The 121,257-nt window shown below is 37.5% G+C and overlaps 1 protein-coding gene and 1 long non-coding RNA gene across 7 annotated transcripts; one reads left to right on the top strand and one right to left on the bottom strand.

Annotated features, from left to right (window-relative positions):
* Positions 1-911: 911 nt before the first annotated feature.
* BRDT (bromodomain testis associated) lies at positions 912-82,245 on the bottom strand. 6 transcript variants are annotated; one of them, XM_045478264.1, is made up of 20 exons: positions 81,934-82,244; positions 80,298-80,401; positions 69,780-69,920; positions 69,378-69,617; positions 68,459-68,596; positions 63,955-64,069; positions 58,431-58,603; positions 57,461-57,814; positions 52,248-52,376; positions 45,524-45,712; positions 44,756-44,925; positions 44,384-44,673; positions 44,184-44,297; positions 43,940-44,107; positions 36,212-36,270; positions 33,678-33,849; positions 26,311-26,411; positions 6,777-6,982; positions 5,959-6,133; positions 912-1,125 (listed from the first exon to the last, which is right to left on the bottom strand). In XM_045478264.1, the coding sequence occupies exons 4-20, from the start codon at positions 69,564-69,566 to the stop codon at positions 1,057-1,059; spliced, it is 2,811 nt and encodes a 936-aa protein (XP_045334220.1). In that variant the 5' UTR covers positions 69,567-69,617; positions 69,780-69,920; positions 80,298-80,401; positions 81,934-82,244; the 3' UTR covers positions 912-1,056. The 6 variants fall into 6 exon arrangements, with proteins under 6 accessions (XP_045334220.1, XP_045334225.1, XP_045334222.1 ...); XM_045478269.1 differs by having other exon boundaries at positions 5,959-6,084; XM_045478266.1 differs by lacking the exon at positions 81,934-82,244 and adding an exon at positions 80,496-80,588.
* A 20-nt stretch (positions 82,246-82,265) lies between these two features.
* Positions 82,266-116,935, top strand: LOC123598224. The gene is made up of 2 exons (XR_006712451.1): positions 82,266-82,410; positions 116,704-116,935. It is a non-coding gene; the product is annotated as an uncharacterized LOC123598224 (long non-coding RNA).
* Positions 116,936-121,257: the final 4,322 nt, after the last annotated feature.

The raw sequence follows: 121,257 nt of genomic DNA, 5'->3' as shown, positions 1-121,257 counted from the left end.
ATATATATATATATATATATATATATATATATATATACACACACACACACACACACACTAATTTCTTGGTTAAAAAATAGCTATAGTTGAGTGGATATGATTACCACTTTAATTCTAGCTGTTTCCTGAAGGTGTCACCACCATTTTAGCTACTAGTTGATCGTAATTTTAAAAATGGCTGTAGCTTAAAATATTTCAAAAAATTATATTGATTATAAAACAAGTGAAGTCAAGAAAATTTTTCCTCTTTCTCTCAATAATACAAACTTTGAATTTTTACTTTAGATGGTATCTTAGTACTGAGTGCAAAATGTTAAAATATATGAAGCAGATACACATGATTGGTACATAATTGCAACTTGAGGATGATGAAACAAAAATAATTTACAGATTTAAAATAAATACTATATAGTTAAGTAAAAATGTACACATTCATTGCTATCACATATTCACATTAAGAAATGTATAAGTTCCTATAGAAACTTATATCATATTTACTATTATTTTGCTCAAATTTAACATCAACCAAACCATAGGTAACATTTTCTTTAAGCTAGATTTCATTATCAACTTTGCATACAGAATCAGCAGAGAATTTTACGTAACCTGATGCTCAAAGAAACCAAGTATTATTTGTTAGAGGTTCTAAATGTTTTTGAAGGCAGATAGATACTTGTTATAAAAGTTAAAAACTCAACAGGAACTGGTTTTTATATACCTTTATATATTTTTTTCATTTTTAAACAAGGGGCTCTTTCGGATTTTCATTGCTTATACAGGCCTATAATACATAGCAGACTATTTATAAAATAAATAAAATCTGGGAATTTATTCAATTTTTAGGGATCCAAAATTATAAAATTTCCTGTAAATTACATCATTTAGAAAATGAACATATAGCTATTAAAAAATATAGTGAAAATTGTTTAATCATTTTAGAGCAGTCAAAAATACAACATAAGATTGGTATCCTGGTGTTTGAAAATAATCATTTTACCATATGCATTTTAATCTTTTAAATCATTCATTTTAAGCTGATGGTTAATTTAAAAAGTTTTAATCAAAGTTGTTTTCAAACATTGTCATAATATCACTTTGAAGAGTCATATCAATGGTACCAGCCATCTGTAGAAAGAAGGAAAAAATTCAATGTTACTTTTAAAAAATGTATGCCTTCATTATAACTATATAAAAATGATTACACAACATTTGAAACAAATTATACAAAATGAACACTATTTAACATAATGAGTTTATGCAGTTTTCTATTTCTGTTCAAATACTATCTGATTTTTGTTAAAATATTGCTCATATCTGGGACACCTGGGTGGCTCAGTCGGTTGAGCATCTGACTTCAGCTCAGGTCATGTTCTTGTGATCTCTGTAAGTTCAAGCCCTGCATCGGGCTCTGTGCTGACAGCTCAGAGCCTGGAGCCTGCTTCAGATTCTGTGTCTCCCTCTCTCTTTGCCCCTGTCCTGCTTGCCCTGTCTCTCTCTCAAAAATAAATAAACATTAAAAAAAAATATATTGCTCATGTGATAAGTAAAGGTTTTAAAACTTACAAGAACACTGAGAACAAGTTTAACTTCTCTCTTCAACTAAGAGAGTAAAGTCTCAATGTTGGCAAAATATTAAGAATGTGAACTGAGATTATATTGTTTCATCTACCTCTGTAATCAACATAGTGTGCTAAGACATGTAAAATTATTTTCTGAATAAACCAATATCTTAACTATTCGAGAAAACTATTAACATTAAAGTTACAGGCTTTCCTTGATTCTGCCACTTACTATGTAACCTAGGACAAATTTTGTAACCAAGTTTATTTTATATATTGTCAAATGTAGGTATTTATGAAGATCGAATCAGATTGCATATGTAACATTTAGCACACTGTTTTTCATTAAATGCTAAAAAGCCATTAAAAATAACAAAGTAAACAAAAAGCAAATTAAGACAAAGGAAATAAATGTTTCCTATATTTGAAGCCTTCTATAAATGCCCATGTGGTACTAGTCTTTGGCATCTGAAATGATATCAACTATGAAATTAAAAAAAAAAAAAATTTTATCAGTAAATAGTAACAGCCCAGAGTGATGGATAAATGTGCCAATTTGCAATCAATTGGTTAACTTCCTTGATGAGAATCAGTATTCTTATTGGCTATGTGGGAGAAGATTTAGAATTATGATTTAGCTACCAAAAGGATAATATATGTGACTCTTATAAACTATAAATATTTCTTTAAATATGCCATAGAAACAAAAGAATTTTTTTTTTGAGAGAGAGAGTGCATGTGAGCAGGAGAGGGGTGGAGGGAAAGAGAATTGTGGGGCTCTACCTCACAACTATGAGATCATGACCTGAGCCAAAATCAAGAGTTGGATGCTTAACCAACAGAGCCACCCAGACGCCCCAAAAATAAATTCTTAAAATCTTTACCCAGACCACTTTTTTTTTTAAAAAAAGGTTTTATTTTTTAAGCAATCTCTACACGTAACTTAGTGTTGAGCTCACAACCTCAAGATCAAGAGCTGCATGCTCAGCTGGTTAAGTATCTGACAGCTCAGAGCCTGAAGCCTGCTTCAGTTTCTAGTCTCCATCTCTCTCTGGCCCTCCCCCACTCACGCTCTGTCTCTCTCTCTCTCTCTCTCAAAAATAAATAATGGGAAAAGAACACTAACCATCTAGAAATCTATATCCAGCAAAAAACATATTTAAAAAAATAAAGGCCAGTTTAAAACACATCCACACAAAAACCTGCACACAAATATTTATAGTGGTTTACTGTAAATGCTGTAAGCTGGAAACAACCAATATGTCTGTCAATAGATGAATGGATAAACTGTGGTACATCCATATAATGGAAGTATTTAGTCAGCCAAAGGAAAAAAAAGCTATTAAGCTACAAACAGACATAGAGGAACCTTAAATTCATATTACTAAAATGAAAGAAACCAATCTGAAGCAGCTACATATTATATGATTCCAACTATATGACATTCTGGAAAAGGCAAAACTATGGAGATAAACAGATCAGTGGTTGGAAGGCATGAGTAGAACGCACACAAGCAATTTTTTTTTAAAGAAAAACAGACTTAAAAAATGTTTTATTTATTTTTGAGAGAGCACAAGTAGGGTAGGGGCAGAGAGAGAAGGGGACAGAGGATCCAATGTAGGCTCCATGCTGACAGCAGCAAGCCCTATGTGGGGTTTGAACTCACGAACTGTGAGATCATGATCTGTGCCGAAGTCAGACACTCAACCGACTGAGCTACCCAAGCACCCCCAGGTGACTTTTAAGAAAGGGAAATTACTCTTATTTTTTAGTAGGCTACACCCCCAGCGTGGAGCCCAATGCAGGGCTCGAACTCACAACCCTGAGATCAAGACCTGAGCTGAGATCAAAAGTCAGATGCTTAACTGACTAAGCCACCCAGGCACCCCAGAAAGGGAAATTAATCTGATGGTACTGTAATTGTTGATCTATGTCATCATACATTTGTCAAACCCATAAAAAGTACAACACCAAGAGTGAATGTTGAAGTAAACTATGGATTTTGCTTGATAAACCAAGGTTAACAGTGATGTGTCAATGTTGGTTCATGGACTGTGGGGTGCTGATGGTGTGGAAAGTTTTGTGTTGATGGGAGGAGGGGAGGAGTATGTGGAAACTCATTGTATTTTAAGCTCAACTTTGCTGTGAATCTAAAATGCTTTAAAATATAAAGTCTATTACTGATATAAAAAGGCCAAATAAAGATATTTTCAGATACACAGAAGTTGAAAGAATTCATTACCAACTGACCTATGCTACCAGAAATGTTAAAAGTCCTTTAGGAAGAAGGAAAATTGTATCATTTGGAAATCTGGAGCTAAATGAATGAAGAGCACTGGAAATGGTAACTACACAGGTAAACATAAAATTTTAACTTATTTAAAACTTTTAAAAAATTATTTTATGGCTTAAATATTAGCATAAAAGGGAAGGCAGAAATGGAAGTACACTGTTGTAAAGCTATTCTATCAAATGTGAAGTGGTATAGCATAACTCACAGGAACACTGTGCTAAGCTAACATATGTACTAAAATCCTAAAGCAACCATTAAATAACAAAGTGTTAGTGATAATAAGTCAATGAAGAAAATAAAATGGGATCATAAAAATGCTTGATTAAAAGAATTCAGGAAAAAAAGGAGATAAAAAGAATGGACAAACAAAAGAACAAGATGTTGCACTCAAACTTAACCATATCAATAATCATATTGAACGCAGTTGATCTACACACGCCTATAAAAGGCAGAGATTGGATTAAAAAAAAAAGATCTCAATACATGTTGCCTACATGAAACTCACTTTAAATATAAAAACACAGGTAGGTTAAAAATAAAAGGATGAAAACATTTTTTAAATCATGCCAACACTAGTCATACAAAAGTTGAAGTGGTTAGATTTCAGAGTAAATAATATCAGGAATCAAGTAAATCATTTTGTAATGAAAAGGGGGTCAATTAATCAAGAGGCCATAAAAACCCTAAATGTTAGGTGCCTAACAATGCAGCTTCAAAATACGTGAAATAAAATAGAATTACAAAGATAAAAAAAGACAAATCTGCAAATCATATAATCATAGATGCCAATGCCCCCTCTGGACATTTGGTAAAATGAGCAGGCAGAAAATCAGCAAGAATATAGGAGTCTTGAACAACATGCTCAACCAACTTGGCTACCCAACAGCACCAGAACATACATTCTGCTCATGTGCACACAGAATATTTACCAAGGTAGACCATAATGTGGACCATTAAAAAAGTCTCAATGGGGGCGCCTGAGTGGTGCAGTCAGTTAAGCATCGGTTATGAGACTGAGCCCTAAGTTGGACTCTGCACTGAGCTGAGAGTGGAGCCTGCTTGGGATTTTTACTATCTCCCTCTGCCCCTCCCCCACTCATGCTCCCTCTCTCAAAATAAAAATTAAAAAAAAAAAAGTCTCAATGAATCCAATACATTATATATTCTCTGATTACACTGGAATTTAATTAGAAATCAATAACAGATTACTAGCCAGATAATTCCCAAATATTTGGAAACTAATATACTTCTAAATAAATAATCCATGGCTGAGGGGCACCTGGGTGGCTCTGTGGGTTAAGCATCCGACTCTTGATTTCAACACAGGTCATGATCTCATGGTTTGCAGACTGAGCCCCACATCAGGCTCTGTGCTGAGCTAGCAGTATGGTGCCTGCTTGGGATTCTTTCTCTCCCCCCGACTCTCTGCCCCCTCTCAAAATAAAAAACAAAACAAAATAAAAATGAAAAAACAATCCATGGATGAAAGAAGAAATCCTAGTTTTTAAAACATCATTTTCTGTATATTAAGACTCCTAAGCAAGTCAGGTTTTTTTTCTTTCCAATCTTATTAAGATATAGTTGACATATAATAGAAGTCAACTTCTTCCTCTAGTGTTGAACTAAAGAAACACTGACCTAGGGCAGTTATGCAGATGGCATAACTCTGGGCCACAATTTATAGATAGTTTATTGGTTTTTTCAAGAGTAATAACTGTAAGTAATGAACCACTTTATGTGCCAGGCACTTTCCTATGTGTTTACTACATGTAAATTCATTCCATCTTTAGAATAGGTATTATTTATTACCGACAAGTAGACTGAGGTACAGAGAGGTTAAATAAATTGCCAAGCCCAAAAGTCTAGAAAATGGGAGAACTAGTATTTGAACCACATAGTCTAGTAGCTCTAAGACAATACTCTATCATTATATTCTAGATCTTTGAGTATAAAATTTTTATTTTAGGCTCTGATTTTAAAACTTGATCCTCACTAAAGATGTAACTCCACTGTCACGGAAAATCACCCTGAATATATCTTTGAACATGTAAAAGACAGTACTCTGTTAAATCTTTCCTTAGATTTAATGAACTAAAATTTACTTACTGCTTCTCTCCTCCTCCGCTCTTGCTCTTTCTCCCTTGCTAAATTACGGTCTTTGAGAAGCAAGAGTTTGTATTTATCTTGAGTTTCCAAAGACTGCTGATGTTCTTTCTGCTCTTTTCCAAGGCACTGGTTTTGCATTTTATTTGAAAAAGATTGTTGAATGCAGCCAAGGTCCCTTAAAGAAACAGTATAGCTCAAAGTGGGTTTCAAAAGTTCCTTAAAAGTTTTTATTACATTACAAAGATATGTCATTAAAGTATAAATATAAAGCAATGTTTTAGATTCCCCTTGTCATGTTGTGATGTTGATTTTTGTTATGATGCCATTTTTAAGCTTAACTTTTGATGTCAAATTTTACAAAGACAATCTATATTAACAAAGAGAAGTTTACATAGAAACTGTGACCAAGGTTATATACAACTGTATTATGTTCTTACACATAGAATGGAAACATTAAGACATTTCTGGAAAACAACGTCTTTCTAATTTAGTTACATTAGTATCTTTGATAGTTTAATCACTTGATAAGTTCTGTCCTCTTCAAAGTAGATACTACTTGTTAATTAAAAAAATCAATAAAAATTTGCTTTTTGCAGTTATAATTTGCTCTGTATTCTACTAAATAGCTTAATCATGGTCACTTGACAAAAAAGAAATTTAATATATTTAAAATTATATGTCCATCATAGGGAATGGAGATTGCTACACAGTCAATGCATGCAGATATGAATGAATACTTGAATAAATAAAAAGGAACTGATAAATGGAAAAAAAAAAAAGTCCATATCTCCTAAGATATAATCCAGTAAATTACAGACCTCTGATTTTCTTGCAATACTTTTGGTTCCTTTGTATTTTGTTCCACATGTTTCCGAATTAGTTCCTGTGTTCGAGCTTTTACTTCTTTTTCTATTGCTGCTTTTCTAAATTGGTTGAAGAGCTCATCTGAGGACTTTAGTACACCTGATGTTTTGACTGGTTTGCCTAAACTTTTCCAAGAGTCTGCATTCTTGATCTTTATATCCTAAAACAAATAGTTGATTCAGTCTGTGTCTACAGATGTCAACATTTTGGAAGGAAAACAATAATTTTTGATATAGTAATAGATCACAGTAAGATTCTAAAGAACTTCCTGTAATTTTATTAAACTTAAGTTAAAGGTAACTGATGTCAGAAAAAATATGAAAATATGATTAACAGATAAACTCAATCATCTAAGACCAAATTAAAATAGCATACTTACCAATTATTTCAATTTAATGTAAAACATATACAGTTGACCCTTGAACAACATGGGGATTAGGGGTGCCGATGCCTCCATAGTCAAAAGTCCATGTATAACTTCTGACTCCCCCAAAAAACTACTAATTGCCTACTGTTGACTAGAGGCCTTAACCAGTGACATAAGCGGTCAGTTAACACATATTTTCTATGTTATATGTATTACATACTATATTCTGACCATAAAGTAAGCTAGAAGAGAAAATGTTATTGAGAAAATCACAATGAAGATAAAAATATATTTACAATACTATACTGTATCAAAAAACTGTACAAACTGTATCAAAACTGTATCAAAACTGTATCAAACTGTACCAAAAACTATAAGGGGACCCACACAGTTCAAAACCTCTGTTGTTCAAGGGTCAACTGTATATTTAAAAAAATATATTTTTTAACATTTATTCATTTTTTTTAATTTTATTTTTTTCAACGTTTATTTATTTTTGGGACAGAGAGAGACAGAGCATGAACGGGGCAGGGGCAGAGAGAGAGGGAGACACAGAATCGGAAACAGGCTCCAGGCTCTGAGCCATCAGCCCAGAGCCCGACACGGGGCTCGAACTCACGGACCGCGAGATCGTGACCTGGCTGAAGTCGGATGCTTAACCGACTGCGCCACCCAGGCGCCCCAACATTTATTCATTTTTGAGAGACAGAGACGGAGTGTGAGTGGGGGAGGGGCAGAGAGAGAGAGAGACAGACAGAATCAGAAGCAGACTCCAGGCTCTGAGCTCTTAGCACAGAGCCTGACACAGAGCTCGAACTCACGAACTGCGAGATCATGACCTGAGCTGATGTTGGATGCTTAACCGACTGAGCCACCCAGGTGCCCCAAGGGTCAACTGTATATTAAGAGTACGAGAATCTGCAAGGAATATAAAAATAAGTAAACTAGTCACTGTAAATAAAGATATTTTTGGTCCTATAGGGAAAATAAACCAAATATACAAATTATTAATAAGAGGCAAAGAAAGATAATACCATATTTGTTGGGAACCCTCTGACATGCCTTTGTCTTTCCTTTCTTAATAATTAACTGATTGTGACTGCTGTTCTTAAGGGAGATGTGTCATGATCTAGATCAGTGCAATCCAACAGAAATATATATACTTTAAATTTTTCCACTACAGGGATTGTATCTGGAAGAAGGTGGAGGAGGAGGATCTTAAGCTTACCTTGTTCCATGGATACAACTAGGTAACAAGCATATAAATGTAAATAACCCAGAAAATCACCAAAGACTGGCAAAGCAGCCTCTACACAGCTAAATACAGAGAAGAGGCCATGTCAAAGAGGGTAGGAAGGGCTAGAGGTGGTGGGGAGCTAAACAGACCCAACAGACTCTCTGTGGGACTGTCTGTGGGAGGGAGGATGCTGAGCACAGGGAGAAGAGAGAAACGGACACCCTAGGCACCAGGAAGATGAAGCTCCACAATATTTGGCTTTGAAAGCCATAGAGGCAAAATTTCACAAGTTCTTACAATCAGCAGGACTTTAACACTTGAAACATTAAAAATAAGAGGGCTCTGAACTCAGAAACCAGGAAAGCAGAGTTCAAGTCCTTAAATATTCCCTGGGCACTGAGACCATCCAAAGTGATGCCACAAGCCTGGCAGTGTGCAAGCAGCCCTGAAAGGGGCCAGCACCACTCCAAAGTGACCCCTACCATGGGAAGAGAAAAAGATAACCACACACACCAGTTCAAATGCAGCCCCAGCAATAGGGTGGGGGCAGACATCTAGTCTGGCTGCAGTACCCAGCCACTAATGAAAGCTTGTCATGGTGGGGATCCTTGGTGGCTCAGTCGGTTAAGCGACTGACTCACTGTTCATGAGATTGAGCCCCGCATTGGGCTTGTGCTAAAAGTACAGAGCCTGCTTGAGATTCTGTCTTCCTTTCTCTCTCTCTCTGACTCTCCCCCACCCTCTCCCTCTCTCAAAATAAACAAACATTAAAAAAAAAAGAAAGAAAGCCTGTCAGGGCAAAACACCTATGCTACTGTGTCTCTGGCAAATGCTGGGTCTGAGTCAACTCAAACCCAAGGCAACCAAAGACTGGCTCATTAAGAGCATTGGGACTAAATCCTACCTACAACAGGCAAAGAGAGCCATTGCAGATGACTGGGCTGAAGGCAACAGTAAGGCACACACAACACACATAAGAGACACCTCTGAAACTCCAGGTTCTGGTGAACAGGGAGCAACTGTGTTGCAGGACTCTATAGAACCTCTTTTTCAAAAGGCCATTACTTTCAAGTGTAAGAGGTGTAGCTGACTTTCATAACACACAGACACAGACATACAGAGTTAGACAAAACGAGGAGACAGAAGAATGTGTCCCAAATGAAAGAACAGAAAAAATACACAGCAAGATACCTAAGTGAAACAGATAGGTAATATGCCTGATAGAGAAGTTAAAGTATTGGTCATAATTATACTCACTGGACTTCAGACAAGAGTGGAAGAGACTTCGGTGAGACCATTAAGAAAGAGATAGAAAACATAAAAAAGAACCAATCAGAGATGAGAAACTCAGAAACTGAAATTAAAAATAAAATAGGTGGAAGAAATAGTAGACTAGAGGAAGCACAAGAAGAGATTAGTGACCTGGAGGAAAGAGTAATGGAAAACAATCAAGCTGAAAAGGAGACAAAAATATAAATAAATAAATAATGAAACGACACTTAGGAAAGTCAGCAACACCATCAAAGGTAATAACGTTCACATTATAGGGATCCCAGAAAAAGAAGGGACAAAAGGGGGGAAGAAAATTTGAAGACATAATAACTGAAAACTTCCAAAATCTGAGGAAGAAACCAGAAATCCAGATCCAGGAGGCACAGAAAGCTCCCAACAAAAATCAATCCAAGGAGGTCTACTCCAAGACATGTAGAAATTAAAATGGCAAACTATAGTTTTAAAAGCAGCAGGAGGAAAAAAAAGTTACACACAAGGGAAAACCCCACAAGGCTATCAGCTGATTCTTCAGCAGAAACTTTGTAAGCAAGAAGGGAGAAGACATGATATATTCAAAGTGCTGAAAGAAAAAAACAATCTGCAATCAAGAATACTCTATCTAGGGGTGTCAGGGTCTCATTGAGCATCAGATTCTTGATTTTGGTTGAGGTGATGATCTCATGGTTCATGAGGTCAGGGCCTGTGTCGGGCTCTGCGCTGACAGTGCGGAGCCTGCTTGTGATTCTGTCTCCCTCTCTCTGCCCCTCCCCACATGCTGTCTTTCTTTCACTCTCTCTCCCCCAAAATAAATAAATACTTAAAACAGAGAATACTCTATCTTGCAAGGCTATCATTTAGAATATAAGGAGATAGAGTTTCCCAAACAAAAGTTAAAGGAATTCAGCACCACAAAACCAGCCCTACAAGAAATATTAAAAGAGGATTCTTTGAGTGGAAAGAAACATCCTAAGTAGGAATAAGAAAAGTAGGAAACACAGAAGTAGTAAAATTAAGTATAGCTATAAAAATCAGTTAAGGGATTTACAAAATAAAAGGATGTAAGGTATAACACCACATACCTGAAACATAGGTGGGGAGGACAAGAGTGAAGAATGGGTCCAAACTTAAGGGACCATCATTTTAATATAGACAGCTATATATAGAAGATGTTATATATAAACCTAATAGTAACCAAAAATCAAAAACCAGTAATAGATAAGCAAAAAAATAAATAGAAGAGAATCCAAAGTCTGTCACTAAAGAAAGCTGGCAAACCTTGAGAGAAGGGAGCAAGAGAAGACAGGAACAGGGAAAAACTACAAAGCAAACATAAAACAAGCAATAAAATAGCAATAAATCCATTCCTATCAATAATTACTTTGAATATAAAAGGACCAAATGCTTCAATCAAAAGACATAGGGTTTTGGAGTGGATGCAAAAAAGCAAGACCCATCTATATGCTGTCTCCAAGAGACTCATTTCATACTAAAGATACATGCAGGGGTGCCTGGGTGGCTAAATCAGTTGAGTGTCTGACTCTTGATTTCAGCTCAGGAGGGTTCCCCAGGGTTGTGGGATTGAACCTTGCATTAGGTGTAGTAACAGAAAAGCAGTTCTCATGCAAATGGAAGTAAAAGGAGAGCCAGGGGAGCAATACTTATATTAGACAAAATAGACTTTAAAACAAAGACTGTAACAAGAGACAGAGAAGGACACTATATAATCATAAAGGGAAAAATCCAACAAGATAGAACAACTGTAAATATTTATGCAGCCAATGTGGGAGTATCCAAATACATAAAACAGCTAATAACAAACATAAAGGAAATAATCAATAGTATTACAATATAGTAGGGGACTTGAACACCTCACTTACACCAATGGATAGATCACCCAAACAAAAAATCAACAAGAAAACAGTGGCTTTGAATGACACATAGCACCAGATGGATCTAATAGGTATATTCAGAACATTCCATCATTGAACAGTAGAATACACATTCTTTTCAAGTGGAAACACAACACTCTCCAGTACAGATTTCATGTTAGGCCACAAAACAAGTTTCAAGAAATTCAAAAAGAAGTCATACCATACATCTTTTTCTGACTACAACACTATGAAACTAGCCATCAACCACAAGAAAAAAAATCTGAAACAACACAAATACATGGAAGTTAAATATCATGCTACTAAACAACAAATGCGTCAACCAAGAAATCAAAGAGGAAATCAAAAAATACATGGAGACAAAAGAAAATGAAAACATACTGGTCCAACATGTTTGGGATGCAGGAGAAGCTGTTCTTTTTTTTTATTCTACAAATTATTTTTTTTTACATGTAAATTTTTTTTTAATATACATACTAGTTAGCATATAGTGCTATAATGATTTCAGGAGTAGATTCCAGTGATTCTCCCGAGTATAACACCCAGTGCTCATCCCAACAAGTGTCTTCGTTAGTGCCCCTTACCCTATCCCCCCCACCTGCAAAAGCTGTTCTAAGAGGCAAGTTTTTAGCAATACAGGCCTACCTCAAGATTCAAGAAACATCTGAAATAAGCAACCTAAACTGACACCTACAGGAGCTAGAAAAAGCTTTAAAGCCTAAAAGTCATCAGAAGGAAGGAAATGATGAAGATTAGAGTAGATATAAATGAAATAGAAACTTTTCCCCTAAGATCAGGAATAAGGTAAGGATGTCTGCTCTCACCACTTTTATTCAACATAGTGTGGGAAGTCCTAGTTATAGCAATCACACAAAAGAAAGAAATACAAGGCATCCCAATTGGTAAGGAAGAAGTAAAACTTTAGCTGTTTGTAGATTACATGATACTATATATAGAAAACCCAAACATTCCACCAAAAAAACTACTAGAACTGATAAATGAATTCAGTGAGGTCACAGGGTTCCAAAAAAAAAAAAAAATCACATAAATCCATTGCATTTCTATATGCTAAAAATGTAGTAGCAGAAATTAAGAAAACAATCCCATTTACAATTGCACCAAAAACAGTAAGACACATAAGAATAAACTTAACTAAGGAGGTGAAAGACCTGTACTCTAAGAAGTATAAACTATTGATGAAAGAAACTGAAGAAGACACAAACAAATGTAAAGGTATTTCATACTCATGGGTTGGAAGAACAAATATTGTTAAAATGTTCACACTACCCAAAACAATCTACTGATTTAATGCAATCCCTATCAAAATCTCTATAGCATTTTTCACAGAGCTAGAAGAAATAATCTTAAAATTTGTACAGAACCACAAAAGACCCCAAATTCCCAAGGCAATATTGGACAAGAATGAAACTGGAGGTATCACAATCCCAGATTTCAAGATATACTACAAAGCTACAGTAACCAAAACAGAATGGTACTGGCACAAAAATAGACACATTGATCAATGGAACAGAATACAGAGCCCAGAAATAAACCCATGATTAATCTTTGACAAAAACAAATCTTTGACAAAGGAGGCAAGAATATGCACTGGGAGAAAAGACATTCTCTTCAACAAACGGTGTTAGGAAAAGTGAACTACTTTCTTAGACTATACACAAAAATAAACTCAAAATGGATTAAAGATTTAGACATGAGTCTTGAAACCATAAAAATCCTTGAAGAGAGGAGAGGCAGTGATTTCTCTAACATCAGCCATAGCAACATTTTTCTAGATATGTCTCCTGAGGCAAGGGAAACAAAAGCAAAAATAAACTATTGGGACTACATCAAAATAAAAAGCTTCTGCACAGCAAAAGAAACAATAAAAAGAACTAAAACACAACCTACTGAATGGAAGAAGATATTTGCAAATGTCATATTGGATAAACAGTATCCAGAATATATAAAGAACTTAACACCAAAAACCACAAATAATCCAATTTAAAAATGGGCAGAAGACATGAAAAGGCCATTTCTCCAAAGACAGACAGATGGCCAAAAGATGCATGAACAGATGCTCAACATTACTCATTAGGGAAATGAAAATCAAAACCACAATGAGATCACCTCACACCTGTCAGAATGGCTATAATCAAACACACAAGAAACAAGTGTTGGCAAGGATGTGGAAAAAAAACAGACCCTTGTGCACTGTTGTTGGTGGACATGCAAACTGGTGCAGCCACTGTGGAAAACAGTATGAGGAGTCCTCAAAAAATAAAAAATAGAACTACCCTATTCCATTACTGGGTATTTATCCAAAGAATATGAAACACTGATTCCAAAAGATATATACACCCCTATTTTTATTGTAGCATTATTTACAATAGCCAAGTTATGGAAGCAACCCAAATGTCCATTGATAGATGAGTGGATAAAGAGTAGTATATATATACAACGGAATATTACTCAGCCACAAAAAGGAACGAAATCTTACCAGTTGCAACAACATGGATGGATCACTTAGCATCTAGCTAAGTGAAATTAGCTATTCAGAGAAAGACAAATAGCATATTATTTCACTCATGTGGAATTTAGGAAACAAAACAAAAAAGACAAACCAAAAAACAGACTCTTAATTGTAGAATACAAATTGATGGTTACTAGAGGGGAGGTGGGTGGGAGGATAGGTGAAAGAAGTGAGAGGGATTAAGAGTACACTTATCATTATGAGCAATGAGTAATGTATGGAATTGTTGAAATCACTTTTTGCACACCTGAAAGTAATATAACACTATGTTAACTACACTGGAATTAAAATTTTTAAAAATATTCTAATACATTAACAAGTTTAAAAAGTGTAAAATTTTAGTATTTATCCAAATATACTCAAAGCATTATTTCAACATATACTCAGTGTAAAAGTTTGAAGATAATTTTATATTTTTTGTAAGTCCAAATTGGTGTTTATTATATATTTATAGCATATCTCAATTCAAATGCTAAACTGATTGGAAACAATTGATTTGCAACTGCATTTCATGAAACATACAGCTGAAAAAGTATATATGCACAATCAAGCTGTTCCAAACATACTTAAATGTTCCAAAAAGTGAACAGAGTACCAATTTTGAAATTTAATTAAATAAGGATTAAAACTTAGTTCTTCAGTTGCAGTAGCCACACTTCAAGGTTTCAATAACCATATGTGGATAGTGGCTACCATATCAGACATTGGACAATTCAAGTCTAGATGGCCCTTCTAAGAGTTAACATGCCACATCATCTAGTATAGATCATGTGCTATGCCACAAAACAAGTCTGCATAAATTTAAAAAGATTGAAATTTATCGAGCATCATTCTTGACCACAACATTATGAAACCAGGAATCAATTACAAGAATAAAACTGGAAAATTCACAAATATGGAGATTAAACAACATTCTACTACTGAACAACCAATGGCTCAAACAAGAAATCAAAAAGTAAAAAATATCTTGAGACAAATGAAAATGGAAATATACCAAAATGTATAGGATGCAGAAAAAGCAGTTCAGGAGGAAAGTTCACAGTGATAAATGCACACACAAAAAACAAGAAAGATCTCACAAAACCTAACTGTATATACCTCAAGGAACCAGAAAAAGAACAAAGCCCAAGGCTTACAGAAGGAAGAAACAAAGACCAGAGTAGAAATAGATTTTTAGGGGCACTTGGGTGGCTGGGTGGATTAAGCATCCAACTCTTGATTTCAGCTCAGGTCATGATATCATGGTTCGTGGGTTCAAGCCCTATGTTGGGCTCTGTGCTGAGTGTGGAGTCCGCTTGGGTTTCTCTCTCTCCATATTTCTCTGCCCCTTTCCCACTCACACTCACTCTTAAAATAAACAAACTTAAAAAAAAGAAAGAGTCCTAAAAGACATTAGAAAAGATCAGTGAAACTAAAAGCTGATTTTTTTTTGTAAAGATAAAGGAAATAGACAAACCTTTGACTAGACTCACAAGAGAAAGAAGACTCAAATAAGCAGAATCATAAATGAAAGAGATATACAACTTATACCACAGCAATACAAAGGAAGATAAGAGTCTACTATAAGCAATTATATGTCAATGACATGGACAACCTGGAAGAAATGTATAAATTTCTAAAAACATAATCCTCCAAGACTAAATGATGAAACAGAAAATCTGAACAGAATAATTACTAGTGAGGACACTAAGTAATCAAAACCCTTCAAACAAACAAACAAAATCTAAGACCAGATGGCTTCACATTTAAAGAATTAATACTAATCCTTTTCAAGCTCCCCCCCCCCCAAAATTAAAGGGGAAGTCTTTTTTTTTTTTTTTAAAGTGCATTTATTGTGTATGTGTGTGGGGGGGGGGGGGAGGGACAGAGAGAGGGAGACAGAGGACCCAAAGCAGGCTCAGTACCGACAGAGAGACCAATATGGGGCTCGAATTCACTAACTGTGAAATCATGTCCTGAGCTGAAGTCAGATGTTTAACTGACTGAGTCACACAGGTGCCCTGAAGGGAAAGTCTTTCAAACTCATTTTATGAGGCCAGCATTACCCTGATACCAAAACCAGATAAGGACACAAGAAAATTATAGGCCAATATCCCTAATGAACATACATACATACAAAAGTCCTCAACAAAATATTAGCACACCCAATTCAACAATACATTAAAGGCATCATATATCACAATCAAGTAGGATTTATTCCAGGGATGCAAGGATGGTTCAACATCCACAAATCAATATGATATACTAGATTAAATGAAGAATAAAAATCATATGATTACCTCAATGCAGAAAAGGCATGTAACAAAATTCAACACCTGTTTATGGTAAAAACTCTCAATAAAGTGGGCATCAAAGTAAGATGCCTCAACATAATAAAAGCTGTATCTGACAAGCCCCACAGCTAATATAACAGTGAAAAGATGAACGTTTTTCCTCTAAAATCAAGAACAAAATAAAGATGCCCACTCTTGGCAATTCTATTCAACATTGTATTACAAGTCCTAGCAAGAGCAGTTTGGCAGGGTAAAGACAAGGCAGTCAAATCAGAAAGGACGAAGTAAAACTGTCAGTACTTGCAGATTACATGATAGTATATATAGAAAACCCTATAGACTCAACAACAACAAAAACCTGTTAGAACTATTAAACAAATTCAGTAGAGTTGCTGGACACAAAATTATATGAAAATTTATGCTGTTTCTATACACTAATAACAAACTGTCAGAGACACTAAGAATACAATGCCATTTACAATTATATCAAAAAAGAAAAACAAAAAATACCGAGGAATAAACTAAGGAAGTCAAAGGCCTATACACTGAAAACTGTAACCATGGTGAAATAAACTGATGAAAGAAATTGAAGAAGACATAAATAAATGAGAAGATATTCCAAGCTCCTGGATTGAAAGGATTAATATTGTTAAAATGTCCATACTACTCAAGGCAGTCTACAGATTCAGTGAAATCCGTATCAAAATTTCAATGGCATTTTTCACAGAAATCAATCTTTAAATTTTTATGGAACCACAAAAGACTTCAAGTAGCCAAAGAAATCTTGAAAAAGAATAAAATTAGTATCATGTTTCTGAATTTCAAACTACATTATAAAGCTATAGTAATCACAACACTATGGTATTGACGTAAAAACAGACACATAGGTCAACCGAGCCCAGAAGTGAAATTATACAAATTTGGTCCATTAGTGTACAAGAAAGGAGTAAAGAGTATAGAATGAGCAAAGAAAAATCTCTTCAATAAATGCTATTTAAAAAAAAATTTTATTTAGGGGCACCTGGGTGGCTCAGTTGGTTAATAAGCATCTGACTTTGACTCAGGTCATGATCTCACAGTTTGTGGGTTCAAGCCACACATCAGGCTCTCTGCAGCCAGCGCAGAGCCTGCTTCAGATCCTTTGTCCCTCTCTGCCCCTCCACTGTTCATGCTCTCAAAAATAAACACTTAAAATAAACAAAAATGTTTATTTATTTGAGAGAGAGAAAGAGAGCATGTGCATCCATGAGCACAGGAGGGGCAGAGAGAAAGAGAGAAAATCCCAAGCAGGCTCCATGCTGTCATCACAGAGCCTGACACGGGACTTGATTCTGTAAGCCATGAGATCATGACCTGAGCCAAAATCAAGAGTCAGATGCTCAATCAACTGAGCCACCCAGGTACCCCTTCAGTAAATAGCATTGGGAAAACTGGATAGCCACATGCTTCTATACAACAAAGGAAACCATCTACAAAATGAAAAGGCCACATATTGACTAGAAAAACTGTGCCTGTGTTCATTACAATACCCAAGACATGAAAACAATCTAGGTGTCCACTAATGGATGACTAGATTAAGAAAATGTGGTACACATACAATAATGGAACATTACAAGTAATGGACTATTATTCAGGCAACAAAAAGAAGAAAATCTTGCCATTTGTAATGACATAGGTTGACTTTGAGAGTGTTGTGCTAAGTGAAATAAGGCAGATAGAGAAAGATAAATGCTGTATAATTTCACTTGTATGTGGAATTAAAACAAACAAAACCAAACTCTTGATAAAATGAATTGGTGGCTGTCAGAGGAGGGTAGTGACAAGTGGGGAAATTGGGTGAAGAGGGTTAAAAGGTAGAAACTTCTGGTTATAAGTCCTGCAGATGTAGTGTATAGCATGGTCACCATACTTAATAATACTGTATTATATTTGAAAGTTCTAAGAGAATAGATCTTAGAAGTTTGCATCACAAGAAAAACGATTTGTAACTATGTGTGGCACTAGACTTAACTGTGGCGATCATTTCACAATAAATACAAATATTTAATCATTATATACAAATACTGAATCATTATGTTGTACATCGGAAAACCAACATGTTGTATGTCAATTATTTCTCAATAAAAACAAAAGATTTAACCTGCCTAGCTATGGTAGGAAAGTATACAATACCTAAACATCCTCTGTTGAAATTTATTTTTTGATAATTTTCTCCTTAATAAGTATGCTTACTTACTCTTTTCACAGATTTCCATGAAATACTAGGAGAACTTGTCAAGAGTCCCAAATAAAGCATAAGAAAATTTATGACTATATATACTCACAGGCCCTTAATTTCTATCCTGAAGTACTAAAGAGAGTCAAACATCACCAGGAGTCACCTAGATATCCTTCACAAGTGCTTCCAAAATTGCCCATGAACCCTATTTTTGTTCTTACCCATGGAATGAGCTAGAAATGAGTTGCAGAATTCCTTTGGATACTTAAGTGATTTAAAGCATGTCATCTTCAGGGGGAGGGGCCCAAGATGGCGGAGCAGCATGGAAGTTTTTTGCATCTCTGGCCCCTGAAATGCAGCTACATCAACACCAACACATCTTTCACACCTAGAAAATTGATCTGAGGATTAACACAGCAATTTGCGTAACCTGAACCACAGAACTCAGCAGATGCAGCACAGAGAGGTGAACTTGGGGAGAGAAGTTGCAGAGGGTAGGGAGCTGTTTTTGCTTGCAGAGAGAGGACAGAGATAGGAGGGCAGAGTATAGGAAAAGCACCCCCCCCCCAAAAGCAGCTGAAGAGAAAGAGTGCAAACACCCATAAGTGACTTAACAAGAAAGGGAGAAAGAAAAAAGGAGAAAGGAGAGGGTTTGGATACCCCTAAGACTCTATGAACAGGGGAGTGCAGAGTCTGAAACTCTGCAGCTCAATACCTGGTGGAGCGCTGGTGGGAAGGGTGAATCCTGAGGAGCAGACAGCAAGGTCTGAGGGGTCCTCAGGCCACATGGGGAGAGGTGGTTCCGAGGCTGTGCAGCCTCCACAGAGGCAAAGGTGCCCACAGACTCCAGAAAACAGCCACATTTGCTAGTGTTGGAATAAGGATGTTACGGGGTGGTGAAGTTTGGCGCCAGATGTGTGTTGCAATTTACCATAATCCCTGAAACACTGCTGCTACACGATTGCGATTGCACAAACTTTTTTGGGCGTGGGCTGGCATCCAGCCACAGGCTCTGGGCATTTGTAGCAGCGTGGCTGAGTGACTGTTTCTGGGGGCAGGCCAGAACCTGGCCATTGCTCAGACAGACAGTCCCACAGAGTGTCTGAGTGGGTCAAAGCCGCAGGGCTCTCAGAAGTGACGGGTTTGGAAACACAGCCCTATCTGAGATAAAACTTGGGAGGGAGGTACTGCCTGGCAGGCTGATGGCTTGGTAGCAGATGGTGTAGAAGCAGGGAGTGGATAGAAGCTGGAGAAAAAGGAGAGGTGCTTGACTGCCAGTCGGGGAGAACACAGAATTCCAATACCAGAGACAAGGTAGCTGGGTGATGCCATTTTCACCTCTCCCAAGCATGCATATACAAAAATACATGCACCAAAACAATCCACCCCAGTAAACTAAGCAGCACCATTTAGTGGAGAATGGACCAGCTACACAAGCCCTGTCCAACTGTGCCAACCACAGTCTAGAGGAATACCACAAATCTCTCTGCCTGCTTAGTATACAGACTATAGAGTGCTTCATAGTTTGACTTCTAGGGAAAACTGAATGTAATTCCAATCGTATTTCATTCTGTTCACTGGTCCATCTATTCAATTTTTTTTTCTTTTCTTTTTCATTAATACAAAGAGAAAAAATTATTTTTATTTTCTGTTCTTATAAAAATGAATTTTTTTCTATATTTTTTACTTTTTTGTAAATTTTTATTCTATTTTACTTTCATCATTTCATTGTATGCTATTTATTAATTTTTTTTAAATTTTCAAACATTTTCTTTTTTTGTTTCCCTTTTTTCTCAATTCTATCAAATGTCTTTCAACAACCAGACCAAAACACACCTAGGATCTAGCATCCTTTATTTGATTTTTTTGTGTTGTTTTTAATTTTTTAATTTTAATTTTTTATTTTATTCTATTTCTTCCTCCAAAATGACAAGACAAAGGAATTCATCTCAAAAGAAAGAATGGGAAGAAATGACAGCCAGAGCCTTAACACAGATACAAGAAAGATGTCTGAGCCAGAATTTAGAATCATGATAATAATACTAGCTGAGTTGAAAACACAGAATCCCTTTCTGTGGAGATAAAAAGTAACATCTAGTCAGGATGAAATTTAAAATGCTATAACTGAGATTCAATCTTGAATAGATGCCAGGTGGCAAGGATGGATGAAGCAGAGCAGAGAATCAGTGACATAGAGGACAAACGTATGGAGAATACTGAAGTAGAAAAAAAAGAGGGAAACTAAGGCAAAAGAACACAATATAAGAATTAGAGAACTCAGTGACTCATTAAATAGGAGTAACATCTGAATCATAGGTGTCCCAGAAGATGAAGAGAAACAAAAGGGGGTAGAAGGTTTATGTGAGCAAATCATAGCAGAAAACTTTACTAACCTGGGGAAAGTCACAGACATGAAAATCCAGGAAGCACAGAGAACTCTCATTAGATTCAACAAAAACTGACCATCAACAAGGCATATCATAGTCAAATTCACAAAATACTCAGGAAAGGAGAGAATCATGAAAGCAGCAAGGGAAAAACAGTCCTTAACCAAAAGGGAAGACAGATAAGGTTTGCAGCAGACCTATCCACAGAAACTTGGCAGGCCAGAAAGGAGTGGCAGGATATATTCGATGTGCTGAATTGGAGAAATATGCAGCCAAGAATTCTTTATCCAGCAAGGATGTCAATCAAAATAGGAAAGATAAAAACGTTTCCCAGACAAACAACAAGTAAAGGAGTTCATGACCACTAAACTGGCCCTGCAAGAAATTTTAAAGGGTACTCTCTGAGGGGAGAAAAGATGAAACAGAACAAAAATGACCAAAAGCAGCAAAGACTATAAAGGATCAGAGAATACCACCAGAAATCCAACTCTACAGGCAACATACTGGCAATAAATTCATATCTTTCAATACTCACTTTAAATGTCAATGGACTAAATGTTCCAATCAAAACACAAAGGGTAACAGAATGGTTAAGAAAACAAGACCCATCTATATGCTGTTTACAAGAGACCCATTTTAGACCTAAAGACACCTTCAGATTGGGGCGCCTGGGTGGCGCAGTCGGTTAAGCGTCCGACTTCAGCCAGGTCACGATCTCGCGGTCCGTGAGTTCGAGCCCCGCGTCAGGCTCTGGGCTGATGGCTCAGAGCCTGGAGCCTGTTTCCAATTCTGTGTTTCCCTCTCTCTCTGCCCCTCCCCCGTTCATGCTCTGTCTCTCTCTGTCCCGAAAATAAATAAACGTTGAAAAAAAAAAAAAAAAAAAAAAGACACCTTCAGATTGAAAGGGGATGGAGAACCATCTATCATGCTAATGGTCACCGGAGTACCCATACTTATATCAGACAAACTAGACTTTAAATAAAATAAAGACTGTAACAAGAGATGAAGAAGGGCATTATATCATAATTAAGGGGTCTATCCACCAAGAAGACCTAACAATTATAAACATCTATGCTCCAAATGTGAAAGCACCCCAATATATATATCAATTAATCACAAACATAAAGAAACTCATTTACAATAATACCATAATAGTAGGGGACTTCAACACCCCATTTACAGCAATGGACAGATCATCTACACAGAAAATCAACAAGGAAACAATGTCTTGAATGACACACTGGGCCAGATGGACTTAACAGATATATTCAGAACATTTCATCCTAATGCAGTGGAATATTCATTCCTCTGCAGTGCACATGGAATGTTATCCAGAATAGATAATACTAGCACACAAATCAGCCCTCAACAAATACAAAAATATCAAGATCATACCGTGCATATTTTCAGATCACAACGCTATGAAACTCAAAATCAACCACAAGAAAAAATTTGCAAAGACCACTAATACTTGGAGATGAAAGAAGATCCTACTAAATAATGAATGGAATGAAAAGTACATGGAAGCCAATGAAAATGATAACACCACAGTCCAAAAGCTCTGGGACACAGCAAAGGTGGTCATAAGAGGGAAGTATATAACAATCCAGGCCTTCCTAAAGAAGGAAGAAAGACCTCAGAGACACAACCTAACCTTACACCTTAAAGAGCTGGAAAAAGAACAGCAAATAAAACCCCAAACCAGCAGAAGACAGGAAATAATAAATATTAGAGCAGAAATCAATGGTATTGAAACCAAAAAATCAGTGGAACAGATCAATGAAACCAGGAGCTGTTTCTTTGAAAGAATTAACAGAATTGATAAACCCCTAGACAGTTTGATCAAAAAGAAAAAGGACCCAAATAAATAAAATCAAGAATGAAAGAAGAGAAATCACAACCAACACTGCAGAAATACAAATAATAAGAGAATCATGATCAAGTATATGCCAATAAATTGGGCAATCTGGAAGAAATGGACAAACTCCTAGAAACATATAAACTACCAAAACTGAAACAGGAAGAAATAGAAAATTTGAACAGACCCATAACCAGTAAGGAAATCAAATTAGTAATCAAAAATCTCCCAAAAAACAAGAGTCCAGGGCCAGACGGCTTTCCAGGGGAATTCTACCAAACATTTAAAGAAGAGTTAACACCTGTTCTTTTGAAGCTGTTCCAAAAAATAGAAATGGAGGGAAAACTTCAAAACTCATTCTATAAAGCCAGCATCACCCTGATTCCAAAACCAGACAAATACCCCACTATAAAGGAGAACTACAGACCAATTTCCCTGATGAATATGGATGCAAACATCCTCAACAAGATACTAGCCAACGAGATCCAACAATACATTAAAAGAATTATTCACCATGACCAAGTGGGATTTATACCTGGGATGCAGGGCTGGTTCAATATCTGCAAAACAATCAATGTGATACATCATATCAATAAAGGAAAGGACAAGAACCACATTGATCCTCAATAGATGCAGAGAAAGCATTTGGCAAAATACAGCATCCTATCTTGATAAAAACCCTCAAGAAAGTAGGGATAGAAGGATCATACCTCGAGATCATAAAAGCCATATATGAAAGACCCACTGCTAATATCCTCAATGGGGAAAAACTGAGAGCTTTCCCCCAGGTCAGGAACAAGACAGGCATGTCTACTCTCACCACTGTTATTCAACACAGTATTGGAAGTCCTAGCCTCAGCAATAAAAGTCATCCAAATAGCAAAGAGGAATAAAGCAATAAAGGAATAAAAGGCATCCAAATCAGCAAGGAGGAAGTCAAACTTTACTCTTTGCAGACGACTTGATACTCTATATGGAAAACCCAAATGATTCCACCAAAAAAACTGCTAGAAATGATCCATGAATTCAGGAAAGTTGCAGGATATAAAATCAATGCACAGAAATCAATTGCATTTCCATACAGCAATAATGAAGCAACAAAAAGAGAAGTCAAGGAATCTATCTCATTCACAACTGCACCAAAAACCATAAAATATCTAGGAATAAACCTAACCAAAGAGGTGAGAAGTCTATACACTGAAAACTATAGAAAGCTTATGAAAGAAATTAAGACACACAAAAAAGGAAAAATATTCCATGCTCATGGATTGGAAGGACAAATATTGTTAAAATGATGCTACTACCCAAAGCAATCTATACATTCAATGCAGCCCCTATCAAAATAACACCAGCATTGTTTACAGAGCTGGAACAAACAATCCTAAAATTTGTATGGAACCAGAAAAGGCCCCGAATAGCCAAAGCAATCCTGAAAAAGAAAGCCAAAGCTGGAGGCATCACAATCCTGGACTTCAAGATGTATTGCAAAGCTGTAATCATCAAGACAATATGGTACTGGCACAAATAAGAAAAAAAATAATAGAGATTACAGAGATGGTAGGACACCTCCACTATAATAAATCTGCTGAATGCAAGAGAATTAAGAACAGAGATGAGTTAGTCTTGGTAACGAAACATCTTTTCCTGAGGCAGAAGAGAAAAATGGCAAAGCTAGGGCTTCCAAGTAAAAAGACAAGAGTCTGAGCGTTTGTTGAAATTTTTTTGGTCTTAGTCCCAGCTCTTATTTGGGCAGGATGCTTGAACCATCTGGGTTGCAGTTTATTAACATAGACTAATTCTCAAAGAGCTCTTCTACCACCAAAATTCCATAGCCTCTCTTTTCAATAGGAGGTAATACTACTGACAGTGAGGGAGCAATGGTAGGAAATGTCAAGAATGGAAAGTGTGTCGTGAGAGAACAATCCCCAGAATCCCATTCTTCCTTTAGCTTTCATGTCAACATTTTAGTTCCTGCTACATGCTAGACATTGGAAATAATCAGAGTGGTCTTATGTCACTTTCACCTATGGCACAAACTTCAACTGTATGACATATACTAGATGTTTTGCTGCTTATTTTTGCCCTTTTGGAAATTTTCTTATTGTTTTTAAACTTTATTTTGGCTCAATCAAAATCATAAACAGGGTTGTTAAATTAGAAACATAAAGATTACAGTAAACCAAACATTTAAGAAATTTTGGAGCACTGGGGCACCTGGGTGGCTCAATCAGTTAAATGTCTGCCTTTGGCTTAGGTTATGATCTCATGGTTTGTGGGTTTGGGCCCTACATCGGGCTCAGCGCACTCTCAGCACAGAGCCTGCTTCAGATCCTCTGCGTCCCTTTCTCTGCCCCTCTCCTGCTCTCGCTCTCGAAAATAAAATTTTTAAAGTAAATAAATTCTGCAGCACTATTCTTTCCATCGTAAAGAGGATAGGTGACACTTCTGTTATTAAAACAAAAACCAGGGGGCACCTGGGTGGCTCAGTTCGTTAAGCGTCTGACTTTCGCTCAGGTCATGATCTCATGGCTCATGAGTTCAAGTCCCACATCAGGCTCTGCACTGATAGCTCAGAGCATGGAGCCTGCTTTGGATTCTGTGTCTCCCTCTCTGCCCTTCCCCTGCTTACTCTCTCTCAAAAATAAATAAACGTTAAAAAAATTGAAAAATTAAATAAAACAAAAACCAGTAAAATAAAAAAATTAATGTTGGATTATCAGAAAAGACACTTTTTTTAAATGGTTCTTATCAATAACAAGACACCCAAATTAAACATAATCTTTGATGATAGTAATTATTAGCACATTATCAAAGAGAATTAAAGATACTAAGAAAACACAAGGACCAAATCAGTGTGCTCCTTATGGTAAAATCATATTCCTAAGTGTGCTGAAACATAGGAATAATAAGACTTGTCCTCTGAAGTATTTGCAAGGAAAAATAAAGGAAAGAAAGGGAGTGAGGGAGGAGGGAGGGAAAGAAGGAAAAGACAAGGTACATAAACACCTCCTTTACAGTAAGTTTCTGAGAATGACTCAAATGCCTAGAATAGTAGCTGAGCTATTTAATGTATCCCAAACATCTATAATATTTGTTGAAAGGATGATCAATGTGTGGTTTGAGATTAAGTACACAAAAAGACTCCGTTAGGAAATCCCCCACCACAAATTCTAAAAGAAAGCTTTATGACATGCTTTAAAATCTGGATAGCTGGCAAATGCAGCATTATAAAACTTAAACACAAGCATGGGAACTGATGATAGAGGATGGGGGGCGGTGCTGCTCACAAGTAAATTTTTTTAATTTTATTAGATAGGTAAAAAAATTTTTTATTAAATAGGCTTAGAGATCCAAAAATCTCATTCAAGTTAAGGCTTAAAATACCTCTTGTGCCACTTCTATATTCAATTTTAAATCCCTTCAAATTTGTTAGGAAAAAAAGTAACATCACTCTTACCTTCTGCACAGGTACTGGACCTTCAGATTCTAACACCGTTGTGTCATTATCACCAGACTGATGCATCATAGTTAGGCCATTCAAATGTTGTTCACAATCACCTAGATGCACACATTTTTAGAATAGTATAATCAAGATATTTCATTTTGTTTGTCCATAATTTGACTTCTTCTCCCCCCCAACCCAGGTCAGAAACTACAAAAACAAAAGGATTAATTTGTTTATGCTGTTTAACTTTGGAATATTCTTAGTTGAGGAATTGTTCTACTGAAAAATAAACATTTTTTTGCTTGGAACTTATGTCCTCTTGTTTTGTCTTCATAAAGGATAGCTGACACAGTGGCCACCCACCAAAATCTGTTTTTTCTGTCCCCATGGTATAGCAGTCCCCCAGTGTGCAGAATGACCTCTGCTCCAAAGATGGGTTTTCATTAGGCCAAACCAATCATGGTAATCCTACCCCAACACAAGTGAGTCATTTAGTAAAGAGCAGGCCTACACCAATGCAGGGATCCTAGGGAAAGATACTTCTTGGTGGTCAAATTGAAAACAAAGAAAACACAAAGAATGGAAGAACTAAGACACTAAATACCTAGACTAGCTAGTGAGAAGATAACATGTACGAAATGCAAGAGGTTGGCTTGACTCTCAGGTAAAAATAACAAACTATGCAATTGTATTAGCTGTTAAACTTTCATACAAATGTTTCACTTATCACCAGTAAAGATAACCACAGAAAAATACCTTAAGTTTTGGTCAAACCATGCCTAGACTGACCTACCTTTGGACCAGTGGTTGTATATAACTAACAAAATTACTTACATCATTCATGTCATCTCGAACTGAGTTTTCTGGCATATGCAACCATGAATATCCTAATGCAGAAACTTAGTTGAGTCATTTCTCTTTCACTTCTCCCTAGTTCTTTACTACGGGCCCTAACAAGTAGCAAAAGGTCAGAAGAGACAAATGACAACTAAGTTACTATCTCTGTTAACTGATTCCAAGGTCACAAAATCCTGGCCACTTACATACTATAATGTAGGAACTTACATTTAACCTTCTACCATCCATCAATCCCTTGACTGATTCTCTGGCCAAATCCTACTAGTTGAGGTTGAGGCTTGAAAAAGAGAGGAATGTTAAGAGATGGGAGTGATCATGGAAGGGTGAGAAAAAACTGTTAAACTAGAGGCATGAATGAAAGAACAAAGTTTAAACTTGTATGTCCCTACATGGCCTAACATACCTATGTTTTCTCAGTTCAACAAGGAAGGGAAAAACAGGGAGTATAGCTTTAAGTACATAACCACATCCCTTCTGTGCTTGAGGCCACATATTATTTAAGATGTAGAAAGAGTATGCATGTCAAGAGAATTAAATTCTAAATGACTCAGTTTGCTGAAATAGGTGGTGGTGGCAGTGCTGTTATTAAGAATGAAAGAGGAGCTGGGGCGCCTGGGTGGCGCAGTCGGTTAAGCGTCCGACTTCAGCCAGGTCACGATCTCGCGGTCCGTGAGTTCGAGCCCCGCGTCAGACTCTGGGCTGATGGCTCAGAGCCTGGAGCCTGTTTCCGATTCTGTGTCTCCCTCTCTCTCTGCCCCTCCCCCGTTCATGCTCTGTCTCTCTCTGTCCTAAAAATAAATAAACGTTGAAAAAAAAAATTAAAAAAAAAAAAAAAAAAAAGAATGAAAGAGGAGCTGGGAATGCAAGCTGGTGCAGCCACTCTGGAAAACATTATGGAGGTACCTCAAAAAACTAAAAATACAACTACCCTATGATCCAGCCATTGCACTACTAGGTATTTATCCAAGGGATACAGGTGTGCTCTTTCGAAGGGACACATGCACCCCCATGTTTACAGCAGCACTATCAACAATAGCCAAAGTATGAAAAGAGCCCAAATGTCCATTGATGGATGAATAGATAAAGAAAATGTGGTATATATATACAATGGAGTATTACTTGGCAATCAAAAAGAATGAAATCTTGCCATTTGCAGCTACGTGGATGGAGCTGGAGGGTATTATGCTAAGTGAAATTAGTCAGAGAAAGACAAACATCATATGACTTCACTCATATGAGGACCTTAAGAGACAAAACTGATGGACATAATGGAAGGGAAACAAAGATAATATAAAAACGGGGAGGGGGACAAAGCAAGAGACTCATAAATATGGAGAACAAACTGAGGGTTACTGGAGGGGTTGTGGGAGGGGGGATGGGCTAAATGGGTAAGGAGCACTAAGGAATCTACTCCTGAAATCATTGTTGCACTATATGCTAACTAACTTGGATGTAAATTAAAAAAAAAAAAAGAATGAAAAAGGAGCAGTGCTGCCACTGCCTGGTCACAGGCTCCATGCCTGCTTCACATAGACATGGCAAAATATCCAGCCCTACTGAGACTGAGCAGTGCATTGAGCTTCTGATTGCTGTTTCCCACAAGTATGCTGGAAAGGAGGCTAACAACTGCACCTCTCCAAGAAAGATTTCCCAGCCTTCATGAATACAGAAGTGGAAGCCTTCCTAAAGAACCGGAAGGACACTGGTGTCCTAGACTGTATGATGAAAAAACTAGACCTCAACTGTGATGGACAGCTAGATTTCCAAGAATTTCTGCATTTTTCTGGTGGAATGGCCATATCTTGCCATGACTACTTTATTAGGTCTACCCATTTCTAGAAGCAAATGTGAGGTGCTCTTGGGCCTGGCCTCCAGACCACACTCTCTCCTTCAAAAGAGACTCTCAATCATTATCCCCTCCTCACATCCTACATGTACCCTGAGCCCAGAGCATCCACTGCTCCATGTAGGCCAGCTCTATTGGTAGTTAATAAAGTAATAGTGTTTTTTATTTCTCATAATTTATTTTTATCTTTTTAAGTTTATTTATTTTTGAGGTGGGGGAGGGGTAGAGAGAGAGGGAGACAGAGAATCCCAAGCAGGCTCTGCACTATCAGCATGGAGCCTGATGTGGGGCTTGAACTCACGAACCAGGAGACCATGACCTGAACCGAAACCAAAAGTTGGACACTTAACCCACAGAGCCACCCAGGTGCACCATAGTGTTTTTTAAAGCAAAAAATTAAAAAATTAAAGAGGAAAGATTAAAATCGGGAAATTCAGTTTTGGCATGCTGTGCTTGACATACCTATGAGATGCTAAAGGAAAGATGGTCAGCAGAGGTGTATAAACATGCATGGGGCCTCGATGCTTGATTTGTAAAAATGAGACCAGAAGTAACAGACACCAAGATCACTTAGGCACAATGTATAGATCACTGCCTTTCAACCTTTTACATGTTATAATAAGTAGAAAATGATCAATGTATGGAAAATCTGGGTAAATGGGAAGGCTGCTCCAAGCCTATTGGTATGAAAGTGGAGAGGATCACTAGCTCAGTAAACCTAGGCTTTGGAACATGGCTGGAAAGCCCTGAAGTAAAAAGATATTAAGGCCTTAAGGCAGATACAGAGATATCTGTAAGGAATATTCTGAGAGATGGGACGATCAAGAAAATAGTATCACAGAAGCCTGGGAAGTATGTTAAGGTCCAACTTTCCGAAAAACATTTTTATGGGGATTACCTTCTGGTACCCAAAACACTACAGAACTCATCTTTCCTAAGACTTATGTTCTGCAACCCGGACCAGTATCTAGCCCATATTCTCTGAGTCACTGAAGCTTATATTCCTTTGTTCTTAAAACCTAGCATATATTCATCTTTTGCAGACCTGCTTGTTCGACCCCTATAATTTTTTAACCATTCCCTTTTCCTTCTTTCCATCACTTTGTTTTTTTTTTCTGCTACTGCAAAAACACAATTGCTATTTTCTTTCTGTTCTCTATGGCCCATTCCTCCAACTGGCCTACATAATATTGGCATATTAATTACTTTGAAGCACACCTTTGCTCCAAAAAAAAAAAACCCTTCACTGGCTCCCCACTGACTATACCATTACCATTAAGTCCAAAGTCTCTAGATATCAAGGTTCTTTATGATCTGAACTGGTCTACCTTCCCAAATTCATTTCCCCATATTCCTATTCATCCAACCAAAGGTTTAATCACATCCAATTATTGATTGCCTAAATACCTTCATTCATGTTGTTTTCTCCATCCAAAATGCCTTTCAGTCCTAGATATACATAGATAAGTCTTACTTCTTCCTCCAATATCCAGCTCAAATGATAACTTAATCTGTAAAATACACATCTGCCAAAGAGATCAGGTAATTTTGCCTTCCTCACCTCCTTAAATTTCATTTTGATTCTTTTAGGGAACATTATTTTTATTTCGCATACCCAATTGTTTATTTCTCCTACTTGATGGCTAACTCTTTGATTAACCTTTTCATTTGCCATGTTAATTCACAATGATATGACAGCGTGAGTATTTTTTTTAATTCTTAATACAACTGAGTGAAGATTTTTATAAGCTGGGAAATGGATAAGTAATAAGAATAAGACTAATAATCCTTTATAACTAAGAGCTTCAACTTATTTTAAGGGGGAAAAAAAGAGGCTTCTTCTAGTTCATATGGAGATGATGGCAGTAATTTTGGGAAAAGCTGACAACACTTGATTCAATTTCTTAAAGCTTTTCTGTACTAACATTTTTCAAGCTTTTTTTTTATTAAGAAAACTTAAGTGAAAAAAATCTTTATTGTTTAAAAGACTTAACCAAAAATTTATTTCCATCGAGATTAAACTCCAGAAAAGTAAACTTCTATATATATTTTAGCTTATATACATTTGTAGTTTCCCTTGGGCATAGTGCCACCTACAGTTAGCGAATGCAAACCACTGGGTTCTGAAAAACCTGGATGCAACAGAATAGCATCTGTGGCATCATACAAAATTCCTTTTACACACTATGTTACTCACAATCACATATAAGCCCAAACTGAAGTAAAATACAATAAACTTACCCCAACTGAAGACTTAGATATTGAAGCCTGACTTTTCACAGATAGGGTGTTTTCTCAAAATAGGAACAAAAGACCATCATGAATGCATTCTTTTGGTTTTCCATTGTCTATTTCTTCTTCAGGGCTATCCCTATCAACTGTTCTACAAAAGTGCTATAATGAAAACAGCAACCTTTCCCTACTGTGGCTCTTTCTGATCAACCTTCAATCATGCTCAAATCTGATTCAAAAACTCAAACATAACAAAACAACTTCTCCCAGTCTTAGAAAACAAACAAAAAACAAAACACCAAAACCCCAAAAAACAAAACAAACAAAAACCCCACCTATCTTCCTGTTAAAGTTACAGCTATCCTCTCCAACAAACTTCTTGAAAGACTGGCTACATTCAGATTACTTCTCAATTTACAAAAATCTGGCTTCTACCTCAATCACAATGGCCACTAAAAAACCTTTTGCGAAAGTAAAAAATCTCAACTGCCAACTTTAAGCCTCACTCCTCATCTTACTTTAATGCACTGTAGTATACTCTTGTGGCGCTTTTGTACTCTGGTGATTTGATAACATCATCTTTTAACTAATTTTTTAAAATTTTTACTGAGGAAGTTTTGTTTCCTAGAATTTCGTCCTTAACCTTCCTCTTCTTGCTTTGTACATTTTCCTGGATGTTTTCATCCATTCTCACAGCTTCAAGTAGCTTCTATATGCTGGTGATTCATAAATTATGAATCTTGCTATACCCTATTAGTTCTAGTCGTACATTAGTCGTGTATTTCTAATCAGATACTCTAGTACCTCAAATATGCCCAAAGTGAGCACTGCCTCTTATTTTCAATCTAACTATTGGATGATACCTTGGTGAGACATTCATTCTAACAAAGCCTATGCGCTGTGCCACAAAAATATTCTTCTAATTTATCCACATCTTTTCATGCTTACTGCCTCAGTTATGGTCCTCGTATAATTTCTCTCCTAGACTATATAGCACTCAGCTTCCTTACTTGGTTCCACCTACATCAGAGCATCTTCATCTTAAATCTGTCTGTCCCCTAAACAGTTAAGCAGCAATCAGTTCCGATTATAAAATCTGATTTTGTTAGGCTATTTAAAGCTACTTGTTGTTGAGGGGCGCCTGGGTGGCTCAGTCGATTAGGTGACTGACTTTAGCTCAGGTCATGATCTCGCGGTTCGTGGGTTTGAGCCCTGTGTCAGGCTCTGTGCTGACAGCTAGAGCCTGAAGCCTGCTTAAGTTTCTGTGTCTCCCTCTCTCTGCCCCTCCCCTGCTTGCGCTTTGTCTCTCAAAAATGAATAAACGTTAAAAAAAAACAAAGCCACTTGTTGTGTGCAAAATAAAAGACCCAAATGGAACACTTGCATTCAAGATAATTCATGACCTAGAATTAACACATCTTCAGTTATGCTCCTGCATACTTTGAAAACCTTTTTCCACAAAAGGATGGATATAAATATTTTATACTTTGGATCTTTTTTTTTTTTTTTTTTTTAATTCCTGGGATGCCTTCCAGTGTTGCTTTAGGTATTTTCTCTTTTGATCTCCATTCCCTTCTCCACACTGAAGAGCTATAACTTGAGTTACATACAAAATGAAATACTGAAACACAAAACAGAGAGCTTTCACTGGAAGCACTAAAGGAGGATCGAAACTTCTCTCTTCCTCCTAATCTGTACTGTAGTAAAACAATTTAGAAACTTCTTCTGCTTTGGAGAAACGCCTGCCCTTGGAAGGCCAAATAGAAACTGGTGGGCAGCCTCCTAGAGGGAAGGCGACATGGATGAGGAATATTCACAACTGATTCTAGACTAGACCTGAATACTATCTCAAGGTTCAGGTACTCCCTAGGCTGGGCTCATCAGTATTGGAGAATTATCGTTTGTGGCATACACGGCAGGAGAATCAGGACAAGACAGGCAATAACTCCACTTCTGACAAGACTAACAGACAAGATATTTGTAGTCAAATGAATGTAACAATATAAAAATTTAGCCAGGTTTGGAAGATGATTTTGGTAAATGGGAACCACCACTAGGCAATTATTTTTGTCCTAAGTTTCCTTAGATGTAAACTACTTCTCATGTATAAAATTTAATTTCTCTACCTATAAAACCTCTATCTTTTCCTTATTCCATCCTACCTTTCCAACTCAAATAGGAATCATGGAAATTAGAGCAACATTTCCCAAATCTGCTCAGAACTCAGTAGTATGGGCTCTGGCAGGGAAAGGTTTTAGTATTTGACCCACAAGCAAATGTATACAATCTATATGAAAATAAATTGCATGTGAACTGTACATATAATTTTCTTATTCAAATGTAATGAATACCTTTAAAAATAAAGCAGATAATTTCTAACAATGTGCTTCAGTGATTATTTGTAACCTGAAATTTACTAGTTATTAACTAGTTAATTTCTTACCTGAGGGAGGCAGAATTTGTAAAGATGAAATGTTTTTCACACTGTGTAAATGTTCTAATTCTTGATGATTAAATGCTAACTGATGGTGATCTGGTGGTGTTTCACATGAATATGAAATCTGACCAAAAAGGGTAGTTTTTGCAGAGGCTTGATCTTGTACAGAAGACTGTATCTGTTAAGACAAAGATAAAGACAACTGTCTTTCAGAGTTTTAACCACACAAGAAGTTTAACTAAAAAAGTAGAAACAGAGAGGAAAAGAATATAATTTAAAACTACCTTCAACTATGATATAATTATTTAAGTCATACAAACTTATAGGGTATAATTATCCCATTCTTACAGATGAGAAAAATAAGGTGTGGAAAGATTAAAAGACTTGGCCATCCTATAGTTTTAGGTAGAGTTAGTCAAAGCCTATAATCTTAGTTAATAATACATACAAACTTACATATGTTATTAAATAGTGCTGCTTATTTCCAAATGCTTTCCTGGGAGCTTTTATACCAAATCTAGAGACTAATCTGCTTTCTTTTACCCCCTTTACCTTACTGAATTATAGGCATAATGGGAAGGGTGGGTAAAAATCACATGATAGTTGACCTGTAAGACTATCAACAAAATTCTGATTTAGTAAGTAAAAACTGTATTGTATAGCTAACATTTATTTAATGCTTACAATGTGTGAGGCACCAGGCTAAACCCTTTATATGAAGCTCTTCAATTCAACCAATAATCTCATGAGTTCAATGTAACTATTATCCCTGTTTATAGTTTACAATAGGACTCAGATATAATAAAAGCAACTTTCCTAGAATCTCACAACTATTTAGTCACAAGCTAAGTTATAGTACCAAAGCCCAGGTGTCTTATCTACTAAGCTTTGAGTTGTAGATAGTACAGAGATCAGTAAGACAGTCTTTCTCCATCTAATAAAGGGATCAGAGTGAGTGAGTAAATAAGGCAAGTGTATGAATACCTATGCTAGCTTGAATAAAACTAATGCCATAGAAATGTTCCAACAATAATATAGACCCAAGCCGCAAAGTTAAAGTCAAATGCTGAGGTTTAAACCAACAAAAAATCACTTTCTGAAACACACAAATATATGCATTTACTCATATTTCTAAAAAAAATTCCCTCTTTTATTATCAATGGGCATTTTGTTCCTCAGTGAGTGACACTGAAAAAATTCTGGCCACAAACAGATCATTAAGAGAGCATTCTAGAGGTACCTGGGTGGCTCAGTCATGACCGACTGTCATGACCGAAGTCATGACCAACTTCGGCTCAGGTCATGATCTCAGTCTGTGAGTTCGAGCCCCACATCAGGCTCTGTGCTGACAGCTCAGAGCCTGGAGCCTGCTTCTGATTCTGTGTCTCCCTCTCTCTCTGCTGCCTCCTTTCCTCCCTCCCTCCCTCATAAACATTAAAATAAAAAGACAGCATTTTATATGCTATGTATTGAGGATGCTCTCAGAGTTCATTGATATAGTTTTGATTTCACTAAAATCTATGGCAACAGACAATCTGTACCTTTGAGAACTCATTCTTGTCTACCAAATTAATTACCATTTCATCTAGGTGTTCAAAGCCCTCTTTATTATGTCCCCCAAGCCAGATAATCCCTGACAAACACCCTCTGCTGCCATTTTTCCCTGAACACAACTTCTGTGCTTCTTTGCCTCTTTTCACACTACTACCTCTGTTTAGAAAAAGTAAGTCCCTTATCTGTGTCAATGTACTAACCATTTCTTTCCCTTCCCTGTAGTTTAAAAGCCATTTTAAGCATTTTCTCCTTCAGATAGTATATATATTCCTTCTACATTTTCTCAATTATGAAAATAGATGATCGCACTAATCATGCAACCTCTTAACAGGGTGATTATATATATATCTCTTCTCATAATAGAGAGCTCCCTCAACAGAGGTATTTATGTTGCACATCCCTAACCTAGTTAGATGATGTTAATTTATAATTTAATAAAGGTATATACCTGTAATTCTATATTCAGGAAGGTACAGAGGATTAAAACTTTAATGAGAATTACAACTTGAATTAGTAACAGATAAAATTACTTCTATCCTTTTCAAAGCATGTCAACTACTAATGATAGATGTGCTAAAATTAGTAGCTGGTAATTATAAGCTTTATCTTTAGAAACCCTACCTACCATTTTCCTACCCCCTTTAGAAATCCCACCTTACTGTGTGTACCCTACATCCTACTGTGTGCACATAGGGAAAGCAAGGCCTTTCTTCTGTATTTACTCTCAAGACTAACTCAAAACTTCTATCATTTGTTCTACTAATATGATTTATAGACAGTTATATCTTATTAGAAAAATATAGCCAAATACTTCCTGTATCCAATTTTAAGAAGAAATCTTTGAGTATTTAGTTGACAAACTGAAAATGTGACAGCTCTTCATTATAAACAAAATCAAAACAAATTTTAAAGAAGCTACTACTATACCAGTTGAGTTATAACATACATTTTAAAATTCTAAGGTAAAAAAGGAGGAATTAACTTACCTTTACTTGTTCTTTAGGAGAATCATTCTGTTTTGCTTCAGTAAATTTAGGAAACATTTCTGCAAATGTATATAAATAAATATTTCAATATTTGTTAGCTTAAAACCTTACTATTTAAATTATAAATTGTTTTCATATTAGAAATAAAATGGTCATCTCAAGAAAATGTCTTTAATACCAACCTCTTAAGTCAAGAAATTCTTATAGTTACCAGGTTTTTGCCCTTTGAATCAGTCAAAATTCTAAAGAGATACTTGCATTTTAAAGGGGATATTTTCTTTTCCACATAATTGAATAAATACCCACTCACAAATTTCAATTTGGATTATTTAGGCAAAAAAGAACAGCATAGTAAAGAGCTTGAATAAGCGACAGTTTAAACAGGAACAAGTTACAACACAGATAAGGTTTTAAACAAGTAGAATGAATTATAGCAAAATCATCTTTTACCAAGTAGCCATAAATACAGCCACAAGGAACTTAATTAAAATAATTAAGAACTTACTATAAAAGAAGGATATATCACTGATCTGAGAGGATACAGTCTGTTATGAAAAGTGAAGCTATTTGATTTCATGGTAAAGTCTGCTCTGCTTACTAAGCATTATGGGAAGATCCCAAACAATTATTTATTTACTCTCTAGCTATTTGGCAGCCTCAACTATGTTGTAACAAATGGTTTTTATAGTACCTTCTTTACCTTTAGAAATACCTTTACAGCAGACACTGGTGGTACAGTAGATATAAAAAGAGATCTCTGACATGCTACTCATAAGTTCCTTTCTTTATCTTACAAGATTTTCTGGTGCTGTCCTCCCCAATCATAAGCCTAGGCCAGTGCAATAAAGCACCAAACTGCCAGTTAATGCCTTGACCCATCTCTCCAGGTGGGCATTGATGAGCCACCTTAGCATTATTTGTTTCAGGCTCCAGGGCACCAAAGCTGGTTAATACCAAATCTTATTCAAACTTAAAACGTTCTAATTTTAATAATTACCTTCTGCTTCCTGAAATGCCATCAGTTTCCACTGGATGTGTTACTGTTCTTTCCTCTCCTAAAATGTTTGATGCTGGACATTGTTAAAATTGCTAAATGCCACTCAATGACGTGCTTTAGTTTAAAGAATTCAAGTTTTGAAATGACACGAACCATCTTAATGTCACTCCACTAAGTATTATTTAAGTGTTGGGGGCTAGGTGGAAGGGAAGGGAAGAATATAGACAGCAAAGATTGAGGGTATAGGTCCAGGTAGCTTTCACATTTAGGGGATAAATTATGGTTTCAGCTTTGAACAAAAAAAACAGACTTCATTAATATGATCATATAATATATGCACATCTACACAGCTATCTTAAATATTCAAATATGCACCTAAACTACATTATTCTACAATTTACATAAACTCTTAAGTATAATAAAATATGACATATATTAATGTTCTACTAAAAAATTCAAGGGCATTATCTTAGTTTTCTGATATAATAGCTCAGAATTTTAAAAATTCTCTGAATCTGAAGACACTAGGAAAAGGCATCAAAATTTTTTTAACTAGAATGGTAACTAGACTTACTGTAGTCATTATTTTGCAAAGTACACAAATGCCAAATCACTATGTTGTACACCTGAAACTAATATTGTATGTCAGTTATACTGCAATAAAAAAAGGTCAAAACCATCCAATACAGTATGTTTCATAAAAGTCTTAGACTATGGACAGAAGAATAATTAATGACAGCCTAAAACTCAGCATTTTGATTCTCATTCTACTTTTACATAGTTGACTTTCTAGAAACATAAAACATAAAACTGTTTATGAGTTCCTGGCCCTTGTAGTTAAAAGGCAAACATATACATTTTCACTATCAAGTTTAAGATCCCCTTTCAATTAGTGAAGAAACTCTTCAGGTCTTGCAAATCTTAATGAAACTGAGCACTATAGTGACAACATATATACTGTCAACTAATTTCTCCAGGGAACTGTGATAATATGCATACCCACCTTAAGAGAATCAAATTGGGTAATATATGTGAACTACTAAACAAATGCATATTATGCATGTTATGTAATATGTTCTATTTTCACATCTCCCCCAAAACCTCAACATAAAACTCTGATGGAAAAGTTTTTATTTTAGGGGCGCCTGGGTGGCTCGGTTGAGCATCTGACTTCAACTCAGGTCATAATCCGCAGTTCGTTGAGTTAGAGCCCCTATGTCTGGCTCTGTGCTGACAGCTTAGAGCCTGGAGCCTGCTGTGGATTCTGTGTGTGTCTCTCTCTCTGCCCCCCTCCCCTGCTCTCTCTCTGTCTCTCTCTCTCAAAAATAAACATTAAAAAAAAGTTTTCATTTTAAACTAAGGCAAAAAATTTTAATTATAGAATAAAAGAGAGCTGGAATTGAATATTTGATTAAAGAGTTGGTTTAATATCCATCACCTCTCAAAGCACTGAGATAAATGCTCCAGATATAGCAAATGTTATCAGGAAGACAGTATAGATTAAGAAAAGTTTAATAAGCTGAATATGAATATAATACCATAATGCAAAACCAGAACGTTATGCCATATATATCGGAAAAAAATTACTGAAGATTTTTGAATTAGAAAACTAAATCACACTTCTGTTACACAGAACAGGGTTTAAAAAGGTAGTTGGAATTCACTACCTGCTTCTGTTACCTTATTTTATAGGAAAAAAGCATGTCCAGAGATGTTAAATGATTTGCCCAAACTTATCACCTAAGACATGGCCTGTTGGTTAAAAAACCAAAACCAAACAAACAAACAAACAAAAAAACCAAATAAGCAATTTGTCTTTGAACTAAAAAAAATGTGCTCCCTTTACAGACTGCTTTGGCAATTTTCATTGAAGTATCTGGCACTTATTTTAATATATAAACACAACCCAAGTACAAAAAGTGGAAACTGGGGTGCCTGAGTGGCTCGATTGGTTTAGCATCAAACTTCAGCTCAGGTTTGTGGGTTCAAGTCCCTCATTGGGCTTTGGGCTGACAGCTCAGAGCCTGAGGCCTGCTTCAGATTCTGTGGTCCCCCTTTCCCCAGCACTCCCCCATTTGTGCTATCCCTCCCTCTCAAAAATAAACATTTATAACAAAAAAAAAATTTAAAAAGGTAGAAACAAAAAACCCCCTAGATCAATGGTTCTCAAACATAGCAGCGTATTAAAGTTACTTGGAATACTTAGATACCACATATATCTAGCCCCATTCTATATTTAATTCAGGTTTGGACACTAGTTTAAAAGTTTTGCAGGTGATTCTAACATACTGAGAAAATACTATTCTAGACAGCCTGCTTATTCAGGAAGACCCATTTTTGAACAGATAATTTTTAAATACACAAGACAAAATTTATCACTCTTTTTCAAAGGCTCAAGGCTCAAGTGTGGACCTCAATATATATAGGTTTTTAATCAAAGCTGGGTCTTTGAATTTATCTTTCTAGTGCTTTGAAAATACTTTAGTTGATGAGAAAGTCATCATAGTTTTAAAATTTTAAGTGATAAACTAATCATTTCTCTTAAATGCCAAAGAGTATTCCCTGTCATTGTGTACTTCCTACATGCACTAAACCATTCTCCGCCTAAAAAAGGTATAACAAAATCTGGACTTGAACCAAGTCCATTTTGTCCTTTTTCCCCTTGCATGAAAAAAAAAAAAATCATATCCTCATCACTTCTACAGAAAACCTAGGTTGTAAAACTAAAAAGAGAAATTGTTTTAGTCCTGTTTGTAAGTCACCCATAACTAAGGAAGTGTTTTTAAAAAAGAAACTGTTAAAGGGCTTCATAAATTTCCTCCTCTGAATATTACACTGAAGCCAATAAAAGCAAAAAGTCTAATGAATGAAGTGACAAATTTACTTTGTCTTAATCAGGTGAAGAATTGATGCCATAACCACTGAGTTTGAGTGTAACTATTAAACAACTGAAATTATAAACATTCCTGAAAAAAATTCCTTTTTTTGTTTTTAATGTTTATTTTATTTTTGAGAGAGAGAGAGAGAGATTCAGAGAGAGACAGAGCATAAACAGGGGAGGGGCAGAGAGAGAGACACAGAATCTAAAGCTGGCTCCAGGTTCTGAGCTGTCAGCACAGAGCTTGACACAGGGCTCGAACCCACAAACCCTGAAATCATGACCTGAGCCGAAGTCGGACGCTTAACCGACTGAGCCACTCAGCTGCCCCCCTGAAAAATAATTCTATTCCACACTAATCAAGTATCTGAGCTAACATTTAGACAGTTCCTTAAGTTATTTTCTTTAAGATTTCAATTAAAAGTACTACCACCAATGAGCTGATCCCATTTGATTCTCAGTAATATTATCTATGGAATTGAATCTATTAGTTATATTCCTCCCTATTATATCACTCAAGATAGCCAAAGCTGTTGAGAATTAGAAAACTATTAGTAGGAAAAAAAAAAAAAAAAGAAAAAAAAGAAGAAAACTCTCAATAGGTTTTGTGTACATACTAGCAAAGCCCAGCTAACATAGAATATAAGCATCTGGAATTCATTTTACTGTCAAATCTCATTTACATATTTGATCTGATATTTGATATTTTGAAGGTTATGAAAAATCATTTAGAAAAGGGTTACATTTTTACCAATGTTTAATAAATGTTCTTGACTAAGCTACACATGACAATTTGCATACACTGATGTCAGTCAAGAAAATAATTTAAATGATAAAACCAAAACACAACAAATCTGCAGTCAAGTACTGCTTTTACTCCAAAGATATCTCATTTATATTTTTCAAAGATTTGGGATTTCATTCCAATTCCACCTTAGAACTGATTCAATATCTTATTTGAAATTTTAATTAAAGAATTTTTAAATAAAACTTTCCTTGGAAATCACAGCTTGGCCATTTAATTAATCTTATTTAATAAAGCAGAATTGAGCCTGTATTTTTCAAAAGTGCATAAAATAAGGTTTGAAAATACATGAAATATAATCATTTAAATAATGTGGAATAAACAACTGTAACACAATTTACAACACTTCAATGTTTTTCACAGATGTTACCATTCAAACATTTCACACATCTAAACAGAATGCTACTGCAGTAAAGACAGAGCAGCTCATAATAAGGATAATTAAAGAACTATGAATCAACATTAAGGAACTAATAAAAGTTAATTTAGAGCTCCATCCTTGATAACCAAAATTACAAAAGATTATGATTTTGCTAAGGAAATTGCATATAGCCAAACTGCTATAAAATTCTAGAAGGCAGGTATTAAAAAGATTAAGAAAAATTGCTAAAGATCAATATCTTTCTATCAGAAAAGTTTCCTCTATTAAAGTTTTGAAATGAAAATATATTCATATCTCCTATCTTGAATAATCAAAAGCCTTATTAACCAGAGTTATGGCAATGAAAATATTCTAAGTTTAAGTTCTGAACAAACCACAATAAATTTAAAAGCTACAAAATCTTATATATTTTTTCAGTTAATTTGTACTTATGTAACAGATAAAGTTTTTGCTGACATTCCTAATTTTCACAAATTGTATTTTCTCAGTAAGTAGCTCCATTTCCCTCTACCCTGAGACCTGATTTGGGATTTGTTGTCTGCTCTTTGATAATGTCATATACATAATTAAGAATAGATGCTTTTTACTATTTTGCATTAAGTATTATTATTGCTATGATCTGACTTCATTATTTTTCATAATTTACAATCCTTTCATTTATAGTTTTTGTCAAGAAAGTAAAAAATGTTCTTAGCTTACACACCAGAAGTAAAAAGCCTTATAGTATTTTAATGGGTACAAGTGAAGTTAATATTTAAGACAAAGGTCCTATTGCTTCATTTACTAATTTATTTTGTTAAGCAAATAAAGCAAAAACAAAAAAACAGGAGAGAACTTAATGCTCATTTAAGGTAAGCACTGAGTTTGCAATTTATAACATGCATGTAAGTGTGTTTCCAAGTACACAGTTTGAATGTTTATAAAACAATAAAAATTTCAAAGAAATTCACAAACTCATACTATCGTGTAAGAAAAACTGACCTTAGTGTCACAAACCTATATACTCTCATAATGTAGGTTGAAACATAACAATGTGCTACTTTGATTTTAACAATGTTTTTAAAAACAGTACTTGTTATAGAAAGATAACATTAAACAAGGACATCAGTCATAAAATAAAAATTCAACACAAATGTGTTAAAAAAATTATAATTCTGAGGCCAAGTTATTCCACTGGAAATTTAGGAAACCATATATAAGAACCATTCTAAGAACACATAGTAGATGATAAACATCTTTCCTTCAAGCAGTGTGTTGGAAGAATCTATCAGAAACTGAAATTAAGGTATTTTATTGAAGCACTCTGTATATATCACTTTTCCACTAATGCTTAAGGCATTTATTGATCAGTTGATAACTCAATTGATAAACAGCTTTATCTTACAAACAGCTTGATAATTAGATAACTCAAACAGCTTTATCTTACAAATAAAAGACAAAGTGCTGTAACTTATTAGGCCACAAATGCTTTATTAGATGAAGTTACAAATGCTAATTATTACAATTTAAAATTATAAATGCAACTTTAATTTTTCCAGCATTGTTTTATGCTTTATTGTCAAATATAAGAAAATAATGTATAATTACAGCCCTAAATCAATTTAAAAATTTTCTAGTATGACAAATCCAACAAAAATGTTTACCACTATATACTTTAGAAATGTAAAAACAAAATGCAGCAATCAGCACCACATAAATGCAAACTGGTCTGAACAGAACCAAAAGTGAAACAAAAGGGACTGCAAGCCAGCAAGCCCTTACTACCACAGTGAAATAAGAGGGTGTTCTTACAAAAGGTAGGAATCCCTGATGTGACAATATTCTGTGTAGGATTTTTTTTTTTTAAAGAGAACTGAATCTCATGGCAAACAAGAAGCATCTCATTCAAAATAAAGCAAAATTTGGGATAGAAAAGTGCTCCATATTCTGAACATGCCTTCTGGTGGATAATGATGGAATACCACTTGGGCATCCTTGGGCAGTGATTACTTGTCAACTACATGACCATCAGTGAAACAGCACAAACAAAACATGAATGAGTTAAGCTTGATACAGTTGATGAAAATATACCCAAGGTAATATGGTACTTCAGCATAACTGGAAATCTCAATTTGAAGTACATTTTTCTATGAATGGAAGATAATATTCTACAATGAAGAAAACACAGAAGTGAATAAAATTCTCCTTCAAACATTTTCTGGGATGACTGGTTTAATTCAAAATGATGAAATCATTCAATATATTCAGTCAGAATATATTGTCACAACGGGACATAACTGCAACATTAGAGTAGTCTGATACATCATAGAGAGTAAATGTTCTCAAATAATCCTTTACTTTATAAAAAAATGAAGACTGGAATTTTATTATTTGTTATTTTCTCGCATTAAGATCTGATGTTATATATTAAGAAACTATCCCACCTTTAGTAAACTTATTTTCGATGTTACACACCTCTAAGTCACATATGTGTAATATGAAGTTTCATTTTACACAGCATCTTTTAAAGAAAATAGTAAGATTTTCAACATGCAATTCAATAATAAGTGTGGCATCCAAACCATAGGTTCTGGGTAAGTGACAGACGTTTCTTAAAAATCGAAGTCTCAATAGTACAAGGAAAAAATTTCCGCACAAACACAAGTACACTTAAGGGGACAGCTAACCTGATTCAGAATCACTGCTGTCTGAGGAGCCTGAATCACTGCTACTGCTTTCAGTCTCCGAGGAGCTGCTGCTGCTGCTGCTGCTGCTGCTGCTGCTGCTGCTGCTGCTACTGCTTTCGCTTAATCGGGAACCACTTCCAACAGCCTTGGATGACTGCGTCTTCTCAGCTACAAAATAGGGAAGTACATTACGAGGCTACCAGAATTACATAATCAAAGGAACATTTAAAGGACTGCCACCTACATTTTGGTTGACGTTTTCTAGAGTTTAACTGATTATTGACCTCTAGTAACCGCTTTTCCAACTCCTGTTTTTTCTGTGAATGAAATTCTTCTCTGGACTTCAATATCTTCTTACCTATGGGATTTAAGAGGAAAAAAGAGTATTACCAAAAACAAAAACAAATACCAGACTGACTTCTACTGCTACACAGAAATACATACCATGAGGCTTTAGTGGTCTTTTTCTTAGACATGCAGCAACATACTTTTCTAGTTCTCGCAGTGTTGATGCTTTTAGTGTTTCAAAGTCTATCTCTATCTCATCAGGGTTGGAATTTCTCAGTGAAGGCTCTCTTGATTGTATTATATGAACGACCCGCCCAAGTTTATCTCCAGGGAGTTTGTTTATATCCAAACTTAACTGCCTTTTCTCATCATAGTTCATAGGTTTAGCATTAGCATCATCTTCAGGTTTCAGAGCCAACACCTGCTGTTTCCTCTTCTTTGGCTGACTAAACAAAAATTAAATTTAATCAAAATTATTTGAGATAATATTATGATTTGAATAAGGCATTTATAATAAAAGATACTTACTTGCTTTTAGACTTTTCCTTTAATTTCATTTGCTTAAACTTTTTCCTTGGATTTTCATCTCTGTTATTAACCTTTTCTTTCTTCTTTTCCCTTTTAGACTTATTCTTTTTCTTTAGCTTACGGAAAGGTACTTGGGATAGAACTTGTAGCTGTTGATGAACAGCTTTCAGCTGATAAAGAAAAAATTCTTTAATTCTTTAAACATTCACGGCTCTAAGTAAAGACATCAGAAAAAAAATGAAGGCACTCAAAAGTCAGGACTATCCTGAAATTCATGTCCTTCAGGTTCTTATTTCATTTCACGAATTCATTATTTTGAAGGGCATACACTAAATTAGAAATACTATCATGTGCTCAACCCATAAACTTAGGTATTCATCTATAACTAGACCATGAAAATTAAATTTCCAGTAATCTTAACTTTTTAATTGTTTTTTTCAGGCTTGAGTTCAGAGAAGGTTAACCTTTTATCACAAAAGGTAGCAATGTTAAAATCTCATCCATAAAATATCTTGGATTACATCATATAAATCATTTCAATGAGAATCAATTCATTGGGGTTAAGAATATAAATAACAGAATTTTAAGATATATAGACCTTGGGGTAAGAAAGACTATTAAACATTATAAATGTGCCAATAAGTAAATAAAGCCACAGTTGCTAAGTGATCCAAATGTAACAGCTTTTAATCTACAAGAGCATTTTATAATAGATCTGCATCAAGAGCTCACAAAAATACCAAAACTTTTACCAATACAATCAACTACCTGCTCCTGAAGTTTTGCAAGACGTTGAACTCGTTCATCTTCAGAATCACCAGAAGAGTTATCTTCAGAGGAAGCTTCACTTCTGCTTTCTCTATCATGGACTTCTGTGGTATCTGTTTTGATGTAGCATACAGGCATACTCTCAACAGGTTCATCTGGGATCTTTGCAAAATGCATTTCAAAGACATCCTATAATGGAAAATTAGACTATAAACATTTTCTGTATTTCCAATTTAATGCAGCAATAACACCTTTTAACAAAAGTGTCACATTTTGATAATTCTATTTTTCCTTGTGGTAATCGTTATATAATATATACATCAAGTCATTATGTTGTATACCTTAAACTTACACAATGTTAATTTACCAAAGAAGAAATGTAAGATTCGTGCTTCCTTGCTTGCTAACCTTAGCAACTTTTCTCTTCTCTTCTAGGTCTCTTCTAAGACAGACCTCTCAAATTGTGTAGAGAATGTTCTTTCAAGGATCTCCTGCCCCATGTTTCGATCCATCATTCCACTACCTCCCACTGGGTCAGCCTCAACAGTCCTCGAGCTTTCCCTTCAGGGAGACATGGGCTCCAGTCAATCCTATCTCAGTTATCTACTATCCCCTCTTCGCTAATATTTCTCCAATATCTTCTATGTGCACAGCAGCTTCATAAAAAGATGTGCTAATGTATGCTATACCTCAAAAACAAACAAACAATCTCTACACTTTAATAAATTGTGCTTTATTTTGGGAAGTAGGGTGTTCTTTGTCTTTTAAGTTATGGTTCAAAAATTTCCAAACTGTTCAGGAGAAACTCACTTTCAGGAACATGGAAGATGGCAGTGTAGGAGGATGCTGGGCTCACCTTGTCCTGCTGATCACTTAGATTCCACCCACATCTGCCTAAATAACCCAGAAAACTGCCAGAAGACTAGCAGAACGGACTCTCCGGAGCCAAGCATAGACGAGAGGCCCACGGAAGAGGGTCGGAAGGGTGGAGAGGCGGTGCGCGCTACATGGACTGGCGGGAGGGAGCCGGGGCGGTGAAGCGGCAGCCGGCCCACCCGGCAAGGCAGAGCCCCTGAGTCTGGCTTACAAAGCGGAGAGGCCGGACGGAGTGTGTTCTGACAGCCAGCTTTGCTCCTAGAGCGGGAGGGCTAGAGGACAACGGGAGGGAGAGTTGTTGAGCTCCGGAGAACAGAGCTCAGCTTGGCGGGGAACAAAGGCACTCGCCAGCGCCATCTCCCTCGCCCATCCCCCAGCCAAAATCCCAAAGGGAACCAGATCCCGTCACAGAACTTGCTTGCACCGCAAACACCCAATGCTGTGCTTCTGCAGATCCATCCCTCCGATGGGTCTGCCTCCCTCCCGGTGCTGCAGGGCCTCTCCTGCAGGGGACCACCTATAGCAAAGTAAGCCGAGCCTGCCACTCCTGCCCCTGTGCACCTTGCGGATCCACCCTGGCTAATACGCCAGATCCCATCAAAGCAGCACCACAACTGTGCCTGGCAGTGTGCAAGCAGACCAGACAGGGGCCACACCACTCCACAGTGAGTCCTGCCCCTGGGAGAGGGGAAGATAAGATACACACCAGTCTGACTGTGGCCCCAGCGGTGGGCTGGGGACAGACATCGGGTCTGACTATGGCCCTGCCCACCAACACAAGTTACTCCAGACAGCACAGGGGAAGTGCCCTGCAGTTTGGCGCCACCCCAGGAACTACCCAAAATGATGAAACAGAAGAACTCGCCTCAAAAGAAACTACAGGAAGTAGTGACAGCTAACAAACTGATCAAAAATGATTTAGGCAATGTAATGGAACAAGAATTTAGACTAATAGTGATAACATTAATCACTAGGCTTGAAAAAAGCATAGAGGATAGCAGAGAATCTATTGCTACAGAGATCAAGGGACTAAGAAATAGTCACGAGGAGCTAAAAAATGCTATAAATGAGGTACAAAATAAAATGGAGGTGGCCATGTCATGGACTGAAGAAGCAGAAGAGAGAATATGTGAATTAGACGATAAAATTATGGAAAAAGAGGAAGCTGAGAAAAAGATAAAAAAAATTCAGGAGTATGAGGGGAGAATTACAGAACTAAGTGATGCAGTCAAACGAAACAATATCCGTATCACAGGAATTCCAGAAGAGACAGAGAAAGGGGCTGAAGGTGTACTTGAACAAATCATAGCTGATAACTTCCCTGATCTGGGGAAGGAAACAGGCATCAAAATCCAAGAGGCACGAGAACTCCCTTTAGACGTAACTTGAATCGATCTTCTGCAAGACATATCATAGTGAAACTGGAAAAATACAAGGATAAAGAGGGAATTCTGAAAGCAGCTAGGGATAAACAGGCTCTAACTTATAAAGGGAGACCCATAAGCCTAGTGGCAGACCTATCTACTGAAATTTGGCAGGCCAGAAAGGAATGGCAGGAAATCTTCAATATGATAAACAGAAAAAATATGCAGCCAAGAATCCTTTATCCAGCAAGTCTGTCATTCAGAATAGAAGGAGAGATAAAGGTCTTCCCAAACAAACAAAAACTGAAGGAATTCATCACCACTAAACCAGTCCTACTGGAGATCCTAAGGGGGATTCCGTGAGTGAAATGTTGCAAGGACCACAAAGTACCAGAGACATCACTATAAGCATGAAACCGACAGACATCACAATGACTCTAAACCCATATCTTTCAAAATAACACTGAATGTAAGTGGACTAAATGCTCCAACCAAGACATAGGGTATCAGAATGGATAAAAAAACAAGACCCATCTATTTTCTGTCTACAAGAGACTCATTTTAGACCTGAGGACACCTTCAGATTGAAAGCGAGGGGATGGAGAACTATGTATCATGCTACTGGAAGTCAAAAGAAAGCTGGAGTAGCCATACGTATATCAGGCAAACTAGACTTTAAATTAAAGGCTGTAACAAGAGATGAAGAAGGGCATTATATAATAATCACAGGGTCTATCCATCAGGAAGAGCTAACAAATATAAATGTCTCTGAGCCGATTACGGGAGCCCCCAAATATATAAAACAATCACAAACATAAGCTACCTTATTGATGAGAATGTGGTAACTCCAGGGGACTTTAATACTCCACTTACAACAATGGATAGATCATCTAGACACAGGATCAATAAAAAAACAAGGACCCTGAATGATACGTTGGATCAGATGGACTTGACAGATATATTTAGAACTCTGCATCCCAAAGCAACAGAATATACTTTCTTCTCAAGTGCACATGGAACATTCTCCAAGATAGATCACATACTGGGTCACAAAACAGCCCTTCATAAGTATAAAAGAATTGAGATCATACCATGCACACTTGCAGACCACAATGCTATGAAACTTGAAATCAACCACAGGAAAAAGTCTGGAAAACCTCCAAAAGCATGGAGCTTAAAGAACACCCTACTAAAGAATGAATGGGTCAACCAGGCAATTAGAGAAGAAACTTAACAATATATGGAAACAAATGAAAATGAAAATACAACAATCCAAATGCTATGGGATGCAGCGAAGGAAAATACATTGCAATCCAGGCCAATCTCAAGAAACAAGAAAAATCCCAAATACAAAATCTAACAGCACACCTAAAGGAACTAGAAGCAGAACAGCAAAGACACCCTAAACCCAGCAGAAGAAGAGAAATAATAAAGATCAGAGCAGAAATAAACAATATAGAATCTAAAAAAAACAGTACAGCAGATCAATGAAATCAAGAATTGGTTTTTGAAAAAATAAACAAAATTGATAAACCTCTAGCCAGGCTTCTCAAAAAGAAAAGGGGAAGGACCCAAATAGATAAAATCATCAATGAAAATGGAATTATTACAACCATTCCCTCAGAAATACAAGCAATTATCAAGGAATACTATGAAAAATGATATGCCAACAAACTGGACAACCTGGAAGAAATGGACAAATTCCTAAGCACCAACACACTTCCAAATCTCAAACAGGAAGAAATAGAAAATTTGAACAGACCCATAACCAGCAAAGAAACTGAATCAGTTATCAAAAACCTCCCAACAAATAAGAGTCCAAGACCAGATGGCTTCCCTGGGGAATTCTACCAGACATTTAAAGCAGAGGTAATACTTATCCTTCTCAAGCTGTTCCAAAAAATAGAAAGGGAAGGAAAACTTCCAGACTCATTCTATGAAGCCAGCATTACTTTGATTCCCAAACCAGACAGAGACCCAGCAAAAAAAGAGAACTACAGGCCAATATCCCTGATGAATATGGATGCAAAAATTCTCAACAAGACACTAGCAAATTGAATTCAACAGCATATAAAAAGAATTATTCACCATGATCAAGTGGGATTCATTCCTGGGCTGCAGGGCTGGTTCAACATTCGCAAATCAATGTGATACATCACATTAATAAAAGAAAAGAAAAGAACCATACGATCCTGTCAATCGATGCAGAAAAAGCATTTGACAAAATTCAGCATCCTTTCTTAATAAAAACCCTCGAGGAAGTTGGGATAGAAGGAAAATACTTAAACATCATAAAAGCCATTCATGAAAAGCCCACAGCTAATATCATCCTCAATGGGGAAAAACTGAGAGTTTCCCCCCTGAGATCAGGAACACGACAGGGATGTCCACTCTCACAACTGTTGTTTAACATAGTGTTGGAAGTTCTAGCATCAGCAATCAGACAACAAAAGGAAATCAAAGGCACCAAATTGGCAAAACTGAAGTCAAGCTTTCACATTTTGCAGGTGATGTGATATTATACATGGAAAACCCAACAGACTCCACCAAAAGTCTGCTAGAACATACCTGAACTCAGCAAAGTCACAGGATACAAAATCAATGTACAGAAATCATTCTTATACACTAATAATGTATTCTTATACACTAATAATGTATACATTATTATACACTAATAATGAAGCAAAAAAGACAAAGAAACTGATCCCATTCACAATTGCACCAAGAATCATAAAATACCTAGGAATAAACCTAACCAAAGATGTAAAAGATCTGTATGCTGAACATTTTAGAAAGCTTATGAAGGAAATTGAAGACGATATATAGAAATGGAAAAACATTCTGTGCTCATTGATTGGAAGAATAAATATTGTTAAAATGTCAATACTACACAAAACTATCTACACATTCAATGCAATCCCAATCAAAATTGCACCAGCATTCTTCTTGAAGCTACAACAAGCAATCCTAAAATTTGTATGGAACCACAAAAGACCACGAATAAACAAAGTAATATTGAAGAAGACCAAAGCGGGAGGCACCACAATCCCAGACTTTAGCCTCTACTACAAAGCTGTAATCATCAAGACAGCATGGTATTGGCACAAAAACAGACACATAGACCAATGGAATAGAATAGAGACTCCAGAATTAGACCCACAAAAGTATGGCCAACTAATCTTTGACAAAGCAGGAAAGAATATCCAATGGAAAAAAGACAGTCTCTAACAAATGGTGCAGGGAGAACTAGAAGGCAACATGCAGAAGAATGAAACTAGACCACTTTCTTATACTATTCACAAAAATAAATTCAAAATGGATAAAGGACGTGAATGTGAGACAGGAAACCATCAAAACCCTAGAGGAGAAAGCAGGAAAAAACCTCTCTGACCTCAGCTGCAGCAATTATTTACTTGACACATCCCCAAAGGCAAGGGAATTAAAAACAAAAATGAACTATTGGGACCTCATGAAGATAAAAAGCTTCTGCACTGCAAAGGAAATAATCAACAAACTAAAAGGCAACCAACGGAATGGGAAAAGATATCTGCAAATGTCATATTGGACAAAGGGCTAGTATACAAAATCTATAAAGAATTCCCCAAACTCAACCCCCGAAAAACAAATAATCCAGTCGCTCCTGGATGCTCTGGACAAACAAAAGACGCTCAATGTCGCTCCTCATCAGGGAAATACAAATCAAAACCACACTGAGATACCACCTCACGCCAGTCAGAGTGGCCAAAGTGAACAAATCAGGAGACTATAGATACTGGTGAGGATGTGGAGAAACGGGAACCCTCTTGCACTGTTGGTGGGAATGCAAACTGGTACAGCCACTCTGGCAAAAAGTGTGGAGGTTCCTCAAAAAATTAAAAATGGATCTACGCTATAACCCAGCAATAGCACTGCTAGGAATTTACCCAAGGGATACAGGAGTGCTGATGCATAGGGGCACTTGTACCCCAATGTTTAGAGCATCACTTTCAACAATAGCCAAATTATGGGAAGAGCCTAAATGTCCATCAACTGACTAATGGATAAGGAAATTGTGGTTTATATACACAATGGAATACTACATGGCAATGAGAAAGAATGAAATATGGCCTTTTCTAGCAACGTGGATGGAATTGGAGAGTGTTATGCTAAGTGAAATAAGTCATACAGAGAAAGACAGATACCATATGTTTTCACTCTTATGTGGATCCTGAGAAACTTAACAGAAGACCATGGGGGAGGGGAAGGAATAAATAAAGGTTAGAGAGGGAGGGAGCCAAACCATAAGAGACTTAAAAACTGAGAACAAACTGAGAGTTGATGGGGGTGGGAGGGAGGGGACAGTGGGTGATGGGTACTGAGGAGGGCACCTGTTGGGATGAGCACTGTGTGTTGTATGGAAACCAATTTGACAATAAATTTCATGTTAAAAAAAAATTTAAAAAAAAAAGAAGAAATTCACTTTCAGAGCACACCTATCAACTTACCTGGAGTGTTCTTGCCATTGTCACTACTTCATGCTCTGGAGGATTGTACTTGTAGCAATTCATGAACATTAATCTAACATCTGCCGCAAATTCATATGCATCTTTATATTCTTGGTTGTCCATTTTTCCCTAAATTAAGGAAAAATTACAGGATTCACAAACAGCATAGTTCAAAAATTATTTGAGCACCTACATTACGAAATAGTTCAAATAACAGAAGAATATAGACAATACCAGAAACAGATACCCACCCTCCAAATTTGACATATGTAAAAATTCTGCTATATTTGTTTTGGTATTTTTTGACTTTGAAAATATCCAATGAATTTTGACAAGCAGAGATAAGGAAGGAGGACATTCCAAGTAAAAACAAAAACAAAAACAAAAAGCAGAAACAAAATCACAAAAGCAGGAAAACAGTGCATTTCCAGGTAATCTTGGATAGACAAGTTTGATCCTAGGAAAGTGGTGAAAAGATAAATTCCTTAAATGAACCCTGAACATCTAAATGAAAGGTTTTTATTAAAATTCTCCTAAAAATGAAAAGACATAAAAAATTGAACAGAATTGGCAAAAGGAAGGAAATAATAAAGATCAAAGCTGAAATAAATGAAAGACAAAAACAAAAACAAACAAACAAAAATTACAGGTCAATATCCCTGATGAATATAGATGCAAAAATCCTTAACGAAAGATTAGCAAAATTCATTCACCATGAGCAAATGGGATTTACTCCAGGAATTCAAGGATGATTCAATAATCTTATACAACATGTGAACAAAATGAAGGATAAAAACCATATGGCCATCTCAATAAATGCAGAAAAAAATTGACAAACTTCAACATCTTTTCATGATAAAACTCTCAACAAAGTGGGCTTAAAGAGAACATACCTCAACATAATAAAGACCATATATGAAAAACCCAGTTAACACCATACTCAATGTGAAAAACTTAAAGCTTTCCATTTAAGACCACGAAGACAAGAATGTCCATTCTCACCACTTTTACTCAATATAGTACTGAAAATCCTAACCACAGTAACTAGACAAGAAAAAGTAAAAGGCACTCAAAGTGGTACAGAAAAAGTAAAACTCACTATTTGTATATGACATGATACTATATACAGAAAACCCTAAAAACTCCACCAAAGAACTATAAGAATAAATGAATTCAGTAAAGTTGCAGGATACAAAATTAATATACAGAAACATACTGCCTCTATATGCTAATACTGAAGTAGCAGAAAGAAAAATTAAGAAAACAATCCTATTTATAACTGCATCAAAAAGCAAAAACAAAAACAAATTCCCTAAAAATAAATTTCACCAAGAGAGTGAAAGACCTTTACTTTGAAAATTATAAGACACTGATGAAAGAAATGTCTTTTCACAAATGAAAAGATAAACCATGCTCAGAAATTCGAAGAATTAATATTGTTAAAATATCCATATCACCCAAAGAAATCCACAGATTCAATACAATCCTGATGAAAATGCTAATCATAATTTTCACAGAACTAGAACAAACAATCCTAAACCACAAAGACCTTGAATAGCCAAGGCAATCTTAAGAAAGAGGACCGGGAAGACTGGGTGGCTCAGTTGGTTAAGTGTCAGACTCTTGGTTTCAGCTCAAGTCATGATCTCACGATTTTGTGGGTTCGAGCCCTGCATTGGGCTCTGTGCTGACAGTGCAAAGCCTGCTTGGGATTCTCTCTCTCCCTTTCTCCCTGCCCCTCCCCCCTCACACTGTCACACTATCTCTCTCTCAAAAATAAATGTAAAAAAAAAAAAAAAAAAAAAAGAACAAAGCTAGAGGAATCACAATCCCAGATTTCAAAATATACTACCAAGCTATAATAATCAAAATAGTGCGGTATTGACACAAAAATAGACCCATAAATCAGTGGAGCAGGATACAGAGAGCCCAGAAATAAACCCACACTTACATAGTCAATCTATGACAAAGGAGTCAAGAATATACAGTAGGGAATAGACTCTCTTCAAATGGTACTGAGGTAACTGGACCATTACATGCAGAAGAATGAAAACTGAACCACTTTCGTACACCATACACAAAAATTCAAAAACGGATTAAAGACCTAAATAAAACCATAAAACTCCTAGAAGAAAACATAGGCAGTAATATCTTGGACATGGGCCTTAGCAACATTTTTTTGGATATGTCCTCAGGCAAGGGAAACAAAAGCAAAAATAAAGTACATCAGATGAAAAACCTTTTACACAATGAAGGATATCATCAACAAAACAAAAATGCAACCAACTGAATGGGAGAAGATACTTGCAAATGATTCATCTGATAAGGAGTTAATATCCGAGATATATAAATAATTCAAATAAGGAAACAAAAACACTAAATCAAAAAATATATATGCATCTCTGGTTATTGCACTATTATTTACATAGTCAAGGTATGGATGCAACCTCAGTGTTTATCAACAGATGAATGGATAAAGAATATGTCACACAGACAGTCACACACTCACATACACACACATATATCACACACAGCCATAAAAAAGGATGAGATCTTGCCATCTCTAACAACATAGATGGACCTACAAGGTATTATGCTAAGCAAAATAAGACAGAGAGACAAATACCATATCATTTCACTCGTATGTTGCATCTAAAAAACAAAACACACACACACACACACACACACACACACACACACACACACACTTACTCTTCTCACATGTATAAAGTTGCTCCTTCCCTCCAATAAGACCAAAGTTACCGGGGATTGGATAACATTAGCTAAAATAAAACCAAGAAGTCAGAGGAGGAGTTCAGATATGTCAATTCCATAAAAACCTAGCTTTTGTGTATATTTAAAAACGGTACTGGGTGCCTGGGTGGCTCAGTCGGGCGTCCGACTTTGGCTTAGGTCATGATCTCACAGTTCGTGGGTTTGAGCCCCATGTCGGGCTCTGTGCTGACAGCTCAGAGCCTGGAGCCTGTTTCAGATTCTGTGTTTCCCTCTCTCTCTGCCCCTCCCCTGTTCACGCTCTGTCTCTGTCTCAAGAATAAGTAAACATAAAAAAAAAAATTTAAAGACGGTACTTACAAGGCACATCCAAAACAATTCCTCTGACTTTTAAAGAGACTATTTGGTTCACATGTGAAAACAAAGTCTCAATTAATTCTCAAAGTGCCATTAGTAGGTTTTAAAACTTACCCCTCAGAATAGAAGTAAATGGTGTAAGACTTCTCAACCCGTGTGCCCATATGAGAACAGAAAATGAAAAGATCAAGAAGCAGCTTTTAGGAGAATTGTTCTATCAAGTGCCGGGGTTATAAAATATTTTAGGAATATTTCTGATACTTCTCAAGCAAACTTACAGGGCTTAAATTATAATAACTTCATTCTGTGTTCAAATTCACCTAAACATTTTGTTTATAAAGAAAAATGTGGGAAGACAGTGATGTAGAAAGAACAAATATTGTTAAAAGGTCTATACTACCCAAAGCAATCTACACACTCAGTGCAATCCCTATCAAAATAACCCCAACATTCTTCACAGAGCTAGAGCAAACAATCCTAAAATTTGTATGGAACCACAAAAGATCCCAAATAGCCAAAGTAATGTTGAAAAAGAAAACCAAATCGGGAGGCATCACAATCCCACACTTTAACCTGTATTACAAAGCTAGAATCATCAAGACAGTATGGTATCGGCACAAAAACAGACACACGGAACAATGGAATAGAGAACCCAGAAATGGACCCACAAATATATGGCCAACTAGTCTTCAACAAAGCAGGAAAGAGTATCCAGTGGAAAGAAGACAGTCTCTTTAGCAAATGGTGCTGGGATAATTAGACAGCAACATGAAGAAGAATGAAACTGGACCACTTTCTTACACCATACACAAAAGTAAATTCAAAATGGATGAAAGATCTAAATGTGAGACAGGAAACCATCAAAATCGTATAGGAGAAAACAGGCAGCAACCTCTCTGACCTAGCCCACAGCAACTTCTTGCTTGATATGTCTCCAGAGGCAAGGAAAATAAAAGCAAAAATGAACTATTGGGACCTCATAAAGATAAAAGGCTTGTGCACAGCAAAGGAAAGTCAACAAAACTAAAAGGCTACTGATGGAATGGGAGAAGATATTTGCAAATGACATATCAGATAAAGGGTTAGTATCCAAATTGTACAAAGAACTTGCCAAACTCAACAGCCAAAAAACAAATAATCCAGTGAAGAAATGGGCAGAAGATATGAATAGACACTTTTCCAAAGAAGATAACCAGATGGCTAATAGACACATGAAAAGATGCTCAGCCTCATCGATAGCACCACACACCAGTCAGAATGGTTAAAATTAACAACTCAGGACACAACAGATATTGGTGAGGATGTGGAGAAAGGGGAACCCTTTTGCACTGTTGGTGGGAATACAAACTGGGGCAGCCACTCTGGAAAACTGTGGAGGTTCCTCAAAAAATTAAATATAGAACTACCCTATGACCTAGCAATAGCACTACTAGGAATTCATCTAAAAGATACAAAAATGCTGATTCAAAGGGGCAGATGCACCCACAATGTTTATAGCAGCACTATCAACAATACCCAAATTATGGAGAAAGCCCAAAATTCCATCAACTGATGGATTAAGAAGATATGGTCTTTCTCTCTCGGTCTCTCTCTCTTTCTCTCTCTCTCTCTCTCTCTCTCTCTCTCTCTCTCACACACACACACACACACACACACACACACACACACACACACTGGAATACTACTCAGTGACGAAAAAGAATGAAATCTTGCCATTTGCAACAATGTGGATGGCACTGGAGGGTATTATGCTAAGCGAAATTAAGTCAGAGAAAGATATCATGATTTCACTCATATGTGGAATATGAGAAACAACAGACATAAGGGAAGGGAAGGAAAAATAAGATAAAAACACTGAGGGATTCAAATTATAAGAGACTTACAAATACAGAACAAACTAAGGGCTGCTGGAGAGGGGTGGTGGGTTAAATGGGTGATGGACGTTAAGGAGGGCACTTTTTCAGGATGAGTGCTGGATATCATATGTAAGAGATGAATCACTGGGTTCTACTCCTGAAGCCAAGACTACACTCTATGTTAACTAACTTGAAAAAAAAATTTACAACGACAAGAATACTTTTATAATTAAGAAAAGAAGTTCTTCCTATTAAGAAAACATTTACCTTGATAGTTCCAAGATCCATTGGATTTTTCACAATATCATAGTAGTTATGGAGCCCCAAAGCATTAACATCAACAGGATTATAAAAGGGCCATGCATAGGACAAGTGTTTCTTTGCAAGCATTTCTTTAAGAATCTCACTACAGTGCCTTAATTGTTCGGTCACTTCAACACTCTTTATGACTTTACACAGTTGCTGAGAATCCGGCAAAACAGTCTTCAGCACATTTTCTTTCATAGGTGGCATTTTCACTGATTTTTTTTCTGCAAGTGTTGGGGAAGATTCACCACTTGCTTTAACTACTGAAGTTGTAGGAGTCGTGGTATCTGCTTTCCTCTTCACACCCCTTGTAACCTGAAACAATTCAATAACAACAACTGTAATTAAAGTGACATTCACAGCAACAGTTTTCAAACTTTTTTTGATGGTTACTCCTACAGTTAAAAAAAAAAACAAAAAAAAAAAACAAAAAAAAAGGAAAAAATTATCAGTACCATGTCGTCTATATATTAAATATTAGTAAAAGTTAATTTCTTTTCTACAGGGAAATTAATAGCTCAAATATTTTCTTCCTACATCCCAAAGAATGGTCTTATGCAAACCTTTGAGATCAATGACAGATGGGAAGCAATAAAAGTCACTGTTATAAAAAACAAGTTCTGAATACCTGAAATCAGCTACGGTATACAATTTTAAATTATCAACCCATCAAGTTATGATTCAAAAGAAGTTACATAACACACACAAAATAGGTAGTTGGGCAACTGATACTAATATAAAAATATATAAGCCAGTTCAAATTCTACCTAAAAATCTCTAAAATTTGGTTCACATTCTAGATATGTTAAAAAATGTACACAAAGATTGACTGTGGTATACTGAAGACCAATTTTCAGATCAACTTAAAAAAAGGTTTAGTCATTACAACAATCCCTTACACTGAAACATTTTAAAGTCATAGTAAACTTACTTGGGCCACTGTTTGTGAGGTAGTGTTGAATAGAGTACCTTGTGACATGTTTGAAGGAGAAATAGATGTCTTAGGAAATACAGAGGGAATCACTTGCTGCTTAAATACTTTGTCCAGTGCTTTTGGGGATTGTTTTTCTTTACCAGAAGGAACTGCTACATTATGTTGAATCCCTAGTAAAGTGTGAACCAGAGTAAATATGAGTAAAATATAAAACTATTTTTCTATTAGTATTCTATTTTAATTCACTTAGTTCAGCTTTTTAGCAATATAAACACAGGAAACTCCCATTCTCCTTTGAAACCCTCCCACAGGTACTTGCTAACATTTGTTAGACCAATTTAGATATAATATTAGAGACTTCAAACCTGATATTAATGGAAGACTTATCAATTTTATTCAGAAAGGTGTCTGGCTTAAATTTACACTAATAGAGCTCTGTGAGTAGCTTCAGTAAATTTTAGACATCCTGGAGACAAACTACATAATACTATGTGATGTCTCCAGAATGCTCTGCATAAATATCCAAGAACCTTAAAACTATGACAGAGCCCATCACTGGTTAACACAAAACAATAGATATGAACATAATCTTCTTATCAATATATCCTTCAGATGACTCTGCCGAAGGAACCACTGTGTATGGTCTTCTGCCTTGTATGTTCCCAGAGAACACCAACACTTAAGACATTTGGATCACATCGCTCTGAAATCTATTATTTCAAAAGTCCATCCTTGTATCCAGGTAACTCCATTCTTCAGACTACGAGACTAATGTGCTTCCCACTACACCAAGAGGGCTGCTACGGTAACTCCATTCTTCTAATCACTCGGGCCATAAACCTTGGAGTCATCTTTGACTCCACGGTCGTTCAAACCCAATATCCCCATCCATCAGCAAACTCTTTTGGCTCTATCTTCTTATCCAGAATCTGATTACAATTACAAGTGGTAATCACCCTGGTCCCAGGCATCAATTCTTAACTGGATTTCTACAGTAGTATCCTATGAGCCCTTCTTTCTTCTGCTTTTACATCCTGTAGTCTGTTCTCAAAATAGCCCTCGAAGTGATATTTTAAATTCAAATAAGATCATGACACTTCTGCTCAATGCCCAATGACTTCTAATCTTTTCTTTTCAAATAAAAGCCAAAGTCCCTACAATGCCTTGTAAGGACCTGTGTCATCTCTCTACCTATGCTCCTCCCCCGCGTCCCCACCTCTGCCCTCCTTCCAACCGCACTTCCTATCACTCCACCCCTTCACTAATTTCACTTAGCCTACTGGCCTACTGTCCTCAAATTTGGTAAGCATAAGCAGACAATTTGCTCTGCCTGTAAGGAGATAGCCTCATCAGCTCACTCCAACATTCCCTTCATGCCTTTGCTGAAATGTTACCTTCTCAAGCCACCCTATATAGAACAACTTTCTCCTTCCACTCCCACCACTTTCTTGTTCTCTTCTTTTTTCTTCGCCCTTATCACATTTGACATAGAATATATAGATATTCCTGACCCTCCAAATTCTTAACAAACTCAGGAACCAAATATTTTTGAATATATTTTAAGACAGGGCTGGTATTCCTAAATCTCTTATTTCTCATTACTCACTAACTAAAACTTAGGAACCAAAGAGACTGAGATAACCTCCTATCTTTTGATATTCCAACTGTGGCTCTTTGAACTCAGGAGCTAAACAGATAAGTATAATGAGAAATACTTATATTTACTTAATGTTACCAATTTCCTCAACAAATACAAAAAGCTCTGTGAGGGGAAAGGAACTTTGTTCTGATCTCTACAATATCCCTTGTGCCTAATATAGTACTTGGGACATAAGAGGACTCAATGGATATTTATCATATGCTTATTATGTATCAGGCCACCATTCTAGGTGCTCAGGCACAATAATGAACAAGATAGACAGTTTCTGTCCTTGTTGACCATATTGTCTAGTATAAGAAATAGAAAAAAAAAAAGTAATCAAATTGATTACAATTGATGCTAAGCACTAGAAAGGAAATAAATGGGAGTACTGACAAAAGACAGAGACCTACTATAAAGAAGATAGCCAAAGAAGTCTCTTTGAAGAGGTATCAATTCAGATGTTACTGGAAAGAAGTAGCCAGCCAGAGAATGGGGTGGCAGTAAAACTGTGTTCCAAGACAATCAGTAGGGAAAACTTCAATGAGTGAGATGAAAGTAGTTCAGGATAAGAATAGAGAAATGGGCAAAGATTTAATCCCAAAAGGCCACGGTAGGAATTCAGACTTCATTTTAATATGAGAAGCTATAGAGGAGGTTTTAAGCAGGTTAATGATGTATTTTTATTTTTTGATGTATAGTTTATTTTTAAAAGACTGCCTTTGCAGGGCACCTGGGTGGCTCAATCAGTCAAGCGTCCGACTCTTGGTTTCAGCTCAGGTCATGATCTCGTGGCTCATGGGTTCAAGCCCCACATCAGACTCTGTGTTGATGGTGGAGCCTGTTTATGATTCTCTCTCCCCTCCTCTCTACTCCTCCCCTGCTCATGCTCTCTCTCCCAAAATAAATAAACTTAAAAATAAATAAAAATAAAAGACTACTTTTGCTATTGTGTAGAGAACACAGAACAATCGAGATCACAGGGGCTAAGAAGATTGTAGCCCAAGTTAGTATTATTGCAAAAACAATCTTAGGATTGAATTCAAATGATTACTAATGAACAGAAGGGGAGAAAGAATCAAAGAAGGAAGGAATCAAGAACAACTTCTACTATTCTGGCTTGAATAACTGTTTATTAGTACCATTTTCTGTTATACAGAATAACCTAAGAAGTTCAGTGTTTAACTATAAGCAAGGTAAATGAGAGATGTGTATAAGACATCCAAGTGGAAATGTCCAGTGACTTGAAGACAATAATTGGTTTCTCAGGGAGGACTGTGTTAGAGATATAGATTTGAGGATTAATAGCATACAGATGGAATTTAGAAAAAGGATACCTAATATCAAGCCCTGAAAAGAAAACCCCAATACTTTAGAAATCGAATAGAAAAGAATAGGGGCACCAGGGTGGTTCAGTCAGTTAAGCGTCTGACTCTTGATTTCAGCTCAGGACATGATCTCATGGTTCGTGAGTTTGAGCTCCATGCCGAGCCCCATGCACTAAGAGTGCAAAGCCTGCTTGAGATTCTCTTTCTCCTTCTCTCTCTGCCCCTCCCCTGCTCTCTCCCTCTCAAAAAAAAAGTTTGTTTTCAGTATTTAGAAAAGAATGATAATGCCAAGAGGACTACAGAATGGTAAGTAAGCTCACACAACTAGAGTGTGCACAAAGAATAAAGGTATTTCAAGAAAGAGACAGTAGTCTTCTAAAGCAAATACTGATTAAGATCAAGTAAAATGAGAACAGAAAAATATTACTTAAATATTGTCACATGAAGACTGATCCAGCTCATGAAGGCAATGGCCCAAAGCGACAGAGAGGGAAAGGATCCTTTTATAGACCTTTGCTCTAGCTGATCCCCCTGCCTGGAATGTTCTTCTTTGTTCAAATCTTAACTTCTTAATGAGGCCCACTCTGAACCCATCATGTTTGTTTGCCTCTCTTTTCCTACTACGATGTAAACTCCAAGATGGCATAAGTTTTTGTTTTGTTTGATATATCTCAAGAATGCTGACCAGTGTGGTGGCACCTAAAAGTTACTCAAGTATTTCATCAATTCAGTTTAATGTACTAAATTTAAATTTCTTCTTTGCCATAATGTATCAACACATAACTACATTATTTGGCTGTCATATGACAATTTCCCTACCACTGTGCATAAAAATGACATGACTCTGGCAGTAGAAAACTCCTAAAAAAAGTTATTTGGAAATTCTACCAATCCTTCAAGACCAAACTCAGCTTCTATCACCCCTAAAGCCTTCCTCAGCTTTGCCAGTGTGAATTTCTTACTCTTTTGGACTATAGCACATACTATGTGTAATTTCATCTGACATCTATTATAATGCATGTCTTATTTTTTTTAAAGTTTTATTTCTAACTAAAATGTAAATTGAAGCTGAGAGTTAGGTTGGTTATACATCTTTGTAACCATCACAATATGTGCATTTTAAGTGACAAACATCCAAATAAATAATGACAGAAAAACAAAGTCAAAGAACTTTTGTCTGTCGGAATCTTATGCTTTTAGCAATAATCTGAGCATCTGAAACAAGTAGCTACAACTTAACCACCAAGAAAGTATTAAATATTTTTTTAAGGGAAGCATTCTAAAGATAAATAATTTTTACCATGCTTGATAATTTGTCAGCAATAATTATCACTTTGCTTTAACAATTTATTTATTTATTTATTTATTTATTTATTTATTTATTTATTTATTTATTTTTTCAACGTTTATTTATTTTTTTTGGGACAGAGAGAGACACAGCATGAACGGGGGAGGGGCAGAGAGAGAGAGGGAGACACAGAATCCGAAACAGGATCCAGGCTCTGAGCCATCAGCCCAGAGCCCGACGCGGGGCTCGAACTCACGGACCGCGAGATCGTGACCTGGCTGAAGTCGGACGCTTAACCGACTGCGCCACCCAGGCGCCCCAAAATGGTATACTGATATACTCCTGCAGAACCCTAGGCCATTTACTGTCAGACTTAAGAACAACCTTTCCAAAGGTGAGAATCAAATAATAACTTTAATAAACAGCGAGTATCTCACAGGATTGGGTAAAGCTTTAAGTCATGACCCATCTTAAAGATCTATCAACAAGGAAAAAAGCACACATTATTATCAATTAAAACAATCTTATAGTGGTATAAGTCTCCTATATCCCAGCCACTTAACTATATACTTTACAAACACAAAAGCTAAATATTTTCCTGATATTATACATGAAGAAACTAACATGGAATGGTGATTAAGAAACTTAGCCAAAATGTACACCTGCAGTGATCTAAAAATAAACCAACATTTCATCTATGACAACTTTGGTTAACCTCTACCATAAATCCAACTGAATACCTAAGATTAGTTTTGTAACTCCATACTTAAATATTATGATTATTAGCTGTAAAATATTTCCCTCCAAAGTTTGTTTGTTTGTATGTTTTGAATTAAAAGATAGGAGAATCCTCAGACACAACAGTAACATTTCTTTCTTAGCTATGGGATCTTTGGTACAAGGAACATTGAAAATTTTTGCCCTCTTATTAGTATAGCACAGATACAAGATCCACTGAAAATACTAATAAATTTATGGGGTGCTTACTATGTGAATGGCACTGAGCTATAGGAAATCTCAGACTCCAAGGCCATAATCAAGACAATCCTCTCTAATCTTGTATGATAGCCATCCTTGTTTTCAAAGTTTGCCTTACTGTTTAAATGGACACCTTATACCAATAAATAGGATATAGAAGGACTTCGGATTGCCTATCTCCTTTGAGGGATTTATTTAGTTCTAGTCATTATATTTATACATGCACATGTACACATTCATATAATATAAAACACAGAGAAAGAAAAAAACAAAACTTTTCTGTCTTACCTTTCTTTATTCTTTCCTTACCACCTATAATTTGTTCTTCTTGTGGCATCTGAGATAATTTCTGCCTAAACAACTTCTCTAGAGCTTGTGCCATAAGAACAATGTCATCTCCAGGCTAGAAAATATATAAGATTACAACATGGTCAACAATTCAGGCTACCTTAGAGAAGACAGTGACACAGTACTCTTAGTATTTACTAAACAGTATTTATTGCTTCTAAATTAAGTTTACAAAATAGTGCAGCGGCTCATATTTTAAATTCTAACAAGTCATGTTAGAATGTAACATGTAACTTCTAAAAATAACCCAGGTAGCCTTTATGAGTAATAGAGGATTACAATCCAACCAATCCTACTAATACAGAAAGGTTTTAGCAATTAAAATTTCTACCTCACAAATAAGTTAAAATATATTCATGGCTGTGCAAAGTACATGATTTGACTTGATGTGATTGTTTTCAATTAACTATAAGTGATAAAATGACACTGCAGAGCTAATTTAGTTTTTAAATCTTTTTTTCAAATTTATTCTGAGAGTATGTGTGCATGGGCGCAAGCTGGGAGGGACAAAGAGGCAGGGAGAGAAAGACTCCCAAACAGGCTCCACCCTCAGCAGAATCCCAGGGTGACCTGAGCCTGACCTGAGCCAAAATCAAGAGTTGGTCACTTAAATGACTGAGCCATCCAGCCGCCCCTTTTTTTTTCTTTCAGTTTTAAATCTTAACTACCTGCTTGGAAGTCTTCCACTTGCTTTACTCACTACTGATAAAAAGCCTAAAGCAGAGAACACTGACTTCGAGTTAGGTATGTCAGGAAAATTACTGAACTTCATTTTAATATGTTAAATGTAAAAATACACTTGACATTGTTAAAATGAAGTTTCCAATGGCACTTTCAGAATACCATTAGTTCTGATTTTTTAAAAAAAATTCATATTAAGAGTCTTAAATTTTTTATTTTATTTTTATTATTTTATTTATTTTTGATTTTATTTTTAATTTTTTAAAATTTACATCCAAATTAGTTAACATATAGTGCAACAATGATTTCAGGAGTAGATTCCTTAATGCCCCTTACCCATTTAGCCCATCCCCCCTCCCACAACCCCTCCAGTAACCCTCAGTTTATTCTCCATATTTATGAGTCTCTTATGTTTTGTCCCCCTCCCTGTTTTCATATTATTTTTATTTCCCTTCCCTTATGTTCATCTGTTTTGTCTCTTAAAGTCCTCATAGGAGTGAAGTCATATCATTTTTGTCTTTCTCTAATTTCACTTAGCATAATACCCTCCAGTTCCATCCACGTAGTTGCAAATGGCAAGATTTCATTCTTTTTGATTGCCGAGTAATACTCCATTGTGTGTGTATGTGTGTGTGTGTGTGTGTGTGTGTGTATATATATATATATACATACATATATATGTATACATATATATATATATATATATATATATATATATATATATGCCACATCTTCTTTATCCATTCATCCACCGATGGACATTTGGGCTCTTACCATACTTTGGCTATTGTTGATAGTACTGCTATAAACATGGGATGCATGTGTCCCTTCGAAACAGCATACCTGTATCCCATGGATAAATGCCTAGTAGTGCAATTGCTGGGTCGTAGGTAGTTCTATTTTTAGTTTTTTGAGGAGCCTCCATACTGTTTTCCAGAGTGGCTGCACCAGCTTGCACTGCCACCAACAATGCAAAAAGATCCTCTTTCTCCGTGTCCTCGCCAACATCTGTTGTTGCCTCAGTTGTTAATGCTAGCCATTCTGGCAGGGGTAAGGTGGTGTCTCATTGTGGTTTTGATTTGTATTTCCCTGATGATGAGTGATGTTGAGCATTTTTTCATGTGTTGGTTGGCCATCTGGATGTCTTCCTTGGAGAAGTGTCTATTCATGTCTTTTGCCCATTTCTTCACTGCATTATTTGTTTCTTGGGTGTTGAGTTTGTTAAGTTCTTTATAGATTTTGGATACTAACCCTTTATCTGATATGTCATTTGCAAATATCTTCTCCCATTCTCTCGGTTGCCTTTTAGTTTTGCTGATTGTTTCCTTTGCTGTGCAGAAGCTTTTTATTTTGATGAGGTCCCAGTAGTTCATGTTTGCTTTTGTTTCCCTTGCCTCCAGAGATGTGTTGAGTAAGAAGTTGCTGTGCCCAAGATCAAAGAGGTTTTTGTCTGCTTTCTCCTTGAGGATTTTGATGGCTTCCTGTCTTACATTGAGGTCTTTCATCCATTTTGAGTTTATTTTTGTGAATGGTGTAAGAAAGTGGTCTAGTTTCATTCTTCTTCATGTTGCCGTCTAATTATCCCAGCACCATTTGCTAAAGAGGCTGTCTTTATTCCATTGAATATTCTTTCCTGCTTTGTCAAAGATTAGTTGGCCATACATTTGTGGGTCCATTTCTGGGTTCTCTATTCTGTTCAATTGATCTGAGTGTCTGTTCTTGTGCCAGTACCATACTGTCTTGATGATTACAGCTTTGTAGTATAGCTTGAAGTCTGGAGTCTGGGATTGTGATGCCTCCTGCTTTGATTTTCTTTTTCAAGATCGCTTTGGCTATTTGGGGCCTTTTCTGGTTCCATAAAAATTTTAGGATTATTTGTTCTAGCTCTGTGAAAAATGCTGGTTTGATAGGGATTGCACTGAATATGTAGACTGCTTTGGGTAGTATTGACATTTTAACAATATTTGTTCTTCCTATCCAGGAGCATGGAATCTTTTTCCATTTTTTTGTGACTTCTTCAATTTCTTTCATAAGCTTTCTATAGTTTTCAGTGTATAGATTTTTTATCTCTTTGGTTGGATTTATTCCTAGTATTTTATGGGTTTTGGTACAACTCTAAATGGGATCGATTCCTTGATTTCTCTTTCTATCGCTTCATTGTTGGTGTATACGAATGCAACTGATTTCTGTGCGTTGATTTTATATCCTGCGACTTTGCTGAATTCATGGATCAGTTCTAGCAGGGTTTTGGTGGAATCTTTTGGGTTTTCCATAGAGTATCATGTCATCTGTGAAGAGTGAAAATTTGACCTCCTCCTGGCTGACTTGGATGCCTTTTATTTGTGTTTTCTGATTGCAGAGACTAAGACTTCCAATACTATGTTGAATAACAGTGGTGAGAGTGGACATCCCTATCTTGTTCCTGACCTTAGGGGAAAGCTTTTAGTTTTTCCCAATTGAGGATGATATTAGCATTGGGTCATTCATATATGGCTTTTATGATCTCGAGGTATACTCCTTCTATCCCTACTTTCTTGATGGTTTTTATCAAGAAAAGATGCTGTATTTTGTCAAATGTTTTCTCTGCATCTATTGAGAGGATCATATGGTTCTTGTTAAGAGTCTTAAATTTAAGGTGGCACTGATAGTTTGGGAACCAAATTTCTATTACATTTCAGCATCACTAGTGATTTTGAGTAAATGGGATGCAAGTTTTAAAATATTTAGATATGGAACAGCTTAAAAAGGATGCAGTACTCTAGGAAACAGGAATACTATATGGAGAAAAAGCTTAATACACAAATCCAGTTTTATGGATGAAAGCAAAAGTGAAAATTAGGGTCAAAACATCCACATACAGTATCAGACAAGCGAATGCATCAACACAAATGCAAACACTACTACTGGAATAGAACACAGTATCTTTAGGTTAACTTGTCATGTCATGAAGTTTAGATGTACGTAATTTGTTTGAATCCATACCATGAACATTTAACTTAGATTGGTTTATCATTTATAACTGAAATGGCAGAAGTATGGTAAAGAACACATAAATGATACTTTATTCACAGAAACCAGCTATCATTGGCATTTTGGCTCAGGTTATGTTCTCATGGTCTGTAAGATCAAGTCCCATGTTGGGCTCTGCACTGACAAGGTGGAGTCAGCTTGGGAATTTCTCCCTCCTTCTCTGCCCCCCTCCCATTCACACACATGCTCCCTCTCTTTCCAAATAAATAAATAAATAAACATTTCAAAAAATGAAAAAAAAGAAAACATAAAAACCATTACAGGTATTCAGGCAAAATTATGGCAAATAGATCATGAAAAAATATCGATACGTGAAAATTATGAAATCCAGCAAAAAAAAACACCCCTACCCTTAAAAATATGTAAAATACCCCAGGGGCGCCTGGGTGGTTCAGTCAGTTAAGCGTCCGACTTCCGCTCAGGTCATGATCTCGCTTTGGCTCAGGTCATGATCTCACGGTCTGTGAGTTCAAGCCCCGCGTCGGGCTCTGTGCTGACAGCTCAGAGCCTGGAGCCTGTTTCAGATTCTGTGTCTCCCTCTCTTTGACCCTCCCCCATTCATGCTCTCTCTCTGTCTCAAAAATAAATAAACGTTAAAAAAATTTTTTTAAATAAAAAAAAATGTAAAATACCCCAAATCAAGGTATGAAAACTGAAATCAGCACACTTTTTATGCACATCCTCTATATGTAAGACCAAAAAAATAATCAAGTATAACATAAACCTTACATACCTTGTTGTATAAATAGCAATTTGAGAACATTATGTTGAAGTCTTCTATACACTCTGAAGCCTTCATATAATATTTATGTTCTAAGCGCTTCTTAATTGTATTTAAATCCATTGGGGTTTTTATAATGGTGTAATAATCCTGTGGTTTTCATGAAAAAATTCTAAATGTTAGTAGTAAGAACAAATTCATTACAACTATTGGTGCACAAAGAAATTTAAGAAGCTATATACGTGTAACTAGAAAGAATAATTGATTACCTTTAAAAGGCTATAATCTAGAAAACAAAACTTTTGTGATGAGAAACAAAGCTGACTGCCATGGCATTTTTCTTAAGGAAAAAAATAAACAACAAATAAGACTAACAGAACATAAGAGTAGAACTATCCTGGAAAATAAAAAGTGAAAGGCATGAAGAAAAACCTAGAATTTAGGAAGTATGACAGACCCAGAGTATAATCCCAGTGCCATGGTTTACTACTTAACAAATTACTTAACCGTTCTGTTACCAGGTGGCTAAAAATTCCTAACAGAAGACCTAAAATTGAATTCTATGTATGATGCCTCTAAGTCTTATGTATGATGCTTCTAAGACAAGAAGTGTCAAGAGCAACTTCATGGAGAAGGTGACATTAATGACAACCTTGCATCAAAAGGTCAAACGACACATTCAAAAAAAAGTGACACATTCTATAACAAGAAAGCATTAACTATAATGTACTACAAACTGTTAAAATAAGAATTAATGCTTAGAAAAATGAGCTTTGTCATTTAAAAAAAATGCTCATTGGGAAATTCTTCAGTGGTACGGAATAAATTGTCTTTATTAAAGATATTTTATAATATTAAAGACTAGTTTATTTCTTTTAGAGATTTATGGGATTTTTCTTTTATAGCTAACATAATCATAGGACACACTTACAGGCAACTTTAGTTTCACAGCATCGACAGGCTGCTGAAAAGGCCAGGAAAAATTATGCCTCCATAAAGCCTTCAGGACAACTTTTTGTAGATACTGCAGTTGATTTGTCAATCTCCCATTTTTCTTAGCATTTATATATTCTGGTGGTGGAGGGTTAACAATTGCTGTTTGTCGACTTGACAGAGACATTCTTAACTGTGTCAAACACTGATAGTACAATGTTGCCTACAAATACACATCCTTAAAACACAAATACAAAACTAAGTTACTTTCAAAGCACATTTAATATAGTTTCTATAGGAACTAAAAAGGGTTAAAGAGTGGTATTATATTTTACAGTACATCAGGATTAAGACAAAAAAGCCAAATGATAAATGAATCCATTTTTACACAAATACAAACCTTTTTCTATGTAAGTACTAAGAGTTCTTTCATTATGTATGCCTTAGTTTTGGATGATTTAAGGTATTTAAAATTTCACAGTATTTCTTCTGCCTTTCTAAAACACAAACTGAGGTCTTAACAGGAAAAGTCTGTAAGTTCCTGGTAAAAAAGAATTAACAGGAATGTTTATAGTTACTCTACAATTATTAATTCAGTGAAAGAAGAAAGGCAAAATAAAGGATTTTTCTGGCTAATTTAAGTGATTTATTTTTTTTAAGTAGGCTCCATGCTCAACGTGGGGCTTGAATTCATGACCCTGAGATCAAGAGTCACATGCTCCAACAGAGTGAACCAGCCAGGCACCCCTAAAGTGTGCCTTTTAAAACCTATTAGAAAGAAATATGACACATATTAAAATGCTAGTCTTTAGTGCATATTACTATATCTAAAGTAAAACTTTGTATTTCAGTAAGACAATATCTAAAATTCCCACACAGCATTATTACTTTAAGGATAAAAGAGCAAAGGTACTACGAAGTACATCAATGAAACAAAAAGCGAGTTTAAATAAATTGTCCATTTTTTTAGAACAGTGTTAGATTTAGCCAGTGTATTTGTTTGCATTAAAGCAGTGTTAGGGGCACCTGGGTGGCTCAGTCGGTTGAGCGTCCGACTTCAGCTCAGGTCATGATCTCACAGTTCATGGGTTCGAGCCCCGCATCAGGCTCTGTGCTGACTGCTTGCTCAGAACCTGGAGCCTGCTTTGGATTCTGTGTCTCCTTCTCTCTCTGCCCCTCCCCCACTCACACTTTGTCTCACTGTTCCTCAAAAATAAATGTAAAAAAAAAAATTAAAGCAGTGTTAGTTCTCAACCACGTATTAATCACTTCTGGATCTTTCTAAAGAAATTATGATAAAATACATAAAATTTACCATTTTAACTATTTTTCAGTGTACAGTTCAGTGGTATTAAGTATATTCATTTTTGAGCAACTATCTTTAGAACCTTTTCATCTTGCAAAACTGAAACTCTGTACCTATTAAATAACTCCTCATTCTCTCTTCACCCCAGCCCCTGGCAACCACCATCCTGTTTCTACGAATTTAACTACTCTAGGTATCTGAGTGGAATCATATATTTGTCTTAGTATAATGTCCTCAAGATTAATCTATATTGTAGCGTGTCAGAACTTCCTTCATTTTATAAAGTTCAATATTTAATTATCTGTATGTCACATTCTATGTACCCATTCATTTCCTCAACAGACTCTTGGTTAGCTTCCACCTCTTGGCTATTATGAATACTGCTATAAACATGGGTGTATAATTATCTCTTCAAGACCCTGCCTTCATTTCTTTTTAAAAAATTTTTTTTTCAACGTTTATTTTTGGGACAGAGAGAGACAGAGCATGAACGGGGGAGGGGCAGAGAGAGAGGGAGACACAGAATCGGAAACAGGCTCCAGGCTCTGAGCCATCAGCCCAGAGCCTGACACGGGCCTCGAACTCACGGACCGCGAGATCGTGACCTGGCTGAAGTCGGACGCTTAACCAACTGCGCCACCCAGGCGCCCCATGACCCTGCCTTCATTTCTTATGGATACACCCCAGAAATGCAGAAGTGAGAACAGCTGGACCACATGGTAATTTTTTTTTTTTTTTTTTGAGGAGTCCCATACTGTTTTCCATAGCACCAGCAATATTTTACATTCCCATCAACAGTCTACAGGGTTCCAATTTTCTCCACCTCTTCACAACACTTTAATTTTATTTTTTTTATTTAAAAAAGTTTTTTTTTTTTAACGTTTATTTTTGAGACAGAGAGAGACAGAGCATGAACGGGGGAGGGGCAGAGAGAGGGAGACACAGAATCGGAAGCAGGCTCCAGGCTCTGAGCCATCAGCCCAGAGCCCGACACGGGGCTCAAACCCACGGACCGTGAGATCGTGACCTGAACCGAAGTCGGACGCTCAACCGACTGAGCCACCCAGGCGCCCCTAATTTTATTTTTTTAATTACCAGCCATTATAATGGGTGTGAGGTGTTGTGGATCATTTTAAAAATACCAATGGCAAATGCCCAGGCCCCTTGGACACAGGGCTTGCAAATCAGTTTACTCTTTACAGATCCCCAGTGCTTGTGATGTATAGCCAGGATTAAGAACCACTACACTGAAGTGAATTAACTTGGAGGTGATTAACAATCTTATAATTTATTTCACTTCATTACACTCTTCTCATGTCATACAAATGTGAACTTTTTTTTAAATTTTTTATTTTTTTTTTAGTGTTTTTATTTTTGAGAGAGACCGCATAAGCTGGGGAGGGGCAGAGAGGGAGACACAAAATGTGAAGTAGGCTCCAGGCTCTGAGCTGTCAGCAGAGCCTCACACAGGGCTCGAGCTTGTGAACCACGAGATCATACCTGAGCTGAAGTCAGAGGCTTAACTGACTTATCCACCCAGGTGCCCATGGACTACAACCATTAATGTTATTAACAAAGGGGATAGTCTAGTGTTACAACTGAAACTGGTTCTGTTTTGCAATTATTTAAAGTTAACCTATCTTTGGAGTGTCCCAATTACTAGACCCTCTTCTTCACAAACATAACCACTAAGATAACATCTTTCCCATAGATTAAATTGTGACTGCTTTTGACCTTTACATAAATGTAGTTTTACTATGTATTACACTGCGTATGGCCTTTCATCAATATTATGTTTATGAGATTTATCTGTTATTTGTTCGTCTTCATTGCTGTATAGTATATTATGATTGAATTGGACTATACAATCAATCCAACTCATCTTGCAACTTTTGGGTTGCTTACAGTGTCTGACATCTTTGTACATGCCATGAACATGCTTGTGGTGAATATGCACATACATTATTTTGGGTATAAACTCAGAAGTGAAAATGTTGGGTCATAAGTTTTGTGTATTCAACTTTAGGAGATACCAGATTTCAAAAATGTACCAATTTATAGGAGCAGCAGTTTGAGAATCCCACTTATTCCATATCCTTGTTAATATTTAGAGTTAGCAGGGTGCCTGGGTGTCTCAGTTGGTTGAGCCTCTTTGACTCTTGTCATGAGCTCATGGTTTGTGGGTTCCAGCCCGCATCTGGTTCTGCATAAGCAGTGAGGAGCCTGCTTGTCTCCCTCTCTCTGCCCCTCCCCTGCGTGCTCCCTATCTTTCTCAAAAAATAAATAAAAACACACAAAAAATTGTTTCAATTAAAAAAAATTATCAGTGCATTCCATTTTAGCCATTCTGGTGAGCGTATGATGGGATCTCATTGTGATTTTTATATTTCACTGAGGATTCATGATATGAAAAACCTGTTTAATGTCTATTGACCACATGAATATCTTCTTTGTCAATCACCTGCTGAAGTGTCCTACCCATTTTTCTATTCGGTTGTCTGCTATTATCTTACTGATTTTTAGTTCTTCATATAGTCTGAATACAAAACCTTTGTTATGTGTGGTCCAAGTATTTCTCCATGCGTTTCCTTCACAACCTTATTTAAAAATTTTTTTTTCAACGTTTTTATTTATTTTTGATACAGAGAGAGACAGAGCATGAACGGGGGAGGGGCAGAGAGAGAGGGAGACACAGAATCGGAAACAGGCTCCAGGCTCTGAGCCATCAGCCCAGAGCCCGACGTGGGGCTCGAACTCACGGACCGAGAGATCGTGACCTGGCTGAAGTCGGACGCTCAACCGACTGCGCCACCCAGGCGCCCCACACAACCTTATTTTAAATAGGCATTTAAAAAAAATTTTTTTGTTTTATTTGTTTTTGAGAAAGACAGAACACAAGTGGGGGAGGGGCAGAGAGCGAGAGGGAGACACAGAATCCAAAGCAGGCTCCAGGCTCCAAGGTGTCAACACACAGCCCGATTCAGGGCTCGAACTCACATACTGTGAGATCATGACCTGAGTCGAAGTCAGACACTTACCCAACTGAGTCACCCAGGCACCCCATAAATAGGCATTCTTGTCTGCAATGTTAATCCATCAGCTATTACTGTTTTGCCACTACCTTGTTTATCTACTGGTTTACTATCTGTCTCCCAAACCCTCTCTCCTGCTTTGTTTGTATTGCTATAGGACAGACTGAGGTCTTGTTTGACTAATGCCTAGGACAGAGCCTACAGAGGCTGAATTAAAGTGTTCAGATTCAGTTTTATGTTAGAGATAGAGAAGATGTGACTTTTTATATAGGGAGAAATAGGGGAACAAATCAAGAATGTTTTACTTTTGGGGCACCTACGTGGCTCAGTCTGTTAAGCACCCAACTTTACCTCAGGTCATGATCTCATGACTTGGGAATTCAGGCCCTGTGTAGGACTCTGTGGACAGCTCAGAGCCTGGAGCCTGCTTCAGACTGTGTCTCCCTGTCTCTCTGTCCCTCCCCTGCCCATGCTCTGTCTCTCTCTCTCAAAATAAATATTAAATTAAAAAAAAAATTTTTAAAGAATGTTTTACTTTTAAGTCTCGTTGTTCAGGAATCTGCCTTAAAAGAAAGATGAATGAATGACTTAATGAATGCTTATCAGTTAAAAAAATGCCTTTTCCAAACCTGTTCCCCTCATCAAAACCTCAACTCCACTATACCCTTTTGCAAAGGATCTCAGTTTATAAGAGAAAGCCTTTATTTAAAAAAAATTTTAGGGGCGCCTGGGTGGCGCAGTCGGTTAAGCGTCCGACTTCAGCCAGGTCATGATCTCGCAGTCCTTGAGTTCGAGCCCCGCGTCAGGCTCTGGGCTGATGGCTCAGAGCCTGGAGCCTGTTTCCGATTCTGTGTCTCCCTCTCTCTCTGACCCTCCCCCGTTCATGCTCTATCTCTCTCTGTCCCAAAAATAAATAAAACGTTGAAAAAAAAAATTAAAAAAAAATTTTAACATTTATTTTTGAAAGACAAAGACAGACAGAGCACTAGTGGGGGAGGGGCCGAGAGAGAGGGAGACAGACAGAATCAGAAGCAGGCTCCAGGCTCTGAGTTATCAGCAGAGCCCGATGTGGGGCTCGAACCCACAAACCGAACCGTTAGATCATGACCTGAGCCGAAGTTGGATGCTTAACCAACTGAACCACCCTGGTGTCCCGAAGAGACACCCTTTAAAAATTAATTTCCCTTGACTTCTTTTATTTCCTGTTCTATTTCCTCTTACTTCATAAGTGCCTCCCCTTTTCCATGAAGATCTTTCCCCTTTTCCAGAATCCTATTATTTCATTAATAATTCCTTTATTTCTGCTATTGTAGGTTCCTTTTTTAATTAGGTTTAAGAAAGTTTTCCTCTAAAGATTATACAATACATAATTATATTTCCTGCTCTTAAGACTATATTTTCTATAGTCTTATTTGTAATTAAGTCTTATTTGTAATTCGCCTTTACAAATTAGTTATTTATAATTAATTTCTGCTAGTATTTATGTCTGTAGGTATGCTCTAGTCAGCCTTATTTTCCTTAAAAACACCTTTCCACACAAAAACCTGCACACAGTTGTTTACAGCAGCTTTATTAAAACTTTGCCAAAACTTGGAAGCAACCAAGATGTCCTGCAGAAGGAGAATGGATAAACTGGGAAACATCCAGAAAACGGAAGGTTATTTAGCGCTAAAAATAAAAGAACTATCAAGCCATGAAAAGACATGGAGGAATCTTAAATGCATATTAAGCAAAATAAGTGAATCTGAGAAGGCTACATACATACTGTATGATTCCAACTATGAGATTCTGTAAAAGGCAAACTATGGAGACAGCAAAAAGATCAATAGTTACCAGAAGCTGGGGAGAGGGAAGGAGAAAAAGATGGAGAGCACAGAGGATTTTTAGGGTAGTGAAAAGACTTCATATTAGATCATAATGATGGATACATGCCATTATACATTTGCCCAAACCCTCAGAATGTACAACACCAAGAGTGAACTCTAAAGCAAACAAAGGACTTTGGGTGATAATGAGCTATCACTGTAGGTTCATCTACATATTTTGCCAAAAATATCTAACAATCTTTTAGATTTAATTTTCATGTAACAAAACTAAAGGGCTAGGGCATCTGGGTAGCTTAGTGGGTTAAGCATCTGACTCTGTTTCGGCTCTGGTCAGGATCTCACGGTTTGTGATTTGGAGCCCCATGTCAGGCTCTGTGCTGACAGTGCAGAGCCTGCTTGGGATTCTCTCTCCCCCTCAAAATGAAATAAACTTAAAAAAAAATTAAAGGGCTAGAGCTGCACTGTCCAATATAACAACCTCTAGCCACATGAAAGTATTTAAGTTCAAATTAACCAAAATTTCCTAAGTAAAAACTCATCCACATTCCAAATGCTCAACAGCCATAAGTTATAAGTCTACTGGCTACTATATGGGACAATGCAGCTATAAAACATTGCTATCAGTGCAGGAAAGTTCTGTGGGACAGTGCTAGAAAAAAAATGAAACAAAACCATTAAGAAAACAGACAAATGTTGGGGCGCCTGGGTGGCGCAGTCGGTTAAGCGTCCGACTTCAGCCAGGTCACGATCTCGCGGTCCGTGAGTTCGAGCCCCGCGTCAGGCTATGGGCTGATGGCTCAGAGCCTGGAGCCTGTTTCCGATTCTGTGTCTCCCTCTCTCTCTGCCCCTCCCCCGTTCATGCTTTGTCTCTCTCTGTCCCAAAAATAAATAAACGTTGAAAAAAAAAAAATTAAAAAAAAAAAAAAAAGAAAACAGACAAATGTAGAATATATAATATTCTATAAGACAAATGACCTAAAACAAATAAAAAAAGACAAATGGTCTTTTATAAAAAGTTTATAAAAGAAAATGTCTGAAGACATAACAGAACTCAATTTTATCATCCTAGATCAAATATTGGTTTGAGATCAACTATTAAATATATTTTGGGGACAACTAGGGAAAATTATGGAATTGTTCATTTTGACAGGTTTGAGAATACATTATGATAGATATGAGAATAGTATAGTGATTATGTAAGAAAAGTGTTTAAATGTATGCTCAAAAAATTTGATGTGAATAACAACATTAAAATAGGTTCTAAATGATTTGGGAGAAAAATCTATATACACAAGCAAACAGGGCAAAATATTGACAATTGTTGGTAGATATACAGGTGTTCTTGGTCTATTTTTTCTATATATTAGAAATTTTAAGCAATAAACTTATGGTACACTGTGGCTGAAGGCTGCAGATGGACTGATCATGAACAAGAGCTCTGATTTATCATTGGGCAAAAGAATAGTTAATTATTTCCTTTATAAAATATTCTTTGTAATTACCCCAGTCTTTCTGTTAAATGTATTTTAATCTTCCATTTCTTATTAAAAATTTTTAATTTTTTAATGTTTACTTATTTTTGAAAGATAGGGAGGGAGGGAGAGAGAGGGAGAAAAAGGGAGAGAGAGAGACAGAAAGGGAGACAGAACCCAAAGCAGGCTCCAGGCTCTGAGCTGTCAGCACAGAGCCTGACATGGGGCTCGAACTCACAAACTGTGAGATCATGACCTGAGCCGAAGTCAGATGCTTGACTGAGCAACCCAGGCACCCCCTTATCTAAAAAATTTTTTAAAGGAGTTGTGGTGAGGGCACCTGGGTGGCTCAGTCGGTTAAGTGTCTGACTTCAGCTCAGGCCATGATCTCACAGTTGGTGAGTTCAAGCCCCGCGTTGGGCTCTATGCTGACAGCTTAGAGCCTAGAGCCTGCTTTGGATTCTGTGTCTCCCTCTCTCTCTCTGCCCCTCCCCTGCTCATGCTGTGTGTCTGTCTCAAAAATAAATAAAACATTAAAAAAAATTTTTTAAGGAGTTGTGGTATTTTATATTTGGCAAATTTCTGTTAGCTGACACGATTCTACTTTATCTAAAGCCTTTCTTTTATTATTAATCCTAATAATTTTATTATTAATTTTTATTAGAAAATGTTCTCAGTAATAGAAAACAAAATGCCAGCATAATAGTTCAGCAACACAAACCCCCAAAAGATTTTCACCTTATTTGATATAATGGTAGGTTCTAATCAGCTGAAAGGTGTCACTTACTTATACTCCAACATGATTAAACTATGGAGTTACAAGTATACTGCCAAATATACATAACCTGTAGCCTCTCTTATCTCTGTGAAAGTTCACTGTTGTTTCCAATGTTCATGGTGAGTTGTCATTTTATTATTGTTTCTGCTTTCAGACACTTTTTATCCATGGAAAGACAGTAAAGGCAGATGAAATCTTATCTCATCTCTTAAGAATTCATCTCTTAAGAATGAGAATTCATCTCTTAAGAATCTCTATCTCTTAAGAATTCAATGTTATTTAACAACCACCACTGACAATTGCACAAAGACAATGTAACAAATTCTGAAAAGTTCTGGTTTACTTTGATGAAGATAATCACATAATTAGTATCACCTTGTCAGATCATTCTATGGTTCCATGAACAAATTGGCTGAAAATCAGATGTTTATTTTATTTTATGTTCTATTTTAGAGAAAGAGCACATGCAAGCAGGGGAGAGGGACAGAGAAAGAGAATCCCAAGCAGGCCCCACACTCAGCACAGAGCCCAATGCAAGGCTTCATCCTATGATCCTGGGACCGTGACCTGAGCTGAAATCAAGAGACACTCAATTGAGCCACCCACCCAGCTCCCTGAAAATCAGACCTGTTTTGTTCACTTAATATCTCATTATAAAATAATCTTTTGAGTTTTGGAAAAATTCTTAAGGATGATATGCTATTTATAGACTTCATTAAAAAATGAGTTTACTTGAATTTTAACATCCACGTGGCATACAAAGTTTCCTTTCCCATTCTTGTTCCTTAGCCAACTAGGACCCCTCCTTACTGTTAGCAGTTTCTTGTGCATCCTTTTAGAAACTTTTTTACACTTAATTCATATTAGAAATGGTCCCAGGGCAGCTCCATTTTTAAGTTTATTTATTTTGAGAAAGAGAGACAGGAAGAGGCAGAAAGAGAGGGAGAGAGAGAATCCCAAGCAGGTTCCGCACTATCAGTGCAGAGTTTGATGTAGGGCTTCACTTCACAAACCGTGAGATCATGACCTGAACAGAGATCGAGTCACTTGCTTAACCAAATGAGCCTCCAAGTACCCCCAGCCCCTCTATTTTTAATGGCTTCCCATTAAATATATATAATGTTGCAATCAATATCCTCATAAATACATCATTGCTTACATCTGCCAATACCTATTAGAGATATATATATTTTTTTGGCCTGGCCTTTGGATATATTTCTATTAATGATTTTTAGGACAACACTTTTACATATTGCTATATGTTTAATTGCCGTTGAGAGATTCTAATTTATATCTCTACCAACAACATACAAGAATAAAAATTTAAACTTCTAAGAAACAAAAGTCTTTGAAGTGGTTGTGAATATTCCAGTCATTCCTGACAAAAGTTGTAAACGAAGCCAAAGGTTTCCTGAAATGCACACATAAGCTAAAACATGTTTCCAAAATGTTACAAGAAACATACAAGTTCACCTCAAATTCAACGTAGGCACAGACATATCAGGAAGAGTCTGATCTCTTTGGCAAAAACCAACTTCTTGAGTTTGCCAAGAAAAAAATGTTTACAAAATTCTTCAATTATTACCACCTCAATGGTGCAAGTATTAAATTGTACTGTGCTATATGCTTACTGAAGTCTCAAGGAATTGAGCTGATTGAAAAACAAAATAATTGGGCACCTGGGTGGCTCGGTTGGTTAAGCATCCACTTCGGCTCAGGTCATGATCTCACGGTCTGTGAGTTCAAGCCCCGCGTCGGGCTCTGTGCTGACAGCTCAGACAGAGCCTGGAGGCTGTTTCAGATTTTGTGTCTCCCTCTCTCTCTGCCCCTCCCTTGTTCATGCTCTGTCTCTCTCTTTCTCAAAAATAAATAAACGTTAAAAAAAATTTTTTTTTTAAAAAAGCAGCCAAACTGTTTAACAAAAAAAAAGAAAAGAAAAACAAAATAATGTAAATTAATATATTTTGAGCCTAAGACTCAATTTTGGATGGAACTGAACTTTGAGGTTTTGAATAAAGATTGTTCAAAAACATCTTCCATCATTTCAATAAATAGCACAGAATAAGTTATTCTGCTGTGTGGTGGTACTTCTGGTTGAACTTCATGGTAGATTTTACACATGCAGGGAAGCAGTACAGCAAGGAACTCAAGAGTTTGGATTCTGAATACCACGTGGTTCCAGGGCTCAGAAAGGTCAAAGATAATCCACCCAGTGTGAGCTCGAATAGGGACTCCAAATCCTGCCTCATCAAATGAGCAGTCTCCAGTTCAAGGGAGAAAATGGTTTCTTCAAATTAAAATCAGGCTTCACTTAAAGTCAAACAGATAACTTCTAGAAAATGTATACTCTTCACAATGATTCAATCTTCTCATCTACTTCTTTCATTCTAGAAATGGGACACCTTTCCTGTCTAGAACTTGGTTCCCAGGTACTCTACATAATGAGATAAAAATGGTCCTTGATCTCTCTTGCTTGTATCATCAACATTTCTATACTAGCTTACCCTCCATATACACTTTCTCAAGTCTCCTTAAAAATTCTTCTCTTGATCTTATTGTCTCCTTGAAGCCTCAATCTTCTCTCTTCTGTACCTCACACCGGAGCATCCTAAAAAATGACACTGTTTTTACTCCCCACCTCACACTCAATTCTGTCCCAGCCATGCCTCTAAAATTCCCCCTACACTAAGGCTAATACTTACCATACTTAGTTGTTAAATGGATTCTTTTTGAGTTACATCTTACTTGACCTCTCAGCAATATCTGTCACTAGACTATCTTGACTCTCTTGAAATTCTTATCTGGTTTCCAGGATACCACTATTTTTTTCCCCCAGATTCTATTTGTTCTTTTATTACATACTTATAAAGCACCTACAATGGTGCCAAGCACTGAACTAGGAATTGAGGATACAGTCTCTTTATAGAGACTTACAAATAGGTAATTACAACAGGATACCGATAATTACTGCTTTGACAGAGATAGGAACTGGGTGATATGGGAACAAATGGAGTCAGGCTGGAAATCCAGAGGATGTTATCTCCTTCATTATCTCATTTTCTGCTAACCTATTAATATCCTCCAGGGTTCTTCCCTTGCTCTTTGGGTTTTTTTTTTTTTTTTTTTTTTAAACTCCATCTACACACTCCTGACTCTGGGATATAAATTTACATATTCTGAGTACATAGGGTATTTCTGTTTTCGATCCCCCAAACCACTTTTTTTGTTCAATCACTTGTTACTCCCACCTGAATTGATACAAAAGTGAGGTTTTGATTTTTGTTCAGTAATTTACAACCACACTGTTCAACCCACTGCTGTTCATGATATACACATATATAAACCCCCTTGCCTATCTCCTTAGACTCATGTTGCTACTATCCCAATCCCCAACCTGCATAAGCCACACCCAAAAATTTACACTTCTTCACTGACCCCCCCCCCCGCCCGCCCCCACTTTGTGCTCACACCTGTCCATGGTTTTGAAATTTTTCTCCTGCTTACCAGAGCTCCTCCCATCACTCTTTAGGCTAATTTCTATCTGTCTTTCAAGACCCAGCTCATTTATCACTTCTACCCAGATACCTCCCCCATCCCCTTCTACCCACTCGGGTCCTTCCCACGGGTCCCAAAGCACCACGTAGATACTTGCAGATACTTCATCTGAATTCTTAACGTAAGCCAGGGCCTTGAGGTTAGGTGAGCCTGACCTGCCGCACTCAACAGAGGATTAATTAAGCATGTTAAGAGCTTAATAATGTTAAACGAATAAATAAAGGAATAAATCAAGGCTGGGGATCTTCCTGTCCCAAACGATGATGATACCCAGGATGAACAATAAAATGCCAGCAACAGCTAAAGCTCCGTACTTTATTCTGCACACCCAAAACTACAGTACATCCAGAGACCCACCAATCCTAGGCCTAAGAGCTGCACAAAGACCAGGAATGTTTTTCAAGAGTTGGGAGTAGGCGGTTGCGTAACCGGAACGTCACCCCCTCGCCCTAACCTCCTTCTTCCCACCCCTTCCTCGCAAAAAATGCCAAAGCGTTTAAGAGGAAGGTCCCCAGCTTTTAAAAGGGTCCACTGGGGCAACAAGCTTGCAGTTGGTAAGCCAAAGAAAAGCAACTGGCAGCTCACCTGGGCAGCAACGCACGCACCGGTATGGCCTCCCCAACTGCCTCGCCAGTCGCAGTGTTGATGGGGGAGGGGAGAAGAGAAAAAAACGGTTGTTTTCTACTCAGGGTCCCGCCGAGGGCCGGATCCCAAAGCAATGCTCCAGGTAGAGGCTCTGTCACCTTTGGTGAAAAAAACCTTATCTGATCGTCCCCTCCAGCTTGCACAAGATGAAGCGGTGCGAGGTAGCGGTCCTTCACCAACCGTCGCCGCCAGCTCTCGCCCTAATGGCGGCGGCCACTAGCCGGCAGCGACTGGCGCCTTTATGGGAGACCTGCTGCAGGCGGCCCGCCCATTGGCCTGAGCGTGTCACGTGGCCACGCCTGGAGCCCGGCGGCGGGTAAAGTGCGCGAGGTATCAGCTCCGCAGTCCGGCTTTCGCCGAGGTTCAAGGTCTTTCACCCTGGGAGTGCACGTTTGTTGAGCCTTTACTGAATGCCAGGTATGGTGCAAAGAGCTGGGGGTTTAGGAGAAGGAGTGCCACCCAAGAGTTTATCATTAAAACAATTCAATGCATTAGACCTGTGTTGTTTTGGAGGGGAGGGGGGTGCTGAGTTTTGGCTTGCATTGTTTTCGTCGTTTTCGTACTTTTCTCCAGTTCCCCCCAAAGTTCCCATCTCTTGCACGTAGTGAATGCTCAGTATTAGATAGCAGGTGAGGCGGGAGCCCACATGAGCTCATTGGTTTTAAAATGGCACTTAAGAGCATTTATAGACAGCTGTGTGAAGAGAGTGATTTAAGATTTTTAGAGTCTTGGCGACTACCTCCTTTTTATTTGTGGACGTGTATTAGAAGAGTGTATTTAACACCGAAGAGTCAATACCGTAGCGTATACTTGATTTAGATTTGATGTTTGTGTTCTTGTTTTTGTTGTTTAAACCCTTATTAGGTAGGAAAAAGATTGGAACTAGGGCGTGATCTAGGTATAGGCCTAGGGTGTGACCTTTATGCTGGGAAAGGCCTAAGGGAAGTCAGAGGAAGTAAAAGCCAGGAATGACTCTGTGCAAATCTTGTTCAGCTGTCAACTTTTTGGCTCTCCTCCTGAGAACCAATATAAGGGAGAAGCGCATAGTCCACACTCCAGTGATCTTTTAAAAAGCTAAATCTCATCTTGTTAACACCCTTAAAACCTTTCAATTACTGTCCATTACTTTTAAGATAAATATCAAAACCTTTTAGATGAACTACAAGAGGGGGCACCTGGGTGGCTCAGTGGGTTAAGCATGCGACTCGATTTTGCTGCAGGTCATGATCTCACAGGCTCAGGTCCAGATCTCACGTCGGAGCCCAGGCATTGGGCTATGTGCTGATGGCCTCAGGGCCTGCTTGGGATTCTGTCTTTCCTTCTTTCTCTGTCCCCCTCCCCGACGCCATGCACACACGGGCTCTCTTTCAAAATAAATAAACTTAAAAAAAAAAAAAATGCTACAAGGCCTACATGAATTCTCTATCTCCAGCTCCAACCACCCCACCAACAGTTCCCGTATTTCCAGCCACACTGACCTTTTAGTTCTTCCCAGTACCCTATTACTCTCTCCTCCCTTCCTTCCCCCTCTCCCCCCAGGGCTTCTACGATGGTTTCTTCTCTCTACTCCCATCCTACCCTCAGGTCATTTCCTCAAGGAGGCCTCCACTAGATTGGTCTTCCTTTTATACACTCTCATTACAACCATATTACATAGCACCCATTACAATTGTAATTATACAGCCAGGCAAATAGTTAATGTCTATTTTCCCCACTACACAGTAAGCACCATGAATGCAAAGTATCAAAAGTCAGAGTGTATTATCATTAAGTACATTATCCTTTGATCCTGCCAAGTTTTAAGGACTGTGACAAATCAGATTTGAATTAAAGGTGGGGGAGGTAGTGAGGGGGAGAGTGACAAAAACAGATTTGAGTTTTTTAAAGAAACTTAAAATGGTTGTAAAATGGAGAATCTGGAGAATGGGTTTATTGGGAGGTAGACTCCCAAAGATTTGCTGTTAGAGTGGATGTAAACATGATATGGTGTTTCTGGCTTGAGCATTTGGAGGAAGGCACCATTTACTGGAAAGGGAATTGTAGGAGGGGAGGAAGTTTGGGGGAGGAGGAAGATAATGTGTGCAGTTTTGAACATGAATTTAGGGTGCCCATAAAATATCTTGATAGAGGTTTTGAATGGTGAGTTTATTATACAGCTCAAAATTCAGTCTAAGTTAAAGATGGGAGAGGAAGGCAGGAAAGAAGTTACAAGAGTAAAATAGTTTTGAATATTTTTGAATAGTTTTGAAATAATGTTTATGGAGAACAGGAGAAAAAATTGACTGGGAAAATATTTTGAATATTTTTGAATAGTTTTGAAATAATGTTTATGGAGAACAGGAGAAAAAATTGACTGGGAAAATGTCTTAGTAAGACATATCTGAGACAGTTAAGATGGAGAAATTTGTAATTGTTCATGGAGAAGATAATTGCTTTTCCCCAGTATTGAGATTTTCCAGGGAATGTGTGACAGATAACACAGAAAAGTTGCTTCTAAATTATTGGTAAAAAAGTGGCTGAAGACCAGTAACAGTATAATACAGTAAGACTAGGATATCACAAGGCTATTCTGTGACATAAAATAGTTGTAATTATGGGGGGTTTTTTAGAAAAACATAAAAAAGTTCCATTTTAGTTTAAATCAATATATCACATGAATATAGATGAAAGACATTTTCAACTTTCCATCTTACATTCTAGCATCACATTCAACAAGAGGAAGCCCATCTTTCTGGTCTCCTATGGATTTACAAGGATCCCCAGATAACTGAGAGAATTTAAATTTACAAGGTGTCTAGGTGGCTCAATTGGTTAAGTGTCTGACTCTTGATTATCTGGCTCAGGTCTGAAATGGGTTGTGTGCTGGGTGTGGAGCCTTGTTGGGATTCTTTCTCCCTCTCTCTACCCCTCCCCCACTCTGTCTCTTTCTCTCAAAATAAATAAACATAAAAAAAGAATTTAAATTTATAAATGGTTTTGCATAGGAATTTGGAAGCAATTTAATACATACAGCTATAGAGGATAATTTGTTACTAAAAATAAAAATATGTTAACTCTGTGTTGCTAAATCTGAAAGTCAGCTCTTGCTAGTTCTTTCTTCTCAATGTTGGAATTATCCAATGCTCACTCCTTGGACCTTCTCCCTACTGAAACACCCTTAGGAACAGCACATCCAGTCTCAAGGCTTATCTGTCCTTGGCTCCCAAATTTACATGTCTATCTTGAACCCTTTTCCTGAACTCCAGACTCATTCTTCCAACTGCCTACTGCATATCTCCATGTGGAAAGTCTAATGAGCATCTTAAACTTGGTATTTATGTCCAGACCTGAGTTCCTGATAATCCCCCTTCAAACTGCTCTGCCCACAGTCTTCCACATCTCAGTGTATGGCAGCTCCAGTCTTATAATAGTTACTTAGGCTAAACATTTCGGGACTCCTGGGTGGCTCCGTTGGTTGAGTGTACCACTTCAGCTCAGGTCATGATCTCGCGGTTTGTGAGTTCGAGCCCTGCATCGGGCTTTGTGCTGACAGCTCAGAGCCTGGAGCCTGCTTTGGATGCTTTGGATTCTATGTCTCCTTCTCTCTCTGCCCCTCCCCCACTTGTGCTCTGTCTCCCTCTGTCTATCAACAATAAATAAACATAATAAAAATTAAAAAAATTCAGTCATCCCCTGTCTCACATCTTACAGCCAATCAAGTTTAAAAGGATTTGATTCATCAGCAAATCTTTGTGGCTACATTTTCACAACCTATCCAGAATCCAAACTAGTCCAGGTCCATATGTTTCATCTAGTTTATTGCAGCAGACAGATCGCCAATGCTTCTGCTTCTCCCTTTGGTCTTCTTCAGTCTAGCCTCAATACAGCAATAGAATGATCTTGGTAATCATCTCACGTCACTCCACTCCTCAGAACTTTTCAATGGCTACCCATGTCCCTCATAGTGAAAAAGTCTTGCAGTGATCTCCAAGGCTCTACACCATCTGCCTATTAGTTGAGAAAGCATAGAAAAATGTTTTGAGTCAAATAACACATACACTTAACTCAAGGGGAGGGATGGCTTGTAGTCCCAGTCTTGCTTCCTCCCTATTCAATTTCATAGTTGAAAACTTTGACCTTTTACTTACTTGCCTTAGATATCAATATTTTTACCAGCAGACTTTCCATTCTATTTTAAAAGTAAAATTAAACGAGGGGCACCTGAGTGGCTCAGTCAGTTAAGCGGCCGACTTCGGGTCAGGTCATGATCTCAAGTTCAGGCCCCTCATCGGGTTGTGTGCTGACAGCTGGGATCCTAGAGCCTACTTCAGATTCTGTGTCTCCCTCTCTCCACCCCTCCCCTACTTGTACTCTGTCTCTCAAAAATGAATAAACGTTAAAAAAAATTTTTTTAAGTAAAATTAAATGAGTTTTTAAATGTTAAACATTTTAACAAAATGTGTAATGTTTTTCCATAGGTATAAGCTTGTAATTTCCTTTATCAAATTTGTTTTGGAAATAGCATTAAATATAATTGAATATATATTTCTCAAATGTAACTTAAATGCGTAGAAGATTCAAATTTGGCTGTGAATGTACATGTGTAACAATGAGTTATCTTAATATAATCATTTCAAATAAAGATTACAAATAATTTTGGGGAGGTGGGCAGTAATCATGAGCCCCATCTGTGAGAAAAGAGCCACAAATTTTATATAGTAGTACCACAAAGCTTGAGTTTAGTTAATCAGCTTAAGAAGATTTATTTGTAAGATTTGGTCCCATTAACCCTGTCAATCAAGATTTTGTAAATAATAAAATCACAATGGAAAATACTAAAAGTTAATTTTGCATCTACAATGCTGAAACTATATGATATAAAGAATTTCTATCAGCATAAAAAATATAAATCAGGTCCAGTAGGAAGTTACAGAGAATCTGTGAAAAGGCTATAACCTAATCTGGAAGTCCTCAGAAATTCCCAGCCCTCTAGAGTAACAAGGATGCTTGTCTGTTTGGCTTTGATTGCACTTTCAGGCTCTTTATGAGAAGACCCATTATGAAGTGTCCATTTGTCCAAGTCTAGATTCCTGAAGGGCTGAAGAGGGGTGTTGATGAGCCACATACTCCAAAATAAAAATGGAGGATCAAATTTCAGTGGGGCTTCTGATTTCCGTCCCAGGACAGTATTAGGAACTTAAGGACTCTGACAATCCTGCACCTCCTCACTTACACAGGAATCAGTCAGTAACCCATTAATCCTATCACCTTTTTGCTATCCTTCCACCTACTGTCCCCTATTCCCTTCTTATCCAGCTTTCATATTACAGCCAATCATGATAATCCCTTCTTGCAATCACTCCTAACTCCTCTACCTCCTCTTCCTTATTTCATGCTTGGGAAGATTACAACGTTCATTAAACCCTTATTAAACCTTAAATTTAATCCTTTTTAGGTCTACATCTACTCTTTGCCTTATAGTTTAGTGTGACTGAAGGAAAGGTCACAACAATGCTTGTCAAGCTGCCTTTTAAAGAAAAGAACAGCTACCACTGCCATCCCCGCACTCCCGAATCATTTTGTGTGCTGTAGTTTTCTCCATAGCACATATAACCATCTGATACATTACAGAATCGTTTACTTAATATATCTCTCTCTCCATAGAACGGAAGCTCGGAAAGGAAATTTTTGTCTTTTGGGGTGCCTGGGTAGCTCAGTTGATTAAGTGTCCCTTCGGCTCAGGTCACGATCTCACAGTTGCTGAGTTAGAGCCCCGCATCCAACTCTCTGCTGTCAGCACAGAGCCAGCTTCAGATCCTCTGTCCTTGTCTCTCTCTGCCCCACCCCCGCTCCTGCTTGTATGTTTTTTTCTCTTTCAAAAGTAGGTGATGGGCATTGAGGAGGGCACCTGTTGTGATGAGCACTGGATGTTGTATGGAAACCAATTTAACAATAAATTTCATATTAAAATAAATAAATAAAATAAAAAAATAAACATTAGAAGAAATTTTTGTCTGTTTTGTTCACTGCCTTATCCTCAGTACCTATTAGAGTATCTGGCACATAGCAGGTATTCAATTAATAGTGGTCTAATAATGAATAAATGATTTATGCCTAAAGACCTACTCTTCACCAAAAGGGACAAATATGTAAAGTGATATATATTTCTCAGTTGAGAAATCCACTGTCCAAAGTGAAAAGTAAGTGATGGTGCCCTGACTTATGCTTGAGAAGAGGCCTGAAGTTCCCTGACATGGCCTGTATTGAGTACAGGAGACTATCTTGTATTGGAGTGGATTAGGGAGTTCCTAAATATTTGCTGGTGTTGCCCAGCAATTTAAACAGGCTACCAGCTTTCAAATGTCATTGAAATTATGAAAACTCTATGGATCTAAACCCCTACCAATTGGCTGGAAATTGGCACATATATTTTCTATTGTACTGAAAAAGCAAAGAGACCACAGGAAAAATTTACATGTGTAATAATGACCGGTCTTTTGGCTGCTTTCAACAATTATAATCCATATTAGGAGACTGAAGAAGATCCCTTCAGTGATCCAGTGGGTCTTTCCCATATCTGAATTCTTTTATCAGAACTAAAATAAGTTATTCAAAAGGGCGAAATTCCCCTCTGACAGAATCAGAGAAAGAGCCATTAGTAAAATGAGAGCACTTAAATTCAAAGGAAACCAGACCTTTTTGTCAAGATTCTTTTGTTGTCTACTCATTGCTTATTCTTTGTGTCTTAGGAGCCTTTTATGTTAACTTTAGTGAATTCTGACCCCTTGTCCTGACCTAATACATTCTAGGGATTCGTTTCTATTGGAGAATTGCACATTGTTACTCAGCCACTTCCTAAATTGTTATTGGCACATAGGTAATTTTTACAGTGTACACAAAGGCTCCTCAGAGAAAAATAAGCAACAGAAGGGTTTTATTTTGACAAAGTGGAGTACAGATCATGAAAGGGGAGGAAATTCTTATTCACTCATTTTGGTTAGTTTTCCTTTGAATTTGTTTTACTTTACTTTGAGAGCTAATTATTGACATGTAGATAAATTTTACATGTTATTAGTGGTTAAAAAAAGGATTTTTGACTATGTTTAAAATGGTAAAATTTTTTATTTAAAAATTTTTTATATAGCTGAATCTATAACTTCTATGTATTCACCTAGAAATGCTGAGGTTTGAAGTCAGAATTAATAATGCCTGTATTTCTTTCTTTCTTTTTTTTTTTTTTTTAAGATTTTTGTTTGTAAGTAATCTCAATACTCAGTGTTGGGCTTGAACTCACAACTCTGAGATTGAGAGTCACATGCTCCACTGATTGAGCCAGCCAGGCACCCCATTAATGCTTGTATTTAAGAATTTTTTTTGAGTGTAGTTGACACACAATGTTACACACATTAGTTTCAGGTGTACAATGTAATGATGCATCTCATCTCTATAGTTTATGCTGGGCTGGCCACAAGTATAGCTACCAACACTGTTACAGTATCAATGCTTATACTTCTTTATCCTAAGTTCTACCAGAAGATGAAGCAATTCAAATTATAAGTAATGAGATAATGTGTTATAACCTATGATCCCTCAGGCTAATAGAATAAGCAAATTGTCTCTCGAAAGTACAATAAGGTAATATAATTTCAGAGAGATAATGCTACTTATTTAAAACCCGTATATGCCTTTCATTCTATTTTAATCAATGTTGTTACTGTCTCTTTTATAAGCGAAAGTCTCCAATGCGATAATTGTTGAAAATGAACAGTTTTGTTGTTTTTTTTTCACTATCATCTATTTAACAGATACTTGAGTATAGAAATCTAATAGGTGTATGCTTTTTATACTTTTGAATGGCATTCAAAGAACTTATTAAGTTCAATTTTTAAGAAGTCTTAGAATCCCAGATGATAAGTTTCAGCTGTAGGGCTTTGGATTGTGTCTATGGGCTATGTTCACGCCAGCATGTATGCTCACGCCTAAGTATGTAGGGAACCTCTAACCAGGCCCTGCGGGGCACTCTGCACAAAAAAAATGAGGTCAGTAGCATGAAGGACTCTGGGCTCTGAAGCATTTGGAACAGGGTTTTACAACCCTTTCCCAATATTAGATCCTTTTTAGGCAAAGGATCAGGGAAAAAGAAACCGGAAATGAGGTCATCCAGCTGGTTTGATAAAAAAGAGAAGGGCAAAGGGACCAGAGTTACAACAGGGAAAAGCAGGTCAACAAACTCAGGCGAAGGGGAAGGAAGAGGGATGTGATCAGAGAAAGGAAACTCCCTTTGAAGCCCTGGAGGTCATGCAGTTCTGAGTGAGGGCTGGGTCCAAGGTGGATGGGTGAAAAACGGTAGAAATGAAAGTCTCTGGAGTTGAGGAGATTGAGAAACAGGGAGGTAAGAGTGTCCTGGAAGGAAAAGCCATCTCTGCTCTTCTCTTTCTAGCTGTATTCACTCATTTCCTTGTATTTGTGTCTTCTCTATCTCTGGTGCCTTCCTTTAGTTCACTAAGTGACAAAAACACGTAAATAACAGCTGATGGCATAAAGTCTAGGTTTTTCATTAATGCTGATTTTACTTAACATGGAATCTGTGTTGAAATGCTGCAAATCAATGGATTAAAGTGTGGGAAGAACTCACTGGTGAGTGATTTGAGATGCTTCACAGACAATAGCAATAAGAAACAGGGAGTCACAGCATCATGAAATTATTACATGTTTAATTCTCTTTCACCCCTTGTTAAACCCAAGAGAATAGGTCAGTTTGGTGCTGCTTTGTCTTGAATACAAGGCTCAAGAAATAGCATATAAGGGGTACCCTGGAGATTCTGATGTACACATCCATAAATAACATTTAGAAAACACTGGCGTAGACCAATCCAGTTTGTGTGTGTGTATGACCAGGTATCCCATGAGTAAAAATTTTAGCATACACCCGTAATATTTAATGTAATAAGTGATATAGTCAGAGTAATGCATTTGTACATATTTGTTGCTTTTTAAATTAATGTTTTAGATAATTTTTTGCTTTTTGCTTTTTCCTTTTTTTATTGAAGTCTATTTTACATACAAATTACATTAGTTTCAGGTGTACAGCATCGTGATTTGACACCTCTATGTGTCATGTGGTGCTTACCACAAGCTTAGCTACCATCTGTCACTATACAATATTATCATAATAGCATTGACTGTAATCCCTATGCTGTCTCTTTCACCCCTATGACTTATTCATCCCATAACTGGAAGCCTGTACCTCCCACTCTCCTTCACCCCTTTTTACTCATCCCCCCACCTCCCTGCCCTCTGGCCATCCTGAGTTCTCTATATTTATGGATCTGTTGCTCCTTTATTTGTTTGATTTGTTATTCAGATTCCACATGTAAGTGAAATGATGTGGTATTTGTCTTTCTCAGTCTGACTTATTTCACTTAGCATAATACCGTCTAGGCCATCTGTGTTGTTGCAAATGGCTAGCTCTCATTCTTTATTTTTGTCGGAGTAATATTTCAGTGTGTGTGTGTGTTTGTGTGTGTGTGTGTGTCACATCTTCCTGATCCATTTATTTATCAGTGGGCACTTGGGCTGCTTCCATATCTTGGCTATTGTAAACAATGCTGCAGTAAACAGAGGGATGCATATATCTTTTTAAATTAGTGTTTTCATTTTCTTTGGGTGAAATACCTAGTAGTGGAAGGGCGCCTGGATGGCTCAGCATCTGACTCTTGATTCCAGTTAAGTTCATGATCCCAGGGTCATGGGATCGAGCCCTGCATTGGGCTCCACACTGAGCATGGAGCCTGTTTAAGATTCTTTCTCTCTCCCTCTGCTCCTCTCCCACTCGTGCTCTCTCTCTCTTTAAATTAAGAATAAAAATTTAAAAAAAAAAAACCCAGCAGTGGAATTACTGTGTCATATGATATTTCTATTTTTAATGTTTTTAGGAACCCCCATACTGTTTTCCACACTGGCTGCACCAACATACATTCCCACTGACAGTGCACATAGTTACTTTTTTCTCAACATCCTTGTTTTAACTTGTTATTTCTTGTTTTTTTTGACACTAGCAATTCTGACAGGTGTGAGGTGAAATCTCATTGTGGTTTTGATTAGCATTTCCCTGATGATTAGTGATGTTGAGCATCTTTTCATGTGTCTGTTGGCCATCTGGATGTCTTCTTTGGAAAAATGTCTATTTGGATCCTCCACACATTTTTAATGGGATTATTTGGGGTTTTTTTGTTGAATTGCATAGAGGTCTATATTCCTATATTTTGAGTATTAATTCCTCACCACATATATCATTTGCAAATATTGTCTTCCATTTAGTAGGTTGCCTTTTTGTTTTGTCGACGATTTCCTTTGCTGTGCAAAAGTTTTTTATTTGGGTGTAGTCCCCGGAACTTATTTTTGCTTTTGTTTCCCTTTCCTGAGGAGACATATCTAGAAAAATGTTGCAAAGGCACTGTCAAAGAGATTACTGCCTTTGTTTTTTGGGTTTTTTTTGTTTTGTTTTGTTTTAATGTTTATTTATTTTTGAGAGAGAGAGAGAGAGAGTGTGTGTGTGTGAGCAGGTGAGGGGCAGAGAGAGAGGGAGACACAGAATGTGAAGCAGACTCCAGGCTCTGAGCTGTCAGCACAGAGCCTGATGCGGGGCTCAAACTCACAAACTGTGAGATCATGACCTGAGCCAAAGTTGGACACTTAACCACTTAACCACTAACCTGCCTCTGTTTTGTTTTGTTTTTTTTAATGAGTTTTATGGTTTCAGTCTCAGATTTAAAGATCTAGTTCAGTTTATTTTGGTATTGGTTTTAATAACAATTCTATCTGATAAAGATATCTCACCAAGATACAAAGATTCAAATGGAAATACACTGTTGCCCGTACTTAGTCTTTTTTTTTTTTTAAGAGAGAGAGAGAGAGAGAGAGAGAGGATGCAAATAAGTGAGGGGCAGAGAGAGAAAGAAGCGGGGCTCACCTGAAGCAGGGCTCGGGGTCACCCAATGTGGGACTTGAACTCACAAACAGTGAGATCGTGACCTGAGCTGAAGTCAGATGCTTAATGACCTAGCCACCCAGGCACCATGTACTTACTAAGTCTTGATACTCATTTTTATAATTCATTACACAAATTTTTCAGTTTTTAAGACCTGGCTAGTACATTTCTTTCTTTCCTGATGTTAACCAATGTTTTTGTGAACCAGGAGATTTTGCATTTTTAGTATTTTTAGCAAATAGTTTCAAAACCTATTGAAGTTTTTAAACAAATCATAAATTACATCTCCAAGTCTTTTTACTGTCCAGGCAAGACTTTAGAGGTAACAGTTACATCATTTTGGGGAACAGAATTGCCAAACAATGGAGATACTTTTATAGATCAACTTTCAAAATGTTCTTTCCATAGCATGAGTTCTTAAAAAGCAGATATTTTCTTCTTCATTCTATAACTACTTGTTATATCTAATCAAGTGCCACAGTTTTTGCCTGGAAAACTCATAATATACTTCTGTTTATTAACACTGCTGTTTATTAATACTTCTGTTATAATACTGCTTCTGTTATTATTTTCAGTTTGTGTCTTATTTGCAGAAACCTTTTAAAGTCAAACTATATAATGTGTGATTTTTCTGACACCAACAACCAGTTCTCCAACAACAACAGGGTTTCTAGTAATTTAATTCAATTCTGACACTGTCAGGAGTTAGCACAAACCCAGCAGATTAAGGGCTCAGTCCCGTACGACTGCCCGTACTTTAGATGCCACTCACAAACGGGGTACCCAGGCCATCCACACTTCTGCCCGTGGGGTTCCCATGACCCTCCTTAAATGCATAATTTGCTAGAATGCCTCACAAAACTCAGAAAAATACTTTTCTTACATTTAGAGGTTTATTATGAAGGATACAACTCAGGAACAGCCAAATGGAAGACATGCACAGAACAAGATAAGGGGTGGAGGTGAGGGGAGCCTGTGTGGAACTTCCATACCCTTCCTTGGCAGCCAACCTTCAGACCCTTCAGTGTGTGTTGACTGACAGGGAAGTTCCCTGTACCTTCTTGTTTAAGAGTTTTTACGGAATTCAATCTCTGGTCCCTACTTGGAGGTCGGGGATGGGGCTGCAAGTTCCAACCTTCTAATCAATGGTCTTTCTGGTGACCAGCTCACATTTTGAAGCAATCTAGGGGCCTCACCCGGAGCCACCTTGTTGGCACAAACTCGGGTGTGGTCACAAAGGGTTTGTGTTAAATAACAAAGGCACTCCCACGCTTCTATCTGGAGATTCCAAGGGCTTTAGGAGCTCTGTGCCAGCATTGGGGAACAAAATTAAATACCTATATTTTATTATGCCACATAATATCCTATGTGACTCTTAAGCAGAGCCATGAAAATTGCAACTACAGTGTGCTTAAAATGAACGATTTTATTCCTGTTAATACTCACTATTGAGTAAGGTTGCGACTATTAGCTCCCACTTACACTCCCAATATCTTGCTGTATCAGAGTTTCTAATTGCGAAGAACAGAGTCTACCTTAGCTAATTTAAGCAGGAAAAGGACCAGATATTAGGGAGCTCACAAAATTGTTGAGAAGTCTAGACTCAAAGCTAAACTTCAGGAATACTCCACACCTGCTATGGAACTAGCCTTAAATGAAAATTGCTGCTATCAACTGCCCCACTAAACTTTACTCAAGTTGCTCCTTCTGTCTTTCACGGTGACCTCTCTGCGTCAGGAACTTGACTTTACAGTCCTCACTACCCCCCCAAAGTTGGATGCCTCTGCCATAACTGTGCCATCAAGGATAGACATTCCTTTCAGAGCCCAATTAATTTCCTATCTTACTTACTCCTGAATCAATGAATCTAAGTCTGATGGTATCACTAACTGGCTGAGCCACTGCACCTGCTGTGTGTTCAAGCGAGGCGAATGGCCTCATTTTGTGGGAATTTCTACCCATGTGGAAAGGCTAATAAAAAAATGCTGGGCATCCGTGAATACAACAAATGTCTACCTACATTCCTTAGTCTAGGTACCTGTGTCATTGTGTATGTTAAATATTATGATAGTTTACTTTCTTTTTTTGTTTGATTAAAAAGCAGATATGGAGCAGGGGACAGAAGCCCTGTTAGCTCCACCACTGAGGAAACTCTTCAGGTATGTGGAATGTCTCTGCTGGGGCTGTGGGTCCCTCTGGCACCTGTGAGCCCCAACTGCCACAGCAGATGGCTGCAGAGGATCGAGGCCAAAATGAACTGTCCAAATAAAGAAGATACTTGCTGGTGCTAAAAGCTCTTGTTAAGATATTGAGAGGTCATGGCAATGCAGCAGGATCTCTTACTGAATAATCTGTGGGTCTAAACAAGTGAATAGAGATGAAGCAGTATTAAGAAGATGTCTAAGAACTTAATAAAGTTGAAGACATTAACTATAATCCACACTAGTAATATGCAAGAAAAAGACAAATCAGAATTGCATTAAGAAAACAGGATTGTGTATGTTGCCGGAGAAACTTAACATTTACTTCAACACTTAAAATGAATGAGTACGAAGAATAGAAGTTTAGGTTGCTAATACCTAGCAAAAGAAATGACCCTTGTATAAAAAGCAGCATTCCTAGCTGACTCAGGAGAGCATGCAACTCTTGATCTCGGGGTTATAAGTTCAAGCCCCACAGTGGGTGTAGAGATTAGTTAATATTAAAGAAAAAAAGCAGCATTCCTAGGTTGGCATGTGTTATAACTACGCCAAATTCTTCCTTGATAAATCCTTGAAATACCTCAACATGAAGGGCTTGCAAGCAAATCAGAATAAAACACATAATGTGACCAAAATATGGAAATGGCAGCAGTCATTTGAAAACCTCATGAGCAGCATCAGGAAAGAGATTTTCAATTGGAACGAAAAAACAAAGGGTTGAGAGACATCTCTCAAATGACTCCAGAATCTGTTTTGAGCCTCAGGAAAGATGATACATAATGACCCACAGTGGCATGAGCTTGAGAAGAGCTTCCACATTTCTGAGCTGCTTTTACATGGTTCCAAACTGTCATCAGAGTTGGTCTACTTACTGGACTAATTGAGTAACAGAAAAGCACAATCCCAATTAAACCTTCAACTTTATTTTTCTATTATGTTGATGATCTCTTAATCTCTCAACAGGAGCTTTAGCACCTCACTTATTTTATATAGTTCTCTGACACTAGCGTTTATAAGGAGAAGGTAGCACCAAATACATAGTTAGTGGTCATGGGCCATATTCCTATTAAAACATAACTGAGAAGCAGAAATTTAAGCCATTGTTAATAGTGAACATGTAGAAAGCCTGGGTACTCACACTTCTGCCCAGCAGACTAAAATTTAGGGGTTTCCATGAAGCCCCTTGCCCCACCTCAAGTTTGATAATTCCCTAGAATGACTTAGCACAGAAAAAAACACCTTATTTATTATACTTACCAGCTCGTTATAAAGAATACAACTCGGGAAGAGCCAAACTGCAGGGTTGCATAGGGTGAGGTATTGGTGGGAGAGGTGAGTGTGTGTGCACAGACTTTCCATGCTGTCTTGAGCAGGCCGCCCTCTGGGCCCATCATCGTGTTTACCAGCCTGGAAGCTCCCAGACCCCATCATCTAGGGGCTTTTATCTAGGTTTCGTTACATAGGCACAACTGATTAAATTATTGGCCATTAGTAATTGAATTCAGTCTCCTGACTCCTTTCCCCTCCCTGAAGACCAGGGAAGTGGGGCTAAAAGTTCGAACTCTCTGGTTACCCAGTGGTTTATTTGACGGCTAGCCCCCCATCCTGGAACTAGCTAGGGGCTCCCACCTTGAATCATCTTGTTACCATAGAAAAGTTACTCATCGCTCTACAGATTTCAAGGGTTTTAGGACCTCTATGCCAGGAACTGGAACAAAGACCAAATATTTAATTTTTATTATATCACAATCTCATTTTAAAATTACAAAATTTGGGGTACTTGGGTGGCTCAGTTGGTTAAGCATCTGACTTCATGTCTGGTCATGATCTCACCGTTTGTGAGTCAGAGCCCCACGTCGTGCTCTGTGCTGTTAGCTTGGAGCCTGGAACCTGCTTCGGATTCTGTGCCTCTGCGCCGCCCCTCCCCCCCCCACCCCCCCGTTTCAAAAAACAAATGAATAAACAAAATTTAAAAAAATAAAAAAATAATAAAAATACAAAATTTGCCACAGTTTTGTGAATGAAAGATTCTCCTCTAAGTTTTATCCTTCCTGTTAGATGTGGAAGTTAACAAATGGCTTGTGTAATAAAAAAAATTTACGTATAGTGATTTGACTGTCTACCTTCCTACTGATGCACACATTTTTATCCAAGCAAAGTCCATTTTAAAAGCAGAATAATGATGGGACACCTGGGCGGCTCAGTTGGTTAAGCATCTGACTTTGGCTCAGGTCATGATCTCACAGCTCAGTGAGTTCGAGCCTCATTGTGGGCTCTGTGCTGACAGCTCAGAGCCTGAAGCCTGCTTCAGATTCTGTGTTTCCCTCTCTCTCTGCCCCTCCCCTGCTCACACTCTGTCTCTCTCTCTCTCCTTCAAAAAATAAGCATTAAAAATTAAAAAAAAAAAAAAGGATGATGATTAACGTACCCACTTCAACTTTTCTTAAGAGAGAGTCCAAACAAAGCATCATAAATCCAGTGAAATTAAATTACCTCTGTATTTGGTTCCTGGTAAAATAAATACTTACATAAAATAAAATAAAATAAAATAAAATAAAATAAAATAAATTAAAATAAGAATGATGAATGAGGTTCTAAAACAGGCAAAAGGACGAAAAACAATCAGAAAAGTAGTGGTTTGGGAAGGGTGGGGGTGGGGGTGGGTGGGAAATGACCAGGAGGGGTATGAGGAAACCTTCTTAGGTAATGTTAATATTCTATATTTTGATAGAGTTTAGGGTGACACAGGCATATTACTTGTCAAAACTCTGAATGTTAACTTAAGATCTGAACATTTTATTGTATGTACATTTTACATCAAAAGAAATTAAACTGAAAAATATTTGACACTAGTCAATTATACACAAGTTGAAGTATGTAGGGGGAAATGTACTGATTTCTCAAATTTACTTGGAAATGCATCAGAAAATTAGATGGATTAATGGATCAATAGAGGAATGGATAGGTGATAAAACAAGTGTACAAAAATGTTAATGGTAAAATGGTAGATAGTGACATACTGGTATACTCACTTAAATTTATTTCATCTTTGCTATTTGTTTGAAAAAAATCATAATAAAGTACTGGGAAGAAATAGACACACACAAAAGCAGAATGAATGTTTTTTATGCACAATAATCAAAAGAAGTGCTTTAATTTTAACTAATGTCTTGCCATAATTGGTACTTGCCTAACAATTGTACATAATTTGTTTAAAGTGGAGAAGTATATAAGATGCAATCTCAGAAGTAAAAGACAAAGCGATCGTACTTTCTGAGAAGGTAGACCTTATAAAATACATAATCAATAGGTTAAAGAACTCAAAAGATTAATTTTAGGCTTTGGGTCTATCACTAAGATGTTTTCCTCTTCCCTGCTTGATCTTTAAGGCTATTTATGTGACATTTATCTGACAAAGTTTTTTTTTTTTATTTATTTTTTTAACGTTTATTTATTTTTGAGACAGAGAGAGACTGAGCATGAATGGGGGAGGGTCAGAGAGAGGGAGACACAGAATCTGAAACAGGCTCCAGGCTCCGAGCTGTCAGCACAGAGCCCGACGCGGGGCTTGAACTCACGGACTGAGAGATCATGACCTGAGCCGAAGTCGGCCGCTTAACCGACTGAGCCACCCAGGCGCCCCATGACAAAGTTTTATATAACTAGCTGGGAATGAATTTCAGAGTAAACTGGGAATCTTGTGATTTAGAGAGGCATTTACTCTCTTTAGTAAAGACAGTTATTTTTAATTTTCTTTAATGTTTATTTTTGAGAGAGAGAGAGAGAGACAGAACATGAGTGGGGAAGAGGCAGAGGGAGAGGGAGACACAGAATTTGAAGCAGGCTCCAGGGTCCGAGCTGTCAGCACAGAGTCCCACGTGAGGCTCGAACTCAGGAGCTGTGAGATCATGACCTGAGCCGAAGTTGGATGCTTACCGGACTTAAGAGATATTGTATTTGTTTGCAAATACAAAGTACCACGGGCTGGATGATGGGACACAATAGAAGTATATTCTCCCATAATTCTGGAGGGTTGAAGTCTGAGATCGTGATGTTGGCAGGGACATGCTGCAGGGGAGAATCTACCCATGCCTTTCTCTTAGCTTCTGGTTTGCCAACAGTCCTTGGCATTCCTTATCTTGTGGACAGTTCATCTTACATCTCAATTATGTCTGCAAAGACCTTATTTCCAAATAAGATGACATTTACAGATATGGGGATAGGGAGGTTAGGACTTGCATATACTTTTTTGGGAATACAATTTAATCCACAAGAAATACCAACAATAATAAGTAAAATTATTATTATTATATTCTTTTCATGGATCAAGTCTTGGGCTTCTGCTCATTGCACCCCATTTTTATTTTTTTATTTTATTTAAAAAAAAATTTTTTTTAACGTTTATTTTTGAGACAGACACAGCATGAACGGGGGAGGGGCAGAGAGAGAGGGAGACACAGAATCGGAAGCAGGCTCCAGGCTCTGAGCCATCAGCCCAGAGCCCGACGCGGGGCTCGAACTCGCGGACCACGAAATCGTGACCTGAGCTGAAGTCGGACGCTTAACCGACTGAGCCACCCAGGCGCCCCTGCACCCCATTTTTAAAACCCATTAGAAAGGAGCTGAAATGTCTGTGGATTTAAATTTCTGCTTAAAAAATTTTTTTTTACAAGATTGCAAACTTTATGTAAAAAAAAATTTTTAAAGATTACCAAATTCAGGAGTAGGCTTTTACTTGACACAAATTGGAAAAACTTTTTCTTGCTTTGTGCTGATTATAGATATAGGGGAGGAAAAATAATTTTCTCCGTACCTTCCTGGGTTCCTAGTTGAGACCCTTGTAATAAAAGATTAACAAAAACAGAAGTTTATTAGCATATATGCCTCATGTATTTATGAAAGATACCCAGGGAAAAATGAGTAACTCTGAAGTGGCTTAGAATTTAGACTTACATTTCATCTTAACAAGAAAAGAGGAGGGGGAAACATAGGCCCATTAGGGAAGAATAACTGATTTTTAGGAGAGGTGAATGAGCCCTTGGAAGAACAGATCTGAGGTATGACAGCTTGTGACAAAGTTTGTTAGGGTTTGGTGTTGGCTTCTCATCTCCTGTGACAAGGGTCAATCCTCCCTGGTTGATGAAACTCCTGGGGAGGGGATTTGTGACACGTGAATTCCTATTAGAGGATCTGTCTTTAGGCACATATTAGTTCAGAGAAAACTTTTCCCTGAATTTGCTGTTTCCAAGTACATACAGTCAAAATAATCAGTGTACCAAAGGGGTATATTTTAGGGTGGTATATGTTGCTACCCTTCATAGGATAAAGGGGGTAAACCTGAAAGAAGAGTGAAAAATAAGTTTGAATATAGTATACCGACTTATAATAAACATATATTAAAATTAGCACAAGTGAAAATAATCACATTAACAGATTAAAGGAGGAAAACAACACGATCTTATCAATAGATGCAAAAAAAAAAGCATTTGATATAATTCAATTTCCATTCATATATCAACTCTTAGTAAATAAGGAATAGAAGGTGTTATAGGCTGAATTGTGTAACCCCCTTACCCTGCAAAATTTGTATGTTGATGTCCTAACCCTCAGTACCTCATAATGTGACTGTATTTAGATAGAGCCTTAAAAGAGGTGATTAAGTTAAAATGAGTCTGGGGTGCCTGGGTGGCTCAGTCGGTTAAGCGTCCAATTTCAGCTCGGGTCATGATCTCACAGTCCGTGAGTTCGAGCCCTGCGTCGGGCTCTGTCCTGACAGCCTGGAGCCTGCTTTGGATACTGTGTCTCCCTCTCTCTGCCCCTCCCCTGCTCATGCTCTGCCTCTCTCTGTCTCAAAAATAAATAAAAACATTAAACAAAATTTTTTAAGAAGTTAAAATGAGTCTGAAGAGAGCATATTGATGTAAACACTTTCAGAAAGTTTGGCATTCTTTTCTTTTTTTTTTTTTGTATTTTTTTTAATGTTTGTTTATTTTTGAGAGAGAGAGTGAGACAGAGCATGAGCAGGGAAGGGCCAGAGAGAGAGGGACACACAGAACTGGAAGCAGGCTCCCGGCTCTGAGCTGTCAGCACAGAGCCCGACGTGGGGCTCAAACCACAAATCGTGAGATCATGACCTGAGCCGAAGTCAGACACTTAACTGACTGAGCCACCCGGGCGCCCCATATTTTCTAAAATTGAAATTTCACATACTCTACAACCCAGCAATTGCACTCTTAGATAAATCACCAAAAGAAACTCCAGCCCATCTACACCAAGAAACATGTAGAGAATGTTCCTAACAGTACAGTTAACAATAACAGACACCAGGGAATAACTCATCTGCTGACAGGAGTGTGAATGAATAAACTGGCATATATACATACTGGCATATCATACAACAGATTCAGTGAAAAAATATATGTCCCAAAAGCTTATGACATGGTACTCTTTGAAGAAAATCATAAACAACTAAAAAGTACTTTTAGGAAATATTTATCATCTATCTGTTAAAACAAACCTATTAAAAAGAAAAGTAAGGAGGGGGCGCCTGGGTGGCCCAGTTGGTTAAGGGTCCGACTCTTGATTTCGGCTCAGGTCCTGATCTCACGGTTCAAGAAATCGAGCCCCTGTCAGCTCTGTGTTGGGGATGGAGACTACTTAAGATTCTCTCTCTCCCTCTCCCTCTGCCCCACCCCTGTGCACGCTGTCTCTCTCTCTCTCTCTCTCTCTCTCTCTCTCTCTCTCTCAAAAAGAAAGAAAGGGATGCCTGGGTGGCTCAGTCAGTTGAGTGTCTGACTTCAGCTCAGGTTATGATCTCACAGTTCGTGGGTTCAGGCACCATGCTGGGCTCTGTGCTGACAGCTCAGAGCCTGGAGCCTGCTTCAGATTCTGTGTCTCCCTCTCTCTCTGCCCCTCCTCCGGTCATACTCTGTCTCTCCCTGTCTCAAAAATAAACATTAAAAAAAAATTAAAAAAGAAAGAGAGAGAAAAGAAGGGCAATTATGGAGACAAGATTGAGGAGCAGGATTCCCCGTGGAGGGTGAGGTAGGGGATAGGAAGAAAGGTGTGCACAGATAGACAAAGTTAAGTGGTAGGTTTTATGTTGGGGCTGGGTTCATGGATGTCTATTTGCCTTGTTAAAACTAACTAGTTAGTTTATTATATAATAAAGGATGATCCAATGATGAGAGTATGTCGTGAAACAAGGATTATTCTCAATCCAATTCTACGCACCTGACAGTCTTTAAATAAGCAAAAATAACGAAAATTTAGCTTGTCATCCAAGGCTCTTCAGGTTTTCACCTACTTTTCCAGTTTTATTTCCCATTCATTCATTCATTTAATGTTGCCAAGGACCAGGGAGCAGCCCATAGACAAAGAGAAAGGTCCTCCATTTATAGAATATACCTTCAACAACTAGTACATTAAACATTTAGTGCTCTGTCAAAGTCCTTACTCTCTTCTTTATGTTTAAGATATTTGCCATACACATTCTCTCCTCACCATCAGACTCAGAGCAAGACCTAATGTGACCCAATGTCCCTTTCATTTTTTGCATCTCTTGTAGTGACTAACACTGTCTGCTTGGCATGAGTTCAATATTGTTTAATGAATGAAGATAACGGAAGAGTGGAGAAGTGAAAAGATAAGAGAGAGGAAAGTGGACCCAAGTTAGCCTTGATTCTTGTCCTTCTCTGGGACGAATAAGATTTGGCTCTCAGCTCACTTTCCTCTCCTGCTTGGTATTCTCTCTCTCGCTCTGTCTCTGCCCCTCCCCTGCTCGTGCATGTGCACTCTCTCTCTCAAAATAAATAAATAAATGAATGTTAACAAAATAACTAAGATAAAGGATACAGATGAACAGCCAGATGAAAGAGATGTGAAGGACAAGGTATGTGGAAAGGGGCAGGGAAGATTCCATGCCCTCTCCAGGGACACTACTCCCCCAGCATTTCATGTGTTCACGAATCTGGAAGCTCCCTGAATCTCGTAACTTGGGGATTTTTTTTTTTTTTTTTTTTGGAATCCTTATCCATAGGTATCATTGATGGTTAACTCCATTTTGAGCTCTTCTCTAAGAGAAGGGGGGATGGTCTGGAAATTCCAAGCTTCTAATCATGGCTTAGTCTTTCCAGTGACCAGCCTTCATCCAGAGTCACCTTAGAAGAAGACAGTCCTATCACCCAGAAAATTACAAGGATTTAGGGAGCCCTATGTCAGGAAGCAGGGTCAAAGACCAAATACTAGAACAAAAGATGCTCCCAGTGCTCTTGTCACTTGGGAAATTAACAAGGGTTTTAGGAGCTCTGTGCCAGGAGCCAGTGGCAAAGACCAATAGATATTGTCTATTATCTTGTGTCTAGTTGCTTTCCATCTACATGACCATCTAGCTGCTATATCTGTACTTTTTCTAACCAGCATACTGGTCATTCTCTCCATGGTCCCATGAGGCTCCATTCCAACCTTGATGAATAATTTTGAGAATTCAATAAGCTCACTGTCATTTTCCTGGTGGTGATGTGCAAAAGCAATGGACTGAAACTCAAGAGCCTTTGTTCTAGGTTCAGATCTGTCACTAAGCGTATAGGATCTTGATATGATTTTCCTCTTTTATAAAACAAGAGCAATAGATTGAAGCATCTCCAATTTTTTTTCTTTCTTACTGAGGTGTGTATGATTGATGAATAACATTATGTTATTTTCAGGTATACAATATAATGATTCAATATTTGTATACAGATCCTCCTCAACTTATAATGGTATTATATCCTGATAAACCCATCCTAAGTTGAAAATATTGTAAGTCAAAAACATGATTAATACACCTAACCTACTAAACATCATAGCTTAGCCTAGCCCACCTTAAATGTACTCAGAACACTTAGGTCAGCCTACAGGTGGGCAAAATCATGAAACACAAAACCTATTTTATTCCTTCTTTTTTTAAAAAAATATTTATTTATTTTGGGGGGAGAGGGGCAGAGAGAGAGGGGACAGAGGATCTGAAGCAGGCTCCTTGCTGACAGCAGTAAGCCCGACATGAGGTTTGAACTCAAACCATCAGTCAGATGTTCAACCAATTGAGCCACCCAAACCTATTTTACAGTGTGTTAAATACCTTTTTAAAAAATTTAAAGAAATTTTTTTTTATATTAGAGCGTGCGTGTGCGAATGGGGGAGGGGCAGAGAGAGATGGGGAGACATAATCCAAAGCAGTCTCCAGGCTCTGAGCTGTCAGCACAGAGCCCAATGTGGGGCTTGAACTCATGCACCCTGAGATCATGACCTGAGCCAAAGTCAGTCGGTCAACAGACTGAGCCACCCAGGCACCCGAAATATCTGTTTTTTAAAGTTTATTTATTTTGAGAGAGAGAGCAGTGCACAAGTGGGGTGGGGGCAGAAGGAGAGGGAAAGAGAGAATCCCAAGCAAGCTCCACACTGTCTGCATGGAGCCGGCCGAGAGACTCAATCTCATTAACCATAAGATCGTGACCTGAGCTAAAATTGAGTCAGACGCTTAACTGACTGAGCCCCCCAGGCACCCTTATAAGTGTTAAATATCTTATGTAACTGATTGAATACTGTAGTAAAAGTGAAAACCCGGATAGTTGTATGGGTACAGTGTAGTTGTAGGTGTATTGGCTTTGTACCCTTGTGATTGTGTGGCTGAGTGGGAGCTTCGGCTCACTGCCCAGCATCACGAGAGAGCATTGTACTGCATATCGATAGCCTGGGAAAAGATCACAATTCAAAATTCAAAGTGTGCTTTCTACTGGATGCATATCACCTTTACACCATTGAAAAACTGTAAATCAAACCATTGTAAGTCGAGTATCATCTCTCTATTGTGAAATGATCACCACAATAAGTCTAGTTAACAACCATTACCATACATAGACACAGATTTTTTTTTTCTTGTGATGAGTTTCTTCCAGTTCTAAAATTTTGTGAGTCTCTAATTCCAGGCACAGCTTCTTGACTTTTTTGGGTTCTATCCTAGACCCAGGCCACCTCTCCTAGACCCTGCCCCCACCGTGTTCCCTGCCTCAGTTCCTGCAGCTCACAAAGCCCTTTCTCCCATGAACTGTGGCCTTGGCACCAGCTCCCCTTCAGCATTTATACATTGCTTTGTGTTGTCTTTTATGTGCATGCCTTTTATCTCCTTAGATGTCTTCTGAGTGCTTTTAAGGTTAGAGTCCTGTCTTGTGTGATCCAAACTGAATTTGGCAGGTCACCTACCTGTAGTGGACATTCAGTAAATATTTATTTTCTGCGTTGAAGAGTGTCTTCAGCATTTATGCACAATTGTTACCAAAGTTTTTTTTTTTTTTTTTTTTTTTTGAGGCAATCATGAGTAAAAATAACTCTGGCTTTCCTGACTTAACTTATTTCAGTGTAAAGATGTTATGCATTCTTCTTGTATCACCCTCCCTGTGAGTTCCCTTAAAAGAGCTGCTTGTATAAACGTTTTGAGAAATTTATGTTCTTACGGGAACCATTTCTCCGCAGGCATTCCATTAAACTTGTCTGTCAGGTTATTTGGTATTTTATTTTGTTTGTCAGAGGGTTACTCAGAATGATTAGGTCATTCCACTACTCATAGCCCTCTAATGCCTTCCTATTGGACTCAGGGATCCCAATGCCAAATGTGAATTCCTAACCATGGCCTCTACCAACCTGGCATCCCTACCATCCCCTTATTCTCTGCTCCACTGGCCTTGCTGTTCTTCAGTCATGTCAAACTTACACCATTTTCAGGATTTTGTACCTTCTGTTCCCTCAGAGTCAAATACTCTTGCCTCCCAAATTTTAGCATTTTTCTCCTTCACTTCCTTTAGGTTTCCTTTTTTTTTTTTTTTTTTAATGTTTATTTTATTTATTTTGAGAGTGTGAGCACGAGCAGGGGTGGAGCAGAGAGAGAGAGAGAGAGAGAGAGAGAATCCCAAGCAGGCTCCATGCTGTCAGTGCAGAGCCTGAAGCCAGACTCGATCCTGTGAACCATGAGATCATGACCTGAGTCAAAATCAAGAGTTGCACACTTAATCGACTGAGCCACTCAGGTGCCCCCACTCACTTTAGGTTTCCTATTGAGAGGCTTTTCCTGATAATGGTATCTGAAGTGGAACATGTACTGCCTTGCCAGTCACTCTCTATTCCCCCTACTCTGTTTCTTCTCATACAAGTCGTTATCAACTAACATATTTTATATTTATCCGTTGATTGCCTCTGCCACTATGATGTAAGCTCGCTTAAAAGCAGGAACTTTGTTTCATTGCCTGCTGTAGCCCTGGCACAAGGCAGCACCTGATAACTACTCTCATGTTAAATGATTATATCCTGGGGTAAAAAAAACCCAGATCTGACATGGAAAAAAATGTGGTGTTAGGCAGGTTATAAATTTTAGTTCAAATAGATTACTGTTTTGTAATTATGTTTCTGATGATTATTTTTTCTGCTCCATCGGTGATATAACATAGAGTCAGAAAAAGTTGATGGGAGATTTGATAAGTTGAGTGGATTGGGTCAAAGTTTCTAAAAATATTAACAAGGTTTATATCTTTAATTTGATCTTAATACCAGGAGCAAAATTAAAAATAACTTCATGTGGCCACTAGGTGGCAGGATATGCATATATACTTTGCAAATGGAGGCTCTTTTTTTTTTTTTTTTTTCCCCCTCAGGTTCACCTTTTGGGAGCAGTAATATTAATTAATTATTTGAGGAATACTTTATAGTAGGCAAAATACTTTCACAAACAATATCTCATGATGCCCCTGTGAAGTAGGCACGACAGATATTTTTCTGTTTATTATTTATTTATTTATTTTTAATTTTTAATATTTATTTTTGAGAGAGAGAGAGAGAGGGAGAGGGTGAGCAGGGGTGGGGCAGAGAGAGGGAGACACAGAATCCGAAGCAGGCTTCAGGCTCTGAGCTGTCAGCACAGAGCCGGATGTGGAGCTCAAACTCACAAACTGTGAGATCATGACGTGAGCCGGTCAGACGCTTAACCGACTGAGCTGCTCAGGTGCCCCTCTGTTTATTTTTAATCTGTTTTCTTTTTCAAGCAGGGAAACTGAGGCTCGAGTTTAAGGGATTTATCCAAGTAAAGAAGCTAAAACTGGAGCTAGAACTAGAACCCATGTCCTGGGCCTTGTAGTCCAGGCCTCTTTCCACAGTTTCACTCAAATTGAGGGAAATGACCTTCCTGGAAATTTGCTAGTCTAAATTTCCCATGGTGAAAGAGTCTGAAAATATAAATCCATTTTAGCTTTTAAAAAGGAAACAAACCAGGGGCTCAGCTGGTGGAGCATGTGACTCTTCGTCTCGGGGTTGTGAGCACAAGCCCCGTGTGGGGTGTAGAGATTACTTAAAAATAAAATCTTAAAAAAAACCAAAAAAAGTAAACAAACCATAAATGCTTTCCAACCTCCCCTTTTGGCTTGGGATTGATCCTGAAATGCATCTTTTTGCATCTTCCCAAACTTCAAAGTATGTTCAGGGGGAAAAATAGTTTGAGTTATGAAGCTTACACACTATGTCTGCAGACAGAGTCAGTGGGTAGCAGGGTGCCTAGTCACATGACTTCTCGTGCCTGACTCTTGGAAGTTTCTGCCTCTTAAATGGCTGAGTGCTTTCGGGTGTGTTTTCTGTGAAGAGCTGGCGTGTGCGATTCACATTAGTATTAATGAGAACCGCACATGCACTGAGCCCTGGATGGATCTGGAAGACCACTAGAGTGGAATAGCAGAAACTATCACTTCAATTCATCCAATGATTGTTCTTAAGTTTTCTAAGTTGCTAAGTTTTCTGTCGGTATATTTTTAGCTTACACTTTTATTGGCAGAAACGTGACTTGACAATGTTCACTTCATTAATTGTACCTTGCTGCAGTGTGGTGTGGCATATTAGAGACAATTTAGGCTGGGGGGCTCAAGTCTTGGGTGTGATCCTTGTTTATCTGCTCACTTGGTTGTGAGACCTTCAGCAAGTGATTCAGCCCCCCTGAACTTCACTGAACTTTCACTTGTGTGAAAAATAATATAATAATACCTGCCTCACAGAGTTGGTATGGAGGTGAAATAAGATGATTATGGAAAGGTTTATGAACTAAAATCCCTGTAGGGGCGCTTGGCTGGATCAGTCAGTGGAGCATGCAATTCTTGATCTCAAGGTTTTAAGTTCGAGCCTTGTGTTGGGTGTAGAGATAACTTAAAAATAATAAGATCTTTGGGGCCACCTGGCTCAGTCAGTTAAGTATCTGACTCTTGACTTCGGCTCAGGTCATGGTCTCACAGTTCCTGAGATTGAGCCCCGTGTCAGGCTGTGTGCTGACAGCATGGGGCCTGCTTGGGATTCTCTTCCCCTCTCTTTGCCCGTCCCCTACTTGAATGCACTCTCTCTCTCTCTCTCTCTCTCTCTCAAAAATAAATAAAGAAACATTTAAAAATAAATAAATAAAATCTTAAATTATAAAATCTCTGTATGTAAGGTGACTGTTATTATCACAACATATTATCACATGTTATTATCACATGGGAAAGCTTGTTTTTTTTTTTTAAGTTGGAGGTCATGGGCTTTATCATTACCTGCTGTTGACCTTGGGTTACTTTATTTAAATCGCCAAGCCTTCATTTTCATGCTGGAAAAAAAAAATGAAGTAACCAGCAACTCATTTAGTGAGGGCTTTCTCAGTTCCTGGCACTCTTCTGAGTTCCTTATATAATAACTAAATCTCTATAGCCACTTCTGAAGCAAATTTGTTAAATAAATTGATTATTAAAATTTTGTCATTTTAGGACTAAAGGAGGCTTTACATAATATGGTCTAAACCCTTATTTTACACATAAAGAAAATAAACTGAGAGGTGAGGTAAAGTGCCCCGGGTCACATGGCTACTTGTGGACAGAACTGAGACTAGAAAATAGTCCCAGCTGGTTTCTGGGACATTGCATTGTCTCAGTTCCTATAATGTCGTTCAAAGAAGCATAAAACAGAGTTACTCTTATACCTTTTAGTCCAGTTGGAGGCAAAGGTGAGAATCACTTAGAACAGTTTGTTCCACAAAGTAGCCAGAAGAAAACAGAGGTGGGAGAGAATAACATAGGTGGAGGTGATGCCAAGAAGGCTTCCTGGAGGAGGAGAGATTTCAAATGGTCTAGAAAAACAACCAAGATGTAGTAAACAAAAGGAGGGAGTAGACATTCCTGAAGGAGAAAATGGCATGAATCAAAGTGGGAAGATAAGACAGAATATGTAGAAGCTGGGGCTTCCCACTGAGAGTGGCCCATGAGCAGCATAAGTGGTAGGTGGTGACTAGAGGCCAGGGATCTGGAATGCCAGGCAAGTTTTGTTCTTAGTTCTATAAGCAATGGGAACCATTAATTAATCAGCTCCATCATTTGTTTAACAAATTATGTATTGGGCATCCACCATGTACTTAGCCAATCACTGGATATATAGTGCTGAGTAAGAAGGGCTTGGTTCCTACCTCTGAGGGGTGCAGTGCCAAGAGATGGCGACTAAACTGGTAGATGAATTCCAAGTGGAGAAATGCTAAGGGGTCACGGATAGGGTGCTGTGTTAGAGGGTAGCCGAGAACGCCTTACACAGGGCAGCCACAGGTAGCCTCTCTGGCCAGTTAGAAGGAGGCCCACATGGCTGGGCCTGTTCGCAGGAGAGTCTGGTGGATGGCTGGGTATGGGAGCAGACACTGGATAATGCCACATTTTGTACTAAGTGCAAAGGGAGTTCTAAGTGCCTTGGAAGTTTCTAAGCATGTGAGTGATATGGTCTGATTTATATATTTAAAAAGCTGCTCTATAGGGAATGAACTCTGGAGGAGGGGGCCAAGAGTAGAAGAAGCCAGAGACCAGTGCTGCTAGGCAGCCATTGCAGAAATTCTCAAGAGACACAAAGTACCTTTAGTGGGGGTCGTGGCAATAAAGCAGAGGAGCATAGCATCTTCATAGCAATGAGGAGAGATGGCTGAGAGATAAAAATTGAAGATGCATTCTCCAGGACTTATGGATGAATTGGCTGAGGGGTAATGGAGAATGTATTGGATTGAGTGGTGGCCCCCCAAAAGATATATGGCCCCCCTCAGATTCCTCCCATCTCTGCCATAGCCTGGAAACTCACTGTCAGACTTCCTTCCCTCTCCCCCTGGTGTACTGCTGATGGAATCTAAGCTGGCAGACTCTTTTCCAGAAGGAGAAGAAAAGTGGAAGAATCCCCAGTGACACAGCAGATGGCTTTACTCTATGATGAGAGAAAATCTATTGCATGGAATTTGCAGCATTTTAAGGGATGAAGTTTCTACTTTCTCCAAGGTGATGGTTACATTTACTGGCCAGTTGATATTACCTTCTCTTGTCTCCGCTGCTCCCGTCCTCAGTTTAGCAGCAGGCCCCCTGTGACTCTCCTACAGCAGAAACACTACGAGAGATCCCCACACCTAGCCCCACTGCCCCAGACCCTCCTGCGAGCTCTGCTGCCAGAGTGAGGATTTCAGCATGCAAGCACACTTCTCACCTTCAGTGTCCTTGGAGAAAAAACCATAAAGCTTTCCTTGATCTAACAATTGCCTGTGTTTCTGAGTTCATCTCCTCTTCCATCCCTATCAGCTTTGCATGTGAGATTCGGTGGCACTGACATTTCTCCAGCTCCCCGGGCACCCTCCTCACTGCTCCCTGAGTCTGGAATACTTTCTTTTCCCCCATATTCTCACTTTATTAGGGAAGCTAATAATACACCCCCTTTATTAGGGAAGCTATCCTGACATCTCTCTCTTCCCACTACATCAAATCCCCTATTTTCAGCCTTATGGCGCTGTATACTGTTTCTGCCTAGTCCTTATGATAGTTGTAAGTGTGTATATACGTTTAGGGGGTGTGTGTGTGTGTCTGTAGTGTACATATATGAATATAGTGTACATATAGTTACCTATCAGTGTCCAGTTATGAACATCAGTTCCCACACCCAACAGAAGAAGACACATTCTACATTCTTTCAGGCCCCAGGAGAAATGGTGTTGCTTTTGTGATATGCCTGTCAGCATACAGAGCCAACCCTCACCCGACACTCACACCTTAATAATATGCATGGTTATTTGGCAGTGTGTTTGGCTTCCCTAGAAGAAGAAAGATGATAACCAAACTCAGTTACTTCAAATAAAAAGGAGAACACGGGGGCAAAGCTTGATAGAATTACCAAAAAACATTAATCTAGGAGAAGAGTCAATAACATGTCTCAAACATAGTTCTTTTGAATGTTAAATCTCCAAATGACTCTAGTCTTCAGAGTGATGAAAATATGGTGTACATCTGTACATTTGTTTTCTCATGGCTTGTGTTTAATTATCCACAAAGAAAAATAATTCACAAAATATTTCATGTTCTTCTCTTTTAACTGCCAAAATAGGAACTTCTGAGGCTGACAGAATTGGTTGCGATCCCTTTGAAAGTTTTATTAATGTAGACAGAGTATGTTTTTAATCTTTTGTATTTTGATCACGAAAATGTATTTTCTATGATTCGTTCATGCTTGCTTCTACCATATTTTAAGTAAACAAGGAGTCAGCAGTTTTGCTTTGTAAAACATATTGGGCTTTTTTTTAAATGCAGAGCTAAGATGATTAATGAACAAACTAAATATTAAATCAGAGGACTCTACTTTGTCTAGGACGGAAAGGAAGTCTTCAGATTCTTTGAGAGATTAGTATCTACGTTCATTTAATATAAACATCAGAGACATTCCACTGTGAGCATATTTCTTTCCTCTAAAAAATAATGCTGTATGGATGCTGTGTTTTCTGGGTATTTGTAGATGTAGAAATATAAATAAGTGAAAGTGCTTACTTTTTGGTTTCAATTGATATTTTGGGTGGGCAGTTGAAACTTAAAGCAACAAGTATTTTTAGTAGAGTACAAAACATATCAGTACTCTCAAACTAGTACTATTAGTTTTAAACATAAAAGTGTGCATGAGAAAATATTGAATACTGCAGCTAATCTTTTATCATAATTGTCGTTGTTATTCATATTTTTCAAAGCTTCATTCCAGTTTCACAGATCTCATTGTTTGGGGTGTGTTCGAAGTGTTTGGAGCATAAACAGCTGGCTGCTTATCAGTAGATGCCTGAACAGAAAAACAAGATGTCTTCTCTTTGAGATGAATCTGTAAGAGTTTATCTCAAACAAAATAGAATTTTGGGGTTAACAGTCTCAAAGTTGACATACAGTTTACTGCAATGCCCAAACAAGAAGGTGCTTTAGCAAAAATAGAGGTCAAAACATTTTATTGAAATAAGGTAATCTCTTTTTTTTTTAATAAAAAAGTTTATTTTTTAATTAGTGATTTTGACCTTGTAGAGTTAAAGCCTCAGATCCTCATTTTTTTTCTTGTTATTGTTAAAATTGCACTATAATCTTACAAAACAAACAAAAAAACCCTAGTACTTGACTGGATCCTGCTTGTGTTACCAGATTTTACAGAGACGTGAACCCTCTTGCCTAACATATCTATCATTTAAGGGTTGAAAAGAATGCTTAGTAATGGGAAGTTGCCCAACAACTTGTAAACATCAGGTGATCTGAGATAGGAGCCCTGACTGCATGTCATAAAGAACCATTTTCCATCATCCTTTTGTTCACTACTTGAGCAAGTATTATAGGGCTTCCCACATACCAGGCACAGTTCAACATGTTGAGGGCACAGAAGTGAGCTAAAGAGATGGTTTTGGGTAGCTTTTATGTTGGTAGGTGGAAGTGAAATGCTTAACATTTAACCACATCTTAATCTAAGAATAAATAACATGCTATCAAAATGCTCTTGAGATCATTATAGATTGAGTCCAAGAACACCTATAGAATAAATATATCATGATATATTATTTTTCTTGATTTAAAAAAGTAGGAAAGTTCATCACGTTAGCTCATAGTTTACTATATACAAGTGATTGCTTTCTCTATGATTAAATCTATATACATCTCCATAGAAAATTCTGCTTTTCTCTGTAGGGGAGCCAAAAAGTTTAAGATTACTCAGCTAGCTAGTGGCAGAGCTGGTAACAGATTTTGCTGTTTTATTTGCTATCCCTTGATCTAATTAGTCACTTTATCTTCAATTTAGAACCTTGCCAGAGCGATCTGTTCTGGATTGGAGAGTGAGAACTGACATTTATAAAGTATTTGCTATGAGCCAGTACTTGACATATATGGAGAGGCAGGTCTTATCAGACATAATTCACAAAAGAGAAGACTTTTCTGAACAGATAAATAAACAATAAGTAACAAGACTGAAGTTTGGACATAGTTCCTCAGCTTTCCTCTGTGCCAGGCTACAGCTGAGTGAAAACCATACATCTCTTTACATTTAGATTGCCTTTTGAATCCAAAGTAGGGATAATAATCAACATTTAAATTCATGTCTGACAACAAGTTCTAATGATAATTGACGTGTAATAGCACTTATTGTGCTGGGTACTTTATATGGAGTGTGTCATTTCATCTTCACGGCAATAATTACTAACCCCCAATTATGGCTGAGGAAACTGAGCTTCAGAGAGATTCAGTGGCCTGTGGTCACAGAATTAGCAGAGCCAGGACTCAAACTTGACATTGTTGTTGGGCTAGAGCCCAGACTTCTAACCTATTTTTTCAATGAATGTCACCAAAAGGAAGTGGTGAGGGGGAGGGGCAAATGAGGGAACACTGCTTAATCTAGGACAACATCCCACATGATCAGAAAACCTCTTCCCTAGTAGCCAGGCCCCTAGTAGGATGCACACCGAAGTGGGCTGTCCCTCTCTTTCCCCTTGGATTCACTGATCTAACTCAAGGGGACCTAAAGGAGGGAAACTTTGGGGTACCGGTAGCTCTGTTGGTTGAGTGTCTGACTCTTGCTTTAGGCTCAGGTTGTGACCCATCCCAAGGCCATAGCATCGAGCCCCAAGTGGGCTCTGCACTGAGCATGGAGCCTGCTTGGGATTCTCTCTCTCCCTCTGCCCCTCTCCTGCTTGTGCTCTCTCTCTCTCTTAAAAAAATAATATCCCTTAAAGAAAGAAAAAAACAAAAAAGAAAGGAAACTTCAGCTGGAGACTTGCTGACTTGCTGTTGTAAGTTGGGGCAGATGGGGTGAGGGTCTGCAGTGGGTTTACCTGGGAGGTAACAGAAAGCAGTAGTTCTCTGCTTGAGCCATGAGCATTTCCTGAAGGCGCCAGTGAAAGAACAGAATGCTTTCCTCATACTCATTCAGAAAAATAGGGGTTGGCAGCATAAATGCTGGCTAAAAATGCATGTTGGGAACAGTATCTTCCCTTTTTTTGGAACTTTTTGGGGCTTTAGTCATTCACTTAAGGAATGCTATCTGAACACCTAGGCATAAGTGGCTGTATGCTGGACAAAGTGGGGGACCCGAAAGCATACTTTAAGGGACATATGTAAGTGAAAAGAGAGAGCTACAACAGAGTGAATCTTAATCCAAATCTAAATGGATTGAAAAATCTGAATCAAAAATGGAAGAGTTTACAATGAAATTAGAATGTTAAGGAAAGAAACTCCATAATTCAAACACAGATCTAACATGGAATTATACAGAGTAGAATAAATATCTGTCTTAATTGTATTGAGTGAATAAGCTGTCCAGTCTACCTTTCACATTTGGTTGTATAGACATCATGACTAAAGGCTGGTGGTGTTACACTATACCCTATTTAGGTAAATTGAAATGGTACAGATAAGGTACCAAAACTGTCAGGATAGAAGTTAGGAAATAGTTTTTTTTTTAAGTTTTTATTTATTTTTGAGAGAGAGCACAAGCAGGGGAGCGGCAGAGAGAGAAAGACACATAGAATCCGAAGCAGGCTCCAGTCTCTGATCTCTCAGCACAGAGTCCAACGCGGGGCTCAAACTCACGAGCCATGAGATCATGACCTGAGCCAAAGTCAGATGTTTAACTGACTAAGCCACCCAGGCATTCCTAACTTAGTAAATATTTAGAGAATAGTTGAGGAAAAATTAGATTTTCATAAAGTGATACTAGTAACTTACCATGTATGATAGGGTGTACAGTGTCCATTGACCTTCAAAAGGGCTCTGGAGATAAACGAAAAAAAAAAAAAAAGAAAAGAAAAGTCTTGATGTTCAGCTTACGAGTTGCAAAAGCTTCCTCATTGCGATATTTCATCTCTGGGATGCCAGTTTATTACATATTAATTAGTAAGTTGATGTTTGGATGTGATACCTTCCATATGGGATTTTTAATGTAATATGTTGGTGATTTAGGGAGACACTGTGCACTAGATTGATAATAAGGCATCAAATTTTGGGTGTGTCACTCTTGGGAGCGTGTCTTCAGATGGCTCATCTCATTCTTTTTCATGTTTCCATTGCAAAGGGTGGCTGTTTTTTCAAACCTCCTCCCCATATTCTGTGACTATTCCCTATTTGGATTGTATCAGAGAGTTTATATATATACAGCATGGATTTCTTTTTGATTTTTAGAAAAGTTGTATTATGGGGCTTATGTAAATATTTTCCTTTTTTTCCTCCCTGATCATAAACTTGCCCTCACTCCTGGATTTGGAATGTAACCAAGCTGAAAGATGAGATCATGTTTGTAGAGCAGAGTGAGGTCTCAGCAAGAATCTTCTAATTTGAAAGGCATCAGTATTTTATGAACTTGCTTACTGAAATGCTGGGGAATGAAATCAGGAGTTTAAAAGTTATTTTCATCAATCGGGCTAAACAAAGAAAATAGAGTTTTCCTTTTTGCACTTTGTATTCACAGTAACTTATTTTCCCTTGCAAAAAGAATTGTACTGTTTCACTTAGAAAAATGGACTCAACAGTCATCTGCTAATGCAAGTAATGCTAATGTCTTCTTTTTGTTTTATTTTTGGTATTATGTAAATCGGTTATAGAATGGTAACTCTTTTGTTCTTATTTTGAAGTTCGCAAAATTTTAGACTATTATTTATTAATATCCCAATGTCCTTTTTTTTATATGGAGGAATATTTCCTTTGTTTCTTTTTCATTAATTGTATGTGATTATTATTTATTAATAGTATTATTTGTTTTTGCAATATGAAAAAATAATTTCCTTTCTTTCCATGTAATCACACACATACTATACTGCTTAGGATACAGAACACATGAGGATAACAAGTTCTTTTTTTTTTTTTTTTTTTTTTGCAGATGTTTACCACATGTGGAGCTTAGCATGAAGCTAAGTTGTGAGTCAAGCATGTCCCATCCCAATGCCCTTTGAAACATTTTTATGTGGTTCCATGAAATAGATATTTTAATAGATGCCATGATGGCCTTGCTCAGGTCCTTGTTTTCAGACAATCCAATTCAGACTATCTGCTGTGGGTATCTCTTGCTTTACCATCCTCCTTTGCCAGGAATCAGATCTTGATTTTCTTTTGGGAATCTCCTCTCCCCAGGCCATGTGGTCCCAGTCAGATGACCGCAGTGCCCCACCTACTCTGAACTAATAAGAATCTTCTCTAAGATTTGTTTCTCTCTGATCTATAGCTGCCAGGAGAGAGAGGAGCTCCTTTTACTCTGTGCTGTCAAGCTGAAAGAACCACATAAGCCTGCAGCTTATGGTCCTAACCCCAGGCTTCATGGAAGAAGCTCTCTGCAGAATGATGCCAACACACGGAGGGAGCCAGAGCTCTGGCAACATTTACCACCATCTGAAGCTAAACCAACCCTTCAACTTTCCAGTTGCTGGAGCCAATACATTCCCTTTTTCTTAAGCTAATTTGAGTGTCATTTCTATCACTTTCAACCAAAAGAGCTTTGAATATGGCTTTCCATCTAGAGGTGAGAATGATCAACTCAGTACAAGCAAAAGTAACTCGTCAACAGTTGTGAGTAATAGAAAATCTTATCAAAATTTCTTTTGGAAAAGTATTAAGTTTTTGTTGGTTTGGAATACTAAATTTAGAAAGCTCAAATAACTAACATTTTCCTGTACCCTAGAGACAAGTGTTAAGTAAACTGACCCTAAGGATTATTCAAATATGTAATTCTAAGTTATGTCAGAGTGTCATTATAGATTCAGCTTAATCACCTGTATCTTCAGCCTTAATAAGATTATTCTTTAGGAATTGATGCCAAGAGAAATGATCGGAAGGCTCTGTGCTAATAACAGTTACAATGTATTGGCACATTCTATGTGCCAGGAAGTGTGCAAAGCCTGTCATTGTTTTACATTTAATTCTCACAGAAATTCTAAAAGGTAGATGTTATTATTTCCCTTTTACAGATAAGGAATCAGGGTTAGCAGTATGCCCAAGTTCACACAGCCAGCAAGTAGGAGAACCAACATCTAAGCCTGTATCTTTCTAATTTCAAAACATAGGCTTTTACCACTGTTCTCTCTTTAAGTTTCCAAACTTCGTAAGAATTCATTCAATTATCAAAATTTCCAACATATTTTGGAGAGATTCCTGGCTCCTAGTGGATATATCTGTATCCATATACAATTATATAATATGTAATATATGTACTTCCCAGTAGATATTTCTTATGAACTTATAAATATATGTATATGAATATATGTATGCTTTTTATACCTACTATGAGCCAAGTTTAAGAATTTATAATTCACATGAGAGTCCTATTTCAAACCTCTTATGGGTAAATCACAATTTGCCATCAGCAATTCAATATCTGAATTTTATTTATTTTTATTTTTTATTTTATTTTATCTTAGTATTGATTGATTGTATGATATCTGAATTTTAAATTCTTTCTCTTATGAGAGAAAGAGGCCTAGGCTGGCATAGGAAAAAAAAAGTGAACTAACCAATCCGTTAGACTTTTAGCAGAACCTGGGGTTGCTGTTGTTTCCAGAATTGCACAAACCCTCAGTAATTTTGGAAGCCTTGGAAGGCATCTCTGCTGATCTATGAGATTCTAGGCATAGCAGGCAGGAAGGGAGTGGAAAGCATGGCACTGGTCCTCATCTACAAACTTCTTCTTTCATAAGCCAAGTCTCTTGTGTGGGTGTGGGCTGCTGACCCCTGTCATCTGGATGTGTGACAATAACTTGTTTTCATGTTGACTCTTCATAACCGGGAGCTGCATTGGCATTGCATGTTTGCTTTAACTTCCCACACAGAGACTAAGTCCAAAATGTAATTAATTGAGCCCTTATTTGAAAAAAGAAAAAAAAAAATGTTCTGTGTATTTAGAGACCCCAAAATGATGTGAAAAAATATTTTCAAAACTAAACTAATCCAAATAGAACTATGTTTTCTCATGGAGGAGTGAAAAGAGTTAGGGATTTGGAGAGAGAGCACCTGGCTTTGAGTTTCAGCTAACCACTCATATATATGGTTTTGGACAGATAATTCGTACCTCAGTTTTTCTTTTTCTTTTTTTTTAAAGTTTATTTTGAGAGAGAGAGAGAGAGGGCATGAGCAGGGGGAAGGGCAGAGAAAGAGGGAGAGAGAGAATCTAAGCAGACTCTGCACTGACAGTGCAGAGCCCAACCCGGGGCTCAAATTCACAAACCATGAGATCATGACCTGAGCCAAAATCAAGAGTCGGACACTTAACTGACTGAGCCACTCAGGCGCCCCAGTACTTTGTAAGTTTTAAAGCACTAATATTATAATAGGCCCTCCTACTATTGATAGGAAAACTTCTTAGAAATCTCTCAAGTATCAGAGAAACACACACCATTCATTCTGATATGTTTATTTCCATAGAATTTCAAAAACAGTTGAAAAAGTCAGCTTAATATCTTTAAACTTATCATAATGCAGTATATCATAGCGTTTGTAATGTTCAAATGTATACAATGCTATTATCTGAACAAATAGCTGACTAAAAACAAATTCAAATTCTTACTATTTTAATTATATAAAAGATTAAGCAATTGCAAAAATGATTCACTTGTTTCATTCTGATTTTTTTTTTTTTAATTTTTTTTTTTTCAACGTTTATTTATTTTTGGGACAGAGAGAGACAGAGCATGAACGGGGGAGGGTCAGAGAGAGAGGGAGACACAGAATCGGAAACAGGCTCCAGGCTCTGAGCCATCAGCCCAGAGCCCGACGCGGGGCTCGAACTCACGGACCGCGAGATCGTGACCTGGCTGAAGTCGGACGCTTAACCGACTTCGCCACCCAGGCGCCCCTCATTCTGATTTTTAAATATAGTTTACCTTAATGTATATTTGTAATTTTAGTTCTTACTGTGATTTCCTTTCATATTGGAGAAACTACTTATTTTTCTTTGGAGACTACTTGTCTGTGTTCCAGGTAATTAAAATATTTGGACTGGGGCGCCTGGGTGGCTCAGTCGGTTAAGCGGTCCGACTTCAGCTCAGGTCACGATCTCGCGGTCCGTGAGTTCGAGCCCCGCATCGGGCTCTGGGCTGATGGCTCAGAGCCTGGAGCCTGCTTCCAATTCTGTGTCTCCCTCTCTCTCTCTGCCCCTCCCCCGTTCATGCTCTGTCTCTCTCTGTCTCAAAAATAAATAAACGTTAAAAAAAAATTAAAAAAAAATATTTGGATTAATGAAGAGTTGTTATATTTTTTTCATAAAATAAAAGCCAATAAAAATACACATAATAACTACATAAGACTGTAAAAAAAACAACAACAACAACTAGAAAATAAGTGTTGTGAGGATGTGGAGAAAACCCTTGTGCTCTGTTGGTAGGAATGTAAAATGGTGTACCCACTGTGGAAAACAGTACAGAAGATCCCCAAACAGTAAAAAATAGAATTACCTGACAATCCAGCAATCCTACTTCTGGGTAAATAGACAAAAATGAAAGCAGACTCTCAAAGAGATAGTTGTACCTCCATGTTCATTGTAGCATTATTCACAATAGTCCAGAGTCAGAAGCAACACAAATGTTCATCAACGGACAAATTACTAAATAAAATGTATATAATGGGATATTACTTGGCCTTAAAAAAGAAAATCCCATAACATACTATAACATGAATAGACTTGAAGACATTATGCCATGTGAAATAAGCCAGTCACAAAAGGACAAATACTGTATGATTCCATTTATAGGAAGAATCTAAAGTAGTCAAATTCATAAACACAGAAAATAAAATGGTGTTGTCAGGGGGTGGGGGAAGGGAGAAAGGGGAAGTTGATATTCAATGGGTATAGAATTTCAGTTTTACAAGATGCAAAAGTTCTGGAGATGTGTTGTGCAACAGTGTGAACACTGAACTGCAAACCTAAAAATGGTTAAGATGATAAATTTTAGGCTATGTTTTTTTCCATCACAATTGAAAAAATATTGTATATGAACCTAGTTTAATTTGGGGGGTGATTCAGAATACTCCTTTAGTATCTTAAGGCCTGATGGTACTTTATCTTCACACTGGAGCTCAGGAGAAGCAGCCCAGGTATTTGACTCAGATTACAAGGAACTGAGGTACAGTAGTCCTCAAGCCTAGTGTTTGATTCAAGGTGGGTAGGTGGGCAGCATCTCAGGTCAGAGAGTTTCTTGCCATTTTATAAGGACTAAATAAAGGCCATTTGTAGGGCAGAAAGGCAGACAGGGAAGGAAAGGGCCTGATTGTTGGTCTAGAACTCTTTCTCTGAAATGTGAGCCAGGGACAACATTCTGGAACCTCATTCTGGTAGATATCAGTCACCAGTTGAGGAAATATTTGTTGATGAAATACACTGATGAAATGCATAACTGTTTAAATCAAATAATAAATTATGTTTTTTATCTTATATCAGAGTTTCCCAGACTATGTTCTGTAGAATATTAGTTCTATGGGTATTATATTTTAAAAAGGACACTGGGGTCAAAAAGTTTGGAAAATGTGGGGTTAAAAAGAGTTAAAAATGGAATTTTTTTACTCTAGAACTTTTTAGAGGCGTTACTATGTTAATGTTAATGTAACTGTGCCAACATTAAATATTATATGGTAATATTTAGTGGTTAGTATGTTGGCATTAATGTTAATGCATTAATATCCACATGAATATATATTTTTTATTTTTAATGTTTATTTTTGAGAGTGAGAGAGACAGAGCGTGAGCAGGGGAGGATCAGGGAGTGAGAGACACACACAGAATCTGAAGCAGGCT

Source organism: Leopardus geoffroyi, chromosome C1, assembly GCF_018350155.1.
Source record: "Leopardus geoffroyi isolate Oge1 chromosome C1, O.geoffroyi_Oge1_pat1.0, whole genome shotgun sequence".
NCBI lineage: Eukaryota > Metazoa > Chordata > Mammalia > Carnivora > Felidae > Leopardus > Leopardus geoffroyi.
This window is presented reverse-complemented; position numbering and strand designations above follow the sequence as displayed.

Coding starts and splice junctions, on each gene's coding strand:
- BRDT (XM_045478268.1), bottom strand. CDS start 69,566: ATGTCTCTGTCAAGTCGACAAACAGCAATTGTTAACCCTCCACCACCA. Junction 58,604..63,954: donor TAAGGAAAGAATAAAGAAAG/GTAAGACAGAAA, acceptor ACACTTTACTAG/GGATTCAACATAATGTAGCA. Junction 45,713..52,247: donor CAATGGCAAGAACACTCCAG/GTAAGTTGATAG, acceptor TTTCCATTATAG/GATGTCTTTGAAATGCATTT.